Source organism: Odontesthes bonariensis, chromosome 13 (assembly GCF_027942865.1).
Source record: "Odontesthes bonariensis isolate fOdoBon6 chromosome 13, fOdoBon6.hap1, whole genome shotgun sequence".
Lineage (NCBI taxonomy): Eukaryota > Metazoa > Chordata > Actinopteri > Atheriniformes > Atherinopsidae > Odontesthes > Odontesthes bonariensis.
In genome coordinates, this window is record NC_134518.1 from 11,820,035 (window position 1) to 11,933,859 (window position 113,825).

Consider the following 113,825-nt stretch of genomic DNA (forward strand, 5'->3'; position numbering starts at 1 on the left):
GTGAACAAGAATTGGGTGAAATTGGATCATATAAGCTGGTTAATGCATGATGAGCTAATAATCAATAACCTACAAAGATAGGCTCATGTGTGATATGCTACGTGTCACTGAGGTTCATACATGATCACAGTAAAACTGACTGGACCCAGTATTGCTAGAAAATGATATGTGTGTGAACTATCTTGATTTATCTTTATCTTTGAATAAAATCGCTAGTAGTGCTGACAACCTTTCACCGGCGTCACACACGATCACGATTTCGCCTGGTGTGCTCGCGCGCAATACGTCACGACTGTTCGAGAAGTGGACGCGCGTGTCGAAAGCGAGACAAGTTCCATCCTGGCTAAAAATAGTTTCTACCCGGTATCGGTAGGTTGGGGTACATGTCTAGTGACGTCATTTGTGCTTTTTTTTTGTGAGGGAGTAAATTGACCTTTTCTGCAAAGCCACTCGGTGTGTGTTTGTGTGTACGCCATAACGTTTTCACCCCCTCCCTCTCTCTACGTATACACACACAGACAATAATGTAACTTCTTATTTAAACTAGTCACGAGCAGACTCGTTTAAGAGCCAACACAGACGGATTCATAAAGAGGAATTAGTGAGCGGTAAGACGTGGGACAATAAATTACAACATGAGGGTAAAAAGGATCAATGCTAAGATAGAAAAAGGTTCCAGTGTGTACGTGCACCGGCCCGTCAGGGAAGGCTTGGTTGGGGTGGGATTAACGGCTGGGAAGAGGGGGATGACTCATACTGTATATGATGGACACTGCATTAGATATAATGATGTTTCCGTGGTGGGAGTGGGGGGTTGGCGTTTGAAAAATATCCTCCAGCCTACGCCACATGGTCAAAAGCCGCTAGGGTCCTCTGTGGCGGTCTCTTTGCTAAAAGTATTTGGCTCAATATTTAGGGGATCAGTGAGGTTGGATTTTGTCGTCACAAGCTGTATGGCAAACAAAAGTGACGATAAGCCCAAGTCTGATATCCGTTAAGCGCGTGTCGTGTCCTGTAGCTTATAAACTTATTTTTCTAAGCATAGGGTTAGGCTATCACACAAATTACCCCTGACACTTGTTAACGCCCTCTTTCCCACCACCCCAACTCCACCATCATTGTTGTGAGCGCACACACACACACACACACACACACACACACACACACACACACACACACACACACACACACATACACACTCCCTAGTCATAACTGAGTGACGGCAGGTCGCTATGGAAACTGCGTTACGCTCCGGGCGGCCGAGGGAGAAAACAAGAGCGTGAGGACTCGTTTCACTCTTCATTTCAGCACCACGCGCCTTCTGGACAGCGCCCGGTCTGAGCGGAGTGAGTAGGGACTTGAAAGGGAGAAAAAAAAAAAACCTCATTCAAGACACGCGAACTCTCCGAACCTGTAGCTCGGTGGATACTCCAGGTTTAGTTTTGCTTCCAAGCCAGGAGCCTGTCGCTCCCTCGAATGTCACAGCAACAGGTAAGAACCCCCCTTCAGCCCTGTTAAGCCTATGTTTTCTAATTCTGGTAGAGAGAGGTGGCATTTTAGTGCCCTTTCGGCTGCCTGCCTCTTAATTGCAGTTAATTGCCTCCACCTGGCACCTCAGGTGTAAATAAGTGCGTAATAAGGGGATTAACGCGAAGACCAGCAGGGCAGATGGTAACACAGCAGGACTCGGGCTCGTTTCCAGTTCATTTTGAATAATGATGGACTCAACTATTATATCCAGTAGGTTTGTTAGTTCATGTGAACAAATGGGAGCAGCTTTGCTGTAGAAATCTATGTTTTGTAGAGAAACATTTCAACCTCATGTACTGTTGTGTGGTAACACGATGGATGCTGAGTTGTTGACATCTGTGTTCGAATTTGTGGGTTATATTTGGTCACTTGAAGGGAAAGTGCGAAGAAAAGAAGCGAATGTATTCAAAAGTACTCAATATATCTCTTATTTGTTTTTAGAAAAAAAGGAAAAAGTCAAGGAAATGGACAGCTACACTGGTTAGGGTGTTTTTTTTTTTTTTTTTTTTTTCTCTCCCCTTTTTAACACCCAGGCCAGGACTGCTTGTTTACCTCTGTGCTTGTAACACAGCAAGCTAAGCTCAAAGAGCATCATTTGTTTGTGTACGGTTCACATGTGGTATTATGTGAGCTTCAGATTTGTTGGGTTTTCAGTGGCCATAGATTAGCTGAGCCGATACGCCTGGATGAGTCACTCAGCCTGCAAGTTTGCAGAAGAGTGCGAAAGGGGAGGGGAGGGGAGGAGACGGGGGCCAGTTGAAAAACAGTCCCGCAGTGCCTCTTCGTCTCCTCAGCACATTGTTTCATTGTGTATACGATCGGTGTCAGCTCCTGGAGCTCTGTTCGATGCCTCTGGAGGTGCGATAATTCTGCAACTTGAGGCTGAAGTGGGATGCTGATGTCTTGTTCACAGCAGTCTTTCGGGAGCTCTTTGTTGTCTCACAACTTGTTTGTTCGCTGGTAAGCAGGCTTACTTTCTTTTTAAAGGATCAGCTAGGATTGTCTTTAGTATCGTTAACCTACAGAGTAAAGAGTTGGTTGATATATTAGAGGACATCTAAACACTCCCTGTAATAAATTGTTTGTGTTTGCAACTGACTGTGACCCTCTGATGTCTGCCAAACTGATACTGGAAAGCATCCCATTACAGCTCATTAGTATCCCTGTGTTTAGCCTGCTAGTATTGAAAAATCATGGCAATCAGCAGCACTCAGCTGTAGCACTGAGTGACAACTATTGATTAAAGCACACAATAGATCATAATGGGCTGGTATGAACCGCAGTTGCTTTCTCAAACACGAGGGCTCACTGCCTGAGACGCTTCGACAGGCGCACACAATCACACGCTCAATCATAACGGAGGCTCTTCGGATGTACTTGGTAGTCAAATACTGTGGCTCATTGAAATAATGTACCTAGTTTGTGGGGATTCAGGGGCTGTGTGTGTTCTGCACACGAAAGACGAACCAAAAAAAAAAACAACAACTAATTGACTGATATTAACTTTCCACTTTGTTCCAATTAATTTTTCAATTTTCACAGGCGCTACACTAAAGCTTTCCAGCACTCGCTTGAACGTGTGCCACTGTTTGTAACGCACACACATCATGTGCCGCACGCACGGACACAAAAACAGATGTGTGTCTTTAATTAGTGACGTTGGTGTGATTAATGCAGTCTGTTGGTGATGACTCATTCAGCTTAACCCTTGCTCCTCTGGTGTAAAAAAATAATAATAAACAAAGATTTAGTCTGACTTTACATGTATTGCTGTTGTCTTACAATACAACAGTTGAATAGTATAGTGCTTTTTTTCTTCTTGTTCTTTTAATGTTTTGAAGAGATCAGAACTAGATGTAATACTGCTATGGTTAAGAAGTGACTAATTCATGTGGTATGAGTTGTGGGTGGTAAATTCTTCAGTATTTCAGACTCCAAACACCTTCCCTTAATTTGTTGTAGTTGGGCAGGAGAGGAATATTTATGCAAAGCACATTTACGTGGATTGCTCCATGTGTCAGCTTGTCAACACAGCAGTTACATTAGCATTGTGGAAAAGCTGTCAGCCAAGCTGTGACTTGCAGACTGGCGGGGAGCGTGCATCTGAGGGTGACTGAGTGCTAAGTGTGTGTGTGTGTGTGTGTGTGTGTGTGACAAACGGCCAGCGTGAGAGAGTTTAATATGTATCACATTTTGATAGGGTTTTTATTAAACTCTTACTGTCTCCCTCCTCCATCCCCTCAGGGCAGCAGCATGTCTGAAAAGAAATCCAGTCAGCGGTTTCACAGCCTAAACACTGAGCAGGTGGAGGTCCTCCATCAGGTTCTATCGGAAGTGGTTCCTATCCACGGCCGTGGGAACTTTCCAACACTGGAGCTGCGTCCTCGTGACATCATCATAGCAGTGCGGGCCAGGCTGCAGAAGCAGGGAATCACAGTCCGAGATGTTCGTCTGAATGGCTCCACAGCCAGCCATGTCCTTGTTCGAGATAACGGAACGAGCTACAAGGACCTGGACATCATCTTTGGAGTGGAGTTGCCCACCCAAGAGGAGTTCCAGGTACAATTTATTTTTACAGTGCTTTGGTAGAACTGGGAGCAGTTCATGGTTAAACGGGTTGAGAAATGGGGTTCAGTCCTCTGCATTTGGCAAACATTCATTCTGTTTTGCTATCCTTAAACACCAGGTGCTCGTTAGACTCTGTACTCTGCTGTGCTGAATATTTACTATATCTAAAGTGAGTAAAGTGATTTTCCTGGTGCAATATAGATAATGATAATGCTCCAGTCCTAATCATCATTGTAGAATATTGTACGATAAGGCTTCTGGTGCTTTTAATAGCATAATATCATCATACAGACACATAAAACCATAGCAGCACCACGATATTCACTTTAGAAATACAAGCAAAGCTGCACTCAGATCACTGTCATTAGCTGTAGCCGTCATGCTGTTGACCTCTTGTCCCCACAGGTGATCAAAGAATCTGTGCTTGGCTGCTTGCTGGACTGCCTGCCTGCCGGAGTCAACAGAGAGCGGATCAGCAGTGCAACTATGAAGGAAGCCTATGTTCAGAAAATGGTTAAAGTCTTCAATGAACATGACCGTTGGAGCCTGATCTCCCTGTCAAACAACAGCGGCAAAAACCTGGAGCTCAAATTTGTTAGCGTGCTAAGGCGGCAGTTTGAGTTCAGTGTGGACTCTTTCCAGATCATTCTGGACCGTCTACTAGAGTCCTACATGCAGCAGGACTCACAGCGCAAAATGAGTACTGTTAATCTTAAGGACCAGCCCACAGAAAGTCCGAATGAATCCTCTCCCTCAGTGCTCAATCAAACCACAGCTCAAAATAATAAGTCCACAGGTAGAGACTTATCGAATGAAAAAAATGCTCAGATCAGTCGGACACAAAATAGAGATAAAGTACTTGAAAAAGAGTCTCAGACCGAATTCTCACAACAAATTGAACAGACAAACCCAGAGAAAACATTAGGAGAAGTGGAAGAAGTGTGTGAGCATAAAGAAAAATCAGATGAGACAGACCAGACATCTTTAAATGTTTTGTCAGAAAAGAAACAAACCAGCGAGGAAGCTGAGCCCCCAGCTCAGACTGAACTCAGACACGAGCCAGAGCTCTTAGACAAATCTAACTCCTCAGTGAGTGTAGAACAGTCAGAGCAAATTAAGCCCTGTGATGGCCAACATCCAGCACATTCAAATCAAAAAGAACTCTCTGTTCAGAAAGAACACGTTAGCCATACAAAACCGCCTGATGAACGGAGAGAACTCACAGGGCAGATGGGACATTCTGATAAGCCCGACACCTCACAAAAAGCCCAGGCAGAGAGTCTAAACCCTTCAGAGGAGCCTCACAGTACAGAGAACTCTGATAAACCAAACTTATCTGAGTGTTTCAGGGAGGATCACAGAAGCAATGAGGCAGATAAAACTCTACACGTGTCTGCTCCAGACGCTAGCACGTCCTCATTTGCAAAGATAGAGACTCAGTTGGAAGATGAAAGAAAATTGGAAACAGAGAACAGTGAGGAGATTAAAGCAGAGAGGCAAAATGATGCAGAAATGAGTGAAACCACAGAGGAGATTTCAGCATTAGAGGAGAAACATGGAGAAGACACACAGAGTATTGATTGTTCCTGCTCCACCTCTTACACTATTACACTTAGCAGCACACAGCCTGCTGACACTGAGGATACACTGGAGATTTGCAGCACACATCCCACCGATAACTCAGAGAAAGCCGCAAACACACATGATGCCGTCAGCCCTCCAGATACTCAGGATATTCTACCTGCACCACCTAGCCTTGCTTCTGACAAAAAGACCTCCTCTCCTCAGTCTGGTAAGATCTCAGAGAGACTGTCTCACATGGTGGTGCTCAAACACTCATCTCCTAAACCCCCCCGGAGGATGTGTAGAAAGGCTCCCTCCAATCCTTACCCCAGCCAAGTTTCTGAAAGTGATATTGTCAATGAGCCCTGTTTAGAGTCAAACCTATTCCACACACCTGAATCTAACACAGCCTTTAACCTGCAGTCAACAGTTTCTAGTTCGTGCCCTTCAAATATCCCAACGACTGGGCTTGAGCCTAACCCTTCCAATAACCTATCTTCAAACCCTGACATTACCTCAGCCTGTGGTTTAGCCCCTGATATAATCTCTGCATCAGCTGTGGATCCCAAGTCTGTGTTACCTCAAGAGCCATCTTCCTCTCAGATAATCACTGAGAGTTCGTGTGAAATGAGCCTAAACGAGACGGTAAACACACATGCTGTTTTTGATGAGCAAAGCCAGTCCTCCTTGAGAGAAACTGTCTCCGACCTCAAACAATCAGGGCCTCTCGACTCAGTGGAAACATTAGTTTCATGCAACGACACATCCAGCTCCAACAGCCCAGAACCTGGACATCCTACAGACGAAGGTGAAGTTGGAGCAGAAGAAAGGACCAAAACGATTAACATGAATCAGACAAACATCAGTCCACAAGAAGCAGAACTTAGTCCACCCCTCTCTTCTGACTCTGGCACCCCTCCTGCATCCTCTCTCAACCCTCCTGTTCTCAGTCTCTCCCCTCCATGCTTCACTCCCTCACCCCCCAGTCTCAGCCCGCCACCATGTGTAACACCTCCATCTCTGATGTTAAACACCATGAGTCCGACTACCAGTTTTAGCTCTCCACCTCTAAGTTTCAGTCCGACCTCGTCCTGCCTTAGCTCACCTCCTTACCTAACCCCTCCAATGCTCAGCCTCAGCCCTCCTCCAGTCTGTCTAACCCCACCTTCCCCCTGCCTCAGCCCTCCCCTCCTCTGCCTCACTCCACCCGTGGAGTCTGAGGACATTGTACCTCAGGTATCTTCAGACCTGGAGTCTGTGATACTGAATGCAGAGAGTGATGAACAGATTCAACAGCCCTCCCTTCACTCAGGGGTTTCTCCTTTGGAGTTGGAGGATAAAAAGGAACACGATTATATCTCCTCGTTGCCTCAGGATGCTGAGCCTGTCACTTTTCCAATCACAATCACAATCCCAAGCTCTAACTCGCATGTGTTGCCTCACTCTCAGTCTGGAGGCTTCGGGGAATCTGCCTCTCCAAAAGCCATCGAAGCATCCACTTCTGTGCCTGAGAACAAAGAGCCCCCTAAGGTAACAACAGACATGTCTGAAGACTGCAGTGCTCCTTTGGCATCTGACTCAGTCCCTGCTGTCGAGGTCCTGGCAGAGAGCATGTATGGTGACTTTGAGGCTGCCATGGACCACCTGCGCTATCGTCTAATCGCTACCAGAAACCCTGAGGAGATTCGAGGAGGTGGCTTGTTGAAATACAGCAACTTGCTGGTCAGGGACTACCGACCTGCCAGCGAGACTCAGATAAAGACGCTGGAGCGCTACATGTGCTCACGCTTTTTCATCGATTTCCCAGATGTGCAGGAGCAACAGAGGAAGATCCTGTCCTACTTGAAGAACCACTTCATCGGTGAGGAGAGAAGCAAGTACCAGTACCTGATGACACTGCGGCGCGTGATAGATGACAGCACGGTGTGTCTGATGGGGCACGAGAGGCGTCAAACACTAAACATGATCACAGTGTTGGCATTGAAGGTTCTTGGTGAACAGAACATCATACCTAACACAGACCATGTGACATGCTTCTACCAGCCTGCCCCGTACCTTGCTGAGCACAGTGCCCCCTATCTAGCAGAACCCAGCTACTGCAGCTACTACATACCACAAGGGGGATCCACTCTGCTGTACCAACCTTACCCTTTACACCTGCACCCACAGACGGGACTAGTCTGAGACCCCCATGAGCATACAATGCACACAAAACCCACAACTGATCAAGGGGATTTTGTTTACTGCGAAGGAAGATCGGGAGAATGGAAACTATAATCCAGGGATAAACTGTTTGGTCTATAATAGACCTGTGGGGGTGGGATTGAGTGGGTTTTTACAGTAAACTCCCTGGGTACTCTATAAGGTCCTAACATGATTATATGTAATTATCTGGGCTTTGTGGGAAAATAATAATTCTTCCGATATTGTTCAAAATCCAGAAAATGCTGTATGCACTGCATGAGTCATAGGCCTTTGGTCTCCCTGGGAAACCAACTGTGCTGTTGACATTCACACACACAGACACAGACACGCATACACACACACACACACACACACACACACACACACACACACACACACACACACACACACACACACACACACACACATACACACACTTCCAGGTTCTTAAATTCTTGTACACTCTTTTCATGTTCTTACTGTGTTGTTCTTAATGGGTTTGTTCAGAATGTGGACCTTGCCTGTGGTTGATGTTGTGCATGGATACATTAGGACTGTTTTCTCACTGCCAAATACTGTGTGAACACTATGCTTCTCAAACAGTTTCATGTAACTTTGTTACTCCTCTACAGATGGAGGTGTATTCTAAAAAAAAAAGAAGATAATAATACCGTGGGACACGATGTGTGTACAATATTTTCATCAAAACACACACACACACATAAAACATATGCACAACACATATGCTCACACACATGCAAACATGCAACCAAACATGTAATACTGTATGCACACAAAGTTAAAAATAAAATGCATGAGTAGCTAAATAGATCCCATTTAAAGTCGAAGGAAAGGCTTTTAATTTATTAGAAATTGATCTATTTTTGCAAGACTTTCAACAAGATAAAACAGACTGGTTAGCTCTTAAAGAAAAATGCCAACAACAATGCCTTTGGTGTAGACTGTACAGCATATCGGTTACAGTATATTGTGTGCAAATACAATGCATTGTTTTCAGGTAAATTGTGTTAAGATGTAGTGCTTGATTCCTTTCCCTTGTGAAGTCCTTTCAATGTGAAGTATTGTATCATCTGGTGTTACTTTATTCAGTGCTAAAGTTTACTCCGTGGACGTGGTCAGGTCATAACCATCTTTTGGTCATCTCTAAATACGGCAGATGCAGATCTGTCCAAACTGAAGGAATTAGGTTTAAACTGACATGACTGCTCTCTGATTTAACCAACAACAACAAGAAACACGTTCAGTAAACCCTTTTAAAGTCGCGCAACAGTAACTTTGACCAAAGATGGTTCGGTAAGGAAATCAAGTGCCTAAATGTGAGACATCATTGGCATGTCTTTATCTCACTGCACTGTGGGTGTGACTGGGGTGGGTCAAGGGACGGGTTGGGTGTGTGTTCAGTTGTTTGACCCCTGTTATTGCTGCCCATTTTGATGTCTTCTTTAATGTAGTCCTTTGTTGTAGTTCATTCATGTACATTTTGATAAAATAAAAGAGAAACCTTACAAACCTTCAAGATGTGAGAGAGGATGATTTTTTTTATCCCCCAAACAGCCGATTCCTGACTTTGAAGAGGGAAAAAAATTCCAATATAACTTGGCATTTTGTACGAAGCACATGCACTTCCCTCCCACTGCACTATTCCCCAAAATGACACACTGCACAGCTTACGCATCCTCCCCATGATTGAGCTCTGCAATGATCCACTTAAGCGTGACCGTCAAATCACACTGTTACCCAGGAGAGTAGCCCAAAGCTGTGAAATTCTGCCTGCGTGAGGCCTCTTATCACAAATCACCTGTCCTTCAGATGTGCTTGGACCCAGATGACGCACAGGATACGCAATACAGCAAGCTCAACAATGTGTAAATGTGAGGGGAATGTGGTTTGGGTGGTGTGAGACAGAAAGGAGAGGAGGGGAAAGTGTATGTATGTGTGTGAGTGAATGAGTGCTTCAGGTGGGAATATACATGCAGAGGCAGCATCAGGTGGTCCCTTTTTTCATCCTTGTAATTGAGGAGATCCATGGTGTAATAAAACAATGGAGCTTCCTCCTTCGTCCTTTCCAAACACTTTATACCGATTATAGGTTATGCACAAGGGGAGATGAGGCATTGCCATGGTAGTATCTATTTAGCATTGGCTTGCACTGGTGTTCGCATGGTTGCATGCACACTCCTCTTTGGCAGAGGAAGAGAGCGTGTGATCTAATAGGGTCTGTATCAGTGTCTCGCAGACCTCTGAGGCACTTGTGTCCACTCAGGGTTTCCATAGAGACACGGGAGGGAGCACTGTGGGCGCAGAGAGCATGACGGAACACAGGGAAGACCCACACACCAAACGAGGGGGAGTGAGATGAAAACAAGTAAAAAAGAAAAAATCGGTGGGTGAAATGAAAAGGGGTTGGTTGTGGACAGAGAGAAGGATGGATGAGGAATTTAGTGCTGAGGAGAAGACATAGAAAGCATGCGAATGGGGAAGATAAAGCCAAGCAAGAGGAGCGGGAGCAGGGGAGTTTTGACGGGGAGAGCGTGGGAGGTTGTCAGGCCTTCAGTCACAAGGGAGTCACTGAGAGGTGGCTGCAGTGACGGCAGCAGTGATGTCAGAGCAGGAGCGCACACACACACACACACACACACACACACATTTAAATGCGAGTGCATGCTCATACACACAGCTGCAAGCGCATCAATTTTCCTAATGGCCTGCCCACCCGTCCACCCTCGACAAATATTTTCAAACTCACTGAGACAAGAAGAGAACATCACCCACACATCTGCCTCTCTCTATTTCTGCTCCGGCCTTTGCATTATATCTGACTATTCTCAGTTTTGACAGATCTAAAACAAAATGTCAGATTTCACGATCTTTGCATACCTTGTGGGCACTATTCATTCGGTGGGTTAATCCTGCTGAAACCCCAGGCACGCTCGACACATTTGTGCAGGCACACTTGTGTTGCATCGGATCTGAGTGGATTAAGAGATGAAACATGTTTCTCTGTTTGAAGCGTGAATTCAGATAATTATGACTGCTAGCCAATTCATTGCCCTTCGTCCCTCGATCATATTCCAGAAATTAATTTCTCTGTAACTCTCGTGCCCATCATCCTCAGTCTAATGTAAGATCTGTGAGTATAAAATGGCATCACAAGGGGACAGTAAACTTTAATTCAAACTTTCACGCTTGTTTTTTTTTCAAATATAACACTTCTGGGCGCAGAGACATAATCAATGATATGAGCAATAATCCTTTGTGAGGGTTTTATGTCCCTCTGTAGACACATTTTCTGTTTCTGTAACTGAGGAGCGCCAGGCAGTAAAATGAGTGCATAGTACTCACCATTCATAACTTCTTTTTCATTCACTCCAAGCTCTCCCCCTCCCCCACTTTACCCTCTGCTACCTACATCCTCCAACCCCTCTCCTCACCCACACCCACCGTGTGCCTCCCACCCAACTGCCTCGCTGACTGCTATGACTCAGTCCTCTTCCAGCTGAGGGTGCACAAGGATAAAAAGGAAAAACAGCCAAGAAAAGCTTGTTTTACTCAAACAAATGGAGCAATTGGCAAGGCAATGGGCTGGTAATGCTGCCCTCAACATCCAAACACCCAGTTTCCCCTCGTTAGAAACTCACGCACGCCACCCCCGCACGCTGAAATTAATGCACTCTCAGTTTATCCACTAATTCATCCTTAAAAGCAAAATTGGGGAGGCAGAGAGGAGCGTTTCAAAAATAGGATCTCATTTCTCTGGATGGATGTGCGTGTCGTCACGACTCTGTGACATGGATGGATGATTTCTTAAAGGCGAACTTGCCAAATACGTGCCACACAAGAGGCTTGAATCAGAGAACCTTGAGGAATCAGAGCTGTCAATCAAATGACGTCAAGCAATCTGTGCGACATTCATGCTCAAATTGCACGAATACCATTTTGTCTCACCTTCCAACAATCCAAATTTAACACTGCTGCAAATCATAGTGAGAGAAAATGATGTCTTTGTGTCCTGGCTTTCTACTGGTCTCTAAGGTATCAGTTCTATACTGGAGCCCATGGGTCACTGAGACCTCACTTTGTTAATTATACAAACCAAAATTAGCACAATAGATCATAAAGTTAGCCGTGTGACCAAAAAACTCCTGCTTACATAACAGGTGAGTAATCAGATGGATAGGGCAGGCTTATAGGAGCGTGAACTGGGCAGATTCCTGAGACAGACAGCACAGCTGGACATGCAGCTGGCTGGTGTTAGTTTACAAATAATTTACCTTTAAACAGCCTGTTACTGAGACAACTGATTTTGTGCATCATTTCGCTCTAAAATAAAGTAAAAGTAGTCGTTTTAAAGGGCAGTTCCGCATATGCACACCACGACAGATGCAGCTAAAAATATATTGTTAAAAACAAAGGGTTATACGATTAAGATATCTTAGATTGGGATTGAGACACGAAACCTGTGCGACAAATGAAATGTGCTGCAGGGAGGGCAGAATCAAACATCTGGGTTTATTTTACCACAGAATACCTTGTGTGTTTGAGTCTTCGACTTGATCAGTCAAACTTTATTTGTGCGGCACTTAAAAGCAGTAAAAGCAATGAAGTAATAGTGAGAGAAACATCTATCAACACATCCAACCCAGCACAAACACACCAGCACGCACCTAAACCTATGCAAATGTGACAATGATAACGCTGAGAGCCAAGCAGGAGTGGAGGTAAAATGTGTATAATTACAAAGATGAAACAAATAAGGATATTTAAATCAATTACTGGTCAAATAATTACTTCTTGAAGTTCTGAAAAAAACATTTCTGAAGGAAAGCGGTAGACAATGCAAATACTTTAGAAGTGTGGTAATATATGTTCTCTTTCTGTTTATCATCAGCATTTGTGTCATTGAGTTGGAAGTTGTAGTTTTACAGCAAGAGGAACATTACAGTGTTCCAGTCTGCATATCACCAAAGCACGGACAAGCAAGTCAGTGTTTACTCAAGAGACAACTGTCCTCTGGAAAAGTTTTTCCGGTGATAAACGGATTTTTTTTTAAAGGCAAACTTGATACAGGTGTCAAAACTGAGATCTAAGTAATAAAGGCTTGCTACGATTTTGCTTGAGTGAGTTTGACTTTCTTTTCTTTTCTCTACTCTGTCATTTGTATGTTTCCATAACAGGCCTCCTGACTTAAAACGACTTTGAATTTTGGAATTTTCCTCGTGTCGGAGATTTTGTTCTCCAGTGCTGAGGAAAAGTACACCAAAAGGTGTGAAACATAACTCACTGATCAGAATACGAGCAAAAGGTCTGCCTTTTTTTTTTTCTATTTCAAGTTAAATAAAGAAATACACCTAATTTTTTCAATGCTGTCACATCACATGTTTTGGGATATACTGTCACGTATAAATCCTGCATGAAACAGGGATCCCGCAGCTGCTCAATTCAGGGCCGATGTGTGTGTGAGTTTATGGCGGAAGAGGAGTAGGGCAGGGACTGGATTCAGTAGGTTAACACTGTTTTCATTAATATGGCATGAGTCTGAGTCACACAGCCAGTTTCCATCTTGTAAATGTTTTTCAGCCTCAAAAAAAAAAAAAAAAAAGATTCTGGATTGTTGTTCCTCTCACAATGCATGCTGGGAAATCTGTTAATATTCTCATTTTTGTCTCTTAAAGTCAGCACAGTATTTTGTTTAGTCCCAAAACATCAGTTTTGACTCACTCTTCTTTACAATGTTTCAGTTCATGGAGGTTTGTGGGTAGCCTAATTGTTTATCGGCTCTTTTGAGGTTCCACCACAGCCTTTCAATTTGAGGTTTGGACTCTGAGCGGATCACTGCAGAACATTGACTCTTTTCTTTTTCAGTCAATCTGTTAAAGATTTGATGCTGTGTTTGGGATCATTGTCCTGTCCCATGACCAAATTTCAGTTAAGAATACTTTGGTAAAGTGGAGAGTCCATTGTTGACTCAATAACTGCAAGGTGTCCAGGTCCTGTGGTTGCAAAACAAGCCCAAATCATCAGCCTTCCACCACCGTGCTTGACAGTTGGTACGAGGTGTTTGTGCTGATATGCTGTGTTTGGTTTTCTCCAAACATGCTGCTGTGTTTTATTACCAAAGATCTCCACTTTGGTCTCATCTCTCCAAAGGAACATTTTTCCAGAAGCCTTTTGGTTTGTTCAGATGCAACTTTACAAGCCTAAGCTGTGCTGCCATCTTCTTTTTAGAGAGAAGGGGCTTTCACTGCAACCCCTCTAAATTCTACTGTTATGAACTTAAACATTCAGTCTAAGATGTAGCTCATAGTTTTTTTAAATTTTTTTTTGGCAGTTTCTCTGAGTGTTACATGGTGTGACCTTGGGCTGACATTATTCAAACATCCACTTCAGGGAAAATGAGCTATATCTTGAATGTTTCCACTGAATAATTTTTCTCACTGTCGAATGATAGACTCCAAATTTATTTGAAAATGGTCTTATAACCCTTCACAGATTGATGGGCAACGACAATTGCTTTTCCAAGATCCATGCTGTTGTGTTTCCTCCTTGGTGTTGTGTTAAAACACACCTGAATACTCCTGACCAATGAGCTGACAAAACTTCATCTATGGAGGAACTCGAAGCAGTAAGAGTAAACTTACTTTTTCCACACACTGCTTCTGCGTTTTGGCTGGGCCTATGTTAAATGAATAGGGACGTGGCGTCATATATCATGCGCTGTTGTTCATCTGAGGTTGCATTTACCTACAGGCTACTTAAAACATGCAAGGACCAGATATTTCGTCGTACATCCTGATACACAAAGATTTACAATTTGATAAGGGGCACTTTCTTTTCTCACGTGACTGCACATCACACAGTAAAACATGAATTCATGAACTGATTGATAAAGATAATGATTTCTGCGTGAATGAATGACAAAAGTGATTGTGTGAAATCATGGGCCAGGTCGGATCTGATTGGACCGAAGCCCACGTGTGTATTTGCTTGAGTGGATAGCTATTTTTGTGTGCGTGTGTGCTGATGTTTGTCCCTATGATCTGTGGCACCGCTGCTGTTGGCGGTGAAGCATGTATTTTCATGGGATTGGAAGAGCAGCGCCTCGCTGTGTGTGCTTGTGTTTGTGTGTGTGTGTGTCTATGCTGATTGACGTCACAGACGCCCACTCATTTCCATCTTGTCTGTGTGCACAGAGAGAATAGATCCCCGTCTACATCCAGCTCTTCTCCCCGGCTCACTTCCTCTCTTCCCTCTTTGCCCCCAAACTCCCTCTTCTTCGTCACCTCCTTGTAAGCGCTCTCATCCTGCCTCTTCCCATTCACTCTTCTACTTCCCACCCCCATAGAGTGCAGCCAGTCTAGCAGATAAACAAGACAGTGTAATACAAACAGTTTAAGACAGCCAGACAGCAACATCCTCACAGAGCTGTGTTATTATTAGAACCTTGCCACAAAACATCTGCTCATTTCAAGCACTACCATGGTCCACGGGTCTGGAGGGGCAATTTTGACTCGTTCTCTCACACTAAATTATGACCACGGACCTGTTGGCATCTTGTGTGCGTGTATGGTGTTCGTGCACTTGCTTTACGCATGAGCAAAAGTGTGACGTTCTTCCCCCAACAATTATCCACATTCACACAGCGATATCTGCTGACGACAGGACATGATTTAAATCACTTCCTCGTAAAAGGTCATCTTCATTCTTTACACAGAGCATTACCCCCAACTACCCCACCCCACCTCACTTTGCGCACACACGTGTGTCTCATATATTTGTGGGGACATTCAACTAAACGTCGAAACAGAATGTTCTCTAAACTCTAACTCTAAACGTAACCATAACCTAAGTATAACCCTAAACCGAAATCCAAATCTTAATCCACCAAAATCACCTTGGACCTATGGGTCCCCAAATCAACAGGACGTCCCCACACATTGGTGTCTTGTCATAATTCGGTCCCCGTGATGGCAAAAACAAACAAACAAACAAACACCAAAGCACACAGGCGGGTGTGTGCGAACAGGCGCAGCCCTCGATCAGACTGATGTGGACAGTTGACGTGAATGGACGAGTGCGGGGGGTTAACAGGGGCTGGAAACGCGCAGGGTGACAGATAAGGACGTATTTAAAAAAAAAAAAAGAAAAGAAAATACCACTGAAAACGGCTATCTTGGTTAACATCGTTTCGTTGGACTGACAAAACTGATCCCACAGAAGGACAGAATGAGAGTGACACTGGGGTTCATGCACTGCTGGGGCAAAACTCCTTTGCTATTGCTTACACTAGACAGCAATTAGGATAAGCAGCAGACAATCAGCCAGACTGGCAGATGGTCAGAGAGACAGATAAGCATGAAGACAAACATCCAGTTCGGCAGTAAAATATTGGCTGATTAGCTCTCTGATGCCCTGTTACCCGAGGAGAGAGCTGCGTATCCGCGTGTTTGCGTCTTGGTATCAAAGTCGTTAATGAGGCTGATCACAGGAGACAGGATGAATGGACGGATCACTGAGGGCGTGGGAGTTGTGCAATATCACAAGGATAGATGAAAGAAGGTGGTGCAGAAAGAGAATACCACCGCGGCCGAGATCTGAAACTTTCTACCTGATCAATAATGTGTTCCCTTTAGTTCCCCTTACAACATTACGCTTTATCGACTGTTTCTCACACAGAGCCGTGGGTGCTGGGTTCATAACCCCAGTCTGATAATCTGCTCTTCGTTGGACCAAACACGTTAAAATGAAAAGTAAATGCATTCGAAAGATGACACTGACAGAGGATTAAAGGGCAGGAGAGATGGAGTATGAATGAACGCGGAGATAGGAGACGTTCTGAAAGCCTTATTTTTCCCATTTAGAAGTCCTCTTATCACCTTTATCGGTGCTTCAAAGACAAATATCCCTCGGGGGAATATAATACCATCTCTATAATATCTGTTAATAAAATGTAAGGTTAAAAAGCTCCACGGGAGGGCTGGAGCGTTGGAGGGAATGTGAGACAAGGGTGCCATCAAGCGGCCGCGACCTGCAATAACGCTCCGCATGCAACGAAATATCGACAAAATGGAGCCCGGTGCTCGGCCATGACAATGCAGGTCAGAAGGGCTGTATGTGCTGCATACAATAGCGGGAGAAATGTCAAAAACGTGCGTGGAGTCACGTTCTCTGGACAACGCAGCCGGTAATTCACGGTCAAAGGAACGCAGGCCACTCTTGTCAACAGAGCGGCCTGCTGCAGTCAGCTGCACCTCTCAAGTCCTTAATGCTCTCTTCATAAGGGGATTATGTGTCACTTTCACTTCATAACAACACATGTGAGACCTTGTGAATTTTCACTCACAGTAAGAGACTTGTTGACTTGTAAACTTGTGCATGTTTGCATGCAACAAACATCTCACTGCCAGGCAAATGCACACATTTGAAGTCCAGAGAGTTTCCTATTCATAGTGCTTACTTAGCAGAATTTCTCATTCCTTCTCTGGCAAGGCTGCATGCATGCAGCTTTGTGGAGTTACTAAATAAGCCAGTGATCTTTCGCCTTGGGGTTGAGGTGAATGTGGGTCATGGCACCGATGCATGAGTTCATGAAGAGTTTAATATAGTGAGTTAGTGAGGCCTAAAGGAGAAAGATCGCGACTGTGGGCTCCTTGAATTAATATAAAGGCTGCAAGAGACAAGGCTTCACTGGAGGCCTTTAGTCCTTTTACGAGAGCATTTCAGCAACTACCAAGAAGAAATAAAGCAGATGAAAGGTGAAGAAGCAAATGCCATTCTGGGACATTTTCCCTTATCGGGGAATGCTGGACTAATGTCACAGGTGTTTCTGAAACCTGTGGCTGTCTTGGCCTCGCCGTGTGCCTCTATAGCAACAAAAATGTATCATAGATATGAGGTTATTAATCCTCGGCTTGCAGTACAGTAAGTCCGGAGACTCAGGAAGATTCCACTGTACAACTGCATAAGGCAGGTAGGCTAACAATGCCTTGGTATGAGTCTGTATCGGGCAGTGGCACACTCATGAGGAGCTGTTGCATTTGTATGCAGTAAAAACTACAGAAAAGGCATGTTTTGTTAAGCTTGATGCTACACAACACTATTCATTCCTGTTGACAATCGGGATACTTAACATCACCCGTGGATATTAATGACTGCAGAAGAATTAGGTTAAGTACTGGATTTTATGCTACGATAAATTTGAATTTTTGAGACAATGAATGGTCGCTTCTGAAGTGGGAACCAGGTGTTAAAGATGTGAATTGTTGCATAAGTTGAGTTTGGTTGGAGGTGCTCACAAAAAAACACTTTTTTCTTTTTCAAAACATAGTGCTGGAGTTTATGTGGCGAGAATTACAAACCCGCTCAAGAAGCAAACAGGACACAAGCACTGATTCGAGGAAAATTCCCAGGACTCCTTTTTATTAAAGAGAATTTCAGAACATAAGAGAGGGACCAGACACCTGCAATTGTCAGAGAAAGGATTCCAAATTCAATCGTTGGAAGGAAAAAAAACAAAAAGGAGAAGAAAAAAAAAGAGAATTTTTTTTTTTTTTAGAAAAGCTGACATGACAGCCTGGATGGAGCAGGAGCTGTTCTATACGCAGGGTCGTCTAGGAGACGGGTCGGAGGCAATCGCTTTTCCCGGAATGTTTCACATGTTCGTCTTCCTCTTTCTTATGGACAACACGCTTTAAACACCTTTTTTTTTTTTTTTTGTTGTTTAAAACACAATTTCAATGAAAAAAAAAAAAAAAAAAAAAAGAAAGAAACAAGACCATGAGACATAAGCAAAGGGAACTCACTGCACATTTAGATGTCTAAAAGAATCACCCACATTAAAATGGCCGAACCGTTAATAAAACATGGATAAAGGCTGATCTGTTGGGGGAGGAAGGTCTAATCTGAGGAGAAAGAGAGAAGGATGGGGCAGAGTCGGGAAGGGGTGGGGGGTGGGTTGGGGGCAAAAAACACAGTAATACACAACTCACAACATAGCCAATCCGGCAGGGACGTGCTTTCTACACCAAACAAGCCTTCAACAATCATGAAATGCCATTTAAAAAAGATTTTAGTGTGTTTTTATCTTGCTTGCAGACACTTGATATGACCACTGCAAATCTGCAAGGCGCTCCATAATCAGCTTTGCTTTTTGTGCTAAAAATCTGTACGGATACTTATAAAATCATTGATAAAAATATTCCTCTGTTAACAATACGCCTTGGAGGGAAACCATGTGAGAGACTTAGGGAGGGAGGGCTGGCTGGTTGGTTGGGGTGGGGCTGGGGTTGGGGTTGGAGGGGAGATGGTTGCAGAGGAGGAGGAAGCTTGGGCAGTGGTGCTACTCGGACTTGGCCTCCTCCTTGGCCTCCTCGGGGGCTGCCTCCACCTGTGGGATCAAGCAGAAGAACAGACGTCAATCCCGTTCCTGTCGCGTCCGAAAAGACCAGCTTCTGAGGCCGAGGACATTTCCGGTCTGTTCACCTCGTTGGTCTTGGCCTCTCCGTTCTCAGAGTGGTTTTCTTCGTTGGCCTCTGCCTCGGCGTTCTCCTTTGCCTTCTTGGTCTTCTTGTCCTCCTTCTTATCGTTCACAGCCTTTTCTTTCTGTTAAAAAAAAACAGGGGGCACCGAAAGGAGCCATTTGCAGGCTAAATACTGAAACACCACCAATCTCTTCATCCACTTTGTGACGCAACTTTATTCTTTTCTTTCTTTCTTACCTTTGCTGCCTTCTTCAGCTTTGGTTCCGGCTTGGGTGGGGCCGGTTTCTGTGGGGCAAAAAAAAAAAGAAAAAAAAAGAGAAAGGATTATAGAGGCAGCTACACTTCATCTAAAAGTTATCATAGCTGTTTTAGAGTCTTTTAGTCACGTGCCTCATATTACAAGGGGACTTGTACCTTCATAAGACACACTTTTAACTGGATGACAAAGATGCGGTTTAAAATGTTCCCCTACCTCCAAGACAAACGCAACTAAAGGCTTCATAATACTCACACTTATGGCATATTTCTAAGAGCCTACCTTATGCCAGCTATAGGTACGTGATTTTGCATTACGACACAGGTGAAAATGTTTTATGTTTCTATTGATTCTTAAATCCCGTTTTATTCGTGTAATATGACGATTTCTATTCTCCGGGACACTTCTACCAACCTAAGGCTCCACGTATTTGCTCTAAAGTTAGTTTCAAACTTTCTTTTTGAAGATAACACGTTTGACAGTTTTGCACCGCCACAATTTAAGCTTTAAAGTTAGAAAATGTAGTTATGTTCTGTCCTTTGACGCTTTAGAGGTAATACAACACCATTTCTGGGTATTGACGCCAGTTTAAGGACTTTTGAGCAGCCTACTTTGTTTTGTATGCTCAATAATCATATGTGTTAATGTAAATGGGATTGGCGAGGGCACGGACTTGTCTCCTTACCGCCGATAACCGAGCTGATCTCCTCTGGGGCTGCAACAGAAAAAGACAACATTAACAAGGTGTTTATTTGGTTTGGGACTTTACATTCAGGAAAGCCCACCTTGAATGCATGTAAAAATGCTTTCTACCTTTTAAGACACACGAACATACCCTACACACTGACTAAATTTGAACCAAATGTGTGTGGGGATACTGGACGTGCCCCTGTCTTACCTCCTCCTTGTCTCCTCCTTCTGTTCCCTGTGCCTGAAAGAAAACAGGCAGATATCAGGTTTAAGGGGGAAAAATAAACAGAAAACAGCATTCCCGGGCTCAAACTGGTGATTGTGTTAACAGCAAACAGCTGCCAGATGCTTCACCTGCATATTCTGGTTAATTACGGCCTCCCAGAAAAAACTTTTCAATTTCAGGTGAAAACAAAAAAATACTCCATATACAGGTAAATTTAAAGGGTTACAGGCCCACAATGTGGCATTAACGCGTGGCTTCAGATCAAGGCTGCGAGGACTCAGCCATGTGGGTCTCTGGAGCCATATTTTGAGGGTCCAGGCCCTGCTTTTCCCTCTCACTCCCCCATCTCTTTCTCTCATTCAATGCATGGAGCTCAGATTTGAAAGCTGGCGCGGGAGTATTTCAGAAGGGGGAGGGACCTGAGGGGGCTCACGCGCGCCACCCGGCGGCAGAGGCACGCCACCGCAGCCATTTGGGACTACGAACAAAGAGAGAAAATATATAATTTTATCGAAACGCGACGGGGAATGTTTGTTTTTGTGGTCAAAATGCAAAGTAAAGGCACTAAAGCATTTTCTAGTGGTACTTTCCGCCGGTTTGGTGGCCGCACGGCGATAAGTGAAGCGTTTGTTCTCGGTAGGTCGGCGACGAAGGTGGACAAGAGCTGCAAAGCATGGCTGCTGCTTGTGCTTTAACTGCATGGAGACCGAGAGAGACTTCTGACTCCCCAAAGGACAGCGGCTCGCGCACAGAAACGCGATTTAAAGGCCGTTTTCGAGCGGGAAAATATTCATTTCAACACACAAAAAATGTACATTATATCTAGAATATAGGCAAAAATTACCAGCGAGAAATAACGGTTATACGTTGCGTTATAATTAAGTAATGTCTCAGAGGGATGTCTTCACAATCATTTGCATTGCATTAATGGCTGATATCCTGCTCAAAATATTTTTATTATTTTGAGAATACGTACCTTTCTCTTGGGCATGTTGATCTCTTGGAGGTTTTCTTACAAATACAACTAAAAACTGTTTTTCTCAGTGGGTTCAGTGCATGTGAAGACGAGTGTCTCCCTTATGCTCGGCAGTGTAGTAAACACACTGGAACAGAAAGGCGAGTGGTTGAATGGGGGGAGGGGTGCGGCTAAAAGCATGATTGATAGGCTCTCGGCCAATCAGATGACGCCATTCGGGGCTGCAGAACACTTGGAATTTTGGAGCCGGTGATGTTCTGGGGTCTGCGCGAATGGCTTCTTGCAGGGAGAGATGGGAGGAAGCCTGCAAGAACGGAGGGCTTTGCATTCGAGGACGTGTTGCCTTCTCACAAGTGTGCCCATGTTTACTGCGGAGCAGAGGCCGCGCGGCCGGCCTGTGCGCGCGGTCGAACAGGCCCCAACGGCGGGGCAACATGCCCCAGTGTAAAGGTGTGCATCCTCGCTGGCCCGCGTTAAAGCGGGAGTTCACATTTCACAGTGACGGTGAGGAGGAATTTCACCATAAATTCACGCCGTCTTTCAGTCCAATATGGCGCCCACTCCTCTCCGACACATTTTTTTTTTTTTTTGTTTGTCAGTCGGCTTTCCTAAATTCGTATAAGGGAAATGCCTCGCGCCGCTTTCAGCAGACGCCTGCAGGGGGCTCACGAGCCCGTCTCATGGAAAGTGGCCGCTCAAGACGGCGCTTCCAGAAGCGGTGCTGTTACACAAAAGCGCTCATAGTGCTTCAAAAATCACAGCCTATGTTTTTTTTTCTTTTTTTCCTTTTTTTTCCCCTCTCTACTTTTGATTCACCGTCCGCTTCACTTCCAGCAGCAGCATTAAGTAGAGCGCGTGCAGCTGAGCGTGTTCACGCTGGTCAAGAACAAAGGGCAATGTCTGGATGGCAGACAAAAGGGGGTCAAAGCTGAAATATTCAGACAATATAGCCTCGGTGTGTTGCCATCTTGACGGGCCTGTCGCCTCTGTGCGTGCGTGCGCGCGCGCGTCTCCTCGTGTGCGCCGCAGCTCCGCGGAGAGAGTGAGAGACTGGAAGGGGCGGGGAGGCAGAGAGGAGGCGGAGGAGGAATGCGAAGCTCCATCCAGTGCTGAGAACGGGAGCATTTGCGCAGATAGTCTGCGCTGCTTGCAACAAACGTGCAGTACTCCAGCCGCGGAAGTTTGCCTTTGTAGTGCGTGAGTGCGTGTGTTTAGTGTTTTTAGCAAAGTGTCTGCAAGGAGTAAGGGCAAGCAACCCGTTGGCATTCGGACCTGTGACAGCATCAAGGATATAACATGGTGATCAAAGTGTACATAGCATCGTCCTCCGGATCCACTTCGGTAAGGGAGAAAGCGGTGGCATGGCTCGTTTATACGGGGTTTTATGTGCAGCATCCACGGGGATTGTAAGAGGGGAAGCTGAACTTTTCTTGAACTCACCAACTGATCTCCATCAGGTTATCATCCTCGCAGTCTGTAGTGCTCTGACTCATCAGTAAGCACGCAGCTCCGCTCTCCTTAGGACGCAGCTGGAGTTTCTCAGAGCGTACCCCTCTTTTTCTTGATGGTCTTTAACTTTGTCACAGAGAGAGAGGCAGAGAGGAAGTCTGAGGTAACGATCACTGAGTGCACGGCACATTTCTCTCTAAGCTGCGGTTTGTCACAGTGCTTCCTGACGTGACAATTTCTACTTTTTTTTTGCCGTTGAAAACAGGCTGCAAATAGGAAAGAGATACAAAAGAAAATAATCAATAATTCTGTGCTGCGTTACCTGATGCAATGGCCGGAAGTTCGCGCGTTTGACAAGGGCATTATCTGGGCTCTGACTTGCCGTGAAGTTGATTCTTAAATGTACTCTTTGCTGCATTTAGGACCATTAGCTTTAAGCTTTCAAGTTTCTTCCAGTCCAGAGTGCAGAGGAATGATGGTGATGCAATTCTCTCGGGCCCCTTTCTAGACAAGCAGCTGCATCCCAGGGCCAGTGTTTAGGACTTGCTGAGTATTTAGATCCATCTAGATCTAAATCTGACTAAAGTGAATTGCTAAATTGGGAATTCTGGCCGTCGTGTGATATTTCTTTTGCAATTAAATCTATTTTGCATATGGTTGCAAATGTGAAAGCACTGTGATGGAGACTTCAGCTTTAAGAGCTTCTTAATCCAAATAGTAAGTTTGTTGTCATAAAAGAAACTTTTGATTTAACGTCGCTTATCCTTAATGTGAGGATTAAGATCACCTTTACATAATATCTTACTATGACTGAAGAGCTTGTTTTTGCTGATCATATTCAGGGGCAACAAACACAGGGCTTATTTTCTTTTGGACTCAATAAAGTCACTTTATTGCCCTTCCAGTGAATAACATTTGCGAAGTCTCAGAGGCTCCCTCGCAGGACAAGCTTTCTGCAGAGTCAGGGTGGACAGAGTTTGGAGCCAGCGATGCCTTCGCAGTGCTGGAGTCTGTCCAGGAAGATGCATTACCTCTCATTGATCTGTCTTTAGTAAAGTCTGCTGAAACCAATGGGCAGCTTTATGCACTTCTGTGGCACGCAGTAACACTTCCTGTTACCCATGTTATCACCCCCACCCTGTGCTTTTTGTCATAAACTTCCCTTTAATGACACTTGGGTCTGTACCATCTTTATCTGCACTGCTGTGGTTACTAACCCTGCTATTATTATTTAGAGCGTTATGCTATCGTTTTATAGTTGGACTGACCAAAGGCCTGCTTTACGTAGCATTTTCAAATTTCTCTCTCTGTGTCTGCAACCTCCCGAGTGGCCAAAATTGTGGATAAAACATTGTGTTTTCACCAAGCTTGCTGTTTGATTGCAAGTGTCAATGTGATTGAATCCCACTAACCAGCAGTGGCTGCTGCTTTATTAGTCACTCCCATTAAATTCAGCACGTGAATGGAGGAACAGCCAAGAGCAAGGAGAAGAGTAGGAATGTTTCCAAAAGAACATTCATTGCTTTACTGAGGAAAACAAGACAGACATTGTAATGTTAGCCAGAAGCATGAGCAGGATTCAGCACCTGACAAGCCACAGCACTCAGCAAAAAAAAATAAAAAATTCTGCTCCATCTGGTTCCAACACTTCAGTAACTTTGGTGCTTGTTGATTTAATGCAAGCTCTGATCTGTATCGCTACACTTGATTATTAGTAATAGTTCTCTGCGGTTTACAGTTTGACATTTCTGATTTGACAGCAGAGGAAAAATGTGTGTTTGAATGCCAGTTATCGGTAAATACTTTTATTGTAATGACATAATGAAAAACCAAGGTGAGATATATCCATTCATGATTCTCAACAATTCCCAGCTGCAGGAGTGGTGAATATATTAGGATGGTTGTTGTCCTACCCGTGGCAGCTCAATGTGAGAGGCTTTTGGTACAATGGCCTGAAGTGTAAAGCAATAACAAAAGTGGAAATGCACCAACATTTCACAAAACCCTAACCCTTGGGCAAAATGCTGGGACGTAAAACATGGAACGTCACGTTTTGTGAAATGTTGTTGCCTTTTGAGCTGCAGTTTGAAGAAGAGGAGGAAGAAGAAGCATCAATGTCTGTTTTTATCATAGCTAAATACCACAGAATACAGTCACTCATGGTTATTTGCAATCTACACCTTGCTGACAGGTAAAAAAAAAAAGAATCAAATAGGCAGCAGGAAATTGTCATCATTGAGGTCTGACCCCTGGAACAGCTAGAGTGTGGTAAAATGTCTAAGCTAACCAATGATTGACGTCATATTGCCAGCTGGCCACCGACCCTAGCAAGCCTCTCAGCCTAAACAAATGTATAAACTGATTATCCCTATAGAAGGATACAACTCGTATGATAGTTTCTGAAATTATGTTGCAGAGTGTGTCCACTTAAAGTTCATCTAAAGAGGTTGGAGAGGTGGTTGATAGATGAAGGTTTTAGGAATAACTTGGTTAGGTTAAGGCAACAAAAATGGTTAGTACTGTGAGGAGATCGTGGTTGGGGTCAGACTTTCCTCTCTCAAGATACACCTCATGAAAGTCCACCAGAGAATTCTCACGCACTTTTAATATCTCCTGCGATACGCCACCTCGCATTCTAAACATAACCGTGTGACGTAAGAGCAGCTAGACTTTTAAGTGTTGCTTTTAGGTTGCGGACAGTGCTAATCCGTGTTATTCCTCAACATCATGGAGAGTGGGCTACTTAAAACTGAACGAGAGCTCACTTCATTATACTGTCACCCAGATAAACTGAGGAAATATAGTGGTGTATCTCTGTGGGGATTATCTAGAGGTACCTTCGAGTACTCATGATGGCTTTTTAAATATGTGGGTTTACAACATATGCTCAAATAAACCATAGAGTTTGTCTTAAAACTTTTAGCGTGATTTATTCTCTCTGGGTTTGCATTTGTTTTTTACTTGATCCTGAGGTGGCGAAGAGACCACATTTGAGAAGCAAACTAGTATTTTTACCCAAATGCACTTAGGCAAATGTCATGCACACCTGCAGCTGTACATCCAGTCTGTAAACGTCCATCTCAACTTGAAAGTTAGATTATGTCTGTGGGAGCGAGGCAAAACACAAGCCAGCGCAACAGCACATTTCCTCCCTCAGTTCCATTTATGCACTGCCGCCGCTCTGTTGTACAACTTCCTCATTGCCACAATAAATGCACTGAATAATACCCATGAGACTGAGAACAAGTAGTGTATATTTGTGCGTCCATGTCTTGTGATCCGTACCTCAGGGTTGGGTTTTCTGCTATCCTCCTCACTATAGGTTTGACATTAAGTTCAGGAGTGATTTTGATTAGTCCCGACCCCTGGCTTCTACAGTGTAGTTTGTATAACATGAGATGTTTTTTTTGGACCTCTTGCTGTTTCACCTTTAGACAGCAGTAGGGAATCCAGCCAGAGCAGCGGTGTAAGGCTCTTTGGTAACAATGCTGTAATGCTGACTGAGCAGAGGACTGGGTGGAGGCTCCTGCAGCTGGTGACATTCCACTAAAGTGGCTGTTTTCGGCTGAAATCAGACTCGATATAATCAAGGCGAACCTTTATCCCGCACAAACACACAGTGGTGGGGTTGATTCATGTTTCCTGTTGCTCAGAGGGTGGACTCAGATGTTGAGCGTCTGATGGATTAGAAAGGTCATTTAGTCTTATTTATGTAAAGCATTGTTTGACAAATGCAGTTTAACTGCGTTTTCTTTCAACCCCTGATTGAGTTGAGAAGGAATTGACCCCAAGTCAGGGTCAGAAAAACTGACTGAATCAGTCTCTACCCTATTGATCTGAGCGGGTGTGGTGGATACAGTTCATCCAATCAATGCCTGCCATTGTCTAGCAGCTGTTAACGCCAGAGCTCTGACCTTTTTCTGGGATTGATCAGGTCAGAATCTGAACTCAGAGGCGCACCACAGCTCTCAGATGATAATGGGGAGTGTGAACACTGTGCATGATGATGCAGATTCTTCCTCCTACAGATGTGACTGACTACGGTTCTATATCCTTAAAAAAGTACAATGTAGGCAACAATGTTCAACTGCAACCTTAGAGTCCCAATCCTTTATCTTGATCCAACTCCTTACTGCTTCTTATTAGCAACGATAATAAGTTATACAACTCTGGACTGATTGGATTTACATGGACTTACATTCAGTCCATGCACATGGAAGTGCATGGACTGAATGTAAGTCACTTGGTTTGGTTCACTTTTGCACTGCACTGTTGAAAGTGGACCAAACCACCTGGACAATGTCAGCAGTTACAACAGCTGCTAACCAGGAAGGAAAAGAAGACCAGGAAGAAAAAAAACCCGGCTCATCGATTGGCCCGGACTAAAAACGGAACTCCATTCCCTCCAGTAGGCTCGTTCACAACAAAAACAAATGATGGAGCAACACCAAATTCATGCAGTCTTCGGGTTTCAGTTTTAACTTTGGAGTTCAAACCTAAATGTTTTTTTTCACAAAAAGCTGCCCAGTATGAGCAGCAGGTGAGACAATGAAAAAATGAAAAAAAGGTTGGCCTTGGGTGTTAGTGGCATGACAGAGAGACACAAGACTGAGGGCCGCTGCATGCTACTATCTTTATGTTACGCAGAGCAGACACATGTCCACCTTCTGCAGTTGTCTGCTGCCGATTGGGAACAGTGTCAAAAATATGTAAAACAATTTACATTACATTTGTTTTTTGTTTGTGCTTTTAACAGTCAATTTCTGTTCAGCCTACCAAAGAAAAGACAAATATCATCATGGACAAATGGTCTCTGGGAGATTGGGGACTGGGGTGCTATTGGAAGGGCAATATACCCTAAAGGGTTTTTTCTCTGGTTGCATTCGCAGCTTAGATAGGAATGCTAAAGTGATGCAATGGCCAATTGGTTGGAAGTAGAAGAGTGAAAGTCACTTCATTATTTGTTTTCAGATCGTTTTCAAGGTACATTGTTACTGGCGGGCTTGTCACAGTCAGTTCTTATAAATTAAAACAAATTTCAGTGATTCTTGTTATGAATATTCTCTGAGGTCAATCTTTCAAGAGGACAGCAGTCGACTTCAGTGTAGTATCATCACCCAGCAGTGTTCTGATGTTAGCTTGATGGAGGACTGCCTGCCAGCACATCTTTATGGATAAATTCCTGTTATCCTTCTATAAGTGTATATATGCAGAGCTACACAGTAAAGTAGCTGAATTATGAACTGGGCTCAAGTATCTGCATCTAGCTACTCTGCAAATGCTGTTCAGTGGGACTTTAAGCTAAATGCTAACATTAGTTAGCTAACTTGTTGCTAACAGTATCTGTTTTAAAAGTGTTCATGCAAGAACAGAAAGACATTCTCATAAGCTACTATTGTTCACCTGGTTGTTCATACTAACCACACATAGGTGGCTTAGTGGGTTATCAGCGTATGCTAAACAATTTCAAAGCCAGATGAGTGATAGCATCATTTGTTAGAGCAGTTTTTCGCTGTGCAGTCTCTTCAATACACACAGACATACATTTTGCACTACCTTCACTGCCAACTCAGCTGCGCGTCAACTTCATCTGCATTCCACCTCTGTACCTTACAAACAGACTATTCATCAATGTTCAATGAAGGCATATCAGTCTTTAACGGGCAGTATGAAAACGGCTAGTGACCATGCCAACTCTATGACAACATGTTGTTAAGCAGGTTTAATGTTTCACCCCAAATTTGTCTCTTTATCATGGTGAATAAACATATACTAGTTTGCTTTAAACTGGAAGTACAGCTGATGTGCGATACATCCTCTGTTAACCACAAATGTTTGTACAAATTCAATGGCAATCCAACCAAAAGATATTGCGAGTACTCATCTGTAAAAGTTTCACTTTTCTTATGACATAGGATAAGTGACACTTTTACCCATTAGAGGCACTGTAAGACAAATGATGGGGTGAGGATCCTACGGCATGACAAATTTCAGATTTTGTACATGGCAATCATTCCATCAGTTAAACTAAGAATAGCAACATCAAATCAATGATGGGCCCAGGGGGGAAAGGCAGAACATCACCAGAGTCAATAGAATACAGTAATACGGAAAAGCCTGGACTCGGCCCTCATTTCTATTTAAATTGCGTGGGAAACAGGAAATAGGTGCAGCATTTTATTGAAACATGTGCATAGATTGAAATACAGCATGTAAGACAAGAATAGAGTTTGTACAATTCTAATGAGCTTTAGAGGCAATATTTGGTATGACCATTTTTATTGAAAGGCTGTAAACACAGCCTGAACCCTCTCAGACGAGCTTTCTGTCATTCCTTTAAGTAGTCTTCAGGAATAGTTCTCCAGGATTCTTGAAGGACATTCCTAAGCTCTTCTTTGGGTGTTGGCTGCCATTTGTTCCGTTCTCTGTCTAGATGATACCACACTGCTTAAAAAATGTTGAGGTCAAGGCCCCGGGGAGGATCAATCACTTCATAAGACCTGTTGCCACTGATTTTCAGCTCACTTCTTGACAGCCACCCTTTCATGGAGACCATTTCTGCTGAGGCATTGAAGGTTCAGATGCATCTCTAAGGTCACATGTCTGACCATTGCTGGATTTTCCCTATTTCTGAAGGATTTAAGGAATTTCTTTTTCTTTCTTTTTAGAAATGACCTGGTTTGTATAAGACATACTCTTTCATGTTTGTCAAGCTACGTTATATGTGGCATTTTTTGTATGACACAACTAAAGATATAGGAACAAATTATATCTCTTTACAAAAGACTGCTTGTAACAAAGTGACTAAAGATACAATTTGAAATTGTTTTTGTTAATTTATCTCTTATATATAGACATATATGTATAGATTATATATAGATCGATAGACACTGGTTCATCCCTTGAGTTAAGTGTCTTTAGTAGATGAAAAAAGTAGCTGAAAAACAAACAAAAGAAAAGAAAACCCAAACAAAACAAAAAACACTCGTCTAAAAAATGATCAGGTGTCCAAAGGAAAAACCTTTAAAAAAAATTGGAAAACCTGTTGAACTATTTCTCAAGAGCACTTTAAGATATTGCATGAAAGTCTGGATCCTTGTGGATCCTAGGAAGCATTTCCAAAGAAATGAGGGGTGGCTCAAGACCTGCACAGTACTCTTATGAGCAAACAATACAAAACAGAATGCCATTACATAAAACCCGAACAAAGATGTTGAAAGATTTTAGTTAGGTCCAAAGATGTAGACAGATTTTGTAGTCACGCAAAGTTCCTGCCTCAAACACCAATGGTTAATGCCTGATCCAGGTGTACCCCCCCAAAAAAAACCCCCCCAAAAAACAAACAAAACCTACTCTGGGATGCGTCTCTTTGTTCTGCATTTGCATTATGCTGATCTTAGTGGATATTTGCATGCTGCTTAGGTAAGAACATGAGACTCTGCAAAACAAGAGTTGATCATGGAAATCATACTTAAGACCTGCAGGGCCTTCCTGTAGACTGACAGACTGATGCCCTTTCTCCGACTCTCTAGAAGGAGATTACAAGGAAGTAATTTAGCAGCATTCCTAAGAAGTAGATGTTAATTTGTACGAAGCAAGAGGAGAAGAGTACTTGTTTATGACCACACTCAAAGCTGGGGACAGTCTGTTTTCTTTTATGTTAAAATCACTAGGGGATCAATTCAAAGACCGAGGACACCAGAGAGCATCACAAATAGGCAAAGCTTGGAGTTCCCACTGTGCAATTAGAACTTTGGGCAGATGGCATGTGGCCAGTTTGTCTGACAAATGAATTTTGCTTGGCAACTGTACAATGGTGGCTTGCTGGGGCGATGGCAAGAGAGCACCAAAGTGAAGGAGAAGAGATAAGACAGGAGACTGGTGGTGAAATTGTTATCATAGTTATTTAGGATTAAGTTAGTCTGTTGTTTACGCAGCAAATGTGGGTCAAATGAGGGACACGACATGGAGGGGCTGTGCAAGTTCTTCCAGAGAAATGATTGTCTCTGTTCATGTCATGAAAGACAGAGTGTGTTAAAATGTTTGTGCTGCTGTGTTCCGCTCGGTTGCTTCAACCCACGGCGGTTTCCAGCGCAGGTTGGGAGGGAGCTGGTTTTAGGACTTTGCCCTTTCTAGTGCAACTGCCATTAACCGATTCAAATTAACCACAGCCAATCTGCCCGCATTGTCAGCTCGCTCATTTACATGCCTCAGAGTTGTTCAACAGATGGCTGTTAAATAATCCACCTGTCTCATCTGCATGCCTTAAAGCTGGGAGGAGCCCTCACATGGGGGCGCCGGAGCCAGCGGGAAGATAAAAAATGTATTCCCCGTTATGCTTTTGCAGTGAAGTCGGATTAGTTTGGTTTTAGGTGTGTGAATTTGTGTGTGTGTATCAGTGTGCAGCTTAGGCTGGATGTGTGTGTCTCCTTGCAACAGGCCTTATTTGGCTCGTGTTTGACCAGTTACCTCCCCTCAAGTCCCAGAGGAGCTCTTGCTTCCGTTTGGCCTTGTAGGGCCATGCTCCTGCACACACACCCACTGAGAGCTCATTGGACCCCCGTTTCACACACTCAACCACACACACTTCCACAGAGACTGATACACAGGAAAGAAGAACTCACACAGAGTTAAACACACTCTTAGCCCTCCTCTAACTTATTTATTATCTGTCTGTAGCACTGCATTAGAGATTCTTTGTGACATAACAACTTCAGACTGAACATGATTGCACATTTTGAAATATATGAGATCTGAAGGGTTGTCAACCTGTCACCCTTGAGGCATCTTTGCTTCCTTTTCGAGAGTAGAGTTCTTTTTTTGCAGATTCATAGATGAAAAGCTTGCTTGGTTAGACAAGAGTCGCAGTTGAGACAAATGATAATGTTTGCTGCCACAGAATATCAGTTACTGGGGTGGAAATGATCAAAAATGATCGCACTTAAACGAAAATGTCGTATAATGAGAAAGAGGTTTGAACTGCTTATGCATGTATCTTTTGGAATCGCGCTCTTTTGTATAGAAGAACAATGCACATTTTTACCAGTTATTTTTTTAAGTGCTAGCATTTTAAACAATAAAGCGATGTTCCTTTGTATAATATTTGGAGTGATGATGTCCAATCCTGAGTGTTGCTGTCCTCCCGACCTGGAATTCTCTTATACAGAGAAAAAAATGCAGCATGTCATGGCTGAGCCTCATCAAGTTCACCCTCTTCGATACTCATGCATCTATTTATTCACTTGTCAGCATTAAAGGTGGTAACTTAGAAACAGAGCAGCTAGTGTAATAATGGTAGAGCCATTTCTCATCGCAGGAAAGCAGCTTCCCTGTCTTTTAAGCCCACTGTTGACAGAATGGTGAACTGAGGCCCTTTTGTTACCTTCTCATTCTAAAGTTAACACATGGCTATAACTGACAACTTCCCCTCTGCCATCCTCTCTCATCTCCCCCACTTACAGATTAAAAAGCAGCAGCAGGATGTGATGGGTTTCCTGGCGGCCAATAAGATCGAGTTCGAGGAGTGTGACATCGCAGCCAATGAGGCCAACAGGAAGTGGATGAGAGAGAATATTCCGGAGGAGTCCAAGCCTGCCGTAGGGAACCCGCTCCCCCCACAGATATTTAATGAAAGCAAATATTGCGGGGTGAGACAAGCACACATTGAATCATTGGGCCAAGATTGTCTGTACAGTAATTATTTTAAAAGTTACAATAGTCACACAGATTTTTGAGACATCCAGGTTATTAATCACATATTTTATACTGTAATATAAAAGCTGAAATATAAAGATGATAAATATATTTAGATATGTGAGAATCAGTATTTGATATCGATAATAATCCGAATTAAGTTGCTGTAACGTGAAAAAAAACGCAGCTTAATCAGCAGTTCTCCTGTGAGAGGCCGTACAGAATGAATATATTTTTTTGTTCGTTTAAAGCTTTCAGTAGAAGCACACAGTTGTTTTCAGGAAGAAAAAAATACATTTTTCACTCAGCACCATGCAGGACACATACAAAGTTAGCAGCTGGCTGGTTGAAAAGCAGAAAATGTATCAGTGGGAATATCCTTCAGGAGAAGAGACTAAAAGAGACTAAATAGAGCTTAATACTGGAACTTTATCACATGACCAGAAACAATAGTTTAAATGAATGCTACTCTTTGTGCATCCATAAGATGTAACTAGGTTGCTAACATGTTAAGTAATAATGTGTTTAAGCTAGCCAATTGCAAACTGACCAATGCGACTGACCAATGCAAATATTGATCATATTCTTTACATTCAAAGTTTTGAATATAAAGAATGTAAAGTATAAGAAATGAAAAAGAATATCTCATCATTGAACTGCCAACTTTTTTGTTCAGCTTGTACTGACAAATTGTCTTGGACGAGGGTGGTAATCCTAAAACCCTCCTTAAAAAAAAAACTAAAACTACTGACTGGGTGAGCTCCCATTCTTTAACGAAAGGAGTCATTGGTTATGTTTTGAAATAGGGACGCAGACTCTGAGGAAAATTGTTCTTTGAGACAAATTTCTCCTTCTGTTTTTGCTGGTTCCATCCCCAACTTCCTTGGTCAACATGTTGAGGTATCCTTGGCTAAAATACTGAAACATTTCGCCCAACGTGCTTCTCACTTTTTAAATCGCTTTGGATAAACACGGCAGCTTCATGAATGTGTTGTAGTTTAAACCAGATTATCTCACTTGGAATGCCCCCTCCGGGTCGGGAATGAGATCCTCCCCCAAGTGGAGGAGTATCTCGGGGTCTTGTTCACGAGTGAGGGACGAATGGAGCAGGAGATTGACAGGCGGATCGGTGCGGCGTCTGCAGTGATGCGGGCTCTGCACCGGCCCGTCGTGGTGAAGAAGGAGCTGAGCCAGAAGGCGAAGCTCTCGATTTACCGGTCAATCTCTGTTCCTACCCTCACCTATGGTCACGAGCTGTGGGCAGTGACCGAAAGAACGAGATCACGAATACAAGCGGCCGAAATGAGTTCCCTCCGCAGGGTGTCTGGGCTCTCCCTTAGAGATAGGGTGAGAAGCTCGGTCATCCGGGAGGGGCTCGGAGTAGAACCGCTGCTCCTCTGCATTGAGAGGAGTCAGATGAGGTGGCTCGGGCATCTGGTTAGGATGCCTCCTGGACGCCTCCCTGGTGAGGTGTTCCGGGCCCGTCCCACTGGGAGGAGGCCCCGGGGAAGACCCAGGACACGTTGGAGAGACTATGTTTCTCGGCTGGCCTGGAAACGCCTCGGGGTCCCCCCAGAAGAGCTGGAGGAAGTGGCCGGGGAAAGGGACGTCTGGGTTTCTCTGCTCAAGCTGCTGCCCCTGCGACCCGATCCCCTGACAAGCGGAAGATAATGGATGGATGGATGGATGGATGGATATCTCACTTGTACCATTCTAGATTAGTTGATAGTGCCATGAGAGAACAGTAAGAGCAGTCCAGATCTGGTACATTTGAGCAACAAATGACTGTTAGAAGAAAGATTATTTCATTTTGAAATCATTTTCTGAAAACATGCAGCCTAAAATGTAGGTTTCAGGCTACTAGAGCATGGTCACATTTGGAAGATCCATCATATTTAAGTGAAATAACATCACAAATGATCAGAACATGGTTTGGAGAGTTAAACATGGTTTAACAGTGTTAAACCTTTGAGTTGCTTGTCTGAATTCTAACCGTGTTATCTTCAAAATCTTAAAAAATGCAACAAGTAAAGGCTGAGTTATACTTCTTTTAACTGCCCTTGCGCTTGCGTCTTGCGCGTATGTTAATGGCTCGAGACGTTTATACTTCATTTTGCTTTGTCGGCGGTTGCGTCTGCTGCGTGGCGATTCACCGCCAGGACAGTAGGTGGAGTAGCGGGTTTTTTCAATGACAAGCCTACTACGATGAAAGGAAATTCACCGCCAGGAGCTCTTTGGCAAGTCTCTCTTCCATAGATTCATGCTTCTTCTTCTTCTTGTAAATAGCCGGTATTTTGTCAGATTTTCAACACCTTGGGGGTCTAAACGACTACTTTCTCGCCTGAAAATGTTTCAAATGTTGCTAAAGTTATATATTTACAGAGTTTAGCCTATAGCTTAAGGGAAATCAGCTTTTCAGGCCGGCTGATTTCGGCTCGGGCAGGAGTGAAGTGCACTGTGTGTAAACGCTCTGCATACTGTCAGATCGATCAAGTAGTAGGCGGTTTCGACCACAGCCAGTGGCTTGCGCTTGCGTCTTGCGTGAAGTTTAGAAAATTGAGGTGACACACGCAAGCACGCAAGGGGGAGCTTGCAACCGCGCAAGGGCTTGCGTTGCGGCTTGCGTCTTGCGTTGCGTCTTGCGTTACCGACTATAAACCAGGCTTAAGCCTCACTCTTACTGCGTGAAAGTAGCTGGCAACACGTTGAATGCTTTTTAAGGAGCCTTTTAGGGATCTGTTTTCAGTTGAAAGATTTCAAGATGAACACCATTTTTCAATACCTCTTAGTTGACTATGAACATGGACCCAGAGGCACGTTGGCTTAGCTTTGTACAGAGCCGGCACACAGAAAGACACAGCTAGCCTGGCCTTGCTCAAAGATAACAGCAGCTGCCTAAAACCCACGTTACATTCTTTGCTTTCCTCAACCTTCAGGTTTTGTGCTAATTCATATGGTGAACTTAAAAAAAAAAAAAGTCACCTTGTTCTGGTCTCTTGTTAGCATGACTATGCTTTCTGTCTCGTAGCTGAGCTAAAGGGTTTGATGAGAGAAGTTGACCAGGAACACACATCTAGTTGTGAAAGGCTCGTTCTACTGACTGAAGTAATGAACAAGGTTTCCACAGCAGTCAAACTTAAAGCCAGGTTCACACTACAAGATTTTCAGCGTGTTCGGATCATTGTGCACTCTATCGACTGAGACCGTTTTGTGATCCGGAGTCCTAATGTGTTTGCACTACACGACAGTGTGACAGCGAGGTTTCAAACACAATTTTTTTTTGTTCTGACAGAATTAAACCCAACTTATCTGACTAATCTATATCAAGCAGTTCCAGCTGTCATACAGAAGAGTCTCTCTCGTGATTTAACTCACGCTATGATACAAGTAGCTCCAGGCGATTCTAATCTCTTTTTACTCGTCTAGCTGTTTAAAAGAACTAGTTTATTATTATCTGCTCATTCCCATGCTTTCTTTTACTTAGCTTGCTAATATTCTGGAGTCTGGAACATGCCCCTCGAGCCTCAATAGTCACGTCTTCAAAGAATTGTCACATTGCGATTGGTGACCACCAATTGAACACAGATTTGCTTCAGATGTGGCCCATTTGTCTGCAAACGCAATTTTTTTGTTTGTCAAGTGTGAATCTGGCTTAATGGGAAGTTAATGATTATTCCAGATATTAGTGAAAACCATCAGATGGTGTTCGCAAAAACCAGCAGTCATCAGTTCTCAAGAATTCGAGTGAAAACACCTGAAAACATGAATTAATGTTTCTTTTTTTCTTTGAGCATTATATAAATAGGGTCATGCCAGATGAGGTGTCCATCGTCGGGGATAAAAGAACGTGAGAGAAACATTAATGGCCTCCCTGGTGTCTGTTAAATCATGACAATGGACACTCAATCCGACAATATCCAATGATTAACGCACTCAAGCTTCCATATAACTGACAGGGGCAGGGTTGTGCTGGGGGAACTCATGACTCCAACATTTCTAAGGCTACTACTCTCTGCTCAGGTTTACACAAACCCAGTACAAATGCCATCCACTAAGTTAGCACATGTAAGTATACTCCCATTCCAAGCACACGAGTGTTCGGCTTGAGTGCAGGACGCGAAGCTGCACATGCAGGATGGGCCAGATTGAATTTCACAGACATAGAGCACAGCAATTCCCAAGAGATTTGCAGCTGTAAGGCGCTATAGAGAATGTTTGTGTGTGTGGGAGAAAAAGGAGGAAATACAAAGGAATGAGAAGGAGTGAGGGATCAGGAATGTGAGTGAGTGTTCACAGGCTGACAATAATGGGTGAGAGTGTTGGTCTGTTCAGTCTAGGTTGCATACTTAAGACAATGCCCTCCTATCAGATTGACTACTGAGACCTTTCCTCAACCTGCCGCTGCTCAGATTGCCGCTCCAGGGCACCGATTCAGGGTCTGTTTCACGTTATAATTCTTGGGAACGGAGTTAAGATTCAGCTGAGCTGATTGATCAGACTGATCCTTTCTTGCTTTCAGAACTATGAGGCCTTCTTCGATGCCAGAGAAGACAACGCTGTGTATGCATTTCTGGGTCTGACTGCTCCCCCAGGTTCAAAGGTAAGTTCAAGAAGACAGTAACACATATAATCGCACGCCTACAGCCACACTATATAAAAATGGGCTTGTGTGGCTAAATATACAATATTCGTCCCCACGGTGTGATTTCCATACAGAATTCACACATATTGCATAATACATCTGCTTATGATATCCTAATGCCACAACAGGCCTTCTATTTCTCACTTCTGCATACTGGCACCTCCTCTCTGCCACAACAGGAACTGCAGAGAGGTGTGCCAGTTACCATAGAAACAGTGGGGTTTTCCTGTAAGCTGTGGCAGGGGATATATAAACCAATATCCTCCATTTTAATATAACACTCTCTCCCTCTTCCTCTCCTGTTTCCCTCATTGTTTCTCTCCAGGAGGCTGAGGCCCTGGCTAAGAAAGCACAGCAGTAGCATCATCGTTCCGACCAGAGACCCCAGACCCTCCCCAAACCCAGACTGACCCAGAATAGATCCAGGAAACTCCTCACTCAGCTTATACAGCTTATACTAAATTTATGGACTGTTTCCCCCCTCTTTATTCAGTGTTTTTTTGTATAACTGACCCAAGCTGTGCCTTGTGAGTGGGTACCAGAGCAGAGCAACATGTGTATCTCAGAGCAGCTTTGCAGCCTCTATTTAACCTCAGCCTACAAAGTCTATTGGCCCAACGACTTGTCAATCGACCATTATCATCAATGTGTCGCTTCCCTTTTAGAGAACACATCATCAGGCACAAGCGCATTTCCAAATCATTGTGATTCAAGCCAAGGGCGTCATCCACGTTAACACTGGATCACGAAACATCATCATCATTTATCCAACATGACGGGTTTAATACTCAGAAGTCTTAAATCTCGCAAACACAGAATCAAAGATTGAGCACATGCCAGTTATCGTCAAAATGACAGCACCTTCTGTAGAAGTTCCATTCTCTGTGTTTTGTTTACTTGTTATTGTCTTAATGCTATTCATAGCAAATTGTTTTCTAAGATGATAAATGTTGAAAAAAAAGGAAAAAAAAAAGATAAAACATGCCAAAAACGGCCAGATAAGGGATGTTTTTGTATTGGCTTGTTTTTGTTTTTGAAGGAAGGTAGATAATAGTTTCTTCTTGCTGTAGGAATCCTATTCACCCCGTGTTGCTAATTCCTTTTTTTGGTGTTTCCTCCCTCAAGTGAATAAAAGATAAGGCACTCGATGCAGTCAGCCTAATATGAAATAAATTCTGCCTCCTTGTTATGCTTTTTTTTTTGTACAATAAACAATTTCGAGTTGACAGAATGTTTATTTTTTTTTTTCCCCCACTGAATATAAGTGAGCCATTAACTTTTTATCTATCAGTTATCATCAGTCTGCTATTGTGGTGGTTCGCACTGTTGCCTCACAGCAAGAAGGTGCCCTGTTCAAATCCCAGGTGTGGTGTTTGCATGTTCCTGTCCATGCGTGGGTTCTCTCTGGGCACTCTGCCTTCCTCCAACAGTCTAAAAAACATGCACATTAGCCTGATTAGTGATTGTTTTCGGCTGATTGGTGGTTGTTTATCTCTGGTTGTACTCCGCCTCCGCCTCTCGTATCTCAGCAGGGCTAACCTGTGGCAGCTGGAACGGCATCGGCACAAGTCTCAACTGTCCTTGAGTCCACAAACGCAGCATCTGTGGGGAGACCAGAAGGCATCAGTTTACAGACACTTCAGTCTGGTGTCCAGTCTGAATTGGCTTCACTGGATCTGTCAAGGAGAACGGTCTAAACTGAAAAAAAAAACAATTCTAAAACAATGCTTATTTTCCCGCCATTAATTGACGAGAAAAAAAACACTCATCAATCTAAAGTTAAGTATACAGTAATGTAGAGTTTCTGGTATTTCTGATCAGCACTGCTCACTGTCAGAGTTTGCTTTCCAATCAGGAGCCAGTGGCAGTGAGCACATAAGATACACTTACATAGCTATAAAGTAGTAGTATTCTTAGTAGTTTAAGCTTATGCTATTTCAGGCTGCGCCACATTTAAAGTGGCAAATGTTTTACTTTTTTACCTCGCAGCAATCTCGTCCCAACCTTAATAATGAACAACTGAACAGCTGCAGGCCTCTGACGGCTTTCATAGACTTTGTTGACCACATTTCGCACAAATATTTTGAGCGTGTGAATACCAAATAACACGTTTTCAAGATGTATGTTTTGAACTGTTTCCTTAACTCTCATTGTGACTCTTGATTTTATGGCCCATAATGTTGCATCTACTTTGAGTTAGATTTTGAAATACAATGAACATTATTCCTATAATACTTGAAAACTCTCATTCATCACTACTGAAAAAAACTAAAATCATTACAAGCTGTGAATTTTGTACATTTTTTGTCGTGTCGTGAAAGTGCACATCCCTGATCTCACTAATCAAACATAAAACCAGTGAGTTCTTCACAAGCGACAGATTTCCCCTCCATACATCTCATATGATTTCATCTGAAAAGCTGTTTGAGAGCCAAACCCTTTAAACTCATAAAAATTCCAACTTTTTTAGTACTTTTTCACTGATCATATCACACGCTGTCATATTTTTCACTGACTGGATGGGGTTTTCATATGCAGTCAGATGATCTGAAGACAAAGTAAGAAGCCAGTAAACAACCTAAATATCTTTAAACTGGTATGAACTATTTCCCACGAATACACTGCGCTTCACTCAAGCAAAGTAAACTGTGTACTTCTGCTGCCCATTTCCCCACGCCTCTGTATAATTGCTCTTCACAACAGTGATTTTCAGTTACCGATTAATGGAGGAAGTGAGCGCTGGGTGGTGGAGGGGCAAGTTCTCAGATGCAGAAGTGAAACAGAGCAGAAGAGCAGAGGAGTTACATTTTCAATTTTCGCAGTGCCATGAGTACTTACAGACAGCACTTACAAGAAGTAACAAGGGAGTAAAAAAGAAGCAGGAGAAGAGAGGAGAGCTCCAGGTGACATGTTGGCTGAAGGGTTTCTCAGATTACTGCGTTACAGGGAGGAGAGAAAGTTTGCCACCGCTTCCAAGCGAAAGAGACATCAGACAAGCGCTCATTGTGCTGACCCGCTCGACTGTACTCTCCCTGACTCACGCTCTGCAAACCAGCAGATAAATTCCGCTGAAGAAGGTAAACGATCTCATCACTATAACAAGACTAAAATGTTCAAAGTACAGTCTGATGTAGGAAAAAAAAAGAAAACTTTCTGTACTGGCTTCATGCAGTAACTTTATCTTAAATTCTAGCTCCCTTGGTTCACTCTAAGATGCTTCCCCTTTTGTCAGACACAATCTTATGAGTGCATTTACGCAATGCTAGGTTCATTTTATCTATGGGTGAAGAGTCGCCCATGGAGAGAATACTAGTCTGACGTTGACTGATTATTTAACCAAACTAAGAATAAATGTTGATTGATTCATGTCAGCAGTAGTTTTGAACATCGTATTTTGTACATTTGACACTAAATGTATTATTTTAGAGTAAAACACGAGCCTGTTTTAGCTGACATAATTCAACAGGATTGCACAGAATAGCCCTAACTCGGGGACGAATCGACCACTGGTAATGAGTAACTCCGAAGAATTCAATTTTACATTGGAAAGAAAATCTCAAAGCAAACTAAATGTAACAACCAACATTTGAATGATACTGTGTATTTTCGGTACGCAGGGCCAAACCAGGAAGTGCAAGACCCCAGCCAAGTCCAAGGACTGAGACTGGGGCCTCAGGCTCCAGGCCTCTTGATCCCCAGGTGTTCTCCTGTAGCTGTCCTACTTCCTGTTTGTATCGAAGACTGCAGCCTCCTGGAGCAGTATCCAGACCTGCAGGTGGCCGACTCAGGTCGCATCGCACACAACCCACTGAGAGCCACCGTCAGTCCTCCTGGCTTTCCCATTCAGCCTCCTGCTGCCGAGGTGAGGCATCGACCAGACGCCTTCAAAGAACTCCCCACTGATGCGGTTTCATCCTGTCCAGACCAGGGTTATCTGGTCATGGGGGCCAGTGAGAACATCAGCCTGGATCTACCCGGATCACAGCTGGAGCCCATGTCCAACTCAGTGCTGAATGGGCTACTGGAGAAGCAGCTGGAGGAGGTTTACATGCAGCATCTGACTGACAACTTAGCTCGATGTAACTCCCACCTGGAGAACAGCCTCCTGCACGGCTTGGTGCCGCCGCCGCAGGGGCCCAACTCACTTGAGGGCAGTTTGGAAGAAGAACCAGGAGGGGACAGCAGCAATAAAATTAGTTATTTGAGCACGCATAACTTAGTTCCCTGCTCATCAAATTTCAGCTCCCCAGTGCTGAGGATTTCAGAGCCGGACGGTCCACATCTGCAAGGAAACATCCTGCCAAAGTAATAAAACATAATGCTCAACCCAGCTGTTTTTGCCTCTGCATTTCCCAGTTAACACAGTTAACACATGCCCACATATTGACGTAACTGTGATATGAAAACAAGTGCATTTCATTGTTTCAGTGCTATTTTTATGCAATGCCTTATTTACTTAATGAAATGATTCCTCAAAAGAAAATAGCTGCTTCCATACGCCATCTGCTGTTTGATTCTGGTACTGCACCACCATGAATTTACCTGACATGCACTTGTGTATTTTACTGACATTATAGGTGAAGGTGTAAAGTCCTTTTTATATTAAACAAGTTGTAATCCAGCCTCTGCTTTTTCTTTTCTTTTTATCTTGCTGTTCCTCCATTCATTTTCCTCCTCGTCGGCTTGCTAAGCTTACACATTTACTTCCTCAAGTCATGCAGAATACATTGCAGCGTGGTGTAAAAAAAAAAGGGAGGAAGAAATTTCATCCATACGGATTATCTTTCTTGAATAACCACCACATAAAGAGAGCCGGGCTGATCCAATCACCTATCATAAAGGGCCATGTTTGTGCCCACAGAAAAACTAAAGATGACCACACCAACAAGGAGATTGAATATTTAATATTTAGAGTTTCATATTTATCAAAAATACACCAGAGATAATGAGATGATGTATGGCGTGAAATATAGACATTACAGACATCTTAAGTGCTACAGTTCAAACCACATATATCATAAAACTACAAACCCTGTCAGGATATGTTGGATTTTCCCAGAGATAAGTTAAATGAATTCAATTTCAAAGCTCTGATTTCAGCGACAGTCTCAAACTGATTCAAACTGCAGAGTTGTGCTCATTCTTTGTCTCACCCCACCACGTTTTCTTGCTATAATGCACAGTCAAAACCGAATACAAAAGACAAAATGAAACCCATCGGATACTCAACATGGATCCTGGATTACATAAATACAGTGAACAATAACACACGGCATATCAGACTGTGTTAATGTGATTTATTTTTTTCTTACAAAAACTAAGTCAAATGCAGAAGCTGTGTGACAAACTAAGTACACCACATCTTTCAATGCTTACAGAACCACTTTCAGCGGCAATAACTTGAATCGATCATTTGCAGTATGGTGTTTTCAGTCTCACATCGTGGAGGAATGTTGCCCCCCCCCACTTCTTGACATTGTTCCAGAAGTGGTTTGTTCAGATGCAACATTGCAAACCTAAGCTGCGCTGCCATGTTTTTCTTTAGAGAGAAGATGCTTTCTCCTGCAACCCTGCCAAACAAGCCATACTTGTTCAGTCTTTTTCTAATTGTACTGTCATGAACTTTAACATTTAACCTGCAGCCTGCGGAGTCTGAGTCGCAGCTCTTGTGGGTTTTTTGGCAGTTTTTAAGAGCATTGCACAGTCTGACCTTGAAGTGAACTTGCAAGGACATCCACCACTGGGAACTGTCTGTTTTGAGCCAAAATGTTTTCCACTTGTGAATAATGTTTCTCGCTGTAGAACAACAGACTCCAAATAGTTTGGAAATGACCTTATAACCCTTCCTAGATCGACGGGGAGCCCCAATTTGCTTCTCTATGATCATTGCTGATGTCTTTCCTCCTTGGAATTGTGTTGCGCTCACACTTACCGACGATCAGTTAATCGAGTGTATTTGATTAGTAGCACCTGGCTGCTACTTGGCCTCTTAATTGCTTTGGAAGCAGCAGGGATGTGCTTCATTTGTTTTCATACATGGCTTCCACATTTTGGCTTGGTTTTTGTTCAGTAAAAAAACTTTAAAATGACATGCATTGTTGTTTGTCTGAGTTTGAATTGACCTCACTTTAACACCTGACAAGAACCAGATGAGTTTTAATGAGTCGGTGTGTGCAGTTAGCATAAAGTAGAATAGATAGATAGATAGATAGATAGATAGATAGATAGATAGATAGATAGATAGATAGATAGATAGATAGATAGATAGATAGATAGATAGATAGATAGATAGATAGATAGATAGATTGATTGTCCAGTATGGACAGCAGTTTGTCCAGGGTCCTTCTCTCTGCCACAGTCACCAGAGAGTCCAGCTCTGTGCCCACCACTGAACCAGCTCTCCTCACCAGTCTGTCCAGTCGGGCAGAGTCCCTCTTCTTGCTGCTACCTCCCCAGCAAACCACAGCGTAGAAAAGGACACTGGCCACCACAGATTGGTAGAACAGCTGCAGCAGTTTTTTGCTGATGTTGAAGGACCCCAGCCTTCTCAGGAAGTACAGACGGCTCTGTCCTTTCCTGTGTACAGAGTCTATGTTTGCTGACCAGTCCAACCTGTCATCCAGCTGCAGCCCCAGATATTTATTGACCTGACCACCTCCACATCGACCCCCTCGATGGACACAGGTTGGAGCTGTGGTTTCTTCCTTCTGAAGTCCACCACCATCTCCTTGGTCTTGGAGGTGTTCAGCTGTAGGCGGTTGGACTTGCACTTGCATGTCTTGCTTTGATCAGAACCTGTGTATACTCAGCCTAGCAGGATTCAGGTCAGCTACTTCCACCACTCTGACTATTCATGTGCATGAACGCTAACAGCAGTTCTTTCAAAGCTACCTCCAGATCACCGTAAGTCCCAGCTATGCCGACAGAGCATTAATCTTCAGTCATGATGGATTTGCCTGTTTAAGTTTAATATGTAACCTGGGAAGCACAAATCCTCATACCCTGGTTTCCAGCAGTGAGGGTGATGATGATCCATTAACATGTACTAACAATCTTTTGGAAGCCTAAGGCGCTTTGCCCGTCTCTGCAAAAAGATGGAAAACGAAGATTCACCAAAGGTTTCCCTGTAATTAATGGATTAGAGATGGCATCTGTAGAGATTATGGCAGGTAATTCTGAGGTTATTAAGAAAAGCTAATCTTAAAATTGAATGCAACGACAAAGAGCAGGAACACTTTTAATTTAACCCTGGGAGATGGAGGAATCCAATCAAAATCCCTGCGAGCTACTGGAAAACTACTCGGAATTCATGGTGGTGACTTGATCACATCATCTTAGTATAATACCAAAGTTACTTTACAACACTCTTATAACATTATGTCACACATTGCATTTGTATTAAAGGGTCTACTAACACACAACACTATCATTTGGAGTGAGGAAACTGTCCTGTATGCTCACTCAGGGGTTTTCAGGCCACCACTAAGACTGAATGGCTGGCGCTAAGTAAGGAGCTGGGCCATCAAAGTCAATGTGTTACAGTTTCAAAAATGGCAAAGGTTGGAGTTTTACCACCCCAACAGTCACCTTATGATTAAGGGGAAATGTCTTTTTAACTGAAGATGTCTTCACTTTTTTATTCAGGCTTTTATAAGGGTGTAAAAAAAGAAGACAAACATTCAAATAAAAGAACAAAAGACACAACAAGTCATATAGATTGACTTTAAAAGTAATTCAAAGAGATTCAAATCACATCTAAAGAATGTGTCTAATGTAACAGGCTGGCTTGTGTTGATATTTAGATAACACATTGTTATTTTGTCATGCTTTATATTGCAGCGGCATGTCTTGCCCCTTTCTGTCTGAAATGCTCGATTTTCATTGGTCATGGTAAAAACCTCATTGTTGCCGCAAGTCGAGATATGTGTAACTCTGTGTAATCTGAATCATTTCTATAATCACAACATGCCATATTCACAATGTTGAAACAGGGTGTTACAAATCATGTCTGCTGCAGCAGACAGCAGTTTACAACAAATTAAGCTTGACTGTTACAACATGAGGCAAATGTTGAAAATTAGATCCCTGTAGTCTTTCCGACACTTTCTACACATGTTGTTCCCCTATGTTTCAATATCAGAGCTCAAGACTTGCCCATCACCACATGTGCGTGTATTTATGATGTACATCACTTAATTAACCTGTGAAATGTTGAGGTCTTTGGTATGTCGGTACAATGTAAGGTCGCTGAGTGTGAGGCTGATTAGGTTTTGTTTGTAGTGGTGAAGCAGAGTGTCTATGAATGTTGGAAACGTTTCACTTTAAGGGAGCATTTTGTATTGTTTTTTTAATGTGTTGGCCTCAGACGCAATAGCTACTGTATTTTTTTTGTTTCCTAGAGGTTAGTTTGTATTTTTCACATTTTGGAAACAAAAAGTCCACAAACATTGAATCATTAATATTTAAGACATGGGCGAAGGTTTAGGTTAACATGTGGTTGGTAGCAGTCATGGTCAGGTTAAAGGAAGGATTCAGGGTATTAATGTAAATCAGTTTATTCCTTTAAAATGATGGAAGAATGACTGCGAGTGTGTGTGTGTGTCTGTGTGTGGGGAGTCATTGCTAGCTCAGGGATTCCTGTGCACATTAGCAGCTGCATGAGTTGTGTTCAGGCCGTTTTGTGTATGTGTGCGTGCCGCTGGCCCTCCCTCTATCTCTCTAACCCCTGTCCAATTCTCTCCCTCTTGTTGTCCCAGCATGGCTGCGGGATGGCTGCTCTGTGGTGTCTTCTTCTGCTCCTCTCTGCCTCTCTGTTGGGATCAATGGCTGATGAGCAGCATCAGCTCCACAACCTGCCCCCCTTGCCGGGCTTAAACCGCAGTGACAGTGGCCTGTCTGTGGATCTGCCCATGGCTCTGAGGGTGTTCAGCGTGGACTACCATCATGTGCAGGCTCCCTTTGAGATCGTGTTGTGGATCATGCTGGCCTCTCTTGCCAAGCTGGGTAAGCCTAGGCTCAACTGTGCTTCTGCTGATACATGAGCAGCCACCTTTTGCTATGGCGCAACAAGTGTTCAGATGTTATTATGTGTTTGAAACCTTTAATGAATTAAATATATTGATTGTAGCCTATATTTAACATAAATAAACTTATTTAACTCTTGGTCACATTTCTATTATTCATTTACAGTGCCCTTTCCAAAAAAGATGCTGTGGAAAATGTACATTAAAAGAATATTTGAACCATAAATTACGTAAACTCATTTAATTGAATACAGAATAGAGGCAGCATATTGAAACTAAGGATTGTTTTGATTCAGGAAATATAGATGACGGTGTTTTAATTTGATGTCAGCAATGCATTTTAAGAAGTTGAGACAGGAGCAACAAAAGAATTGAGATGCTGTGCAATGATAAAGAAAAATAGTTTAAAGATCTCAGAGCTAATTAGGTTAACAGAAAAGAGGTCAGTAATCTTATTGGGGAGGAAAACAGCATCCCAAGAAAGGGAGGGGGTCACCACTTTATGTAAAGATCGTGTGGGCAAATAGTTCAACAGTTTAAGACTAATATTTTTCACTGTGAATAATTTTGGTATTTCATCATCTACAATAGACAACATCTTTAAAAGATTCAGAGAACCTGGCCGTTATGCATCAAAAACAAACTCTGTCACCTTAGAAGAGGAAAACGCTTGTGGAAAAACTAATAGGGCATCTGCATATCATGGTGGGGAATTTGTGTAAACGACATTGGCAACTCGCACATCTCTGAAGGAACCCTTTATTCTGAACAGTATATCCATGTTTTGTCCCAAAGTATGCTACAGAAAAGAAAAGACAGTAAGAAAGGAGTAAACGGCTGCTAAACATGTCCAGAGCTGTCACATACTGAAAAGAAGTGCTGCATTTGGGAACAAAAAGAAAGAAAGAAAGAAAGAAAAAAGATACAACAAAGCGCCAAACAACTGAAAACCAATATTCAGCAAGAATAGGAAAACAGTTCACTTTTAAAACTACAGCAGTTGTGCTCCTGAGTTGCCACATGCAAACATTGTGAATGTAATATAGATCAAGTACAACATGGCAAGGACCCCAGGAATTTGCTGATATGAGACAAATTCAAAAATAGAAAATAAAGACATTTCATCCACATTTTGGCCCTCAGACCTTCCTCGTCAGTATTCATACTACAGTACAAAGTCACTGGTAATGCTCCATAGGTCAGATCTATGTCATCTGATGGTGATTAGAATATTCTGCGATACCAATGGGGTGAAAAAGATGAAGAAGCCTTTGGCAGATTAAAACTTAAAAAGACACAATGAAAGGGCTGAAATGCAGGTCATTTAAGTCGGAATGAATATTGAGCTTTTAAAAACATACATAAAGTGATGAAATAAAGTCCAAATATTCATCTCACCAACACAATGAAACAGAATGTCCCTCTTCTCCAACCGCCCTGATCTGTTTATTTTCCCCTCATCATCTCAGGTTTCCACTGGTCAGGTCGAGTCCCAGGAGTTGTCCCAGAGAGTTGCGTCCTCATCATGGTTGGCCTCCTCGTTGGAGGGGTGATCTACGGGGTCCGACACTCTGCTCCCCCGACTCTGAGCGCTGATGCTTTCTTCCTCTTTCTGCTCCCACCCATCGTCTTAGATGCCGGATACTTCCTGCCGGGGAGGCTGTTCTTTGAAAACCTTGGTACCATCCTCTGGTTGGTAGATGTTAAATGCTTGATCTTCTCCCGTGTCTTTCATGCATCTGTTTGATGATATGACACACTATGATCCAATGTTAAAATGTGGCAGGATAACGAGGCTCCAACTAAATGCTGACACCGTCTGCCGTATGTGTAAATACGGAACTGTTTGATAACACGTTTGTGCATAGTTTACAGTCTCTGGTCAAGTCTCCTGAAAAAAAAAAAAAAAGACAAGAATAGAAGAGTTACATTGGAGAGCCCTGGACTCAAATGGTGATGCATCCTTCTGACATCATGAAGCAGGATCATTCCAGTTGGTTTTGTGTTGTACACTTCCAGGTATGCAGTGCTGGGGACCTTATGGAACGTTCTGGGCATTGGCCTCTCCCTGTACGGTGTTTGCCTGCTGGCTCCAAGCTCTTTGGGAGACGTGTCTCTGCTCCACTGCCTGTTGTTTGGCTCTTTGATTGCCGCCGTCGACCCGGTGGCCGTGCTCTCGGTCTTCCAAGAAATGCATGTCAACGAACAGCTGCATATCCTGGTGTTTGGAGAGTCACTGCTCAATGATGCCGTCACAGTGGTGAGGGCTTAAGTGGCATGTGTCCAGCCAGGTTTTCCCAGATACAAAAAAGCATGTTAAAAAATGTCTTTTCCTCTCAGGTGCTCTACAAACTGTTTGAGTCCTTCCTGCGCCTGCCGTCAGTGTCGGGGCTGGATGTGATGCTGGGGGGCTGCAGAGTGGTGGTGGTGGGCCTGGGAGGACTGTTCGTAGGCCTCTTCTTTGGCCTGGTGGCGGCCCTCACCTCAAGATTCACCTTCAAAGCCCAAGTCATCGCCCCGCTCTTTGTCTTCCTTTATTCCTACTTGTCTTACCTGACCTCTGAGATGCTTCACCTCTCTGGCATCGTGGCGTGAGCGCTACTGAGTATCAAACTAATTCCAAAGACCACATTTTGCCATTATTCTGGTCTAATTTACTGTGTCACTGCTCTTGTTTTCCCGTCTTTCCTGTAGTATTGTAACCTGTGCTATGACCATGAAGCAGTATGTGGAAGCTAACGTGTCGGAGCAGAGCAACACCAGCATCCGGTACTTCTTAAAGATGTGGAGCAGCGTGAGTGAAACCTTAATCTTCATCTTCCTGGGTGTGTCCACCATACAGGATATCCATATGTGGAGCTGGCCCTTTGTCTGCTCCACACTGCTGCTCTGCCTCGTCTGGAGGGCCACAGGTAGCTTTAAAAAGAGTTCCCTGCACTTCAAACCAGCTGCTGACCATCACAAGATCACCAGTGCACATATTTTAACTGCTTGTAAGGGGTTCTCCTGCTGACCGCTGTGGTGAACAAGCTTCGGAGGAACACCGTGACCTTCAGAGACCAGTTTATCATCGCCTACGGTGGCCTAAGAGGAGCCATCTGCTTCTCCCTGGTCTTCCTGATTGACGACTTCCCAAAGAAAAGACTCTTCATCACAACAACCATCGTGGTCATTCTCTTCACTGTATTTGTACAGGTGGGAAAGTGTCATGTCATGTGAACTGCAGTTCATGTAAAAAAGTACACCATCTGTAAATGTAAAGGTTTCATGTGAGGGAACACAGGATGAACAACAAATTACTTATTACACTGTCATAACTTCTCGAAAAATCGAAAAACTAGGCTAAAATTCAGAAGCGGTGTAGGTAAAACTAGTAATTCCAATGATTCACTAACCTTTAGAACCAACTTTAGCAACAATAAGTTGAATTAATTGTTTTCTGTATGATGCTGTTAGCCTCTCACATCATTGTCGAGGAATTTCGGTCCTTCTGTCGTTATAATGTTGCTTCAGTTCATCAAGATTTTCAGGCATTCATTGATGCACAGCTCTCTTAAGGTTCCACCAGGGCAATTCAATCTAGTTGCGGCCTGAAATTTGACTCCGTTGTTACACAACCTTGATTTTTGTTCTTTGTCAGACATTCTGCTGTAGATCTGCTGCTGTGTTTGGGACCATTGTCCTGTTGATGACCCAGTTTCAGCCAAGCTTTAGCTGCCAGACAGATGGCCTCACATTTGACTCTAGAATACTTTGGCATACAGAGGAGTTCATGGTCTACTCAAGATGTCCAGGTTCTGTGGCTGCAAAACAAGCCCAAATCATTACCCCTCCACCACCGTGCTTCACAGTTGGTATGAGGTGTTTGTGCTGATATGCTGTGTTTGGTTTCACCAAACATGATATTGTGCATTATGACCAAACATCTCCTCTTTGGTCTCGTCTATCCAAAGGACAATTTTGTGGTTTGTTCAGGTGCAATTTTGCAAACCTAAGCGGTGCTGCTATGTTCTTTTTCTCCTGCAAACCTTTCAAGCAAGCCATACTAATTGTACTGTCATAAACGTTAACATTTAACATGCTAACTGGGGCCTGTAGAGTCTGAGATGTTGAGATGTAGCTCTTGTTTCTTTTTGTTTTTGTTTTCTTTTCATAGTTTTTAAGAGCATTGCACAAACTGAACTTGCTGGGATGCCCACCAGGTTGATTGGCAGCTGTCTTGAATATTTTCCGCTGGTGAATAATCTTTCACTCTGTAGAATGAAATTCTACAAAAAAATTGTTTTGAAACGGTCTCACAACCCTTCCCAGATTGATGGGCAGCAACAATTGCTTCTCTAAGATCATGGCTGATGTCTTTCCTCCTTGGGATTGTGTTAACACACCTGAATGCTCCAGACCAGCAAACTGACAAAACTTCTGCTTTTATAGAGGTGCTCACACTAACTGAGGATGATTTAATCGAGTGCTTTTGAATAGCAGCACCAAGCTGCTTTTTGTCATCTTAAAGGGATAGTTCGCCTCTTTTGACATGAAGCTGTATGACATCCTATATTAGCAATATCATTTATTAAATTTGACTTACCTCCCGCTGCGTCCTGTGAGCAGAGTTCCAGCCTCGTTTCGGCGTTGACGAAGGTAGTCCGGCTAGTTGGCTGGGGCCACAAAAATAAAGAGAGTAATACATTTGCATCACAAAATCGTTCATCCAGAAAAAGTCAAACCTCACAATCGCTTGGCGCTATTTTCTCTCTCCCTTCATATCACTACAGGCCATGTGCAGACTGAAGTGCAGACCGAGCAGTAAACACAGTAACAGGTACGACTATCGGCAGGTGGCTGTATGCATTGATATGAAGGGAAAGAAAATAGCGCCAAGCGATTGTGAGGTCTGACTTTTTCTGGATGAACGATTTTGTGATGCAAATGTATTACTCTTTTGAACGCATATTGTTTTGACAAGCAAAATGCTTTATTTTTGTGGCCCCAGCCAACTAGCTGGACTACCTTCGTCAACGCCAAAACGAGGCTGGAACTCTGCTCACAGGACACAGTAACTCAAATTTAATAAATGATATTGCTAATATGGGATGTCATACAGCTTCATGTCAAAAGACGCAAACTATCCCTTTAATACATAGGAAACCAGTAGGGCTGTACTTAGTTTTTCACAAATTTTCACAAATCACAAATCACAAATTTTATTTTATTTTTTTTGAATAAATGGCACACAGTGTAATATGTCATGTGTTGCTCTTCTGGGGTTTTAGTAATCTAATTTCGAAGACCTTGTTAGGGCAAAATCATTTTTGTTGTTCTGTTCTGAAACACAAAATATTAGAATTTTAGAGAGTGTACTTCTTTTTGTCTTCAGTATAAAAAGCCTCATTACTTCATGGGCTAGTTTTTGGTTTTATTTGTTTATTTGTTTTGTTTTTTTGTTTCTTTTTAAAGGGAATGACCATAAAGCCTCTGGTTGAGCTTTTGGATGTGAAGAGGAAGAAGAGAGCTCTGCCTACTGTCAGTGAGGAGATCCACAGCAGGGTGAGAAACAGACACCAGTTTTCTGGTGAAATGACTGAATTTAGAAACACAAATGATGGCACAGAGACATGATTTGCATATTGAATCCAAACTGGTAAACAGGTGATGGGCTGCTACAGTTAATGTCTGTTTTCAGCTCATAGATCACCTGCTGGCAGGGATAGAAGATGTGGTTGGGTACTGGGGGCAGCACTACTGGAAAGACAAGTTAGTTTTTCTCATTTCACTTTTCCTTCTCCTTATGTTTTCCCCAAAAAACACAACCTAAACTCACCAGTAGGTGGCAGCAAATGCCTCATTATCTTGTCATAATGCATTTTGGTCTGCGTCTGTGTGTGAGGTTTGAGCACTTCAACAAGAGGTACCTTCGGCGTTTTCTGATTCGTGAGCATCACCAAGCTCGCTCCAGCATCCTCAGAGTCTACGAGGAGCTCGAGAGGAGGGAGCAGAGAGGAGTAGAGGAGGCACCTCCAATGTAGGAAATCATTTTCGCACCTGATGTCATTGTGCTGGTGGATCCTGATTCGAGTCTCAAGTTTTTAAGAATATCTCACTACAACGTTTGTTTGAAAGAGTTAAACTCTGATTTCAGAGTAGATCCTCGCCCTCACAGCCGACCCCTCCTGCCAGAGGAGATGGACAGCATCAGGCGCATTCTCTCCAGAAATCTTCAAACCTTTAACAACAAGGTACATCTAAAACCTCTTTTTCTACTCCTGTTTCCACCCAACCAACATAGCAATGTAATATGAAAATATAAAAGACTGTGGAGCATGCACAATAAAGCCCGTCCAATCCGACTCCAGCAGAGACCAGCATACAGCAGACACTCCCTGCACCAGGACATCGCCATGGAGAGGCCTCAGAGGCCACTTCACAGACACCAGAGTGTTGGAGACAGATACACGTATAATACGAATACACACTGGCCACAGGTACTGCATGCAAACTCACACAAACGCAGTCTGTAAGACAGGTGCAACCTCTTGGATTCTTGACTCAAATCAGAGCAACTGATTTGAGCAACCGATGGAGGGAATTCACTCTTTTTTTCTTTGGTGGTTTTATTTTAAAATTGTAAAAAAAATTGCAGCATGACGTTCTAAAATTGTTATAATATAAAATATTCGTGTCGTGATGAGCTCAATTAACAGTAAAATTCAGACAGTATGGGTTTTAAGTTTTTGGATTTTGGAGTGTCAAACTCAGACTGGAGAGTGTCCTCTTGGCTGCTTCACTCTGTATTTCCATCGTGACAGGCGGATGATGATGGAGAATTCCGTGAGTCACACAGAGGGAGAACAGGACTCAGCCGATCTCATACAGGTATTACAGGAATTCCATTAACGCCATATGCTGAGATCATACGCTAAACGCATGAAGTTAAACACAAGTGCAACCCTGTCAAGTTATCGACCTTCACACAAGACCTAGTTCTGGTGCATTCATGTGTTGCGTTTCTTTCTGTTTGTATCTGAAAAAACTCTAAATAAACGAGCTGGAGGTCATAAAGTTTGTAAAAGTGTTGCTTTCATTCAGCACGACTCTACATTTGTCTCTCTCGGGCTAACAAAGACGACACAGCATAGGAGTACTGAGCAGCTCTACATCACTTTGTCCTCTCCTCTCCTTGCAGTGTGCTCCACAAGCCCAAGACAGGCGTACCTGGACTCTGTGGTCCCGACAGCCTTGACTCAGACTTGGTCAGCGGATCCAACGCCTGCTTTACAGGATCAGGTTTCTCCACAGGACCAGGCACCGGTCGAGAGAGTCCCAAAGAAACAACTCAGCTTTAATTTGGAGAGCGAGAAACAGTAATGGAGACACACAGTCAGAGGGAAAGAGAGAGTTTAAAGAGCATTGACTGATGAAATAATATGAACCTCCTATTGTTTTAGCCATATTTTGTGATGTGCAAGACAGCGTTGATGAACGGCTTCAGCAATTTTAAGGGCATCTCCCGATTGAAAATGTGAAAATGGATGAAACGGCTGTGTAATCTTGAGTGTTTGCCAGCTACAATAAAGCTCTCATGTGCTCCATGTTTCACCTCTTTAACTGCTCTGGTGAAGGTTTAAGCGTTATTTGCATCATCAGTCTAACTCATTTTCAATGCGGCTCTGCAACAGTGACGCCTAGTTAGAAATGCCTTGCAGCCATAAATAGTTATAACCATTGTCCACGTTAGAAGCATGCTCACACACAGTCCCTCTTCTTCCTTGTTTCCTTTACAAATGCTCAGCACACCCACTGGTAATTTGACAAGGGCAGGCTTACGGCCTCCCAAAATAACTCCTGTCCCCCACGTCTGACCTCCTCAGTTACTGCAACTTCTTTTACTCGCAGCTCCCAGCGTGCCAGGGAGTGGCTGGGACGGCCTGACTGTTTTTGTCTTTGAGACAGAAGTTTGGCAGAGGGTCTCACAGTGAGACACTGGTGAGGACCTGAATACTTAGAGCTCAGGACAAGGATATTTTAAAGAAGGTTTAAGGCTGGAGTCATGAGAGTGGGAGCTGCAGCCTTGACTGGAGGGATTTTTGGGGTAGCGGGGACCCTGTGTTTCCTGCTGGCCTTTGGTACAGACTACTGGCTGGTAGCAAGCGACGACTGTGGACAATATACATGGCCCACTCAAACTACACTGTCACTGACACAGGACACAGATGCCAATGGAGCAAAGGTAGGGCATAACATGTGTGCACACACAAAATGCCTGTGTTCACTAACACAAATACTGATCTGACTGATTGCTGAAAGAATTGGTGGCTGACCTCTATTTACACAAATAAAAGAGGCACAGCACTTTAATCCTAAAAAGTCGTGTAATTACCACAAAAAGGAAAAATGTGGAACCTGATCAGATGTTGTGTAAACTATGCCCCTTTACGATATCTAAAGATTTAATGAAGTCATTTAGTGTTGGAAGAGGCAGGCAAGAACTACTACAGGAGGGGTTGGCTCCAAAAAGTAGGATCTTACCAAAAAGTAGGATCTTACCGTTACCGTTGTGTAACCAAAACATAAACCTCTCTGCTTGACAAACACCTAATTCTGTCAAACTCCGTACCCACAGTTTGTAACGCAGTCTGTTTGTTAGGAAAACATTATCCTGAGTGTGGTGGATGTGAAACTAGCTAAACGCTAAAATCAACAAGCTACCCCAGGCATCCAGCAGGCATGTTTACAGTGTCTATCATCCTTCTTTAATGTGTGGACTAAGCATGTCTGCTGATTAGCTTTAAGAAGGAGGTACAGCCAAGACTATAATGATATGTAATACTTGGGGGGCCATTAATATGTGTATAAAATGTCATAGAAATCCATGCAGCTGTTGTGATATTTCAGTCTAAACTGCAGCGGTGCACCAACTACGCATCCTGAGCCAAGTGTGTTCCATATATTAATCCTGGTCCACTATCTGCACTGCCAACTGTAAAATAAGCTTTTCAAATCTAAAAGTAGCTCTCCAAGCAAAGATATCCTCAGGGTTCAGCTCAACAAAGCTCCTCGGGAACCATTATACAACCGCCTTCACAGACTGAGTCAGACTCCCCATGACGAGTCAACTGAAGAATGAGCAAAGTACCCCTTTAATCTTCCAGTTTATTCTCCCATGCAGCATTTGTGTGAAAGTTCACAAAGGGATATATTCATAAAGGCTAATCCCCCTGCGAACTCCTCTGTAACATCACAGCCCAACAAAGTCTTTCATTTTCAATAAAAGAGGATGATTAAAGTTGTTGTGTTATTCAGCACCATCAATCATATTTTTGACAAGCGAGTGGAGAGTATCGCTCATGCGTGTTCATAAGTTCCCCCTAGAAAACCTCACAGAGCAGCAGGCCATAATCAGAACCACGTTTGATGCCGGGGCACCACTGAAGAACAGAATCACACAGAGCTGCTTTTACAGACATGTGTTGACAGAAAATGAGAAAACATCCATCTTTAGACGTTTTAGTGTCTGTTCCTGTGATGTCAATCTGTCCCCTTCTTTTCTCTTTTAGATCCAGTTTGAAAAAGCAGCCAATGTTTCGCCTCCGTCCCTCACTCTGCACCACGAGGGCTTTTTTTGGCGCTGTGTGTTTCAGGTGGAGCCCACAACACACGCCATCCTGGCCACTCTTCTCAGTATGTGGGCAAAACTTTCTTTCCATTGAGGCCGCTCAACTGTTTTGTTTGAAGTTGGGACTGCATGTCACACGGCCTGCACCGTGGCCGGATTGACATGCTCACAAGTGTTGGAAAGAATAACATCCCTATTGATAAAAATCCATGCCATTTTTATCTGTTTTCGGGTTTCTTAGGCCTTAATTGTCTAATTTTTCTCTTAATCAAATATTACATGCAACTTTTTTTTTACAGCCATGTGATCATTTTTAGGTTTTTAAACTTCGCTTTGACATTTTCTTTCACATTTCCCCTTTGAATCCTAGCCAACCAGCCGGAGTCCAAGGTTTGCATCCATGGTTACCTCTTCCCGCTACCAGTTGCACTTGGACAAGTTCCTCATCCAACTTATGATGCTACTGCAGGTAGTTCACAGTCACAAAGACTTTTTGTGTGCACACACATGCATGCAACTACACACAGGTACAATTTACAATTTGTCCCTTGACATTATTCAGAAATATTGGGATGAGATGACATAAAACATCAAATATGCATACTCGGAATGAAGGCAGAACCACCGGTCTCACTGTATAATTGTTTATACCTACAATGATTGAGTTAGTTGGATTATTATGGAGTCTTTTGGTTCATATTTTCTTTGTGATTCATTTTCCACATAAATGTCCAAATCACATTAAAGGACCATGTTGCCGGTCACAAATATCTATAGAATCTTATATCTATTGACTGAGCAATAAGCAAAAAAGATATGAAAATATTTGTCTGTTTCTATAGAACCTCCTTCATACTTTGGAATAGTTTGAATTTCTTAGGAAATAAATTAAAAACGTCTTCAAGAGAGTTTGATGAGAAGATCAATATCTCTGTCATATTCATTTAATACATCAATACCTCCCAGTTTTCCTGTAGTCAGAGCATAGACTTTAGCTCTAAGTTTACAGTGATCCCTCTTCAGCATCACAATTGCTGAATGAGGCGGGGGTTGGAGACCATTCAGTTCTGTGCATTTCTCATAGTGTGTTCTGCACATGCACTCACACACTTGTCGAAAATATGTTGAAAGATGACTCATCTGACCATTTCATGTTATTCCACAACTCTGTGGACAAGTGCTTATGATTTCTACACCAGTTGACGCTCAAATGTGCACCCATGCAGACACAGTCTGATTACATCCTGCGGGAAAAGTAGTTCTTCTGGGGTTTCTTTTGCATTTTTTTCCCCCTACAAGTGTTGCCTTTTTGCACACATTTAGTCAGGACCTTCCTGTACTTGTCTGTATATATATAAGTTTATATCTTTATTTGACTTTTGGCAAGAAAGCAGAAAAAAAATATATATTTCTCATCATCTCAAACTATTGATTCAACAGTTGCTAAAACCTCTGAATTCCTACAATCCTGCTTGTGTTTCTTGCAGTATTTCGGGGTTTCTGGACCGTGCTGATAATCTTCGGGCTGGTCTCAGCTCTGACTGGAGGCTTCCTCTTGCTCTGTGGTGTTCCTTTCATCAGCCACAAACTATACAAGCTGGGCGGTGCCTTCCTCATCGCTGCTGGTAAAATATAGACCACTTTATGTGCATGTGTGGAGTTGGTAGTGAGCGGAGTTGGTGTCTGCAGTGTGAAATGTATCCTGCCAGCTGGGGATAAGGTGAATGTTTTGAACACATGTTCTGCAGCCTTGCTGCTATCAGCTGTTCATGCCAGTTACATGACAAACACAACACAAAGTGCAGCAGATGTCACGCTGCAGAGCTGTCAGCATGACAACGGCAGGTGTAAACACTGCTACAGTGGTAACAGTGGAGCCTCCATCTTTGTCTCCTTGTCTTTCTCATTCTCTCTGTGTTCTCCACAGCCTGCTTGTTCCTGTTCATGATCCTGCTCTACGTACTGTGGATGGAGGTAGTGGATGTGAAGCGCTACATTCTGCAGGAGAGGGGAGAAACATGCCCAAATGCACAGGTTTCGGTGTTTTATGGCCTGTCATTCATGGTGGCGGCGGCTGGCGTGCCTCTGGAGCTCGTCTCTGGGTTGGTCTTCATGCTGGTGGGCCGTGCGCTGGGTGCCAGCAAGTGAGCTGTTCGCACGGCCAGCAGGAGAGAAAAGAAATGACTTTTTTCCTATCCTGCACTGAGACTCAGCAGGACGCTTGCAGGACATACAGTTCGGGTTGGCAAATTGTTTACATACAGTCGGATAAAGGAAAGTACACCCTCTGTAAATTCTAAGGTTTCAAGTAAGAGGACATAATAAAAATCACAGGATCCTTATCAAGTCTTAAAATTTGGTAAGTGCTACCTCAGATTAACAACACTATATGACTTCTTGCACTGTATCATTAGTCATTGAGTAAAAACTAAACCAAAATGCAGAAGCAGTGTGAGAAAAACTATGTACACCCCATGACTGAACAGCTTGTAGAACCACCTATAGCAGAAATAACTTAAAGTAGTTGTTTGCTGTATGATGTTATCAGTTTCTTACATCGCTATGTAGAAATTTTGGTCCACTCTTTATTCATGTTGCTTCAGCTCATCAAGGTTGCCAGGCATTCATTTATGCACAGCTCTCTTAAGGTCCCACCACGGCATTTCAATCTAGTTGCGGTCTGAAATTTGACTCCGTCATTGCACAACCTTGATTCTTTTCTTTTTCAGACATTCTGCTGTAGATTTGCAGCTGTGTTTGGGATCATTGTCCTGTTGTATGGTCCAGTTTTAACCAAGCTAAAGCTGTCGGACAGATGGCCTCACATTTGACTCTAGAATACTTTGGCATACAGAGGAGTTCATGGTGGACTCAATGACTGCAAAACAAGCCCAAATTATCACCCCTCCACCACTGTGCTTGACATCTGGTATGAGGAGTTTCAATTGATAAGTTGTGTTTTGTTTTCACCAAATACACTGCTTTGTATTGAGCTCTCATCTGTCCAAAGGACATTGTTCCAGAAGTCTTGTGGTTTGTTCAGATGCAACTTTACAAAACTAAGCTGTGCTGCCATGTTCTTTTTAGAGAGAAGAGGCTTTCTCCTGCAAAAAAGTATTTTTCTAATTGTACTGTCATGGACTTAGTAATTTAACATGCGAACTGAGGCCTGTAGAGTCTGAGCTGTAGCTATTAAGTAGGGCTGGGTAACAATTAAAATTTTTCATCTAATTAATCACATGATTTCCCTGATTAATCACAAATTATCGCATTTGTATGCAAAATCCAAAAATGAATTCAAAAGTAGTGTATAGCTTTAAGCATTTAGTTTTATTTTAAATGTGCTGCCATATGAATGAAAGTGCCATAACATTTGTTGTGCAAACACACTTTTAACATCAGCATTTTTATGTAGTTTTTATGTAGAAGCCTCGCTCCACTGTCTGTTTCCTTGAATGACTTGCTGCTATCAGTTGTGTGTTTTGCCTTTAAGTGATATTTTAAACTGGAACTACTACGGTGATAAGGCAATTCAACTTGGCAGTGTTTACAGATGACTTTGGTTCTGTCGACTCCGCCGTCTGTAAGAACTTTAAAATGAAAATGGCCGAGTAAAAGTTCCGTACCCTTCTCCATGTTTGGTGGATCCGCCAATTACTTTCTTTTCCGGTTCCGCAGAAGACGGCAACAGACTTTTACAAAATAAAAGCATGTGAGCAACAGACTTTTACAATAATAAAATAAATAATAAAACCTATGCTAATGCGCGATAAAATATTTATCGGCGCTAAATAATTAATGCGTTAACGCGATAATAACGAGTTAACTCGCCCAGCCCTACTTAAGTAAACCCTTTCAGGATTGGTGGGCAGCAGTAGTTACTTCTGAGATCAGTGCTGATGCCATTCCTCCTTGGCATTGTATGTTAACACACACCTGAATGCCCCAGACCAGCAAACTGACTAAACTTGTGCTTTATAGAGGTGCTCACACTTGCTGAGGATCACTTATTCAAGTGCTTACGAATAGCAGTGGCTGGCTGCGACTTACCATCTTAATTCCTTTATAAACAGTAAAGCTAAACTTGGTTTTCAAACAGCGCTTGTGCAATTTTCCTTAGTTTTTGTTGAATGGGTAATATTTTGGTGTAATGTTGCGTTTTGTTGTGCTGAAGTTACATTTACCTAATATCAGGACGTGATAAGTACCAGGTGCTTTTAAAAAATCTTTTTTAACAATGTCGTGATGCGTGTGACCTTAGAATTTACAGATGGTGTACTTTCTCTTTCACATGACCGTGCACTCATTATAGACATGAATTGCATGGCAGTATTGTATTGGTCTTTTAATTATTTTCTTGTACTGTTCTTTTTTTTTTTCAGGACAAAATGATCATAGAGCATGCATATTCAACAGAGAAAAAAATGCACAAAAGATTTATTGTATCATAGGTTGTCTGACATCATACAAGCAAGAAAAGCAAAAACACCCTGTTTGGTTGTTGCCAACTTGACAAGGCCACTTCTGTTAGGGATCATGATTGACTGCGGCCTGTAGGTCTGCCAACATAAATAGGGTGTGTTGAACAGCACTCGTTTTATTGACCAATCCACAGCTCAATGAAAGTCCATAGAGCTCAGTGCAGATCTATGAAAGAGGATGATAGATTTATATTGGCCGGAAATGTCTTTTGGAGCCAAGTCAAAACAGAAGTACACAAGTTGATGTTATTAGGAGCTGTAAAAACTTTAAGAAGGTCTGGATGAAGGTCCTCCTTGAAAAGGAAAACACTAGAACACCCGTGTCACTGTTTGCAGACATTTCACATTGTCATGGACTGGGAGGTCGTTGTCCCAGAGGGAGGCTCCTGCTCAAAAGCCCATGTCTTCAAGTTTGACTGAGGTTTGCTGCTGACCACACTGGACAAAGAAGAGTCTTCCATTTTATAGTGAGATGACACAAAGGATAATTTGGCAATAATTTACCAGAGGTTGGTTTAGAGGAACAAAGGTAAAGTGTCCCGCCCAAAAGAACCCTGCAGCAACTGTAGTGGTAGCATCATGCTCTGGGCCTGTTTTACTGGATGGGATAACTTCCACATGGATAGCTAACTCTGCAGCATAAAGTCAAACTATCAGCGAGACAGTTAAAACTCGAACAGGACAAGATGTTCAAACTAGACAATGGTCCCATGCAGACTGTCTCTAGAGTGTGATTATATATAATATACAGACTGTAATTAAAATTCAGTTTAGTGATAGGTTATACACAAATGAAAAAGAGCAAGCTCAGAAGTTTCTTTCGAAATTCGTGTTCAAGATAAGTGAGTGTAAGCTACAGAAATACTGTCTGGAAAGATAAGACCAATGTTAAGTTTTCAACCACTTGCTATCCTTATTTTTTTTTTTAAATCACTTAATACTTAAAAACAACAACAACTGATCGCTATTTTTTAAATCCTTTTTCTTGATGCAGCAAATAATGACTCCATAGAGTAGGAAGTGACAAACCCTGTCCTGATTTTGGAGCACGATCAAAGTGCAGGGGCTGCAGCAGAGTGAGGTGGGAAGCAGGAATGGCTGCATAGGCTGGAAACAAAAAGGGTCAGCTGGGACAGGGGGTTGTGGGTGGGGGGTCAAGGGGGCTTTGAGAAATGAACAGCTGTTTGTGGGTTTGGTTGGTGTACAGCAGGCCAGCCAGCTGCCCCCTCCAAACCAGTCAGAGTGTCAAACTCCAGGGCTGATTTTTTTCCCTCTCCTGCACAGCTTAAATCAGAATACTGATAGCAGCAAAAGCTGAAGAAACACACGATGAGGTAAACACAGACAAAAAGACCCCCATCCTTATTGCAAACCTTTGTTTTCTTCAGGTATGTCAATAAAGATGGAAAAAGGAAACTTGTGATTGTGTCATAACCGCTAAAATGCAAAATCACCCTCCTTTCTGCAATGGTTGGAACTGACACAGTGTGGAAACACACACTGGCTTTCATCTGCGCCACTGAGGAGTGATGGGGGGGGGGTTTCTGTAGTTGCTTCAAAGAGCACGTCGATCAAAACACACATTCACACACACAAAAACACTCCCATGCTGCGATCAAACTGTCCAGTAGCACCAATGTTTTTGAAAAAAGGGCGGTTATGGCACATACACAACTGATGCTAACTCTGACTTTTGTCAAACACAGAGTAATGCTACTACTACTAATAATAATACCAAAGCCATCAAAAGCTGAAAGTCATCTGATCATTGCTGCTCGAGACTGAAGATACAAAGATGTTGTTAACTGTGGTTGTGATATTTTACATGAATTACTGAGTTATTTCAAATATGTTTGAAATATATTTAGTCACTGTTAATAAAAGGTGTCATTTGTATTGGCGTCCCTGTTAAAATCTCCCTCCAGCAAAATCAGCCTTCAATGCAATGTCTTAGGATTGCTGCTTTGAATGTTCAGAGCACCACCTCGAGTCTCAAAAAGGCGCGGTCAAACAGCCTGCACGTTTCATGTTGAAAACACAGCTAATGTGTAAATAAATCGGCACGAGCTGGGTGGAGAAGCTACTCTGAGGGTTTTGCCTATGGGTGTGACTGCACAAAATCACATTCTCTTAGTCTCTTAGACTATGATCTATGACGGTTTATTTTGAGACAGTGTAGTGTCCCATCAAAAAATACCAGTGAGGACACAGGTTTGCAGTCATCATTGTGCAGGCAGCTTTGCAAATTTGACAAAAAAAACCCAGCAGTGAGCAATCCCCCCCAAATGCTGTCCTGACCATTTATCTGGGAGACACCACAAGTATAATCAGGCCTCTCCCTCTCTGTCCTCGCATTCCTGCACTGAGCGGTGACTCTCTTGGCTCACGGGGTCGCAGACTGGGAGCGGCCGCAGCTTTACGGCGAGCTGTCAGCTGAGCAAGACGCAGTGCATTTCTAATATTGTTGAAAGAGACAGAAAGTGAACACTTTACTATTCTGACCCCTCCACTTGCATGCAATGTTGTATAATTATGCTTCATCTTCTTGAGAATTGCTCTCTGGTCCAAACCTGTACAAGTGTATTATCCCAGAATAAAAACTGGCTATTGCATAGAGTAGAGGAGACCGTGACAGTCTTTTTTTCTCGTGGTAAAAACCTCAAAATGTACAACTTGAGGAACCCAGATAAGCTTAAAGGGGATTAAAACTGCTGGAGAGGGACATTAACATCTGCAAGGGCTTTTTCCACAGCAATAGAAAAAATAATATCTCAATTCCAGATTGTAAAGCCAGAGACAAATTTGGGGAATTGGGCTATCCAGATAAAACTGACTGAACATTGTGACTTAACTACTAGCGGGGAGCTTGAGCAGGATATCTTAACAGCTGAGCTCAATTTAAATCCTTAGAGAATTTTTCGCCACGAGGAAACAGACCATTTCTGATCCCCGGAAACAAGATGACCATATGACAGATAAAAAACAAACAGATGACGTGCAATTTATGGCGTGCACTCACTGATTTGCCAGTGCTAGTAACTATGTGGTTGTATCATTCCTGGTTATCCATCACATAGTGCCACTGTTTTGGACTGGTTTATCCACCAAGTAGAAGAGAGCTGGTGTGTGCCCATTTTTAAAGTGACGTGGTCAATCGTCAATCGTTTAAAGAGAGCTAACCACTGCAGAAACATTACTATGCAACAAAATGTCACGCATATCCAATGCTAGTTTAACAATGATGTTATGCATCAGTTTAAGTGTAAGCCTGTAGGTGGAAGGCTTGCAAAAACAAGCAGGAGGTATAATTTAGGGCCACAAACAGCGATAAATTTCACAGAAACCTGGAAAGCAGTTGTCTTTTGGACCAAGAACCTGCAGATCAGATTATCAGCTTGTGGGACAAAACTGCAGCAAATTACAAACTGCTGGCAAAACACACAAGGTTAACGATATGAATAGTGTCTGAGTTACGATGAGTTACAGACATTTTTCACTTTGTTTGCACTGAGGCTGTGACTTTCTTAGCTAAAAAGATCTTAGAAGCTGTCATTAAAAACAATCTTTCTCCACCTTAAATAGCTGTGTTGTAAAATGTCTCCACTGAATTTGATAAGTGGCCACTCAAATGACCATATACTTTATGCTGAGACTCTTACCTGTCACATAGTGCCTCAACGGTGCCAGATTCATTCTGCAGCAAAAGTAAAGACTGGTCATACCAAATATCGATTTATGTTTTTCCCCGTTTACTGCGTTTCATATTAAACTGACTGATAAATAAGACATGTGTGGCATTGTTTTTCAAAGCATTCTGGACCTTGGGGGTGTAAAATGTTTGCATAAAATTTTTTTTCAAGTGTATTTTTGCTTTGTACCAGCCACCAACTCAATTTAAAGGGGACTTTTACAGTCATAAATGTCCAGAATAAAAGTTGAACTTCCTTAGCCTTCCTTGCACATCATATTGTTTTCATTCACCAATTCCAGCAAAGTATGATAGTAGATAACACCTGGGTGTGCAGTTCACTTTCACTCGATCAATTAAAGGAGTAATAGGTCCCTGATCGGCCAGCAGATGGCCCTCCAGCTCTCTTCTTGGAAAGGTGAGCTTCCCACGCATGGATGGACACAAGCAAGAAATATGTGGGAGTTGGTGCAGAGGAGAGGAAAGTGAAGGGTAGGATGGAAAAGGAAAGGAAGCAATTACTGAGCGGAGTATTGAGCTACAACCCTGGCTTGTTCAGTGACTGTAGCTCTCCCTAATCAGTGTTAATTAACTCTTATGTCTCCTCCCCTGTCATCCACAACAATGGAAACACACGATCACTTCATTTAAGGAATCCATGATCTTGCACTTGAAGTGGCTGCAATTATGGTGTTGTTATATGATAATAGTTAACATTATGCCCATGCATGTGACTAAATGACATGATAATAAAGTGATACATGCTTTGAAAATTAAACCCGACAGACCCACAGAATACGTGTGGATATGTTTCCCGGCTGGAGCTGGGGCTCCCACGTATGCGATCTGTCAGAAAGCAAACAGCAGGATGTGGTCTCACACTGCAGGGAAAATTAACCCTACGTGGACCCCTCACCCCTCCATCCCCCAGAGCACCTGGACGGAATACTGGTGGGCTCTAATCCAGTCAAAGAGGAGGAGGAGGGGGGGGACACTTGGTGAGAGCTCTTTCCTTCCATTCTGTGATCCCCTAACTCCACTAGTGAGCCGATTACCTGCTTCATGTGTGTATGTGTGTAAGCGCGAGTGCACACGCAGGGCCAGACGGACACAGTTTCTTCCAGATAAAGGCTTTTTCCCCTGTCAAAAATGACGACCCTGATAAGAGCTGATATGAGAGAAAAGCAAGCCTTATGGCATCACTCTTTTTTTTTTTTTTGTCTCTTTTGTAAACCCCAAATCCCCAGGAACAGACCCACCCACCCCCTTACCCAGCACACACACAGCTAATCTCTGTTGGGGGTTATAGTTGAGGTAGAGAAGGAGCAGGTGGAGGGATAAAGAAGAGTTGCTGTGTGTGTGTTTCTTCCTGTGTTTTTGTTTAAAAAAAAAAAAAGAACTAGTGTGGTCATTCCTTCTTTAAAAAAACAAAAAACCCAAAACACTACTCCTCACATCCATACACATCCAACAGTGTTCACACAGATAGATTATGTCTGAGACAGTCAGCGCTCCTGCCTTCAATTAACCTCACAAAGACAGGATCACTTACGCGCACACGACGGTGATAGCAGGAGGGAGACAGTGAAGACTCTGTGTGTGTGTGTGTGTGTGTGTGTGTGTGCGTGAGTGTGACTGTGTGTGTAAATGGCTGTGATGTACACAACAGGCTTTGCTAAACAGAAACGTGTGATACAACAGTTGACTTATTAGTGAAGGACATCGTGCCATTCGTTCTGTCTTCTGAGAGACTTCTCGCCCACCAAAATGTTATTTACGCGCACTGCTGAAAAGAGAAATTGACACAAACAAGTCAAAGGCACAGAAGAGGAAGCAGGGGGCCGCCCTGGTTTGTTGGAAATGAACAGGCACACCGAAAAAATAAACAATCAGCACGAGGGAACACGGTTTTACAAGACAAGGCGTACTTTCCCATTCCTTTTTAAGATTCTTTTTTTCTTAATCTATTTTTTTAACGAGCCTACCAGACGACAATGAGACAGAAAACTCTTCTTCACTCTCTGTTGCGGCTCAGCATCGCATCACCGTGTGATTACAGTACAAACTTCTCACACACCAGTCCAAAAGAGAAGGTGCACACTACATTCATCCAATACCTCTGACGTTCAGGAGTGTTTGTACGCGTGTCCCAAAAGTAAAAGAAGAAACAGGAAATGTATGCGCAAAGCATGTAACACTATGTATCAGGAAAGAAAAGAAAATATAAGCATTGTTTCCCTTGTGATGAGGTTGGGATATGACTTGTTAACAGTTTATTATAGAAAAAGACACATGATGGAAATATACATTTTTTTTAAATGACTCCTCAAACAATAGTTCAGCAAACTGTGGCCATGGGCTCCTCTAGAAAGCTGGCCAGCACTCTGAAAATTAGAGAGATGAAAATTATAATAATTGATGACAACAAAGCAATAGAAGGCCATAAGACAGTAGCAAAGCATTTTCAGGCAGTCTTTTCCTCAGGTCATAATGTAATGAAGAAAAAAAAGGAGAAAAAAATATTATTATGAAAAAAAAATAAATAAATCAGTGTTTTCACTCCCAACTCAATATGAGATGAGCTGGAAACTATGTTGGTTTGACTGGAAAAGATCTTTAGATAGATCTATCCACATATTTAGTGGCTATGTACTGTTCTTCTATTAATTGGCACCTGCAGAACTGTGATCTTGATGGGAAATTATCATAAAAAAAAAACACAAAACAGTCCTCACCACAGATTTCAGTGTCAAGTTTCTTTTAAGCCGTAGTGAGCTAAGGCATGTTTGGACAAAAAATGGACACGATTTCATGAACTAACACCACTACAACTGTTAAGTGTGATGATTGATCAATCGTGCTTTGACCTTGCGTTCCAACAAGGGAACATTTCCCTGGTAGGAAAGACTTGGTTCAATTAAATACCAGCAAAGCAAACAGCACACCGTTTGAAAAGAGGATGACTTCTACAACAGGATAATGATGCTAAAAAAACAACAATGTACAACTTCAAATGGTGCAAGCTGAAGGTCTTGTCATGGGCAGCAGCCCTCAAACTAAAACATTTGTGAAAACCTCAAATAAGCGGCGCATGCAACATGGCCAAAGGCCGGCCACACCGGGAAGGTGGCGTGTGTGTTGCTTGTGTTTTTCTGAACTGCTGCGTCCCGGCTGAGTGTTCGCACCATAAACAAATGTTTTTACTGTGTATTTTGCTGAGAACCACAATGTACAATGTGCAGTGGACTTGGGACAGAGTGGAGCCTAACATGGGAGCCAAAATGAAAATCAACCTTTTCCGCACATGCGGCGCTCCCGGTGGGAAGCTAGCTTAAGATTCTCACGGTGGTTTGGATACACCTACTCCCTCTTTTGATTGGTACTGTGTATTTGAGCTGAATACTTTCATCTGAAAAAAATTCAATAAGTTGATTCCAGATGGTTTGTGTAAAAACAGAAAATATCTGAGTTGTGTAATAGGCTGCCACCAAGGTGCTTATCAAGCCATATAACTACAACCTATGAGGGGATGCACCAGCTGCGAAACTCTGGGCTGATACCGATACCAGCGTTTAAGATGATCATTTGGCCGACACGGACTGATTTTGTCGTCTATTTTCCCTTTGATGCCAGGGAAACAACTGAGTATGTGTTATACAGAAATGAACTGAACAGTAAACAATAAACCCTGCCTTTCACATAAAAAGCTTTCAAAGGATTTTTTTTAGCCAGGCAGTTTAACCACTGCCATCTCAGTGACTTTTTAGGGCTTATGTGGCCCAACAAAATTACATGCTGATGAATGTTGTCAGTTTCAGGGGAAAGTCATTGAAACACACGCAGGACACACCAGATGAACATCAGCCACTGCCCAAGGCTGATGTTATCCTTCTTGCCGACAGGCTTATATCAGTCAACAAGCTGAATATCTGCCAAAACCCACTTTAAGCGGACATAGCTATTTATCCCTAATCCTATGTAATCGGATACCTTTTTAAGCTTCATATGTCACACTCTGATTGTAAATATGTGTTAATGACTGAAAACATTAGTCATAAACTGTCTGTTATTTATGTTTATTGCTTAATATGTAAACCTTGAACAAAAAAAAAACAAGAATGTGTACCCTCAGTGACACAATTTTCTTTTTAGACATGGATCCCTTCCGAACCTGTAGTCTGGGTTCTTGTGATGGGAGCGACTGAGAAAAGCACCACTGTTATTCTAATGATAAAGTTGGTCAAAGTGTAGTTGCTGCGCTGTGTGGAGGGGCCTGAGGTTTGAGTCCAGTTTCAGCCTCTCTTCCCTCCTTGCTGAACAACAGAACCCTTTAGTAAAGAAGAGAGCACAATGGGGTAATTCTGTGTCTTAGAAAGACAGTGGGATCCGGCTGGTAAAATATATGATTTTAATGACCTTATATATATATATATATTTTTTTTTGCTTTCTTCATTCACCTTCTACTGATCAGCAGGGAAACGTAAAGCTGCGTCAACGTAGTCTGAGTCCGTTTATGGACCGCTGTAGTTGTGTAGCTGAGTACGACACTCATACACATAACTCTCTAAACGTTGTTTACGTTTGGGGGCTTTTAAAGGAAATATGTACAAAACAGAACAGATACAACTCATGCGAACAGCAAATAAAAAATAAATATTGTAAAATGTCACAAGAAGTAAAATGGAAACAAAGAGCTCGGGATAGATATGAGAATGAAGAGCTCGGAGTGGACAAACAGAACAGAGGAGGTACTGCTTTGGGCGTGTGTCTCATCTGTTCCTTTTCTTCTTCTCTGCTCTATGTCTTTATTTTCCTCTTACATTCCCCTTACACACAAACACACACACACACACACACACACACACACACACACACACACACACACACACACACACACACACACACACACACACACACACACACACACACACACAAATTACTCTCCCCAACTCCTTCATTTCTGCTGAAGGAGAGGAAGAGCAGACAGGGAGGAACGGAGGAGGGGGTTGTGCGATTAGTTTCAGGGTTCTAGGCCACTTGATTGGCAGCTGGCAGCATATGGAGCTGTGAGGAAGGTTTGCCCACGCTCACTTCTGAGGAAACAAATATTTGCCTGAAGGGGAGAGAGACAGAGTGTGCAAGTAAAAAATATTAATTAGTTTGCAGACACACTGAGAGATAAAAGTCGGCAAGACGTACCCATCAAAAGGCTGCAGAGTTAGCTGCAAAATGGAAATTTTCCACAAGTTGACAGATCCATTGGGCTGCTCATGGAGCTGAGGGTAAGAACACATGCACGCTCGGAAGGCACTGAGGTGTACAAACACAAGGACCCAGCGCATAGTCTACGTTAACATCTGTGCCTACGTTAATATATTCCGAGTGAAATTAAGATTTAAAAATGCATCTTTCACAGTTCTCTAGCCCCTCCAATTATTTCCTAATTATCATCTGCACATCAAAAAGTAGCTGGAAATAAGACTGACACATATTCACACATACTCAGGGTAAACACTGAGATGCAATACCACTCGGGAAACCCTGGGATTTCAAACCATTTGAGAAGAATTCACATTGTATCGGAAGGCAAGGTATTTTACATTCTCATCATTCAGTTAAGTTCAAACATTGCATATCCTCGGTACAGACATACACTATACTACTGGTTTGCTAAGCTGGCAGCATGTGAGTGACTTGTGCTGTTTGGTTATCAAACATTTATAGCAATCCGTTGCCTTTGGAGATAGTTAGCAAGGAAACAGAAACGGCTAACATGTCCTTTCAAGAAAAAGGTAGAATTTGCGTAATTCTACATAAAGAAATTTAAAAAATGCCGTAAAACATTTCTAAATATAAGTCATTTGATATGATATGTCCTTTAGTTGTATCATACACAGGAAGTAGTGGACAAGCAGTCACTAGCAACTCAGCTACAGTGACTGTGTGTGCACGTTTACGTCTACTTGTTCATGCCTGTACAAAGGTGAACTTCGCAGACAAAGTGTACAGTCTGGCAGCCCATGCTTTGGCCAAGGAATGCTTGTACAGTTTAAATAATTGACAGGACAACTTTCCGTTTTGCTGGAAAAAGTCATGATAGCTGTTTTTAGTATTTCAATACCAAATGAAGGGTAAAAAAAGTAAAGTATAACAGATTAAAAAGAAAATGATAATAAAAAAATCTCATGGCTGTAAAATCTACTTTGGGTAGAACTTTCGCTCATTCGATGCAATGTCAGTGATGGTCAGAATTCCTTGTGCATAGCACTAATGGCAAATTTAGCTCATGATATGTCTTGTAACACATAGAAAACATCTTATGTAGATGTTAAAAAGATTAAAAACTTGATTTTCAGTGGAGAGTGACTTTAAGCTAGCCCAAATTTCCTTTTTAAAATTTGAAAACTTTGTGAATTTAAAAACACAAAAAAACTTTTAATGTTTTCTATGAACATTGCCCAAACCCATTAGTCTAATACATGCCTGTGTAGACGCTATAATAGTATGCTAGGAACCGATTTCCTCTTCTCTTGAGAAAGACAGGATTTTTGAGTTTTAGGCCGTTTCTTGAGTTGTATTACCCAGTCACATTAAAGAGAACTTTGGTCTCATGCAGGGAAACATATCCATATGGAAAGCAGAACCCATGGCCATAATACAACCTAGAAACTACTGGCTGTTTTATTAGTTGTTTCACAATTTCAACAATGACAGGTGCACATAACAGGGAGTCCTTGGCTGTCAATCCCCTCAGGCTAAAACAGAAGACACTCGCTGATGTTCTTGCAAAATGGGCTGATTATCAGCTGAACATGTTGACTTCATGTCTAAATGGACTCTCGCTTTTCTATAAAAGTCACAGGAGTTACCTTTAAATGCTGATGCTACTGTCCCAAAATTGAAATGTAACTTTGAACGTGGCACAAGTCCAAACTGTACGAGGTTGCATCAACAGATAGGCAGGAAAGAGAGAGTTTGAGATGACTTCTTTCTCACAATTTAACAAACCAGTTCAATGCCGGTATGCATTTCTGTGATGCACTGAGTGTATTTAAACCTTTTATTTAAATCACCAAATAAATTAACACTAAATTCCTTGATTTTATTGTACTTTTTTTGCTCTTTTAACATTAAATGAACCCATATCTTTGTCTCAGGCCTGCTGTTTAAAAGAAAACAAATCTATATCGTGACTTTATACTGTATACTTTTTACTCCTATTATATATGAGTGATGATACTTTTCTAGTTTATATTGATCAGAACCTGGCAAGAAAAGAAATGTCAAAAATCATTTAAATGTATAAGCAGAAAATGACTTACATTTTTAATTGAGTTTTCGTTGATCATAGATTTTTACACTGCTTTTAACTGAGCACTATTGCATACGCTGAGAATGCTACATGTATATGTGTATGTAAAATGTCTCTTCACATTCAAACAGCACTACAACATGGTTGACCTCACTATATCGTCCACTATGTTGTAAGTAGTGAAGGATTTTGAACACAGCCAGCATATCATATCTTTAAACTGATGAAGCACATTTCCCATTTCATTCTAACATTAATTAAACAAACTAAGTTTGGTGTGTTTTTACTATTAATATGACAAAGATTAAATCTCAGGGGCACCAATTAGAATTAGCGGTAGAGCACTACTTCGCTAAATAAACAAAATAAAACAAACGCACCTTTTTATATTTTCTTCTTCAGGCATTAATTGTAAGTAAAAATAACTAACATCATCTGCAGCCTCAGAAAGCAGTGCAAGTACACAAAAAAAAAAGAAGAGCACATGAAAGAGACTCGCTTTGCTTTGATACGTGGCGTTAAGACGCTGACCATGGCATTATGCGGCACTGATAAGGTAATTAACAGACTATGATAGTGTAATTAAGCAACATCTGAGAAGAAAGGCTGCTGAAGTGGTGTGTTGGTGTGGGTGCACATCAAAGCCTGTGGCACCGCTTGAAAGGCATAAAGGCTATGCAGAACATTTGCTTTAGCAGGGTCCCTCTGAGAAGGTGACAACAAGCGCAGAAAGCAAGCTTGTTGTGCCACGAAGAATTAGCTGACAACACTAAATAACTTTATTGTGATGGAAATAAAATGCTTCTTTTTTTTTTTTTTTCAATCTTTTCGACTGTATGAAATAGATCGAGATCATATCGGGGGAACACAGAGGCGGTAACTGATAGCTGCATTGTTAGAGAGCCAAAACGGTGCCTGTGTCTAACGGTGCACAGTCTCCACAGATTTCACTGAACAAATGGAATGTGCATGAATTCACTTAAGTGTTTACCTTGTGCTGCTTTATTGAGAATGCATCTTTGTGTGGCTTGTTGTCAGGCCTCGCAGAGTGCACTCCCTCCACTTCTCTCTCCTCCTCTCCCTCTGTGTGCACTGAACCAGCACAAATTCAGTTTTATTGTATTTATTTGTTTATTTACTCTTATCTCTTTTCCATTTCAGAGGCTTCCTATCGGAGACCTGCAAACCTCAGAAGCAGAGTGGCAGGGGAGCCGCAGGCTTACATTTGTGTGTGTATGACTGTGTGTTTCAGGATAGAATTAAAATACAAATAGAGAGGAAACATTGGAATCATCACTTTTGTTATCGCCGGCTATACGCTTTACAGCCTCCTCTGTTAACAAACTCCTCTGGGTTGATGAACAGAAAGCACTGAAATGTGCTCACTTCATGACTCAGAATATCTTTTAAGTTATATTATGAACACTTGGCGAGAGTCAAAGCTATGCCCGTGAAACTCATTTTAGGCAGTACACGAGAAAGACATTATTCCACCCATATAAAAAAGCTCTCCACCTCCGATGAGCTCATTTACAGAGTTGTTTAATATGTTAGATCTGAGCCAAGGCTGGTGAAATATCTAGGGACCGCATTCATATTACAGACTACCACCTACACCTACAGCCTCAAGTATATGACAACCTCTCCTTAATACAGACCCTCCTTCTTCTCCCAAAACTATTCTGACAAGTTAGATTCGTTTTAACAAAAAAAAACCAGCTGAAGGTGTCCTGGAGTGTCTGGTACTCGAACGCTGGTTGCAGACAGTCAGCGTGCTGTGAGTTGTGGGGTGGGGTCTTTGTGAATTGAGCTTACTTCCCACAGATTCCATTAGATCCCACTAGATTGGCATCTGGGAAAGTTTGGAGGCCAGGTGAAAACGTCAGACTCTTCGTCACGTCCTTTAAAGCCTTTCTAAGCAGGTTTTTGTCCTGCTTGCGGAGGCTGCTGCAGGGAGGTGCGGATGATGTGTGTGGCAGGGGACGTTGTTGGTCTGCGGACATATTTAGATACACGGCACGTGTCAAAGAATCACGTTTTCCAAGCAGAACACTGTGTTGATAAAAGGAAGGCAGCGATACTGACTTTACTGGTCAGTGATTTTAACGATGTCGCTGATGGGTGTGCATCTTTCATGAAACTGATTTACCCAGGATTCCTAGAAATTTCGAAAAACTGGATCAAAGTCCAATGTCAAAATGAAAACAAATCCTATGACGTGCATTGGTTTTCAAAGTCTGACACTGCAAAGCTCCCCTCCGATTATTTTAAAGAAATTTTTAAGAAACTTTCTTTTTTTTCTTTCGCTTGTGCTAAATGTATTTATTTATTAGTTTCTGACTTTGGGGACAAAAAGTTGAATTATCGAAGAACTGATGTACTCAAGCTCTTCAACCGCATAACCAACATTTAGGTTATTATTTCAACACTAACGTAATATTCCCTCACAGCCATTCACTGAGCCTCCCCTGAAACTCTTAGAGCAAGCTGGTGCGGTGACAGGTGAAAGCGTAAAGAAAAGGCTCTTTTTTTTAAGAGAAAGAGCCCCCCCCTCAGAACCGTACCCAGGGAGGCTCGACCTGTTTGTTTAACATAAACATTCGGGACAAAACTGTGTTTCCAGAAACATGAAAGGTTCTGGAACTTTTGTTGGGAAGGGATGACAATGAAATTGCGAAACAAATTCCAATAGACATAGCTGTTTATGACCAAAATACAACTTGGCTGTCAGAACACAGCATAATTTTTTAATCAAATCCTACCCCCCTGCACGCTCTATCCAGTTACAATCCCTCGCCTTGCCTGAATCAAGTGGAGTAAAAATGTTACTAACACTGATAATCACCTCTTTATCGTGTTTTAACCAGACACTGTTTGACGATAACAAGTGTTGGATGGCCAAGTCTTACATTACCAATAACATTTTGTCCTCCGTGAAATCACTTTTTAGACCTGGTGGTCCACAGATCCTGGATGACTATAGGTGAAACAATAAAAATGACTTACAAGAGATGTTTGTTTACAACTATGTTAGTTGAATAAGTGCTACCAAAAACCTTACTTTTATTATACATTTGATATCAACACTTTACAATGCTTGATCAGTTCACATTGCTCAGGTTTGTAGTCGACCAGCTTTGCATCAATTATAATTTATTATACTTATCATGATTAAATTTAGACCATATATAGGCTAGAAATGTAATCTTAAGTATTAGTTAAATTCGTGTAAGATTTTAGAGTTAACAGTCATGAGAGGCACCATCTTGCCAAGCACCAAGCTGTTTGTTTGTGGCCAAACCATCAAAGTTCTGACCAATCATCCTATACTTACAGCTAGCGTAGGCTATTCAATCTGTAACAGTTAACAATTAATTTCCTGATTACTCTCTGGTTCAGCCGAGAAACGATAAAATATCACACTGGACGTTGTTCAATAATTATCTTTATCTACATGTCCAATGAGTAGTAGTTTCCCCATCCAGGCTTCAAAACTTTGAGATGGCAACTGTTTTGTGCCAGGTCACATAACAGAAACAGAAAATAGTGAGTATAAAACTTCGTAGTACCAGTCAACACCCAGGTCTTTAAACTTAGAAATCATTTGTTTTGTCCTGGTTAAGAGTGGCGGCTGTCAACAATACTACATCATGAACATGAACATCTGGAAACGTCATCAGAAGACCGGAGCTGAGTCGAAAACAGAGGAAGCGAGACGTTTGTACCATACAATATTTGATTGTGAAATGATTACGTGTTTTTCCGTGGACCAAATATGCATTCAACAATCTGTCATGAGATCCTGTTGTCTGGTTACGTGTGGTTTTGCTTGGTTCATCTAATAAGTTGAAGTTTGCTTCTGCTTAATTCTATCAGTTGCTATTTTAGACAGCTGTGTCTGGTTAAAGAAAATTGAAGAACAACGCAAGCAAAGCGTAAAAAAAGAGACCCTGAGACTTTACTATGTATCTTAATGTCCATTATACAAGAAAGGGAAACCGGAAGACCACATAGATAGAAAAAAGATGAGTTGGTGTTTCCAGTCATGATTATCCGTTGGTCTTCAGTTTTCATCAGGACGCATGGATGTGTTGCTTGTTTTGGAGAAATTAAGATAATAAATTTGAAGAGATTGTGTGACGTGCTAAAGTTAGCTGTTAGCTGTCTGTTGTCAGCGCCGCCTCCCCCTTCACATGCACTTATCTGCGATGCCTAACAGCCAATCAGAGTTAACCCTCTTACTCACAGCTCGAGGCCAATTTTACAAGTTGAATCCTGGCAGCGCACTGTGAGCGCATGGCCATAGTCACCTGTCTCCCCTGTCTGTTTTCCATGTTTGTCTGTCCGGATGGGTGTACTGGAACCAACTTTTCGTTATGCTGTAAGGTGTAATGACAATAAAGCTATTCTGATTCTGAGCTAAAAAGACTAAGTTTGAAAATGGCAGTGAAAGACTTTCACTGATGCTTCAAATGTGCCATCCTGTGGATTGTCAGCTGGGTGCGTTTGGCCCCTCGGACATAGATGATGGCAACACTGTTATTTACTAATTTTTGAGAGAGGAGTCCACCAGAGTACCTGGTTCCTCAAAAGTGAACTAAATAAACATATAACATCTCCAAACTTAACTTCAACCCTAATAGGGCTTCAGTTCTCACATCTTGACTTTAGAGAGCATTTTTAATTCTTTATTTACTTTATTTTGCTTACATATCAATGTAGACAGATAAAAGCAGGGTAAATAAAAACATTTTTGGAGCCAGTACGCAAAACAAAATTCATTTGGCGTGTCCACAAACTGCAGATGAATGCAAATGCCTCTATACAGACATCCGATGAAGAAGTTTGAGAGGCAAATTGAAAAACTAGAACCGAAGAGTTAATTGTGTAACTGTGAGGGGAAAATTCAATCCAGTAAAAACTGAATTGATTGAGGCCAATTGTAAGTCATTATGTTCCTGACATAAGCAGGCATTTTATTTGGACTCCGCTGGTTTACTAGCTGTTCAAGACAACTCAGCAACTCATCATAGAGACGCATTAATCACTGCCTCATTACCACCAATGTCCTCGCCACTCACCCAAAGTGCCCGTATGTGTGCGAGTGTGTGTGTGTGCCTGTGTTTAACGCTGGAGGAGAGCGCGAGCCATCTTGCCCAGAATCTGAACTGCCGCTTTGATCTCCCAAAACTAAACAGGGCCAGAGACGCTCGCCCCTCACAGAGAGGATTAAATATCCCTGAGTCGGGACATCACAACTCCCTCTCACCACCCTCCCTCCCCTCCTTCCATCCCCTCTTTCCTCTGCTCCCTTCCTCCTCATGTCTACCCTGGTTATCACTGAGTCTCCAGAGAGGCTGGAGGGAAAGGAGAGCGAAAGAGGACGAGAGGGGGAGAAAAGAGATAGTGAGGGGGAGGCCATGTGAAGTTAGAAGTTGAGAGGACATCTTGGTCCACATGGACTTTGGACTTTGTTTCACCCACACAAAGTCAAAGTCTGGAGGGGTCACAGTTCTGCCCTGGGGTTCTTTGTGTATGTGTGTGAGTGTGTGTGTGTATTTGAAAGGGTATTGTCTGGGTCAGAAGGGGACGGCCAAGATCTCACATCAGGCAGGATTTATTTAAGAGTTAGTAGGTTGTCAGAGAGGAGAGGATTTGTTTAAGAGAGTGGTGGACGGGGCGAAGGGGATCGAGGGATGTTGAAACAGCCACATGAAAGAGTGCAGGAGGTCTGGGTTGTTGTGCTAACTCTCATACTCTCAGAGGTGCCCCCTTTTCACTTCCCGACCCACACAAAACCCTGAGAAACTTTTTCTATTAAACTTTTCTTTCTGGCCAAATAGACAAGATAGTTTGTATTCCACAAACGTTATTTGTGCAATACAAAAAGCAGTTACCAGAAGACTTTTGGTACTCCCCTTCTCTGTCTTTTTATCTTCTCTGTCACTGTCTACGCCGGGTTAAAACACAGTGGCAAAGATCTCATGGACAGTGAATTATTTATACGAGCTGATATCAACCCCTTCAGAATGAAGTAGAGTTGGACACTAAAGCACAGATGTGACGTGGGAAAATGTGACAAACTCACTGTAGTTATTAGCAACTGTTAATGTAGTAACAAGTAACCTACATAGCAAATTTTAGCTGTACTTTAGTTACACTCCACTGCATTCCTAGAGGATTTACACTGCCGGAGTCTTTGGGTGGTGCTTGGGCTTCATTGTCCCGATTGGCCTCATTGGCTGCACCTGTGAAGCTGAAGTTTGTTAGCCCTTTTCAAGAAATGTTTAATCTATCTATATATTTATATATACATATATATATATATATATATGTATATATAAATATGTACATGTATATATACATAATATATATATAATGTGTGTTAAGATACAAGTTTTAATTAAAAAATCTTACCTAATTTCTTAATACCATTTTAAAATATTACCACAAAGGCAAATATCTTGTTTTTACAATGTGCTCCATGTCATCTGTGTCTATATACATATATATCTATATATATGTATATATAGATGTATATGTGTACTTGTACGTATATGGCAGCATAAAATGCCAATTCCTGGTTTTATTTCAGCTCGTTGTATCATCATTTATTCATTTTTACATCTGTTCCAGCTGAAGCTAATGGAAATATTACAGTGTCGGGTTGTTACAAATGAATTATTGATTAAATAAAACATTTTTTTCGATGCAAATGCTTGTACATTTGCCATACGACCAATCGCCTGTCTGTACTGGGAGCGAGGCTTTACATGTCACTGATAACAGGATTTCTGGAAAGGTGACCTTTATTTTTCATGAAACTTACGTGTGATTCTTTGTTTTATGTTATCCCGCAAAGAGCTGGGCCATAATAAAAATGAAGGCTTCATTGAGGCTTAACCACTGACACTGTAAGGTGGACTGAGAGCAGTGCTCAGTGACATGCACTGCGTTTGCATTTTCAGTAACTTGTGTGTGGCTTCCAGTAGTTGCATAGTACCATAGAGACCATTCACCACTGATGGTCTTGTGTTCAGTGCAGGTCGGTGAGTATTTAATCAGATAAAAGGGCCTTTCTGTCTGACCTGTTGGTTTGTGGCCTCTGTGTTTGTGTTAGTTCTCACTTGTCTCCTCTCACCTTTTCTTTTTTTTTTTTTTTTTTTCATAGACAGAACTAGACTGCTTCGGGTCAGGGATACCCACATCTTGTCCTTGAGGGTCGCTGTCCTGCAGGTTTTGGATGTTTCCCTGCTTCAACACACCTGATTCAGATCAGTGCATCATTAGCAGGCTTGTGCAGAACTTAACAATCTTTTGAAGAGATCCATTTCATCTGAATCAGGGGTGTTGAAGCAGGGAAACATCTAAAACCTGCAGGACAGCGGATTTTTGACGGTTCAATGAAGGAAACCTTTTGAGGGGGGAGGTGTCTGCATCCGTGCTGCCTTTGCAATGGCAGTGCAAGAGTCTCTGGTTCTGTTTATACTGTCTACTTGTTCACTCACCCATCCACTATATAGTGATGCAATGCAGACTCTACTTGAATGCATCGCTTCATAATTATCCTCCAAATATTCAGTGTTCATTTAAACAAGCTCTGGCAGGATGCATGCATACTAAATCTTAGATGATGGACAGGACAAGGTGGCTGGTTTTGTTTGAGAACACGTGTCACTGACATCTCACTTTTCAACACTGATATGAAACTTCACAACACAAATCTGTGTGTACCTTTTTTTAAAGTGTTTTGCTTTTGCTGTATCCACCTACACAAGCATGGACTGCAGCTGTCACTGTATAATTCCAACGTGCTAATTATGCATCAGTATTACCCATGACAAGCATACAGGTCAGAACAAAACAACAGTTTTTTAGAGCCACGGAGGCCACATTGTTGTAGCTCGCAAGCAAATATTTCATTACACTGAGCGACTAAAGTTTCAAATATGGCTCCTGTACATATTTCACTTTTAATTTCTCAAATTGTTCGGCTCTTGCAGAGAGCGAAATGAGCCACTTTCAGGGTCGATACGTGTGAGGAGCACTACTATAATCACCAGGCATCCTCTACAGGGTAAGAAAGTCACATTGAAGAGCTGCGGGCCGTAGAGTTGGCACGCTCCGTCAGCTTCATAGCTGCTGACTCCAAACAGCAATGTCAGATAGTCTGCGTCTGCTGTTGTGTTGTACGGCTTCTGCGAACTGCTTTTGGCGTACCAGGTGACGAATCTGAGAAGTTACGGCTGAAGTTTCAAACAGAACAACAAGGGGTTGACTCACTACAAAGTGATCTGTATTGAACGATTTGAGCAGTGTCTGGGTGCTGCTGGGGCTTCATTGCCCTGATCAGCTTCATTGGTTGCACCTGTTAAGGTGTGGAAATGAGGCACGGCTGGTGAAGCTTACCGGGGGTTTGTTTCACTGCTCGTGCAGATGAATGCTCATTTTTGTGGCATTTATCTTTTTGAAGATCTTTTTTTTTATCTCACGTCATGGCCCTGCGAGCAAGGTCACAACACAACAAAACATTGTAATCTTGCAAAGCAAAAGAAAACAACAAATATCATCGAGTCTAAATGGATACTAATAAGGTTACTGGGACTCACAGTGAGCTGTCTCTCACACTTTCTAACCAACAGGGACATAACCCCTGGAAAACCTGCCCGATAGTTGAGGCAGCATAAACAAAGAGCTGGCAGAGTAACTGCAAAGCCATGAGAGCAAATGTTTGATCAATAAAAGAAGCACAAGGACGTGTAAACTAAAGGACACGTCTTTAAAGAGATAAACAACCGAGATGTCGCACCGGTCCACAAATCATTTGTCTGCAAGTTTTTCTTATAAATGTATCAGCGTGAATCTGGTGAACTGTTCTTTTATTTATTCAAATGGCTTCACAAATCTAAGATAAATTCCATCTGCTGAGCGTCATGCAACTGGAACGAAGAAGTTCTAAGATCTTAAGACCTCCATCAATTAGGAGAATGGTCTTTAAAAACACAACATGTAATGAGATCAACTCACTTGGAAGACATTTGTTTCTCAGACTGGGGGTTTGTTCGTAATCTGTTTGAATATTATTATTGTCAGTCGAGCATCCTCTGACTACGCTGTCTTCATCTCACCTTGCCGTATCCTACTTACAAGCTTGTTAGTGTTAACTCATCAGCAGGGTCAAACTCTGAGAACACAAATCACAACACAGCCAAAAGATCACGTTGCACAATTTGAATAAATACAAGGCAATTTGTCACTGTCATGTCAGAGTTGGCCCTTTCTCTGTCTGCCCGTGGCCACTTCTCTCATCCTCCACCCTACCCCCACCGCTCCTCCACGCCCTGCCTCGGCACAGCAGCAGGAAGTAGTAATGCTGATTGTATTAACCTCTCGTGGAAGGCGCTGACCTTCGCTTCTGTTCAGCTGAAGGTAATAGCACATAGCTAACCTCAGTCACCACATGTGCGTGTGAATACCAAAGGATTCAGCTAAAGTTGATAATTTGGGGAAAAAAATGTATGGTTTTCGATCGTATCTCATACTGCAACGATGGAAGCTAAAAGCAGTGGTGACACTAAATGGCGATGAATGCTGGTTCCTTTTTTTAAGGTGTTTTCATTGCTGTTCAGTTGTGCTGTATATTGAGATTTAGTAATTACTTTAAGAAAGAATACCTTAAGTGTAAGTGTCACTAAGAGTTTTGAAGCTATCATACATTAGTGATACTGATAATTCACTTTCTGTTTTTAGATGGATATTGAGCCGTAAGTCAAATTGCAATTGAGTTGCAGGTCCCTGGGTGATTTGTGATGATGGCAATTGGAGGCGGCTGGCCAGTGTCTCCCAGCCTAAGTCATATAAGATCTACCTTTTCCTGGCATCGCTGCTCCCTCTACCACCCAGGCCACTTCGTACCCTGTGTTTTGGGATTTTGTTTTCTTTTAGTCGAATTTCGGTTCCTTTGGTAGGATGCATTCCTGCCACAGTTGCTTAACATTTTTATTAAGTGTTTCAGATGATATCAGTTTTTTGTTTTTTTTTAATATATTAAAAAAAATTTTTTTCGGTAAATCCCTCACATTGGCTCCTCCAATTTGACAGAAATTTGTTAGAATGAATTTTTGTGCTGACAGTTTCCCACATTTTCTGTTCCAACCTTGTCTTGAACTGTATTAAGTTCATTATTTTCTTTCTCAGTTTTCTCAAGAATTTCACAGATCTTCACTTTTGCATTATGCTCTGAGATCCACAGACAATTTTCTTAACCTCATGGCACAAGACAAACTCTGGCACGCAAACAAAATCATGAGACCATAGTGGGGACATTTGCGCATTTTTCTTATTTCTTTAATCTGTTAATCACAAACATCAAATGCCAATATTAAGACACCAAAAGGTAGAGAAACTGCATTTCTGTACAGGAGACACACTTTGCACTGTGGTCATAAACAGAAGTTCATAACAAACTAGAGTTGGCTGTAGAACAAACCTGTAGTTGTGGAACAAACAGTGAAGTGATGACGTTACTCTGTAGTAGGTCTCCAGACAATCCACTGAGAACCATCTCTTCGAAGGGAAAAATAGTTCAATGAACTCCGAACTGGCACCAACTCGGCAACCCAACTTTGATTGAAAGGAATGACAGAAATGTCATATTCAATTCTGTTGCTTTTAGAATTTTGGGACTTCTATCACTGCTGACTGAGAACATCGTTTTTAGATCCTTTTTACTGAATGGCATTTGAGCAGAGATGCGATTTACTTTTTTAAATTATTTTTTAGGAGGGGTAAACAGTGTGTTGAAACCTTTGACCTGAACCATCAACTTAAATCTTTATTCTGAGCATATATGGAATCTGATTTGTGCTAATTAATTCAATAAAAGCTTTCAGAATTTAAAAAAAGAGGAGGAAAAATGAAGAAATAAACATTTCAGTAGTCCAACTATGGCCATATGTTAACAGGCCCAAATGCTTTCCTTTCACCAAATATGGAAAAAAGCAAATTTGCACGTTTAAATAACTGAGGTCATAGATTTGAGTTTTTAATTTCTTTAACAAATGTTGTCAGTTGTACTTTATGTTTAGATATATATCTACTAAAGTCCTTGCACACTTAGCATGACAAAATCTTCTTGCAGCAAGTTTGGAACACCAAACATTGGAAATACAAAGTAAACACAAACAGGGCGTCAAAGTTTGGTTAGTAAATTCTGCATTCCCTGAGTCATAACTCAATCCATCCGTCAAGCCTATCCCAGTTGCCATCGGAGGCAGCGTACGCCCTGGACAGGTTACCAGTCTATCATAAGGCCAATGAAAATTTCAAAGAGGAAGGGGGACGACGACGACGACTCAATTGCCTGTATTTTATTTTTTAGATTGTATATGTAGAACAGAAGCTAATGGTAAATGATTTTCTAACAGGGCTGTAGTTTCTGTTATTCTAGTCTACTGGACAAGTGTCTAATGGCTCACAGTGTAACAACAAATCGCAGCAGAGTTGCAAATGATTGGCTGCTCACCCAACATAACATTGCTATTGGATTTTGGATTTACCTGTATAGCAGAAATAAAAAACCCTCTGGTAACTTCAAAGTTCACCTCCGGCGTGACTAAAATATAGTTTGTGGAAGCTTCAGATGGCGCTAACATTAGCTAACATGTCAGAAACAGATGATGTGTAATTGGTGCCAAAATGTACTTTTGTGATGAATGAATTAAAGTCGAAAGCAAGCACAAGAAAGGAAAATAGATTTGTGTGCTGACTGTCTCTACACTCCCAGTAAGGCTTGAGCTTTGTGAATGTTAATCATAAACGTTCTTAGACACTTATTTTTCCATCTGCATGAATGTAACAATAATGAATGCAGAAGAAATGGCTAATGATTATTTGTATGGCTCAGAAACTGTCCATGCAGAGTCTGAGAAATCTGAGAAGACAGAACTCTGACAAAACATTGAGACAGACTCTGCAAAGGTGGATGGATGAAACAACCCGCCTAACCTCCGCTGGTTTTTCTCTTTTCGCCCCATGAGTTAATATTACAGACTCTTGCGGGGATCTGGGAAGTCGACTCACACCAATAAACATACACAACGCACACAATCACAGCACAATACCAGCACACCACAGGATGAGTCATGGAGAGCTGAGGTCAGAGCAGAGGTCTGGAGACATTAGTGAAAACAGAGGGGAAGCACCTGTTCGAACAGGCCTCAAGGAGAGTGGTTGAATGAGGCAGTTTTGTGAAATGAATTGACTTAAGAAGCACTAAAGAAAAACGACCAATGAAGTTTGGGGGATTGACCTCCTTTCTTCTGTAGACTGCTGTTATGTCAATGAATGAGCTGGAAACTGACAGCAGGATGCAACAATGAAATCAGTACCGAAACCTGAGCTCCTGTAAACAAACATATTTTTCACTTCCTAATGAGGAATTTATTACAATCAAAATGGATTACAATTAGGAAAAGTTAATAAAATGTTTACATAAAGCCATAGGCACATAACAGATGTAACAGACGTAACTGCTTTACAGAACAGAAAAAGGGAGCCTCTGTGTAATGTTGCATTCAATAACAACTGGAGACTCTGTAATTCTGACATCTGACAGGGAAAATTCCGAGAAAAGTAAAGAAAAAAGTCAAATTTCCTGGTCAGAAACTCAAGGTTTGCAAACTCCAACTTCTGCTTTGTATAATCCCCGATGAAAGTAGTAGTGCACATTCATCTACATTCATATTTGATTTTATCCTCTTTTTTTTAGAAATCAAATTCAATTAATCATATCATGGTAGACCTTTGACTTACTTTGGCCTTTCAGAAAATATATGAACACTTCAGTCTTCAGGGCAACATGTTTTACCAAGTTAGTTTAATCCATCATCTAAACTTTATCTGGGAACTTCTTGTTTGCTGCTCATTTAGCAGTTAATCACTCACATGTTCTCCTGGTATTTCTATCATGTAAAGTGTTTTGTTTCTCTCAGTCCAACAAAGTGTTTCCTTGAGTTTCGCCCTCTCCACACGCCTCGCCACCAACTTCTTTCTCCCCTCTCCTCTTGGTGGAGCCTTATCAGTGCTTCAGGGACTGACTGACATTCACACGGGCGCTATTGACGCCACAGGATTCAGGGCGCTTCACTCTCCCTATCTGTTTCTGTTTCTCATTTGTGCTACTTTTCCTCTTGTTCTCGCTTCCTGGGCAATTAGACAGGGAGAAGTCCCAGTTGGCTCGCGGTGGTAATCAAACATCTTTTTCTTGTCCATTTAACACTGGGATTAATTTCCTACAAGGTTAATTAAAGAGGCACATCAGACAGAACCGGTTACCGTTGCACTGCTGCTCACCGTGTCCATGCCTGTGTATGCACATACAAAGTCTTGCATTTAAGTACTACAAATACATTCTTGCACGTATAACAACACTCAGAAAGATTAAATGGAAGTGAGATTATACTGTTGTTCGTGAGTTGGGAAACATCCTGGTTTTCCTTAATCCTACACTGAAAAGCATGTGAACGCATCCTTATTCTGTGACCTCAGACCCTGGGTGTTTCGTTAGCACAGCCAAAATATATACTGGAAAAGTGAGGCTGAATTTATTTTAAGCTGATGAAATTTGTGGTTTCTGCGCTTGGCGTTTCGAATGCTGGACTGTGAAATTATGGTTTTAGTTCAGCGCCACGTACGAAAATACCACAAAGTTTCAGGCTGATTTCCTTCATCCTGCACAGGAATTTTGTTTCCCATGATTGACTTCTAGAAAAAATTGTGTATACATCCTGCATTCCTCAATCAATATTTGTTGTCAAAAAGCACATTCGTGACTTTCATAACAAACAATTATATTTCAATATTCTTAAAAGCCTCGATGTATTGAACAATGCGCTTCTTTGGAAAAACTCAGGTTCAAAAAGAGGTAAGTCTGCCAGTGTTCCAAGCAAAGGTACAATATTACGACTCTCATTTAGCATGTTCGACGACTTCAACCATCCACCAAGGGGTTAACCTTGGAAGATGACTAGACCTTCTCACAAGGTCTGTGAGATCACAGTCACAAACATGTCCGTCTTACAGGTTTCCAGCTGTGTGCTTTTGGGCAAAACCCCAAGGTCATACGCTGTTTCTGAAAAAAAAATCTGTTTTCATCAGAACTCATCTCAGAGTCAGAATTTGAGTTTGGGTGTACTCTCGGGTTCGTCGCACTTTATTGGTCGGATTATTTGAAATTCCCTAATGATACGACAAATGGTTTCCACTTCGGGAATTTATGGTTACAAAGGTGGAGGTTTTGTGATCGTGTCCTTTTTGTTTGTTTGTCTGCGTAGCCTGATCATGTCATTGACCCATAATGCACTGTGCATGTAAAGCAGTTTTTAAAATTTCTAATATATCTTGTGTTTTTTTTTAATATGGCATTGGGCCTTTAAAGGGATAGTTCGCTTCTTTTGACATGAAGCTGTATGACATCCCATACTAGCAATATCATTTAGGAACATTTTCTCACGCCCTGCCCCAGTTTTGGCGTTGACAAAAGTAGTTGGCTGGGGCTACAAAAATAAAGCATTTTGCTTCTCAAAACAATATGCGTTCAGTGCGTGCTGTGAAGACCGTGCAGACCGAAGCGCAGACCGAGCAGTACCCTGCTTCCGAGCAGTAAACACCGTAACAGGCGTGGCAGGCGACAGGCGGCAGCACGCAGTGATACGAAGGGAGACAAAATAGCACCAAGCGATTGTGAGGTCAGACTTTTTCCTGGAGAACAATTTTGTGATGCAAATGTATTACTCTTTTGAACGCATATTGTTTTGAGAAGCAAAACGCTTTATTTTTTTAAACCCCAGCCAACTACAAAATGAGGCTGGAACTCGGCTCACAGTACGCAGCAGGGGGTAAGAAAATGTTCATAAATTATATTGCTAGTATGGGATGTCCTACAGCTTCATTTCAAAAGAGGCGAACTATCCCTTTAAGTCTCAGTCTAAGTCGAGGTTCATTTTGAAAATAGATTTCTTGGAGACATGCCAACATTTTGTGTCTATTTTTTTGCTTTGGATTTTTACATCATCTAAATGTGTGTCTGCCTTCTGTTTCATAACCCCTTCATATCCTGTCGCCCCACGGAGAATGAGATGCGACGGTTTCATGTCCCAATTGCTGAGAACAAAGGTCATCGAGGCAGGTAAAACAAGACATGGAAAACGTTCCTGTTACCCCAGTTACCATAATAGCAGCGAGTATGACCAGGGTCACAATCAATAACACAAACACACACTCTCCCACACACACACACAGTCTCAATTAGCAGAGCAGCAGTCATTTCTTTGAAAGCTAGCCTGTTTCTGTTTATGCTGCACAGTGAGAAAGAGCCCTCAGGTCTCACACACACACACACACACACACACATTTCTATACACATGGTCACACATGTGCAGGTTCATTAGCATGCTAATTGGAGGTGAGGACAGTATGGTGTGGAGGTGGTACAGAGCAGCCCCAGTGTATTAATCACAGGCTCAGTGATACCAGCTGACTCCCCAACCTGGTGTCTCAGGGGCGGCACAGAACTGAGTTTCAAACGATGGTTAGGTGTCGGGATGAGGGGTTTCAAAGACCGTCAGACCGTCCCAACGTACATTTCGGACAGACCATAAATTCCTCTTCTGTCCCCTTACGTTGCCCCCCTCCCCTAGCTCCTGCACCTCCTTCCTCCCTCTCTGCCGACCTCCTACTCTCCTCTGAAGCCTGCATCATGACTCCTGGGCCAGCTGGTGGATGGAGCTGAGGCACACAAGGAGCGCTGTGTTCACACGGGACCATTTAAACTACACAGTGGACTTTCTTTTTCAACACCGTTGCTTTGAGTCCAAATACGACAACATTTAATGTCATTTTATTTATGCATTTTTAAATTTTTATTTTGTATCTTGTATGAATATTTAATTTAGCTAATTAATATCCGTATTTGTTCACTGATCCCTAGTTCTCTTTAAAATGACTGTTTTTTTGTTTTTTCTTTAAACTCCATGTTTGTTTTAGATACTGTTTAAGAATCAAAACATTTGTGACATTAATGCTACTGATGTGATTTTCCCAGCTGGATTCCCACATTTGAACACCCAATATTTAAATAAAACACCACATTTGTGATTTTTAACAGCTCAAGGTAACATTTGACATTTTTACCACTCGGAGGCAGCACAGTTGAGGACTGCATTTGAGAAATTCGAAGCAGGCCTTTAAAAATGAAACTGCGGGCTCCTGTGTGATTCTGTCTTTGGAACTTAGCTAGCTTTTAACCACAGTCATGGAGTCAACAAATGAAGAGAAGAGGAGGACTCAAACAAGAGAAAGCAAAGGTAGGTGAGTCACAGCTGGTCAAATTTTAGAGAAAAAACGCCAGGGAAAAAAACTTTTAAAATCTTTACATGCTGAGTTAATGTGATTTTTGCTGGATTTACCGCTTCATGGGCCCAGGCGCTCTCCATGTTCCAAAGTTATATCATTGTGTTTTTGTTGGGTTTTATTTTTTGGAAAAACAGTAACGTGTAAGTATATATTAATACACCAAATTCCTCAAAAAGCCGCTCTCATTCATTCTCATATATATATAAAACTATAAATGTGTATAGATGTATGTTCGTCGTTTTTTTGCTGAATTAACATGTTTACATGCATTTCAAATGAACGATTTTGTTTTCTTCCCTTTTTTTCTTCTTCTTCCGGTGTCATGTAAACGTGCTTCCTGAGAACAACCTTGTGAGTACTGTGCTCCAGGTATGAGCCACTGAAAAGTGCTGAAATGGCACCTGCGAGTCACAAATGTCGTCAGACTGTTATTTGCTCTCGTTTGGTTCATCGGCGCTTTAACTGAAAACAGCTGCAAAACAGCTGCTGCTTTCAATTGTTGAAAAACGCTCATCCAACACAGTAGCTATGGGGCAGCCAAAACAAGCAGCTGACATCAAGATGCTGAAAGGGACCATAAAAAAAGGCAGAACCTGCGGAGTTGCTGATATTTCATCTCAGTTTTAATGGATCATACAACAACTATTACTGTTACATATTGACAAGTGAAGCAAAGTTTGATAAAAACAGAATTTTCACACCAACACATATGCAGCTTCAACAGGCACAAGCTTATTTTTTTTCTCTCTTTTTCCTTTTTTTCAGTGTAAGCATGAGCTTTTCGTTACACTGTAACTTTGCCAGGTATTTAGCAGATAAGGAGCTGATTTACAAGTATGTTAAAAGACCTGGCGTGAGGCTCGCAGAGCCGGAGAGAGAGAACGAGCTAATGTAGAAGCCAAAAGTAACCTGCTGTTACTGTAACAAGGGACCCTGATAACACGGTAATAACAGGCTAATCGTATTTGGGTTCAGAAACCACAACATGCTAATTCAATTAGCTTAATAAGCCCCTGTAGATAAAGGGCTTGTTTCGGCTGCCGTGATTGGCTCAAGATCGCAGGGAGGTGGTCCTCTGGGGTAGTTTGTCTCAGCATCCACCGCCACCGGTAGAGGGGGAACTTTCAGAGTGCCAGCCTACACTTCACTGTGTGAGCCAATGTATGTGCGTGTGGTACATTTTTCTGCTGCTTTCAAACTCATGTAAAACTTGGGGCTATTTTGGGAGTCGTTTCCATGGAGATGGTAAGTTTATTGGTGAGTAAACCTTGGTCACCAAGAATGCCACAGGTCTCGCCATCGGTAGATGCTTCCTAGAGAAAAAGGGTGTTTGTTTTTATTCTATATCTGGCTTTCAGCAGAAATTAAAAGCACACACAAGTGACACTCGGGCGTTCAACCGACAGATTCCCCAAAGAACCAAACTCTGGGCTACGGCTTTTGTAAACTGCACATCCTCTTAAAGTTTCAACAATGAGGAAAAAGTCGCTCGTCCCTTGGAAGTTTCTTTATTGTTTGTTTTCACAAGCACACAGCACAATGCCGAACAAAACCATTCTTAGTCTATTGTTCTGGTGCTGTGTCTCAGTTCACTCTGAGCATCTGTCTCAGCGCAGGGCTCTTTGTGTGGAGATGCACAGAAAGGCACAGCAGTATTGTTTCACTGGCTGAGGAGGAGAATGGAACTGTTACAGTGCAGAGAATTGGCAGCTGAGCCCAGCGAGGAGATTCTCCACACAGTATTAGGGAGAAGGATCACGATGCTCCACCGCTGTGCTGGCCCCCGCTCACCCTTCATGCACACACACATACACACCCCAAAACTAGATGCACAGCCTCTGCTCCCTCCCCTTCCTTCCCTGTGAAATTTGCATTCTGTCTTAACCCTTTGTTTCTCAGCAGACGAGCTAATCTGTTTACGGGTGTTTGTGAGGGTGCCTTTGTTTGTGCCACGTACATATGCACGCACTCGAACACACACACACACACATGCACACATATTAATCTGCAGGCCAGGAGCCAGCTGACACCAGCAGAATATAACACCAATCCCCACAGACTCTCCCCAACAAACACACACTCACGCAGTGTTTATTTCTCGCTTGCTTACTTGTTTCTTTCCTTCTCCCGTGTTCCCAAATGCACACGCATGTGTACGCGTCTGACTACATGCCACAACATTCCACCTAGCTATAGAAAGTGGGGGGATGGTGCATCCGATCAGCAGTATGTATGGCAGATAAGAGGAGGCAGTGTCAAATGAACAGAAGCGGTGCGGGCAGAGAGCGGATGGTGTCTGGAGGCAGAGAACTGCTGAAAACAACACAGCTTGCATTTCAAGAAGGGTTCGTTCAGAAGCAGAGGGCACAGCTGGATCTGTAGCCTACTGTACACATCAGCCAGAAAACAAAAAAAAAAAAATAGACACTCACATTCCCTGTGTGACTAGGCCCGTTTCTCTCCTCACACCAGCTCGATCCCTCTTCATCAAACGTCACAGTAATTTGAGAGATTAGACAGTGCGGATTAGACACCACAAGGCTGCTCTTTTTGAAGCGTTGGATGCCATTGTGCTCCATTCTTTCCAGCCCTTTCATTTCATAACGATATTATATCAAGTGGTGGTAAGACTCTCGCATTCACAATAACAGCGTCTAGGTTGATTCGCTGACTATTGGATGTGGGAGAGTAATTACGTTAGAAGTAAACACCGCTCACTGCCTGCTTATTCCACCTTGCACTGGCATACTTGCTTATTAGTTGGCCTTCCCAGATATACTTCTTCTCTGATTAATAAGATAACACACACACCCGCACACACTCTTGGGCACGTGCTCTCAACACCAGCTCCCCTCTCACCAACTTAGCAGTGCTATTAGTAATGATTGAACCCTATCCAGTGGATGTAATATATTAGCAGGGAGATTATTCTGACGTTAAAACATGTTCCCTGTGCTGACAGCATCATCAATCACCCTCACACTGCCTGTAGAAGACTCACACACTGGACATAATTGCTTCAGCATGGGGTTGGGGGGAGGGAGGGGGAGAATGTGTGAGGTTCAGAGTGAGTATTTATATATGCATACAGGCAAGTGCAGAGGAAAATAGAGGACGATTCACCGCCGTAACTGGCATTTGATGTCGATTCAGACTGGTCTATAATGCTCAAAAGCTCTCATTCCAGCCATTGCTCACCAGCAATGCCTCCAACAATTATTTTCAATCACATGAGTGAATGAAACTAAACAGATCTGTTACAGGTTTCCTATCAATGCCTTTTCAGATGGATGGAGCTTCTTCTCTTTGGTTTTTTCCATATTTAAAAGGTGGAAACACCATTCAATTTAATATCACTGACGGGGAACAAAAGCCCCATCAAGTTTTTAAGGTTCTTACTTCTGATCAACAGACTGTTAACCCACTCAGACCTATAAGACTGTTTAAATTGGACTTCTAAAACCTGAGGGTTTTTCTGGAAAATTTAAAACTGTCCGCTGAAACTTTTTATTTCTCAGCCTCTGAGGGGAACTGAAAGCATGAAATAAAAAACGTCTGAAAGGTCAAAGCTTCCACTTTTACTGTAATCAGCTTATTGTATTGGCCATATTTTTCTCAATATTTTTTTAAAATTTGGAATAGTTCATGTGTCTTGCAAAATGTTGGAGCAACAGGCTTTAAAGTAAAAAAAAAAAAGTTTATGTCACTCCAGGTGATGGTGGATCAAAGCAGCATTGTGATATTTTTGGCCGTTTGGAAACCCTTTAGTTTGTCGTTTAATGTCCTCCTAAAATTGATATGGCTAATGTGTTTTTTTTAAACAGGGAATCCCTTTTCACACACTTTACTGCTTTGGTCTCCACGATGTGATTATACAACAGAATTACCAGGTTGATTTCTGTCTTATGTGATACTGGATCCTGATGCACTGTGTTCAGGCCTAATTGTAAAATTGTTGCTATTTAATTAATCTTGTTAGGTTCTCCAGAATTATGTTTAATCTGTTTTGTTTTCTGACAAACTAGCAACTACATTCACTGAAAACAAGTAGTAAAACAAACATTACACCACATTTCTCTATTGTAGCCACAATATTCAAACCAGATGACCCGGACACCTCGGGAATTACCTTGATCATCCTGTTACAAAGCAATATTCTGCTGAGGATCCCGTCATTTACGGGGATGTTACTTTGACACATACCACCCACCTAGATATCGTTGCACAATTAGTGCATCCTCCCATTGCAATAACACTTGCCAGTAACCGAAGCCTCCCCCAGCAGGACTGTGTGAATGGGCACAGAGCAAAACCCGCTCAAACACACCTTGAAAGTCGCAGCGGTGATCTCAAGCTGTTAACCCAACCTCCAAATTCCGCTGATCTCAGTGGGACCGACCACTTTGTGTGCTGCAACAAACTCGACCCACTCGCCCCCCACCCTGCAGCCCGCAGAACCCAAACTATCCACTGCCAGCACCGTGTGCCAGACGCCATAGGACGCCGCCAGAGGCCCTAGGCATGCCTCAACAGGTCAGAGCAGTTTTCGCGGCACGTGGGGAGGCTAAATGGTAATAGTTAAGGTTGTGGCTGGTTGTTTATACTGGGTAACAAAAGCTTAACTAATAAATCTCAAGATCATTCTGACAATGCAAAACAAAACCAAATATGTGTGATAAATTATTCCGAACTGCTTCGTCTTAAAATATTTTGTATGTGATCTTATGTAGATAATCATACGTGGGTGTAGATAATCTACACTCAAACTACCCACCACAAACAACAACAAAACTCAGTTTACCAGTGACCACTGCAGCCATATTACACCGCAGTCTCGGCTTGTGTGTAAGTGCACGTTTCAAGATCGTGTCAAGAAAAGTAAAACATCAGATTCATCACTGAACATTTTAGTGATATTGTACAGGCATGTGCTCAGTTGTATTGTGAGCCGTACTTGAGTAATTCGATCATTTCCTTTTATTGTTATCATTACCAGCTCCCTTTTCGAGGTGACTTTTATTCAGGCGGACAAAACTTTTCTCCCTTTCTCTGAACTCATCTCTGCTTCCAGCATTTTCCCAACCCTGCGGTTTAGCTTTGCTCTCACCTGCATGGGACATTACTTTCTCATCATAAACCAACAGTATTCACATGCTGCTCACAGGAAGGTGTAGACGCAAGGTACACCCTGGCCTGTGATGCCCGTCTTTATATTTCTGTTATCGGATATCATTTGTGCTATTCCGTGCCGCTTCTTCTCTTTTTGTTGCAGAGACCTTTCTGTCTCTTTCTCTCTCTCTCTCTCGCTCCGTAATGTGATCCAGTGATTAGTATTCTGCTCAGGCATCAGGATGGAAAGCAGAGTGGCTGCCGAGAGGTGTGCTGAATCACATCACTCATATTTTACTGCATGCACGCGTGTTTGTGTGCATGTGTGTGTTGTGAAGTGTGAGAGAAAGAGGACCAAATCAATCTCATATCATTGACCAGCCACTAAGTGCTGTGCGTGCTAGCGTCACTCTGCTTTGTTTAAACACACATTTACCATCTAAGTGAGCTGCTGTACCGCCATTTGTCAGTTTCATCCTACTTGGTGGGTGCGCGCGTGTGTGTGTGCATGTGTTCACACGCGTGCCAAGGTCAACTGCACCTGATCGCTGTTCTCTAGTAAAAGCAGACAGTCCTTTCACCTTCTGAATGTACTATGTATTCCACAGATGCATTTCATGATTTGCTTTTGGATTCATCAAAAATAAACGAGGGAAGTTATATTCTTCCGAAATTCCTGTTTCACCTAAGCCATTATAGTCACATTTCTGCATGTCCAGGCTACTGTGATTTGTCATATGGATAGGCTGAATTTACTGCAGCGAAACATAACTATTGTGGCATGGTATTTAGCAGAGTTACACCATAGTAGTGTAGTTTTATTGTTTGCAATGATGTGCAATAAAATAACAGAAATTGAAAATGAAACACTTCACAGCCAGGAAAACAACAATGTAAAATACAAATGGGCTAGAGTTGTCGAACAACCTGACAGTCCAGCAGGACATGAATTAGCCCTTGGTCCAACTTCTGTGATGTAAATAGTTTTTGTTCAAGGGAATACACTCTTGTAGACAACACCAAAGGAACCTTTTGGGGGCCGCACCCAGTTACATGTATGTATTGGTTTCAGTTCGGGGCCACGCTGACTACAAGACCATAAAAAACATTTACAAATTTTAAATTTAAAAATGAAAATCTTTCCTTGTGCTTTCCCGCATACTATGACACAGAAATGTATCGTTATCATAAAAACTGTCAACAGATGTTTTTCCAAATAGTCTAACTCAAGCCAAATCCCAGTATGTTCACTCTGGTTTAATGGAAGCCACTTTAGAACAAAAAGACAGTCAAACAGGCAGTTGTTTATACAATGTTAACAAGGTGGTGATGTACGTAGTCATGCCAGTAAATGAAAAATATCCATGTTGACAAATCCGCATTTGTTTCAGTTTCAGTTTGTCAGTCCCTGGAAACAAAAAGGAGCATCAGCTAAATACATTGGCTGGATGTAAGATGCAGAATATGTAGATATTTTCCTAAAAAAGAATTATAATTGATCAGTTAGCTTAATCCTGTTGCAATTTAAATCAAAGAGCTCTTGTGGGGTTAGGGCTCTTGTGAATGTGTTTTGTTTAAGCAAACCCATAACCTCAGTATAGCTCATGTACATCATATGAACTGTATGAACTATGACTTTTAGCTAAACAGTAAAAGGAAACTCTTGTATAATCTTGAAACAAGTAAAATGGCTAACTCGTCTTAAGTCTTTGTGTTATAAAATTCATAAATCTCTAATTCATCTAAAATTGACCACCTTAGATTTCAGTTGTTTTGATTTGGTCAAACTGTCATGTCACAATACAGTGTCAAACCAATCAGCCTCCGCTAGGAGGGTTTAGCATAAGCCTGCCTTTACTCAGAATGTGTGCTATAGCACCTGGAAAGTGTTTAGATAGCCTTCCAAATGAAGATAAAGAATAGCAAAAATGTACGTATGGAACCATTTTTTCTTCCATCATTTGCAAGTGGCCCCAAAGCTAAACAGTCTCCAACTATGACGGGGAAAAAATACTTTTAGCACGTGAGGTATTTTATGAAACTTGATTCTAAAGTAGTCGCATTTGTGCAAATGGCCGCTTGTCAGGACCAGACTTCAGAGACCACTGGTGTTTGACGCTAGACTGGACCTGCTGGAGTCTGATCTGATGTGACTGGTTTTGTTAAGCAGCTGTGATTAGTTGCTTTGCTGTCATGCAACCGATGGCGTTCTTTGTTGTGTCACAGCCAGCTGCTGATCCTTAACAGCGGCCATAAATTGTCCCCAACCATCCTAGTAACTTAGCATCACTGACTACATCACTGACTACTACAACAGTCATTTATATATTTAAGTTTAGAAAGTGGAAATGCAGTTTGCTGTTGCCTGTTGATTGCAATTTGTCTGAGAAAACTGAGAAAGTTTCAAAATCTCTTATAGTCAGATAACAACAGCAGACACGGTCTATATCTGTCTTAACTCACGTCCTCAGCTGTTGGTATAACCTACAGTAAAGGACTTTTTCAATCGTATTTCATTGGCTTAAGGTGAACGTGGGGCTGCATCTTCAGCCAATCAGGTAAGGCATTAATGATGTGACTTTCTCAAATTTGATTCCAATAGCTTCCAAAATTGCATGAGGACAGATTAAGGGATTTAAGGAAATAAATCCTTTGAAAGTTTTCTTTTTTTTTTTTTAAAACTACAGATTTGTTTAAAGTATACACAGTGTGTTATGAATGTTATCCAAAGGAAGAATACCATATTTTTCATTGTTAGCTTCAATTACTGTGTCAAAATAAATAATATAGCAACCCAGAAAATGCCTCGCGGCCTTTTGTAACTGCTGCAACTTGCCAGCCCAAAATCCTCAGCTTCAAACCCTGTTTTCTGCAATATAACTGCTACCGCACTGGTTACTACTTTAAAGGGTAAAATGATCTCATTTAATGTGCAAACTTAAATCACTGGATAATGTGTTTTGGTTTGCTTTATTGGAAAATTTCTAGCAACAGTTTCAAAATATATTGAACCCACAGACTACATTATGAAAAAGTCATCCTCTGCAACCATTACAATCCCTTAGGAGACGTAAATAGTATTACTAATGCTCCCTTTGTTTTTTTTAAAATAACAACATACATTTTCCCCAAATCACAAATGTCTTCCATCTGATTATGTTTTCTTAAAGTAAATGGACCATAGCAGATTTCAGTTAACACTCCCTGACAGTCTCTTCCATAATGATTCCATGCTGCCGAACTTTTGTGTTCACAAAAGGAGAAATTTCATTACAGTATACATTTCCAGAAATACAGCCACACTGTGGAGACATTACCATAACAAATATCACAAATGGTAATATGTGTACAAGACATGCTTTACTGAAAGGTAAAGAGACCAGGGAGATGCTGTGCATAGGTACACAGAGTGATAAAAGAGAATGTGTGTGTTTGTATGAGTGAGGTGGGGGTGGGGGTGTTGCCAGCGGACTGAAAGAGACGTGTGTGCATGCATTAAAATAGGGGATTTTCTTGTCAGAGTAGCAGGGTTGGGGATTAGTTTAGGATCTGACTGAGACGTAGGAGAGGAGGGCTGATGACTTTAGCCACATAAAGAGATGACTGGGCAAATGTGGGCACATACATCAATATCAGCATTAGCACATTATAGAGACGCCCAGCAGGGTGGAAAAAAAGAAAACACACACGCACACACACACACACAGGAGGCAACTGTGGAGGTTTTATTTGTTTATGCATGACTGGAGAGAAGGAAATTAATATCAGTGCATCGAAACCGTTCCTATGGTGGATCTTTATGCTTGCCTTAACCGCAGATTCACACGCCAAAATAGATGCAAGTGACACACATACACACATCCTGCTGAAAGACAGGCACTAAAATAACCTCTGTTCCAGCTGGTGGACTGCTGAAGCTCCTGCTGGGTTGTTTTAATGGGGAAAATTAGCCAAGCAGAAAGGTGGATCCTGTTTGTTATGCTCCACTGTCCCCCTTCCTCGCAGTCGGCCAAGGAAGCATCCTCTGTTGTCCTCTCTCTCTGTCTCTCTGAGCTCTCTTGACACTGTGTATCTTCACCAGCTGCTGCTGCCTTCATACATCCCTCTCCTCCTGCCTCCACACTCTGCCGGGCACAGATACATACAAGGACGTATGTCCAAGCACACAAACACAAACACACACTGACACGCCAGAGGCAAACTAATCACAAATACGCTTGCATCTCAGTCTAAATCACAAAACCTGCTGGGGGGATTTGTTCTTTAATATTCCAGGTCCATCATTTCATAAACATGCCCCTGCACATGCGCTCACCTGCAAGACAGCCAAACCAAGTGTGTGATGAGGAAGAGGAGGGAATGAAAAGTGGAAACAAATGAGAGGTGTGTGATATGCCAATCAGAGGGAGTTTGGAGAGCTCGAGAGGTGAGGGAGTGAAGGATGAGATGAGGATATGCAGAGGGGTGAAAAGCGTCTTTGTTCTGGATGCCCTTGAGACAGCTGACATAGTCACAATAAGACCCTCTTTCAGAGCCAAGGAGACAGTCAGAGCCAGAGAGTGGGATTCAGTACTTTTCAAATCGTGGTGTGATCATAGATCATAGATCATAGATGTAAAAAGGCAAATTCTGCTTTTTAATGCACATAATGACAACTTTTACTCAGGAAAAATACCCACTTTTGAAATTTTGGTCGTTTTAGCCCCCCGTGTCCTTTATTGGCATCAACATCATCTTTGCAAATAGTGACGTCACCCAAAGAAACCCGACAGGCAGAGAAACACAAAGTGGCTCGATGATCACACAGGTTTTAACCTTCACAGTGTTTGTCCGACATGGGATATAAAACATTGCGGGCTGTATCTCCGTTAAAGTCGTTTACCATCAATGTCAGTGCCATAAGTGCTTCTGTGGACAACAGAACCATTAATGGAAGACACACATTGTTGCGCACGGCATCTGGGATGGATTTTTAAACTTACGTTGCCATTTAAGTCTTAATTCATGTCCACTCTCGGCATGACAGACACTCATCCCATTCCCTCAAGGTGAAGCCACAGAAAAAGTTTTAGATGAATTCTGATTGATATTCTCTAATGCAACTGAGTGAAATCCTCCTGAAACCGACAAGATGGTGCAGCAATGATAGTTTTGCCTTGAGTGAAATACCAACTCATATCACAGCAATTTATTTATTTACCTCACGCAGAGAGCAAGGATGAAAAAGCATCACACTTCAATTGCCAAAAATGATATTTGTCAGTTTATAAGAGAATTCTTGCCCCACTGTTGCCCAAGGAATGAATTCATTTATAAATCAATTTGACTGATTTAGACTGTATTTCATTGGACTTGTTCACTTTTCTGTAAAGTGCCCTGAAATGACTGTTGAGAAATGGTGCTATATAAATCATCTGAAGTGAACTGAATTGGTAGCAAACTTCCTACTAACATCTGTGAATTTCTCTTCACTTTCTCTCACCTTTATTGTGCATAAAACATTAAATAATGGTATGTTAAGCTGGAACTTTAAAGATTTATTAAAAGCCTTGTCCTTTGTATGGTATACAAAAAAAAAAAAAAAACAGGCTCTATGACCTTTACATAAAGGTACCAGGTGGTTTTCAGTCACTGACCAATATGTAAAGAGCCTCTTTCCCATCAGCGTGGTCGTCGGAGTGAAATGCTCCTGTTTGATGTTGATAGAAGCCACATTTTTTTGTAACGTTCACTTTTCTGAGCCAAAAGAGAGCCAGGAGTCTTCGCCCCTTTACCATAGAGCGATGCTTTGCGAGGAAGGGCTATGAAAAGCAGTATTTTATGGCAAACTATATTTTGAAATCTGACACAACCAAACAATGAGGGGAAATCAAAGTTGAAAAACAAAAGGTCTCACCAGGATCTGACAAAACAAAAAAGCAGCTGCTTAACCCGCCACCACCTTTCCAAACTTTAAGTGCACACTTGTTTGCTGGTTCACAGGGCACAGGCTTGCTGCCTAAGCTGAGAAATGTTTCAGTTGTCCCGAGAAATATCAAATGACATCTTTCTACCCTGTTAACGGGGTTGTTTTCATTCTGCGGTGCTGCTCAAGTCAGCTCAACTTTACATGTTGTTGGTACCAGGTGAAACAGCCTGAGAAAGGTGTTTCATTGAGATGCTTATTCTGTGTATTTCTTTCAATATAGCTGCACCGGCTTGTTTTCGTCTAAATAATTTCCCCCTGCAGAAAGCAGCGTGTCAGTGGCCCTCTGTGACACTGCTATGAAAAACATGACAGAGAACGTATGCATGTGTATAGAGAGACCATCACACTGTGGAAGCTTGCATTGGGCCCTGGTTACTGAGGTGTTGCACATCTTTTTGTAAAAAGCACAACAAATGTGTGCTACAGAGCTCACAAAGAACAGATGCAATGTGTGCAGAGGTGTTATGGGCACTTATGTATATGTGATGATTCTAGTGATGATCTTCTCTGACCAATCTGTGCTCTGTCTTCTTCATGCACCAACTTTATTATCAGCTGAGCTTGCTTAGAACTCCTACCAGGACGATATTAGAATAACAAATGGTCCCGCAGAAGTTCATTAAACTGATGATTTATGTACAAGGACGCACGTTTCTCTCTTTTGTTTTGTGGTCATGGACAAGCAAATTACTGCATATAGCAGTACTGTGTCATGGCATTTAATCAAACCGTCACAAATGGAGTTATTATTACAGAGAAAGTCCCTGAGGTTTGGTGGTGGAGTTCCACCCATGGCTTTCAACCAGTAGAAATTGCATGTTAAAGTTAAGACATTTAAAAAATATATTTAACAAAGTTTAGGCATTAAAACCTTTGCTGAGTGGGAAAAAGAATTAAAAAACAATTGTAAACTATTACAATTTAGAATAAGGTACACATTACTTTGTATTGTACTGTATTGTGTTGTATTGTATTCCACAAATGTAGAACAGCCAGATAATGATTCACTCATTAGTATTTTCCTAATAACTCCCCCTTCCAGGACAATGTGGTAGATAATGATATCTCCCAGAGAAAGTTCAAATATTGTGACCATTTCTCACACATCACATTCTCAACAGCATCGAGGTGTCGGACATAATTCGGTCACTTGATTCCGCTCTTGTGCATCTATATTGGGACAAGGAGGGTCCAATTAACTGATCAAGTTGACTTATTACCATTAACCATCAACGTAACTGTGTATGTAAACATACTGACTGTTCTAGCGTACTGTTTATATTTGCTGTACTGTAAAGTGACACATAGAGTAACACAGATTAGTTGCTCAGTAGTTCCTCATTAATTGTAATTATTTCTGCAAAGGTAAACCCCACATGATTCTCAACATTATTATTATTATTAAAAGTAACATGGATACCTTAAAGAATGTTATGAATAGATATTTGCCAGCTTTAAAAAACTCAAAGATGACAACAAACCATGGTCAAATGGTCCAGCAGCTTTCTCTCAGGGAAGTAGATAGCTGTGTCTCCACAACAAAGACAAATAGTTAGTGTGAACTGTCACCGACGTCAGGTGAGTAAAACAACAATTCATGGTCAGTCTTTGAGCGATAAGGCTGTTTTACACCAAACCAATGTGAAGAACCAAAGCAGACAAGATGCCAGCCGCTGAATCTCCTCATGTCATCAGCATCTGAACAAACAATGTAGCTTGTGAACACACCACAAAGATGACTTCCAACTGCCAGCCAGGAGATATAAGCTACTCCTGCACAAGAAGATAGCTTTCTGGGGCAGAAGTGAGCAGTGGTACATCTGTTGCATAAAAAAACGGAACATATAGTGTGTGCTGTGTGTTTTTCTGTAATGTCAAACAGAAAAACGTGGTGACGAGTCATGATTATCAGTTGGTCTACAGTTTCTTTACTCGACATGCACATGTTGTTGTCAAAGTCTTGCGTATTTTGAAGAAATTAAAATCACAAGAAGAGATTGTGTGTGACATATTTGGTTTGCCATCGAACGTCACTGCTGACTCCCTTCTCATAAAAGCAGTTTGCAAAGCTGAATGGCCATTCTGAGTGACCTCTTTCAATGACAGCCGTACCATCGACTCGACAAGCTGAATCAGTTGAAAAAGGACAGATGGAGTCTGACAATGGTGCACACACCAAAAGTACAAGAGAGAAAGACGTTGACCAACATGGCGGACATGCCCAACAGGTGATTGCCCACTTGGTGCTACCTGTATAACGGCCCCTATATAGCTAGCATTAATGTTATTCCCTCAGAGGCTAACAAATTGTCATTCACTAATACATTCATATCAAAGTTAAGCAAGATGTCACAAATTAAACTCACAATTTGAGTCCATCTTATTTGATATTTTGCCACCAGGTTGAAATTATGCATACCAGCTGGCATCACATTTATGTAACAATGTGCATGTATTAAAATGGCTTAGGTTAGCTGTGATTAGCAAATGTTAGCTTTTGGCTCATTTTGTTGACATCTATCACTGTTTTTATATTGATTTGATGACCTTCGGTAGTCTTTGTGCACATGGCTTTCCTTTGAATTGTGGCCTTAATGCCGTCATGTTGGGAACTCACTTACAGTAGCCTAGTTATAGAGAATCTGGCTAAACTCTATATCATCTTACAGTTTAGATTTCCTGCCCTCTCTGACATTCACAAATCTCAACAAAAGTTTTTAACAAAACAATAACAGTAAAGCCCAGCTGTATTAAAACGTAAGTCGTGCAAATACTTCTGAGTTTTAAGTATTTTCTCTACACTTACCCCTTCAAGCAAAAAAAAAAGCAGGGGGGGTGAGAAAATATAAATTTGTATTTTCTTACATTCACTGTGAGAAACAACACCATAGCTGAGATTTTTTTTTTTTTTACTGAAGTTTAGTCCAAGTCCTTACTTGCTGCCTAGCTTTTGTCACATCCTGTATCACACACACACTCTAAAGCCTACTACACACAAACACACTTTGGAAATCTGAGAGTGTGTTAGACCTCTCTTCCTCTGTACCCATAGTTCCTGGCCCCAGGGGGTGGAGGGTCTCTTCACCCGTCTCGCACGTCCAACCCAAACACACAGCAACCCACACATACGATCACACTCACTCGCATACACACACACTGGCAGCAGACCACATCAGAGGGGGTCCATTCCTCCCCAAGTCCACAGGTCTCTGGACAAACATATTATTCTGTATTAAATGTTTCCCATATTTGTTATTCTTTCTTTTGAGACTCCAGGTGGAATTGGTATGAAACCAAAAATCATATGTACATTCCTTTGAAAGAAAGAGCAGGCTGAAAGGAACGCTCCGAACGGGGAACAAGAATTCCCTTTCGGAGCGAGAACTTGCAACAACATTTGTGCAGATTGTGCGATTGCCTCAGATTCTTCCTCACACATCTAACAAAGGCTACGCTGTGTTGTCGAGAAGTGGTCTTCTCCCCCTCCAACTCGCGCCGCACAGCGACTCAGCATTCTGTACAAAACCAGGAAGTGTGTGTGCTTCGTGGAGGTCCACCGCTGGTTCTGAATTCGATCCAATTGGTTCAAGAGGCACCTATCCTCACTGGGATGCTGCAGTGTGTGAGAGTGCTTTTACTCTCATGCACTATCAGTTTGAATAGAGATAGAAGGTGACAGCTGAGCAGCGCTTTCAGCCACTGGGACTCCTAAATTGAAGACTTTAGAGGCAGACAGGGATGATGGTGGTGTCCTGCTCGATTATGCAATTATGTTCAAATTACTGCCAGAGTTTGTAACCCTGTCTGGGCCTTACTTATAGCCTTGAGCGAGTTTGTTGGTGAGGTGTTGATGTGTAGTGAGAGATCACAGTCAGTCCACCTATAGCCCCACTGGCAGTGGTAATACTATCTGAGCCATGTATCCAAGGATGGATGGATGGATGTAAACATGCTTAAGGGGAAGAAAGTGTAATCAGCTTATCAACCACCAATTAAAGATCTAACAGCTTTCTCCACTTTCAGAAGCAACGGGAAGACGCATTCTACCGCATCCTCAAATATTAGCAGTCATCGCACCATCCAGTCACAAATGTGTCAGAGAATCACGCACAATCTGATGCTCCTGTATGATCTCTGCCTCAGCTCCCCGCATACTAATTCATCCGTGGGCAACAGAGGAGGCACACAATCGGCTGAAACCCAAATTGGAGCATTCGTTTCTTCCATACGTGTTTATTTTTTTAAACTGCGCAGCCCCAACTTTGTGCAGCGGTGGGACTCGTGTTGTGGACAGAGCGTTCCCGCTGCAGTGTGTTTGAAGTCTCTCTCCTTCCCTCTCGGACCCCGGAGACATTGCTCATGCATAACCGCCGTGTGTCTTTCTAATCTGCCTCTATCTGCTGCTGGTGGAGGTTAAGGCGAGGGGCTGCGTGTGCAGAAAACACACTCCTAAATTAGAGGCAAACAAAACCCAACTTATTTCCCGCAAAGAGGAACAGTGGAATGAAGCAAACAAAGGCAACAGAAAAAAGGAGTTTTGTATTGTTTATTTAGGTGATAAAAGAACCAGCACTGCTTTCAATGCTTCTCTCATCCTCTCACATGTTGTTTACCACTCCGATATATTATATACTAAACAACTCAATTGCAAAGTGTGCTTTAAGCACAGCGACACAGTTTTCAGCTTAATGAAACAACATTCTCCTTTAATTCATCATCTTTACCGCGCATTCTGCAGGGAATCAGGGAATATGATGTGATGGCAGGGAGGAAAGCAATTCTCCTGTACGACTCAGTAATCTAGCGTGGAGTCTAACTGTAGAGAGGGCAAATAGGTCACGAGGTGTGTGTGAGTTTGTGTGTCTCTGTGTGTGTGTGTGGGGGGGTGTGATGGCAGCATCACCAGTCCTCCAGGGCTCAGCAGGCTAATTAATAATGAATCCCAGAGAGTCTGCGTTTGAAATGCAGATGTGCAACTGCCGGCTCCGCCTTCTCCTTCAGAGGGACCTGTGCACGTGTGTGTGTGTATGTGTGTGTGTGTGTGTGTGTGTGGGGGGGGGGGGGGTTCTGGGCCACATGGGAAAGTGTGTTGGCTGGTTGTTCAGCTGTAGCAGAGAACTTGCTCGTATCCTACACACAATTTGCAGGGGCCATTCATTAAACATAGACTGCATTCGATTATTTGCGCAAGATTTGAAGAAGAGGACCGTGAGATAGATGGAGGGGGTTTCTTCCGGGAAGTTTCCCGAACAACCCTGCCCTCTTTGGGTTTGCTTGTTGGTGCCATCAGAGGCCTCAGCCACGAGCTCTTCTCCGCTCTCAGCGCAAAAGAGGAGAGGACGAAGGGGGATGTGGGATAGGAGGTGGAGAGGTGCTGAAGAGCATCACATTTCTGTACACTTACTCCTACTCTTCACCGCTCTCTGCTTAGGATGCTCTGTGTCCGTCTGTGCCTTTTTGTTTTTGAGCTGTTTGAAGTTTAACAGATGGTAATGTTATGTAGATTTTTTTTTTTTTTTTTCCACCAGCCATAGCTGCTCCAATGACCCAGGAACAATACTCAGGCCTCTTCTGCAGACAGCACCTGTAACACACACACAAACACACACACAAGAGAAAACTCTTTGGCAAAAAGAGTTGCCTTTTTTTTTCTTCATTTTTTCAGGAAAGGAAAGAGTTTCAATTTCATTCAGATATTTCAAATCCTTTTTCAGATCACAAAAAAAATATTAAAATGAAAAAATAGGACCCAATCCTGCAACAATTGCCTGTTCAAAGAGCGTTTGTTCTCCGAGTGTAGAGAGGAAGACCTGAGTGGCTGCCCGACCCCAGGCCTGTGTGTTACTGTGTGATTAACCAGAAGACCCAAAAATAATTTTACGCCAGAATTTGCATCACTGTTGGAATACTAATATTCAGGTCTTAGACATTTATTTCGAGCTCCTAGTTGTGACTGAGGACTTATTTTTTTTGTCATTGATGACAATAATTAGAAGGGACTGCACAAATCCTAACAACTTAGGATCCTGAGTCTTTCAACTTTACCTTCAGTGTCAGAATGTATAGATATAATATACAGACATGCCGTATATTATATATATATATATATATATGCATATATAATATATATTAGGATGAAATATTAACTTTAGTGTACTCTTTCCAAGCAGTTCCAATTGTATTTTCAAGCTCAACCCAAACCTAAACAGAAGCAAGTTATGAGCAGGTCTGTGTGCCTGAATAGTATTTTTTTTTAAATAGTTTCTCACCTCCTTTTAGCTGGAAATAAAAATTCAATATGAAATGAGATTTTGTAGCAAACAGAAAAGTTCTGGCAGCAGCGTTGTGTGCCGAATTTTTATTCCGTCTTGTTACCTACCCTTTATTGAATTCCCATGTCATAAACGTTATAAGTGCAGACCCCCCCCCCTCCTTCTCTCTCTCTTTAAACTCCGAACAGCTCAAAAAGAGGCTCAAAACACCCGAAAAGGGCACTTTGAGGCTAAACAAAACCTGCAGAGACTCGTTTGTTGCCAGGATTTTCAAGAGACTCTATATTTTGCTCTAAACTTATTGAAAAGTAAACCCTCCCTCACGTCGTGAGGCGCACAAGTCTACAGAAAATACAGAGGAAGATACACACAGAGAGAAAATACACACATACATAGCCTACACATATAACCCCCTTGAACCAGGGCGTCGCTGTGCGGACACACCAACGAACTCACCTCATGCATTATGAATTTATTTACATATTTACACTGGTGCGATGAGCTGTAGCTGCTGGGTGCGTCCAATGCGTGTTTTCACACACACACACACACACACACACACACACACACACACACACACACACACACACACACACAGAGGTATGCCCTGAAAAAATAAAAGGAAGAGAAATCTCACAAAACGACGTTTTCTGGGTAAGGTTGATCAAGAAAACAAACAGCTTGTCACCCAAATGACGCGAGATTAGTTTGGTCTCGTCCGAACACGGCGACTGTCCTTCTATTAGCAACGTCACGGGTTAATGGGAGCATCGATTTTTCTGTCCGGGAACCTCGGGGACGACTTAGTTTAGACTGAAGGATGACACCAACGCTTTAATTTAGAAAACAATTGAAAGCTTGACTTACTTAATAAATACCACAGCCAAGAGAAACCAACCAACCAAAAAAAAGATATCTCTCTCTCTCACAATAAAGGCAGAGAAAAAGCACTTTTTGTCCCCTTCCACACACAAATAAATAAATAACTCCCGGCCACTGCTGGCACGCAGGGGCAGAGATTGTAGGCTCCGTGGGGAAAGTTTCCAAAGGTCGTGACACCAGAAGTGACAGGTCCCGCCCCGGGGCCCGAGGCTGTCTCAACAGTAGAAAGCCTGATTTATCTGTAAGCAGGAGCTCCAAAGTGGAGGCGTAGACGAAAAATATAATACAGAATGTTTAGGTGTTCACTGAAAGCCTTTTTTTTTTTACAAACTTTCTCGGGATTTATGGAAATGTTTGCACAAACTCCACCACAGTAAAGTCACTGCAGCTGCAAACATCAAGAAAGAAAGCAGGAAAGGGAAACACTAAGCACAAATATTAGACTTTTGGATTTTGTTTTTTTTAATGCCCACGACAGCAAGCTGTATAAGAAACCAGCAGCCAGGAGGCAATTTAATTATTTGACAGCTTAAAAATAATTAGGGAACAACAAGTTCATCTAACACCCCAATTACTCTTTGGACTAAATCTAAATCGCGTTCATTTAAGCAGCCTATTAATTTTATGCATTTTTCTCCAGCCCATTGTTTCCCCTTTATTGATTAGCTCGCAGTATTTACAGCAAACAGCCCAGAGTCACCAGAAAGTCTGTGCTCGGATTCGCTCAGAGCCGCCAAGCAAACCCAAACAAGCCGCTAAACAAACGCGATAAACAAGCGCGAATGAGCGTTCCCCACAAAGGCAAAATTAAAGAAATTATAGCTCATTAGTTGGAGTTGTTCAGCAGTAATGTGCACCTTGGTAGGAGAGAGGCCGCAGAGCTGTGCGGTGCAAGTGTAGCGGGGCTGGCTGGGTTATCTGTGAATGGGCTCTTTATTGGAGGCGCGGAGCGGGGATTTGCCTTTTATTTGCTTCGCTATGGAAACGCGCTCGACGGCAGAAAAATGTTGATGCGAATAAAAGGAACCGGCACAAGGAGCGTTTCTAGAGAAGCATCTGTTACACTTAGAAACTTAGACTATGGAGAGCAATACAACCCCCTCTCCATGTCCCTCTCCTGTCTGCTTTAAGCGCCTCAAACCCGCAGACTTTATCTTTGCAAAGACACAAAATTATCTTCCAAAAAAAAATGTTTTTTTTATGGAATTGCATTCGTAAAATTCCAAACTTGGACATATATATCAGTTTCACGTAGAATTAATTCAAAGCACGAGACGGATTTTTTTCCTAAATCAATTAGCCGTGGCGTGTCATCCAATATGACACGTATGAAAAATGCAGTTCTTCTTAAAACGCTGCTGCCACCATTGTGCTGCAACTTTACTACAAACAACGTCACTTTCACCAACACCCCCCTTCCCCCACCCCATTTTTTTTTTCTCATCCCATAACGTCTCAAACGAAGCAATCCAGTTCGCCGAACTAGGCCACTAGAACAACACTTCCATTCACATCAAATATTCAGCCACTTTCAGCCATCATTCAAAGAGGGAACATCGAGAATTTACGCGCAGATCCGCGCTGGAAAAAGAGCAAGAGAAAGACAACAAACGTTTCCATCTGATTAATTATTTTTCCATCCATCTACAAGCCTATAAGCTGCCCTACACGACGCTTTACAGAGCGGAGAAAGCCCCCTCTTCCCCGCCTACTGCCAGTGCCTGTCATTCCTCCCGTTACCGAGGCCCTGTCCACCCTCCAGCGGCTTCAGTCCATACTTCCTGCCCGCCAGTCAGCTCACCTGCTCCGGCCTGCTCTTACCCGCTCACGTCTCAGCTAGGCAGCTCGTGGCTCGTCTCGGTGCTCTTTAATGACTTTCTGGTGGCTGCAGCCGTCTTTTATTTCTCCTAAATGTATGAAAATGTATGCAAATTTAAATCAAGCTTAACCTGGGAGCTCGAGCAATATGTTTAATGGAATTTCAAACCAATAAGGAGAGTGTGACGCAGCCGTCTAATGGCAAATACAATTACGCAGCCAAGTTAGCTCGGAGATATGTAAATAGGTATTTAAAAATTCTGAGATGACTTGGAAGTGAGTGACAAGTGGCTGGACTCTGAAGAAAAGTGGTTGTTACGTTGTAAAAAATGTCAGACGAATTCAAATCAACAGAAAACACTAGTCTGTCAGAGGAATGTTGAATTTCCAATATCTTGTAGAATTTTTATTTTTTTTTAATTTAGAGACTAAACAGCAGCAGTAGCCTCATTCTCATGAGTTCCTGTCCAAATATGGTTTTCAGGGTTTTTCGCAACCGTGCGTAAAATAATGTGCGTAAAACACAGTTTCCACAAACACCTGAGGAAATGTTCTCTTTAAGTTAATAATTAGCAGTGAGAACTGCTCTTAGTTTGATTGTACCCTTCTAATTTAAGTGCTGGCACGTCTAAGAAATGCCATTGCGCTTTAATCTCTTTCTTTACACGCGCTCGAGGGTGACAGAAGCAGCAGTAAACCCGTGCGTAAATCAGTTGGAAACTTTAATTAATAAACAGGAACTGCGCTCCACGATCACATCATTCCACAGCCAGACCCAGTGGACCTACACTACGACACACTTCCGGTTCAACTGCTCCTAACCCTTCCCTGCTCACTGCTTCTCTTCCAGAGGCGGAGGTTTGGCTATCTGCGCCGTCATTGGTTGGAGATGTGTCGTCAGTCGGACTGTGAGTGGAGCTGGATGCTGTCAGTCAGCGCCGGGGCTGCTGCTGAGACTCCTGAGAGAGGGAGATGTCAGAGTCTGAGCCGCTGCCTTCCTTCAGTAGCATTAGTGGGGTTCAGCAGCCAGCATGGCCACAGCTGCCTCCAGCCCCTACACCCTGCTCAGCTCCAGCTCAATGATCCACGCGGACAGCCAGGCCATGCAGCCTGCTAGCCCCTACAGAGGACACCAGAAACTCCTCCAGAGTGACTACCTGCAGAGCGTCCAGAGTAACGGACACCCCCTCGGGCACCAGTGGGCGAGCAGCCTGTCTGAGGGCAGCCCCTGGTCGACCTCCATGGAGCAGCAGGACGTGAAACCAGGCCGAGAGGACCTGCAGCTCGGCATCATCCATCACCGCTCTCCGCACGTCGCACATCACTCTCCTCATCACAACAACCACGGCAACCACCCAGGAGCATGGGGGACTCCGGTGTCCCATAACTCCTCCATCTCCAGCGGGCAGCAGATCAACATCTACTCCCAGACGGGCTTCACTGTCAACGGCATGCTGGACCACGGCGGGCTCACACCTCCACCCAACCCGCAGGGCCAAGGCATGCACCCGGGCCTCAGAGACACTCTCAGCCCCGAGCACAGCGACCTCGGCGGGCACCACTGCCACGACCACTCCGACGAGGAGACGCCAACCTCGGACGAGCTGGAGCACTTTGCCAAGCAGTTCAAACAGAGGAGAATCAAGCTGGGCTTTACGCAGGCCGACGTGGGTTTGGCTCTGGGCACGCTGTATGGTAACGTCTTTTCCCAAACGACCATCTGCAGGTTCGAGGCGCTGCAGCTGAGCTTTAAAAACATGTGTAAACTAAAGCCGCTGCTGAACAAGTGGCTGGAGGAGGCCGACTCGTCCACGGGCAGCTCCAGCAGTATAGACAAAATAGCAGCTCAGGGGAGGAAGAGGAAGAAGAGGACGTCCATCGAGGTCAGCGTGAAGGGAGTCCTGGAGACGCACTTTCTCAAGTGTCCCAAACCGTCCGCGCAGGAGATCACCTCTCTGGCGGACACGCTGCAGCTGGAGAAGGAGGTGGTGCGCGTGTGGTTCTGCAACCGGAGGCAGAAGGAGAAGCGCATGACGCCGCCCGGGGAGCCGCCGCCGCACGAGGGACCCTATTCTCACAGCGGAAGCGCAGGGGACGCCTCCTCGTGCCACGATCTCTGACCGAAGCCTCTGGAGGGGATGACCCCCCCCACCCCCCCCACCCAATCCAACGTTCAAGCTCCTACACACCCGGCACAGACACTGGAGCGCAGGGACGCGCGGCGGCACCTTCCAGCCTGCTCGACAGTCCCGGTACAGACTCCTCCAGCCGCCTCCAGCACTGAACCACAACAACAATAACAGAGATACCTGCTCAGCCTTCGTCATTTTCTAACTGTCACGAGGGGCATTACTCCACCACACATCACATTTCAGGGTCAACTTCTGGAGCCCGCCAGGTTGTTTTTCTACATCACGGATATGAATACAAAAACAAAACAAAACAAAAAAAAACATGTGCCTATAATTACCTACCAGCGCCTTTGGTTTGTGTCACCGTCTCCACATCAGCTCTGTAATAACTAACGTGGAAACTGATGTGTTTCTTTTTTTCTTTTTTTTTTTTTGACTTGTTTTGGGTTGCTTCTGTCGGACGTCAAGCAAATGATGAGGCTGATCTCACTTTCCTTAATTGATTTATCGCAGCACCAGAGGCCATTTTTACATTTTTTTTTTACCATTTTACAGTCCACCTCACGCTTCCCTCGGGCTTAGACTCCTCAACGTATTTACATTCATTATTTTTGTAACATACTCGTAGCCGCCAGCCTGTAATTATCATTATTATTATTATTATTATTTTTGCATATGCAAACATAGGCCGTCACTTCAGTTGTAGAGGTACTGCAACATAAATAGCACTTGCAGGATTTTGTATTCAGCTCCTTCCTCGCGGCGGCCTGTAAGCTTCCAGCTGTTTATGAATCTTTTTTATTTTGGTTGTTTGTTTTTTTTGTTTTTGTTTTTAATTGATTTCAATCATCTTCGACCACATAAACTGTGCGGACTCTGAAGCAGAGCCGAGAATAGAGAGATGGGGTTTTTGACGACGCTACACACCTGCCTATAATTTTAAATGTACGTTCAGTATCAAAAAGAAGAAGAAGAAAAAAAGAGAGAAACACTTTTTATAATCTCAAATACTCCTGTTATTTGGTTTATTTCCTAAGTAATTTTTTTCCAATATTGTACAGTTTTTTATATATCACCCTTTTGGAGTCATTAATTTAAACAGAATGCTGTTAGTTATTCGTGCACTTAATCAGCAACGTTTGGAGGAAGAAGGAATAGATAAATAAGGGGAAAAAAGCAAAACAAACAATATTTTCAGTAAGATAGAACTGTTTCGGCGGTTTTTTCTCCAAAATTTCGGTGACAGCTCAAGCAATTATTTATTTTCAGTATAAAACTTGTATTATTATGTTTTTTGAAATAAACAATGTATGTTGTAATAAACAATTTCTTGCTACAACTGCTCACTGTCTAGAAAGAAAATTGGACGTGTGTCCAGGAGTGTCCAGGAGTCAGAAATGACCCACGTTGTTATGATTACTATTACTACTATTCAGGCAAGAAGCAAAAACCAACTTTAAAGACGAGTTTCTTTATTCAAAAGCGCTTTTGAAATGTAGAACTTTAAAAAGATTGTCTGACTTCATCCTGTGACTGAAAGCATTAGTCACAAGTGCAAACTGCAGGTTGATAACTTCAGTGACTGAAAGTGTGTAGGAAAATATGTCTCCATATGCTTTATGATAACATTTGGAGTTGTTTGATCATTTTATACATTAAAAAAAATAAATACATAATCAGCTCAGAAGTGACATAAAGAAATTAAGGGAGATCTTTTGCAGAGAGTTTTGCATTGAGGGGTTATTTTGTTGCCTCAGTGAACAACACTCTGATATTGTGGGAAATGCGACTGTGAAGCCCACAGAGATGTTTTATACTCTCAGAAACTCGCTTCTGCTCTTTAGGTCGCTGCGGTTGTTCACCTGCAAGTTGCGCTTTAACCACGTTAAGCTTCATTCACATATTCATTTATACAAAAAAAAAAGGGATATTCCTCAAGCGGCATAGCCTTCAGTGTCGTGTCAAAAGGCACAACTTTTTTTTTTCTATGTCACCGACAGCAGTGAGAACGGGACCGTGGACTTTGTGGATCACAGCGAAACTGAGCCGCTTTCTCCCGCAGCTCCACTCAAATGTTATTGTCCGGGCCCTCTGCCCTCCTCAATCAGACATGCGTGATTTATCGCCCGGGCCGCTGGGCCTGACAGCAAAACACAATGACACACACGCTGACTCAAACGCACGCGCGCGAGCGCACACACACACACACACACAACCAGAAGCAGATGAATCTCATTTAAAAGACTACAGCTGTGCATAATAGGCCGTGCAAGGGCGAGATAGAGCAAACACACATAAAAAAAAAATGTGCCTCGAAATAATTTTTAGGGATGGGGTGGAAATAAGTCTCCCCGTGGATGCAGCGCTGTTTTAAGTCATTCAAAAATAGATCCGGGGAGGGAGGGTGAAAGAGGGGAGAGAGGAGGAGAGGAGAGGAGAGGAGAGGAGGGAAGGCGGAAGGGTGCTAGGCCTTGCCTTGAAATGGAGAGCCTGACTGGAATACTAATGTGTCTGAATTTATGCATCTCCTCAGTCTGCAGCCCTGAGAGGGGGTAGGAGAGACAGAGAGGGAGAGAGAGGGAGGAAGGGAGAAGGAGGGAGAAAAGGGTGTAAGGTTGGAGGTGAAAGGGGGCGGTTATGTAGATGAAGAGGAAAAGTAGAAAACCACGGCCGATTGATTCCATCCATCTATTTTAGTTTGAAATAATCCCCGATTTCTCAGGGTGGGAAGAAATGAGCCTGGACGGGGAGAGGAGCCAGAGAAACAAGCCAAGGTCCAGAGCAGCACTGCGGAATCCTGGAGCCTCTTCCATCTCCTCAGAGTGGAGCTCCAGCAAAGTCTGGAGCAACATTAACAAGTTTTAATGGTGGTGTGTGTGTGTGTGCGCGGGTGTGTGTGTGAGTGTGTGTGCGCGCGTGTGTGGGGTTGACTTGAGAAAAACAATGAGGAAAGTAGCTATAACAGGTGCGGGATGAAAGCAGAGGTATTAAATGATAAACTTCAGCTAATTATTTCTGCAAAATGCTTCGGCTCAGATGACTCAGCCCTGCACTCTGGCGAATAATTGAGCTCCCGAATCAGATTCAGGACTGATGATCAGACGGGACGGCGACAACACGGAGGCGGCAGAAGTGCTGGGTTATGTGGCAGCAGGTCTGGAGGATGAGCGGAGTTGTTTACTGGCAGGTGGGGGGGGGGGGGGGGGGGGGGTGATGGGAGCGGTTGACTCGCACCTTTTTCTCACAATCGCATCTCTTCTCGGACCTTCTGCTCTCTTTGAATTTATTCTGTGTCGTGCTTTGAAGACTTTGGATGGAACTTCAGAAGATAAAAGAAAAAGGAACCCACCAAATTGTTCTAAATAAATGGTTTCCCAAAGCTTTTTAGAAGTGTTTACCCCCCCCCCCCCCCCAAAAAAAAAAAAAAAAAGGTCAATGAAGTGAACTAATGCATCAGAATAAAAGAGCCGTAACCGGTACAACGTTTCAGGGAAGGCATCAGAGTCAATAAGACACTGATATACTGTCTGCAGTAAAACCGGCAAGGTAGAGGGTCAAAGAAAGGACACTCAACATCACATTTCTCTTTAATTAGACAGGAGCAAAGCAAAGAGCTGGAGTCTGTTTGCTGAACACAGACATGAAGCAAACAGCAGCCACACATGACAGGACGCAATAAGGAACACTGGAAGCGTCTCGTTCCTGTGGATGTTTGACTGTTAGATGCAAATTCTGTCTCTTCTCTCACCTTAAAATGCCCCAAACTGTGCACTTTACATGACCCATGTGTGTTCTACCGACCAAGGCTTCCGACAAGAGCTATAACTGCGGGCCATAAATA

At 42.5% G+C, this 113,825-nt stretch overlaps 6 protein-coding genes across 6 annotated transcripts; all 6 read left to right on the forward strand.

Moving 5' to 3' along the window:
* The first annotated feature begins 1,375 nt into the window (after positions 1-1,375).
* On the forward strand, positions 1,376-8,206 carry tent5d (terminal nucleotidyltransferase 5D). The gene is made up of 4 exons (XM_075480973.1): positions 1,376-1,491; positions 3,775-4,089; positions 4,504-4,787; positions 7,221-8,206. The coding sequence occupies exons 1-4, from the start codon at positions 1,477-1,479 to the stop codon at positions 7,843-7,845; spliced, it is 1,239 nt and encodes a 412-aa protein (XP_075337088.1). The 5' UTR covers positions 1,376-1,476; the 3' UTR covers positions 7,846-8,206.
* Positions 8,207-22,577: 14,371 nt separating this feature from the next.
* Positions 22,578-38,506, forward strand: sh3bgrl (SH3 domain binding glutamate-rich protein like). Its single transcript, XM_075480979.1, has 4 exons — positions 22,578-22,832; positions 32,402-32,587; positions 37,153-37,233; positions 37,601-38,506. Exons 1-4 carry the CDS (start codon positions 22,788-22,790, stop codon positions 37,634-37,636), a joined length of 348 nt encoding a protein of 115 aa, XP_075337094.1. The 5' UTR covers positions 22,578-22,787; the 3' UTR covers positions 37,637-38,506.
* A 1,526-nt stretch (positions 38,507-40,032) lies between these two features.
* LOC142397213 (uncharacterized) lies at positions 40,033-41,895 on the forward strand. Its single transcript, XM_075480556.1, has 2 exons — positions 40,033-40,352; positions 40,893-41,895. The coding sequence occupies exons 1-2, from the start codon at positions 40,184-40,186 to the stop codon at positions 41,582-41,584; spliced, it is 861 nt and encodes a 286-aa protein (XP_075336671.1). The 5' UTR covers positions 40,033-40,183; the 3' UTR covers positions 41,585-41,895.
* Positions 41,896-46,034: 4,139 nt separating this feature from the next.
* On the forward strand, positions 46,035-53,807 carry LOC142397214 (sodium/hydrogen exchanger 2-like). Its single transcript, XM_075480557.1, has 13 exons — positions 46,035-46,278; positions 47,768-47,990; positions 48,318-48,558; positions 48,639-48,889; positions 48,993-49,210; positions 49,297-49,493; positions 51,753-51,842; positions 51,979-52,049; positions 52,183-52,317; positions 52,435-52,531; positions 52,649-52,777; positions 53,102-53,168; positions 53,479-53,807. The coding sequence occupies exons 1-13, from the start codon at positions 46,044-46,046 to the stop codon at positions 53,658-53,660; spliced, it is 2,136 nt and encodes a 711-aa protein (XP_075336672.1). The 5' UTR covers positions 46,035-46,043; the 3' UTR covers positions 53,661-53,807.
* A 384-nt stretch (positions 53,808-54,191) lies between these two features.
* LOC142397546 (transmembrane protein 182-like) lies at positions 54,192-62,283 on the forward strand. The gene is made up of 5 exons (XM_075480980.1): positions 54,192-54,522; positions 55,850-55,973; positions 56,279-56,377; positions 57,396-57,533; positions 57,836-62,283. Exons 1-5 carry the CDS (start codon positions 54,343-54,345, stop codon positions 58,054-58,056), a joined length of 762 nt encoding a protein of 253 aa, XP_075337095.1. The 5' UTR covers positions 54,192-54,342; the 3' UTR covers positions 58,057-62,283.
* A 46,541-nt stretch (positions 62,284-108,824) lies between these two features.
* Positions 108,825-110,005, forward strand: LOC142397216 (POU domain, class 3, transcription factor 4-like). Its single transcript, XM_075480558.1, has one exon. It carries the CDS (start codon positions 108,884-108,886, stop codon positions 109,970-109,972), a length of 1,089 nt encoding a protein of 362 aa, XP_075336673.1. The 5' UTR covers positions 108,825-108,883; the 3' UTR covers positions 109,973-110,005.
* The last annotated feature ends 3,820 nt before the right edge of the window (positions 110,006-113,825 follow it).

Excerpts from the sequence above, each read along its gene's own strand:
- tent5d (XM_075480973.1), top strand. Across the intron at positions 4,090-4,503 it reads CCACCCAAGAGGAGTTCCAG|GTGATCAAAGAATCTGTGCT; the intron begins GTACAATTTATT and ends TTGTCCCCACAG. Across the intron at positions 4,788-7,220 it reads TACATGCAGCAGGACTCACA|TGCTCCTTTGGCATCTGACT; the intron begins GCGCAAAATGAG and ends TGAAGACTGCAG.
- sh3bgrl (XM_075480979.1), top strand. The coding sequence starts at position 22,788 with ATGGTGATCAAAGTGTACATAGCATCGTCCTCCGGATCCACTTCG. Across the intron at positions 22,833-32,401 it reads CGTCCTCCGGATCCACTTCG|ATTAAAAAGCAGCAGCAGGA; the intron begins GTAAGGGAGAAA and ends CCCCACTTACAG. Across the intron at positions 32,588-37,152 it reads ATGAAAGCAAATATTGCGGG|AACTATGAGGCCTTCTTCGA; the intron begins GTGAGACAAGCA and ends TCTTGCTTTCAG.
- LOC142397213 (XM_075480556.1), top strand. The coding sequence starts at position 40,184 with ATGTTGGCTGAAGGGTTTCTCAGATTACTGCGTTACAGGGAGGAGAGA. Across the intron at positions 40,353-40,892 it reads GATAAATTCCGCTGAAGAAG|GGCCAAACCAGGAAGTGCAA; the intron begins GTAAACGATCTC and ends TTCGGTACGCAG.
- LOC142397214 (XM_075480557.1), top strand. The coding sequence starts at position 46,044 with ATGGCTGCTCTGTGGTGTCTTCTTCTGCTCCTCTCTGCCTCTCTGTTG. Across the intron at positions 52,532-52,648 it reads TTCAAACCTTTAACAACAAG|CAGAGACCAGCATACAGCAG; the intron begins GTACATCTAAAA and ends ATCCGACTCCAG. Across the intron at positions 52,778-53,101 it reads CGAATACACACTGGCCACAG|GCGGATGATGATGGAGAATT; the intron begins GTACTGCATGCA and ends CCATCGTGACAG.
- LOC142397546 (XM_075480980.1), top strand. The coding sequence starts at position 54,343 with ATGAGAGTGGGAGCTGCAGCCTTGACTGGAGGGATTTTTGGGGTAGCG. Across the intron at positions 54,523-55,849 it reads CAGATGCCAATGGAGCAAAG|ATCCAGTTTGAAAAAGCAGC; the intron begins GTAGGGCATAAC and ends TTTCTCTTTTAG. Across the intron at positions 57,534-57,835 it reads TGCCTTCCTCATCGCTGCTG|CCTGCTTGTTCCTGTTCATG; the intron begins GTAAAATATAGA and ends TGTTCTCCACAG.
- LOC142397216 (XM_075480558.1), top strand. The coding sequence starts at position 108,884 with ATGGCCACAGCTGCCTCCAGCCCCTACACCCTGCTCAGCTCCAGCTCA.